Source organism: Euleptes europaea, chromosome 19 (genome assembly GCF_029931775.1).
Source record: "Euleptes europaea isolate rEulEur1 chromosome 19, rEulEur1.hap1, whole genome shotgun sequence".
Lineage (NCBI taxonomy): Eukaryota > Metazoa > Chordata > Lepidosauria > Squamata > Sphaerodactylidae > Euleptes > Euleptes europaea.
The window spans coordinates 16279264-16415964 of NC_079330.1; the positions used below are offsets into that span (position 1 = coordinate 16279264).

Here is a 136701-nt window from a genome sequence, read left to right on the forward strand (position 1 = left end):
CAGATGATCAATGAGAAACTTGAACTGTTTGCTTCTTTGAGTAAAATAAAACTGATCCAGTTGAAACTATTGGCCACAACAAAAGCAATCGATGTGTCCGGAGAGCAGCTCTTTGCGGCAATTCCACCACATAGCATTCAGTCAGAAGCAGATGCTTGTACAAACTCCAACAGTATTTGTTCTTTAGAGACAAACATCCTCCAATGTGTGGAAGAAATCATCAGTAATGTCCTCAGCTACATTCATAAGCAGACGAGTCAGAACGGACGGCTTCCACCTCGAGAGAGCTCCATTCTCCTTCACCTCGTGAATGATGTGTTTCAGAGCTTCAGCGCAGAAAAACTTGAGAGTCTTTCCCCAAAAAATATTCTCCCAGGAGTTTATTTCAAGCGTTTTTCTCCACCAGTACAATTCAGAGCAGGTCTAAATATGCAGGGGGGACTTCCCGACTACGACACACAACCTCCAGCCATAACTACTGAGAAGGAGATGAAAAAACCTCCATGCTCTCCCATTAGCTGTCCTGGAATGGCAATATTGGAAGAGCAGGAGGAAGAGAAAACCCAGGCTTCCGGAACCTCTTCCCCTATCACCATAGATCAGAAAGTGTTGGTCATGGAAGAGACACAAGGCAAAGCAGAATATGAGAGTCTAGACCCGCAGTCCCCACAGAGCAGAGAAATGTTTCTGGGGACAGGAGAAAAGGCAGAACCAAAGAGTTTAGAGAGGATGGAAAGTGGTTTAGAAAACCTGGACCAAGATGCCATTTTCAGCTCTCTTGGAAATGAGCAGATGGTTGCATCTCCTGCTGGTCAAATTCCAGGCATCGGACAAGCAACAGAGGCTACAAGATGTATTATATATCAAGCTTTGAAAAAAATGGAAGACCGCTTTCAGGAGGAGGAACTACCTCTGGTTGAGGAGACAGTGCAGAAACTCTTAAATGAAAATTTCGAACGTGTTTGGGCTGACCAGCCAACGTGGCCGCCGGCTAGTGCTCCTTCGTCTTTTGCCCACCTGACGATCAACTGGCATCAACAAGAGAAACAGCCAGCTTCCCAAGAGCACGTTCAGTTCAACAGCCAGACTCCTGTCTCCGATTCTGAGGTCAACACTTTTGCAAGCAGGCTGGTGAAAATAATTTTCCAGAAACTTTCATTTGCCGTTCTAGCTGATGCCGATAGCCCCAGTAGCAAGCATTCTTGTCTTACAATCACCAATGTCCTCCCTTCGGAGGTAGCTGCTGACGCAGAAAAGGATCTGGCTACTGCACATTCCGGAGACCCAGAGATATCTTTGGAACGAGAAACCTCAGAAGGGGGACCTCAAACCAGCGCCGAAGATCTCGGCAAGGGCGATCGGCCGGAAATCCATCGCCTTCCACTAAAACTGAGCCTAGCTAATGATTTGGTACAAGCCTGCTTAGCAGAAGTGCAAGATTTTGTCACAACCAAAGTGGAGCCTCGGTTTTGTTCCCGTTTGCAGAACCTAAACAGTTTTACCATTTCGGACGTTTCCTGCACTGTTGACCGAGATGTCAAGAAAGCATCGGCAACTGTCATCTCCCAGAAACCGTCTTCCAAATTTGAGAAGATCTTCAAAGCCCTTTCCCGAGTGTTCTCCCGAAAACCAGGCCGCAAACGGGACAAGCCTGCGCCGGATAGACAGAAACCTGCCAAGGAATAGTCCTGAAAACAGAGCTGGTGCTTTGTATTTTGGAGAGAATAAATGTTGTCTTCAGAAGTGGGGGTGCCTCCTGTCCTTTCTTGTGGATTCAGACCAGTGACTGAGCTGGCGATGAAACCCCCAATGTGTGTGAACGCTCTGCCGGCCGCACAGCCAGCAACTCACCAGTTGATGATTCCATCTCCTTAGCTGCTCATCTAAATCCATCCTCCTTAGGGACAAATCACATACTCTGAGGACTTCCCTCTTAGGTGATAGTTTCAGTTTGGTAGCCATGTTGGTCTTCAGTGGAAGAGCTAGATTTGAGTCTGTGGGTGTGGTGTAGTGGTTAAGAGCGGTGGTTTGGAGCAGCGGACTCTAATCTGGAGAACTGGGTTTGATTCCCCACTCCTCCACATTAAGCCAGCCGGGTGACCTTGGGCTAGTCACAGCTCTCCTAGAGCTCTCTCAGCCTCACCTCCCTCACAGGGTGTCTGTTGTGGGGAGGGGAAGGGAACGGCGATTGTAAGCTGGTTTGATTCGTCCTTAAGTGGTAGAGAAAGTCGACATATAAAAACCAACAGTTCTTCTTCTGGGTAAAGAGCCGTCAAGTGGCAGCGAACCTATGGTGACCCCTTATGGAGTTTTCAAGGCAATAGACTGACAACGGTGGTTTGCCATTGCCTTTCTCTGCATAGCAGCCCTGGACTTCCATCCAAATGACTTCCAGGGCTGACCCTGCTTAGCTTCCAAGATCTGATGAGATCAGGCTAGCTGGGCCATGCAGGTCAGGGCAGATTTGAATCTAGTAGCACCTTAAAGGCCGTCAAGATTGCCAAGGTATAAGCTTACAAGAGTCAAAGCTCCCTCCATCAGATGTAGGGCACGCCTCATCCTCTCTGCTTCCCACAGAAAAACAGACCACCAAGTTTTGCATGATAGCATGCATACAATTTTCTAACCAGAAGTGACCCCTATGTAGGAATTTTGTCTCAAGTAGGGCAGGCCTCAGTCTCTTTGCTTCTCACAGAAAATGGTCCTGGCATTCTTCACAGTGGGTCTCACCAGGCAGCCTCCCTGGAATACCGATGGGAGGAGGGGATTCAGCTCACAGCACTCTGGAGATGGAGGGCAGAGAAAGGGGTTGCTGGAGAGGTGGTGGGGACATGCAGCGGCACATGACACAGATCTCCGGTGCTAAAAATTCACTGTAGGGACCTACACGTGAAGCCAGCTGGGTGACCCTGGGCTAGTCACAGCTCTTAGAGGTCTCTCAGCCCCACCTACCTCACAGGGCGTCTGTTGTGGGGAGGGGGAAGGGAAGGTGACTAAGCCGGTTTGATTCTTCCTTAAGCAGTAGAGAAAGTCAGCATATAAAAACCAACTCTTCTTTTTCTCCCCCTCCACACACACGCTGGCTGTTTTCCCTTTCCTAAGAAGCTAAAATGATTAAACTGAGGCTGTCGTACTTTGGACATATTATGAGAAGAGAAGAGTCACTGGAAAAGACTATCATGCTAGGAAAAGTTGAAGGCAGCAGGAAAAGAGGAAGACCCAACAAGAGATGGATTGACTCTCTAAAGGAAGCCACGGCCTTCAGTTTGCAGGATCTGAGCAAGGCTGTTAAGGATAGGACACTTTGGAGGACATTGATTCATAGGGTCACCATGACGGCACTTAACACACACAATCTCTCTTGTGTCTTGGCTGAGTCTAAGGCATTACACCTTGCCAATAAGAAAGCTTTTCTAAATTTATGGATTTCTGAGCAACACACCCTCCCTCTTCCCTCTGTTGCTGTCTCCCTGACTGGTTAAACTGACAAGAGGCACACTCCTCTGCCCCCAAGGCCCAAGGACATCAGACCAGAGCATGTCAGCGGTACAAGAGGCTATATTTCTCTCTCCAGAGCCCCCTCTTCTCTGCTTCTCCTCATGCAGCCCATAGTTCCACGGCTCCCTGTTTCGTTGTCAACAGAAGAGCCAGCCGAAAAGCAAGGGTCTCCCTCGGCGCCCAACGGCCAAGCTTCCCGGCCTCACCTGCTGTCCTGCCACTTGCCATTTCTGCTCGATGGTGTTGATGGCTTCCGTGGCAGCAGCCTCAACAGCACCACAGTGGTCACTGCACAAGGAGCGTAGAGCTGTGAGAACAGAAGAAATCCAAAAAAGATGCTGCAAAGGCCAAAAGCTGAGCATTTCCTGCTGATGGGCTCTGGGCTGCCTATCGCCACCAGGAAGGGCTGTAGCTCAGTGGTAGAGCGTTTGCTTGGCAGGCAGAAGGTCCCAGGTTCAATCGTCGGCATCTCCAGTTAAAGGGACTTAGGCAAGTAGGTGACGTGAAAGACCTCTGCCTGAGACCACGGAGAGCCGCTGCCGGTCTGAGTAGACGATATTGTCTTTGATGGACAGAGGGTCTGATTCAGTAGAAGGCAGCTTCATGCGTTCAGTGGGACTGACATCCACTCAGTGCAGGCCTTGATCACAAACAGTAGAGAGATCTTTCATATCTCCTTTTCACCGGTGAGGCTGGGGATTGAACCTAGGACCTTCCGCATGCCCAGCAGATGTTCTGGCGTTAAGCTGCGCCCCCCTACCCATCAGACCATTGGCCTATCAAGGTCAGTGTTGGTCTTTTATGCATGGCTGTTTTTCTCGCCCGTCACCCCTCCAACGACTTTGGGTCTTTGATTATGCATACCCCATTTCCGACCGTCAGAGGTCGCCTCGCTCTCCCCCTGCGTTTCTCCGTGTTTTGCCCACGTTTTCAATTTGAGATAAAACAGGTCTCTGAAAACGCAGGGAAATGCAGGGGGAGAGTGAGGCGACCTCTGATGGTGAGAAATGGGAGTGCATAATCAACACAAATTCGTTGGAGGTGCGACAGCGAGTGAAACAGCCATGCAAAAAAGACCATTGTCTACTCACACTGGCAGCAGCTCTCCAAGGTCTCAGGTAGAGGTCTTTCACTTGACCTACTACCTTGTTCTTTAACTAGAGATGTGGGGGATGGAGACCGGGACCTTCTCCATGCCAAGCAGATGCCCTGCCACTGAGCCACGGCTCTTCCTAACTGCAACAGAAGAATCTCCTCGAGATCCTTCCTGTCCTTGCACAGCCCTCGCCGCCCCCCTCCCCACTGCACAGCCAGAGGGCTTCGCATGCAACACTCACACTGCAGTAGTGGCCTCAGATCCAGCCGCCCGAGGCGCCGCAGGTCCATGTTCTCCGCCAGGATTCCTTGCATGAAGAAGGGAAAATTCAGGTCTTGTTTTAAGTCTGGAGTTACCAGCTCAAGACGTTCCTTGCATGGGTCCCCCAGTAAGAGCTGGTGCTGGGGGTGGGGGGAACATCTGAACACATGAACACACATGAAGCTGCCTTATACTGAATCAGACCCTTGGTCCATCAAAGTCTACTCAGACCTGCAGTGGCTCTCCAGGGTCTCAGGCAAAGGTCTTTCACATCATTTACTTGCCTAGTCCCTGGTGATGCTGGGGATTGAACCTGGGACCTTCTGCATGCCAAGCAGATGCTCTACCTCTGAGCCACGACCCCTCCCCTCCCCTCGGATTACTCTGTGCCTCCAGCTTCTTCCTCCCACCCAAACTTACACAATACCGACCTGCCAGTTTGCAAGCTGCGATCTGGATCCCTTCCCAGGGACAGGGCAGATACTTGAGCACCTCTGCAGTTAGAACCTCCAGGAGTTCTGGGTCCGTCCGGGCCTGAGGGTGATCGAAGAGAAGGCTGTCTCCCCTGGGCAGAAAAGCGCCAGCCCCTCGGCTTCGATCTCCCACCCACAAGCAAGATGACCGTGGGTTGAAATTAAATCAAAAGGGTTTTCGGCAAAACGTTGGGAAGGACTTCCTTACAGAGCAGTTCCTCAGCGGGACAGGTTTCCTCGAGAGGTGGCGGGCTCTCCCTCTTTGGAGGTCTTTAAGCAATAGCTACATGGCCATCTGGAAGCAATGCTGATTCGAAGACTCACTACGAATCTAAGCAGATCGTCAGAGCGATGAGCCAGTGCTCGGCTCTTGTGGCCCTTTCTTGTATGCCCAGGGTAATGCCCATCACCACTTTGGGGTCAGGGAGGAATTTTCCTCCAGGCCAGATTGGCCTAAGGATTCTGAAGACATTTTGCCTTCCTCTGGGCATAGAGCAGGGGACACTGGGAGAGTGGGCAGTGGTGGTGGTGGGGAGATAGCTGTGGAGTTCCTGCATTGTGCAGGGGGTTGGATTAGATGACCCTTGACGTCCCTTCCAGCTCTCTGTTCCTATGAACACACATACAGGGCCGGATTTAGGTTTGATCAGGCCCTAAGCTATTGAAGGTAATGGGGGCCCTTTTTATGGCCAGCTGTCCTTTGTCAACAACAAATTGTCACTGTTTTTTGTATTGAATATATGCTATATTGTAATTTATGGACCTAATAGATATCTAAAACCATTTGCACATAAGAAAATATGTATTTTATCGAAGTAATTGTTGAACTGAAATACAATTAAGAAGTATATTAATAGTGAAATAATTATTAAGCTCTAACTTAAAATGATTTTTTATTCATAACAAACTTAATAATGCAAACACATTGGCATTTGGCAAAAACAAAAGTTCCTTTAGAAACACAATTTACAAATACTCATAATGTAGGCACCCTATATGTAGAAATGAGCAAGCCAGTGATATTTTAGGGAGCAGGCTAGCAGGCGGGGCCCATTACTTACATCATAGGAGCCTACACAACACAAAACACTGTTGCTGTATGTAGGTTTTATTTTATTTGTTTTTTTATCTTATATTTTGGAAATGTACATCCAGTTTTTTTCCTTTAAAGTTTTTTGGGGGGCCCCAAGAGAGTGGGGCCCTAAGCTATAGCTTGTTTAGCCTATACGTAAATCCAGCACTGCACACATATATTGTTCCACAAATGCAACCTGCCGAGAACCCATTTTTTACTTTTGCATTTTGTTCAAAAAACCAGTGTGCCAAGTAGGCCAAAGCGATGTTTTCTTCAGCTCATATGACCTGGTTTGACCCCGGCCCATAGAAAGCACAGCTGTGCCAATGCAGAGGGAAGAAGGGGAAGACCGCACGTGTGTGTGTGTGTGTGTGTGTGTGTGTGTGTGTGTGTAGGAGACAGATATCCCCCACCCCCAGTGAGAGAAAAAATTCATGGTTGCCAGGAGCAACCCATACCTGTGTTGCCCATAGGGTTGCCAACCTCCAGGTACTGAAACAGGCTGATAACAATGTGTAATGACAATAGTATATTGAATGTAACAACGTGCTACCAAGCCAATTGCATATATACAACAAAGTATTTCTCAGTCCTGGGAATATAACAACGTGCTAACAAGCCAATTGCATATATAACAAAGTATTTCTCAGTCCTGGTACAGTAACAATCAATCCGAGGTCGATGTCTTCAAGTGAAGAAGGGTAGAAAGGGATACAATCGTTTAAATTTTTCCTCAGTCCCATATCTGTACAAATATGTATATATTACAATAAACAATCTCTCATATTTTGATTGCTTAACCTCCAGGTACTAGCTGGAGATCAGTTCACCTTGAGAAAATGCCAATTGGACTCTATGCCGTCAAATTCCCTCCCCAAACCCCACCCTCCTCAGGCTCCACCCCAAAAACCTCTCGCCAGTGGTGAAGAGGAACCTGGCAACCCTAGTTGCCCAAGAAGGGCAACAGGTGGCACCGTGCCCCCCATCTCGGCCACGCACTCACCAGCTGTTGGCAAACCCTGCCCATCAGTAGAGAGCGCTGCGTTCCAGACACGCCCATCAGCAATGCAGGATCCATGTCCAAAGTGAGCTCGCTCAGGCTCAGGAACGGGGTGCATGAGACGAAAGCCGTGTAGCAGGCCTGGGAGGAGAGACAGGCAAAGCCACTGCCCAGTTGCCATCCAGCGTGGGGATTGTGGGACCCTCAGTGCTCTTGGCATGAAGCGGAGCCGCTTTCCTGACCCGGATATTTTTGCCCTTCTTTGCCCCCTTTTACAATCTGAAGGCATTTCATCGGGGGAGTGTAAATTTGCAGGACTGATCAAAATTCACGAGAGCTACAAAGGATGCATTTAAGATGCCCTTTTTGCAGCTGTTTTGTTTTCGACTCCGCAGAGCTCACAACTAGCAGGACCAACGGGTTGGACTCTTCCCCCCCCCCGGAAACAGTCACGTGTCCTGTTTCAGGAATTTGACAGACATAAGCCCTGAAGTCTGTGGCCCAGTTGGATTTTCTGCCCCGGTTTTGGAGATGAACTGGGCATTAATCAAACAAAGGACTGGTAACATAGATTACTAGAACATGTGACACATAGACCTTGTTCACCTTTAACCTTAGGTCTGAACTTCCCAGTACTTAAAAAGCATGCAAATTTAAAAAAATCTGAAATATATCAAAATATAGGAGATAGTTGACATTAGCACATTGTAACAGAGGCTGCGTGTTGCATTTCCATTACTTACCTTGGCCACAGCAGGGCTTGGGTCCTGGAAGTGCAACAGGAGGGCAGCGGAAGCACCTCTCACCTCCTTGGCGAAGCCCCTGATGTGCTTTGCTTGAGCTACCTGGGCCAGGTGACCAAGCAGCTCGAAGGCTGCAGCCCGCAGGGCATCGTCTGCCTGAGGAGGAGGAGGAGGAGGAGGAAGAGGAAGAGGAGTTAGTTTTTATACCCCGTTTTTCTCTACTGAGTCTCAAAGTGGCTTACAATCACCTTCTCTTCCCCTTCCCACAACAGACACCTTGTGAGGTAGGTGAGGCTGAGAAAGTTATGAGAGAACTATGACTGGTCCAAGGTCACCCAGCAGGCTTCAGGTAGAGGAGAGGGGAATCGAACCTGGTTCTCCAGATTAGAATCAATGTGGTGTAGTGGCTAAGAGCGGTGGTTTGGAGTGGTGGACTCTGATCTGGAGAACCGGGTTTGATTCCCCACTCCTCCACATGAGCGGCGGATGCTAATCTGGTGAACCGGGTTGGTTTCTCCACTCCTACACATGAAGCCAGCTGGGTGACCTTGGGCTAGTCACAACTGTCTTAGAGCTCTCTCAGCCCCACCTGCCTCACAGGGTGTCTGTTGTGGGGAGAGGAAGGGAAGGAGATTATAAGCCGGTTTGATTCTCCTTAAAAGGAAGAGGAAGTCAGCATATAAAACCAACTCTTCTTCTTCATTTGGAGGAGCAGGGAATCAAACCCAGTTTTCAAGATTAGAGTCAGCCGCTCTTAACCACTACACCACGCTGGCTCTCACCAAGCTGCTGTTACAGGGAAGGAGGCAATTCTTTGAAGGAACATCCGACTCCAGAGATGGCTGGGGGGGGGATGCCCAACCACTATGCGGGCCCTGATTGTGAACAAAGACTCAGAAGGACAGGAGAAGAGCACTGCTGGATCAAACCAATTATTCCTCTAGTCCAGTTTGTTTCCCACAGTGGCCAACAAGATGCCTTCAGAGGGTATACATGCAAGATGCAGAAGGCCAAATCTTCCCTCCATTGCTGCTCCCCACCAGCTAGCATTCAGAGGTACACTGCCCCTGAACATGGAGGTTTCATTTAGCCACCATGAACACATGAAGCTGCCTTACACATGGACCCGTCAAAGTCAGTATTGTCTACTCAGACCGGCAGTGGCTCTCCAGGGTCTTAGGTAGGGGTCTTTCACATTGCCTGATCCTTACTGCAATAGGCTCTTGGCTGAGCTGAGGACCTCTTGGTTTGGGGTGCGGCAGCCAGGAAATGCCCCACCATGGCACCAGAGATAACTCACCTGCTGGAGGTGTGCCCGGGCCTGGCGGGCCACGGCCCAGAGAGTGCGACGCAGATGGCGTCTCCCGAGGCAGCCCAACACCTTGCTCAGGGCAAGCATGCCCTCGGCAGCCACCTCCAGGCTGGCTGCTTCACCTGCAGCTTCAGACAGGGAGGCCAGCAGAGCCTTCTGCTGCTTCTTGGCCTGCAGAGCAATCCTCGCATCAGTCCCTGGGCCAGACTCTTTTAAGAAGAGGCTAGATGGCCATCTGTCAGCAATGCTGATTCGATGACCTTAGGCAGATCTTGAGAGGGAGGGCATCTTGGCCATCTTCTGGGCATGGAGTAGGGGTCACTGGGTGTGTGTGGGGGGTAGTTGTGAATTTCCTGCATTGTGCAGGGGGTTGGACTAGATGACCCTGGTTGTCCCTTCCAGCTCTATGATTCAAAGGGTTAAGGTCGTGCATACGCGCATCCCTTCTCCACCCTCTGCTCCCTGGCCTACCTCTTCTGGAGCACACTGGGCCATGTTCCCCAGCCCTCGCACCGCCAGGAGACGCGCGGTGGCATCTCCGTTGCGAGATTTGCTCAGCAGTCGTTGCAGGAGGAGATGGAGCATCTGTGGTTTGTGCAGCGAAGGGTGGCCTGTTAGCTGTAGCAGACAAAGAGCCTTTATTGAGCTCCCAGTCTTTTAGCAGTATTTGCAATATTTGTTCCCAGTTCGTGGCCGCTAGTAATCTTGTCATTATCATTTGATAGGAGTGGACAGGAGCCCCGTGCCGCAGAGTGGTAAACTGCAGTACTGCAGTCCAAGCTCTGCTCACGACCTGAGTTCGATCCCAGCGAAAGTCGGTTTCAGGTAGCCGGCTCAAGGTTGACTCAGCCTTCCATCCTTCCCAGGTTGGTAAAATGAGTACCTAGCTTGCTGGGGGTAAAGGGAAGATGACTGGGGAAGGCACTGGCAAACCACCCCGCAAACAAAGTCTGCCTAGGAAACGTTGGGATGTGATGTCACCCCATGGGTCAGGAATGACCCGGTGCTTGCACAGGGGACCTTTACCTTTACGAGTGGATGGATAGTTTCATCAACAAAAGCTCTTGTAACAGATATTTCAAACAGGGAGAATAATCTATGTCTTTTTAGTAGCATTTTAGGAATAGTACAGGGGTGTCAAACATACGGTCTGTAGGCCGAATCCAGCCCCTTGAGAGCTCTTATCCGGCCCACAAGCCAGGCAAGGCAGCCTCCCCACCAGTCCTGATCTGGGCTGGCGAGGCATGGCCCGGCCTGACCAAGTGACATTTATGTCATATCCAGCCCTTGTAACAAACGAGTTCGACACCTTTGGAATAGTAGGTTGAGAGAAAGGAGCAATTTCACCCTGGCACCATATTCACAAGTTGTTCTGCTTTAAACACATCGACATGGGGTGGCTCAGTTCTAAAAAGCTGACTGATGGAGTTTATAACATTACTGAGCTCCCAATCGGGGCATTTGGAATGGCAACCCCAGAGTTAGATCACGATGGGTAGCCATGTTAATCTGTCAGTAGAAAAGAGCAAGAGTCCAGTGGGACCTTAAAGACTAACATTTCTGGCATGGTGTGAGCTTCCGTAAGCCACGGCTCACTTCTTCAGACACAGCTAGAATGTGATTCCATCTATCCTTAAGTAGAGAAGAGTGAATTAGACACACAACGGCAATGTAAATGTCAAAAAGCAAGTAAATGCCATTAGCAGGCGTGATTGGATTAGGTGTAATTGGAGTTGGCAGAGATGGGGAAACTGTGTTCATTTCCATGAGGATGGCAGAGAAACCAGGAAAGGGTGGGGGAGAGAGCCAGTGACTCACTAAGCTCTAAACATTAGGAAGAACTTTCCGTCTAAACATTAGGAACTCTCTAGTATCAGAGGAGCATGCCTGTTATCTTAGGTGCTGTGGAACACAGGCAGGATGGTGCTGCTGCAGTCATCTTGTTTGTGGCTTCCTAGAGGTACCTGGTTTGGCCACTGTGTGAAGAGACTGCTGGACTTGATGGGCCTTGGTCTGATCCAGCAGGGCCTTTTTTATGTTCTTAACTTTCTAACTGTTAAAAGTGGTTCCTCAGTGGAACAGGAGTCCATGGGAGGCGGTGAGCTCTCCTTCCCTGGAGGTTTCTAAGCAGAGGCTAGATGGCCATCTGTCAGCAATGCTGATTCTATGACCTTAGGCAGATCACGAGAGGAAGGGCATCTTGGCCATCTTCTGGGCATGGAGTAGGGGTCGCTGGGGGTGTAGGGGGGGAGGTAGTTCAGAATGTTCCTGCACTGTGCAGGGGGTTGGACTAGATGACCCTGGTGGTTCCTTCCAACTCTGATTCTATGATTTTCCCCTTCTATGTGCAACCTGTTTCTTTTCCTGGGGGCTTCCCCCCAGCCATAACACCAACATCTCACCTCCGCACAGAAGACCAGGCTGAGGTCCCTGCCGGTTGCGCTGGAAGAACTCAGAGACGGCAGGAGGAGGAGGAGGAGCTTATCAAGGAGAGGGTGCCCCGAGCACTCCAAGGCCCTGAAGGGGTGTGTGGAAAGCAAGGATGGGTCAAGTGACAGACAGCTCAGGCCTCAAGCCTCTTCCAACATGTGGGGATCTGGAAGCCACCCAGCCAAGCACTCTCCCTGGGATTTTCCAACATTATTAGAAATGCTATCCTCACCTGGCCAACTGGGCAACGCCTTTGAGGAAGCTGTTTGGCTCTACCAGGAATTGCCAGGCGTCACCCAGGTCCAGTTCTCTTGCAGCCTCTGGCAGGGCTTTGTTGAACGTCGCCTGCAACACGCAGACAGACAGCCTGGAAAGCAGAAGCGCTTGGCTGAGGAGAGCATAGCACAGAGGAGAGGAGGAGAAAGAAGAGGCCTAGCAAAGCCCCCTTGAACCCAAGTAGGGTCACCAATCGCTACGTGGTGACTGGAGATCTCCCGTGATTACAACTGATCTCCAGCTGATAGAGATCAGTTCGCCTGGAGATAAGGGCCGTTTTGGCAATTGGATTCTATGGCATTGAAGTCCCTCCCCTCTCTGAACACTGCCCTCCTCAGGCTCCGCCCCCAAAATCTCCAGGTATTTCTCAACCTGGAGCTGGCAGCCCTAGATCACTAGACATTTGGGGGGCAGGACAGAAGCATTAACATCTGTGCTCCGGGCAAAACATAAGACCCATGAAGCTGTTTCAATGGGGAAAACGTTCTGCTTCTGATACTGCTATCAAAGTCCACCACACCTAAAAAAGGATATTACAAAGCTTGAGAAGGTGCAGAAAAGAGCAACCAAAATGATTAGGGGACTAGAGCAATTGCCCTATGGGGAGCGGTTAAAACTCTTAGGGTTTTTTAGCTTGGAAAGAAGGCGGATGAGGGGAGACATGATAGAGGTTATGCATGGTTTGGAGAGAGTGGACAGGGAGAAGTTTTTCTCCCTCTCCCATAATACTAGAACGCGGGGTCATCTGCAGAAGTTGGAGAGAGATTCAAAACAGATAAAAGGAAGTATTTTTTCACACAACACATAGTTAAATTATGGAACTCCCTGCCCCAAAATGTGGTGATGGCTGCCAACTTGGAAGGCTTTAAGAGGGGAGTGGACATGTTCATGGAGGAAAGTGGTATTCATGGCTACTAGTTAAAATGGATACTGGTCATGATGCATACCTATTCTCTCCATGATCAGAGGAGCATGCCTATTATCTTGGGTGCTGTGGAACACAGGCAGGATGGTCCTGCTGCAGTCGTCTTGTTTTGGGGCTTCCTAGAGGCACCTGGTTGGCCGCTGTGTGAACAGACTGCTGGACCTGATGGGCCTTGGTCTGATCCAGCAGGGCTTTTCTTATGTTCTTATGTTCCAAAGGCCTCCAATCTCTCTCGAGGCAAAAGGTGGAAACGGGAGTGGAGAGGCCGATGGTTCTCTGGGTTGGCAGACAAGGTTCAGAAGCCCTGGTGTGGAGGAACCAGGACTCTCATTTGTCCTGAACGTGGTTGGGTTGTGGAAGGAGTTAGCCAAGCAAGGCACAAGGGAGAGGTGGGACATCACCTGCGAGACGTCACATCATCCTCGTGTCTTTCCGGAACAGGAGCATCCGGCTCTCTGCTGAGTTGGCACAGGAGAAGGTGACACAGCTCTGGGAGTAATGGGAGAAGCTTGGCACAGTCGTTCAGGCCCACGATCACCTCCCGGAGGCCAGCAAGCACCTGGGAAAGAGACCCCAGACTCTGCTGTTGTCAATGTCTTCCCATTTGAAATGCAAAAATAAAAAGTAACAAAACCAATCTAAAAAACAGCACCCACTCCAGAAGCAAGTATGACTCCCACAGGGAGCAGCACTTTATGTCTGCAGAGTAATTTCAGAAATAAATGTCCCATTCACTCTCCCTTGCCACCCCTAAACTGCTGAAGCTCAGACCCTAGTTTGTCTCCCAACCTTAGAAATATTGGTGCAGAAGGGCTCTTGCCCACACTCCAGCGTGGTATAGTGGTTAAGAGTGGTGGTTTGTAGTGGTGGACTCTAATCTGGAGAACTGGGTTGGTTTCCCCACTCCTACACGTGAAGCCTGCTGGGTGACCTTGGGCTAGTCACAGCTCTCTTAGAGCTCTCTCAGCCCCACCTACTTCACAGGGTGTCTGTTGTGGGGAGGGGGAGGGAAGCTGTAAGCTGGTTTGATTCTTCCTTAAGTGGCAGAGAACGTCGGCATATAAAAACCAACTCTTCTACTTCTCCTCCTCCTCCTCCTCCTCCTCCCCCCCCCCGCACCTGGAACCCAGAGCCCTCACCAATCCTCGGCTGCTGCCGCCACCACTTACCTCCCCAATCCCTCCTCCTGCTCTCAGCCGTCTCAGCAAATACTTCAAGATAGAAGCGCAGTTCTCCGTGTGAGTTACGAGTGCTGCCCAGAGTTCCTTCTTTGCCCTGGGAATGGCACAGATGGTAGCGATCCACTCAGAGAGAATGATAAGTTGATGATGCAGAGTTATGGTGAGGATATAAGGGCAGTGAATGAACCAGGGGGGTGCTTTTACACAATATCAAATGCAAAAAGAGGTACAAGGTTCGGTCCCAATGTAAATTAAAAGGAAAATAAAACCAAATTATCTTCTCTTTCTCATGGGAGGGTGCTTGACATATGAACATAAGTCGGAAGAACATATGAAGCTTCAAGGTGGACCATCTATTCCAGTATCATTTGCCCTGACAGGCAGGAGCTCTCCGTGGTCTCAGGTACAGAAGGGTTCTTCTCAACACCTGCTACCTCGATTTTAATGGTGGATTTATCTTTGGGCCCTTCCATCCACAGCATGTGCTTTACAACAGAGGTCCCACCCCAGCTGCTGACATAAGTTCCAGAAGTCTTTGCCAATGAATCTATCATGATAGGTAGCCATGTTAGTCTGTCAATAGCAGTAGAAAAAAGAAAGAGTCCAGTAGGGGAGGGGCTGTGGCTCAGTGGTAGAGCATCTGCTTGGCATGCAGAAGGTCCCAGGTTCAATCCCCGGCATCTCCAGTTAGGGACTAGGCAAGTAGGTGATGGGAAAGACCTCTGCCTGAGACCCTGCAGAGCTGCTGCCAGTCTGAGTAGACAATACTGACTCTGATAGACCAAGGGTCTGATTCAGTAGAAGGCAGCTTCATGTGTTCATGTGTTCAGCACCTTTCATGAGACACAGCTCACTTCTTCAAAAGCTCATACCCTGCCAGAAATTTTGTTAGTCTTTAGGTGATAATGAGCCTATCAGTTAGTGTGTGAAGGCTTTCATCTTAACCAAGTCAGGGGGTGACCTTGGGCTAGTCACAGTTCCCTCAGAACTTTCTCAGCCTCACCTACCTCACAAGGTGCCTGTTGTGAGGAAGGGAAGGCAATTGTAAGCCACTTTGAGACTCCTAAAGGTAGAGAAAAGCGGGGTATAAAAACCAACTCTTCTTCCTCATCTTCTACACTGCAGCTCAATACCTTGAGGAGCTGTGGCTCAGTGATAGAGCATATGCTTTGGATGCAGGTAGGCCCAGGTTCAACCCCCAGCATCTCAAAGTCAAAAGAACCAGGTAGTAAGCGATGTGAAAGACCTTCACCTGAGACCCTGGAGAGCTGCTGCCAGTCTGAGTAGACAATACTGACCTTGATGGACCGATTGTGGGATTTAGTATACAGCAGCTTCATGTGCTGAATGGTTTTGGGGATGAAAGACCGTTTGTGTTCAGGAAGCAGAACTCTTGGTCGTCCACTCTCAGGAGTTTCTGTGGGCTGGAGGGGTGGGCGTCTACGTCCCAAACGAACCCTCGGGTCCCAATGGCCTAGCACAGACCTGTCTTGGAGTAAGGGCTGCTCCAAGAGGGAGGCGCAGACCATCTTGAGGCGGTACTTGGACAGCGTGGCCATGGCCCGGCCCAGAGAGAGGCGCTGAGCAGGGTACTCGGAACGCTGAAGGCTGGAGCAGATGAAGGCCACCAGGTAGCAGATCTGGAAAAGACAAGCGGGAGCCAGAGGCTGTCCTAGCTCTCGGGGGACTAGAGCAACGCTTAGGGCTGTTTAGCTTGGAAAGAAGGTGGTTAAGGGGATGCATGATAGAGGTCTATAAAATTATGCATGGTGTGGAGAGAGTGGACGGGGAGAAGCTTCTCTCCCTCTCTCCTAATACTAGAACGCGGGGTCATCTGCTGAAGCGGGAGGGTGAGAGATTCAAAACAGATGAAAGGAAGTATTTCTTCACACGACTCATAGTTAAATTGTAGAACTCCCTGCCCCAGGATGTGGTGATGGCTGCCAACTTGGAAGGCTATAAGAGGGGAGTGGACATGTTCATGGAAGAGAGGACTACCCATGGCTACTAGTAAAAATGGATACTAGTCATGATGCATACCCATTCTCTCCAGGATCAGAGGTGCATGCCTTTTATATTAGGTGCTTTGGAACACAGGCAGGATAATGCTGCTGTAGTTGTCTTGTTTGTGGGCTCCCTAGAGGCACCTGGTTGGCCACTGTGTGATCAGACTGCTGGACTTGATGGGCCTGGGTCTGATCCAGCATGGCCTTTCTTATGTTCTTAAAAACTAAGCCGAGATGGAGGGATGTGCCCCGCTTTCACCACATGCTAGGGTTCGCTTACACGAAGGCAAATCATGATGCACTATAAATATGGTCTTTGGAACACTCTGCCACAAGATGAATATAGAAGTTCGCAGCATCGGTTGTGTATTTTGTATTGTTTTTCACATCACTCCTCAAGACGCAGTCAGCTATTGACAGGCCCCTTTGGTCTGTCTGCCACCTAGCCTTACCTTGCCTCTCATGTCCGGGCCCCGTTCCCCCACTGTCACCTCGAACCACATGATGATAGCCCGGTCACAAAAGATGCTCACAGTTCCCAGCTGTTCCAGCAAGGAGCAGACAAAGGTCAAAATCTCTTGGTAGGGAATGGTACAGATGACGATCTGAGGGACAGAGAATGTTAGAATTCTCCCTCGTCCACCACCCTTGCCTCCCCTTGGGTGCAGCACAAAAACAGGCTCCTTCTAATGCCACTGGGGGTTTCTGGGTGGGTTCCCTTTATGTTTTGGGAAGACAGGCTGGTTAGGCAGGGCAGCGTTCGATGCAACCCTGTGCCCACAGAGGGACCGGCATTCAACAGGTGCCGCTTTCTTCCAGCAAAAACTTGCAGCAATACTACTAATAAAGAAGGACTGGTTAGAGAAGGTTAAAAGATTTAAACTGGAAGTTTTACAAAGACAGCAAGAAGGAAGAAAGCTTGAGGCGTGGGGAGAAAGAGTGCTATGTTCTGTGAGGGAATGCCATGGGATATATTTTGATAATCTTAATAATGGAAAACGTTGTCTATATTTAATTGTATGTATGGATTTTGCTTGGTATTGGTGCAGCAATAGGAAAAGCCTGTGGAACCGTTGCACCTCTTTGCTTGGGTAGAGCTATCCCTGTTGAATTTCTGCCCTTTGTGCAGCTGTCAGGGAACAGGCACCCTATTAGGAAGAGGCAGCAGCAACCATACCAGCCAGAGTGGTGTAGTGGTTAAGAGCAGCAGACTCTAATCTGGAGAAGCGGGTTGGTTTCTCCACTCCACCACATGCGGCCTGCTGGGTGACCCCTTGGGCTAGTCACAGTTCTCTCTGAGCTCTCTCAGCCCCACCCACCTCACAACGAGTCTGTTGTGGGGAGGGGAAGCGAAGGCGATTGTCAGCCGGTTTGCTACTCCTTAGAAGAGAAAGTTGGCACATAAAAACCAACTCTTCATGCAGCAACCATACACGCCATTCCTTTGACACTACACTGCCTTGTCCAGGTTTACACGTTCCTACAAGCCCCCTTGTAGCCAAAAAAACAAATCAGTGGGTTATAGATCAAATCAAGCCTGAACTGACCCTAGAAGCTAAAATGACTACACTGAGGCTATCGTATTTTGATCACATTATGAGAAGACAAGAGTCACTGGAAAAGACAATCATGCTAGGAAAAGTGGAGGGCAGCAGGAAAAGAGGAAGACCCAACAAGAGATGGATTGACTCAATAAAGGAAGCCACAGCCCTCAATTTGCAAGACCTGAGCAAGGATGTCAAAGATAGGACATTTTGGAGGACATTGATTCATAGGGTCGCCATGAGTCAGAAGCGACTTGATGCCTCTTAACACACACACACAGTCCAGGAGAACCAGCATACTCAGGTGAGGATCAGGGCCCTGGTCATGAGAGCCTGTCCATGCACCCGAATCTCTCCTGGCAGCCCCCTCCAGAGACTTTACCCCCCCTTACTTTGGCCAGCTGGAAAGAGGCCATGTGCACCTCCCGCCGGCCCTCACTCTGAAGATCTTGCTGGATGCGTCGCAGCTTCCAGTCCTCGCGGCGACCCTTTGGCGTCTGGGGGGTGACGATGCCTGGAAAAGATGCCCGCAAGTCCAATGACAGGGCTGGGAACCAGGGCTCCAGCCCTGCAAGGTCGTGGCAATATTCACATCCCTGGATTTACAGCCCGCAGGCATTGTCTGCAATACAGAGTTAATCCAGTTTAATACATCAGCACCTCTTCGGAAGGGATGAGAATTCTGAGCATCCTCACCACACTATGGGCATTTTCGTACATGCCGAATAACGCACTTTCAACACTTTCAATGCACTGTAATGATAGTTTGCAAATGGATTTTGCCAATTCACACAATAAAATCCAGCTGCAAAGTGCACTGAAAGTGGGTTGAAACAGGGAGGGGGAACCCCTTCTCCCCACACAACATAGTTCCAAGCTGAAAAGGGGCTGCCTCTCATCTTGACATTCCCTGCAGCTGCAAAATGATATTCCCTGCACCTGCCAAGCAAGTTGAGTTGGGGGAACCCAGCCCCAACCTGCCAAAAACACAACGTCAAGTTTGGCCCCAAGTGTAGGGTTGCCAGGTCCCTCTTCGCCACCTGTGGGAGGTTTTGGCGGCAGAGCCTGAGGAGGGCGGGGTTTGGGGAGGGGAGGGACTTTGATGCCATAGAGCCCAATTGCCAAAGCGGCCATTTTCTCCAGCTGAACAGATCTCTATAAGCTGGAGATCAAATGTAATAGCAGGAGATCTCCAGCTAGTACCTGGAGGTTCCTAAAGAAGTTAGACACAGAATGGCACAAGCATATACTGTTAACAAATCTATTCATGAAGTAAACCAAAAAGATGCAATGCACTTTACAAACAATGAATGTCTTATATACAGTGTATTGCTCTCCCATAAAGAAGAGAAGGACATTTAGTGGATTTCCACATGGACTCTCTGATGTGATATTACACTGTATATAATGAGACAGCAGGGGAAAAGTCTGCTGCAGTACAAGATGTGTGTGTTGAGTCAGTGGGGGAAAAGTCATGGTGAATGATAAAGGGGACTGGATGGAACCGCTGTGCTCCTGTGCTCCTGACTCTCTGAAACTACCAGATAAACACCAAATGTTGGCGTGTCATGTCTTATCATGGAACTAGGATAAAGGTTCATTCCCCAGTACAATCGGGGCTCAGTCTTTATGCTTGTTAAGGCAGCTGAGCCGCAGCTGCAATAAAACTGTTTTCACGACTAATGATCTCGGGTCTCTCTCCTCCACAAACTCCAGTTTTGCCACAGCAATAAGACATTAATTGTCGAAGGCTTTCACGGTCAGAGTTCATTGGTTCTTGTAGGTTATCCAGGCTGTGTAACCGTGGTCTTGGAATTTTCTTTCCTGACGTTTCGCCAGCAGCTGTGGCAGGCATCTTCAGAGTAGTAACACTGAAGGACAGTCCTTCAGTGTTACTACTCTGAAGATGCCTGCCACAGCTGCTGGCGAAACGTCAGGAAAGAAAATTCCAAGACCACGGTTACACAGCCCGGATAACCTACAAGAACCAAAGACATTAATTGTTTGCAAAGTGCATTGCATCTTTTTTCATTTATTTCATGAATAGATTTGTTAACAGTATATGCTTGTGCCATTCTGTACACATTGTACACAGAGGTGTCAGTTTTTTTTCTAAGTACCTGGAGGTTGGCAACCCTAACCTAAGCAAGACTTGGCCCGTTAGGTGGAGGCAGAGGAATAAGTTGGCCGTGTGCTCATGCGATCGCCCCCATTCAGCCCCCTCACCTTGGATGCTCAGCAAGGTCCTGATGCAGTCGCCAGCGGCCTGGCGGATGGTACCCAGCGCGTCGCAAGTGAAAGGCCCCAGTGCCCCAACCAGATGGCTGTACTGCCCAAAGGAGATCCTTGGCTGAGTGGAAGAGGGACAAGAGCAGCACAGCTTGTGATGTGTCATGCGGCAAACCAAGGATGCTCTTTGGGGTGCGCCATGTCCCTCTTCTTTTCCTGCCCCGCTTCTTTGTCCCAATTAATACCGCTTGCCCTGGCTTCGGAAAGCAACAAGGTTGCTGCTTGTAACCATTTCCTTCGTTAAAATGGAAGAATGTTAAAATAGAACATCTAATTATTTTGGACATTTGAGCCTGCCTTCCTCTGAAAGCCAGACACCAGGTGGGTTACAATGATAATAAAAACAATATACACTTGTAAAACCACACACACTTGTAATTAAGAATTTGGGTGGTGGTATCAAAAGGCCAGGAGCTCCGTGGGGCAGAGTGGTAAGCTGCAGTACTGCAGTCCAAGCTCTGTTCACGACCTGAGTTCGATCCCAATGGAAGTCAGTTTCAGGTAGCCGGCTCAAGGTGGACTCAGCCTTCCATCCTTCCAACGTCGGTAAAATGAGTACCCAGCTTGCTGGGGGTAAAGGGAAGATGACTGGGGAAGGCAACGGCAAACCACCCTGTAAACAGAGTCTGCCTAGTAAACGTCGGGATGTGACATCACCCCGTGGGTCAGGAATGACCCTTACCTTTTTTTTTTTTTTAAACTCAAAAGGCTTCCTGGATAATTCTATCTTCCATAACTTGTGAGAAAAGAAAGTTGAAGCCTTCTGACCAACTTCAGGAAAGCAGTTCTATACAACAGAGTAGTTCTGCACTAGCTCTTTAGTCTGGAATTCCCATGAGATTATGGCATTATCAACCAATGGGATTCGAGTGTTTTTCTTTCTGTATCGCTGCCTTTTTCCCCCAGCCCTGATTTGTGGCATTTTCTTTAAGACTTAAAACATATCAATGTTTCTGAAGGCTGCTGTCCCTTCAAATTTCCCTCCCTCCCTCCTCCTTCCAGCTTACTTAATTGCTTGCTGTTATCTTGTGGTTCTCCAGCCTTGCCATCCCAAATCTAGACCAACAGTTCCAGTTCGGGTTTATAGCACTGCATATGTACACACACGGAAGGGAAGGCAGCATGGTATAGCCCAACCTTGTCAGATCTCGGACTCTGATCGGGGTCAGTACTTGGAAGGGAGACCACCGAGGAAGACTTGGCGGAGGAAGTCAATGGCAAACCTCCTCTGCTTGCCTCCTCTCACTTGCCTTGAAAATGCCTGGCCGGGGTCTCCATAAGTCAGTTGCAACTTGATGGCACTTTACACAGACGTACATTAACAGCATTTTTGAAAAGGCACTGCAGTGCAGATAAGCATTTGAAATAGGGCCTGTCCCTAGTAAATAGGGCCCATTGCAGTGTGTATATAGCAGAGGAGCAGAGGAGGAGAAGAAGGTTGGTTTTTATATGCCGACTTTCTCTGCCACTTAAGGGAGACTCAAACTGGCTTACAATCACCTTCCCTTCCCCTCCCCACAACAGACACCCTATGAGGTAGGTGGGGCTGAGAGAATGGGACTTGCCCAAGGTCACCCAGCTGGCTTCATGTGTAGGAGCGGGGAAACCAACCCGGTTCACCAGATTAGCATCTGCCGCTCATGTGGAGAAGTGGGGGAATCAAACCCGGTTCTCCAGATCAGAGTCCACCGCTCCAAACCACCACTCTTAACCACTACACCACGCTGGAGAGAGCAGTTAGTCACACTAACACATGAAACTATCTCTGTGCCCAGAGGGGTTGCGTAGCCAAGAACGGTGACTTCCCCACCCACACACATGGGAATCTTTTTGGTGTGTGGGTGCGTGTTAGTGAATTAAGGCTGAGAGAGCACTCCCTGGTCTCCTTGGAAGCTGGGACATGCTCACCGAAGTAGTGGTCCTTCGGTGGTATTCTTGCAGCAGGCGGGCATAAAGCTGCATGGCGCGGGCACGTTCCCGTTCTTGCTCAGAAATCAGCCAGTCCCGCAAAAGCTGCAAGTAAATGGGGACACTGTCAGTCCCACAATGAAACCAGCTGGTTTTTGCTTCCCAGCCCCTATGCTTTCCTTTTAAGAAGAGAAGAGTTTGTTTTTATATGCTGACTTTATCTACCTCTTAAAGAGAATCAAACTGGCTTACAATCACCTTCTCTCCCCCTCCCCCACAAGAGATACCCTGTGAGGTAGGTGGGGCTGACAGAACTATGACTAGCCCAAGGTCACCCAGCTGGCTTCATGTGTGGGTGCGAAGAAACAAATCCAATTCACCAGATTAGCCTCTGCTACTCATATGGAGGAGGAAGGACTTGGTTTTTATATGCTGCCTTCTCTGTGAAATGGGCCAACTGGCCATGCCTTGCAAGAGGGCCTGAGAACAGAACTAGCTTGTGAAAACGGGGCAAGACCGAGAAGAGGTCAGGAGGAGAGAGAGCTTTAACAGCAAGCACTAGAAGAAGAAGAGTTGGTTTTTATATGCCGACTTTCTCTCCCACTTAAGGAAGAATCAAACCGGCTTACAATCGCCTTCCCTTCCCCTCCCCACAACAGACACCCTGTGAGGTAGGTGGGGCTGAGAGAGCTGTGACTAGCCCAAGGTCACCCAGCTGGCTTCGTGTACAGGAGTGGGGAAAACAAATCCAGTTCACCAGATTAGCCTCCGCTGCTCATGTGGGGGAGTGGGGAATCAAACCTGGCTCTCCAGATCAGAGTCCGCCGCTCCAAACCACCGCTCTTAACCACTACACTGGCCAGCCTGCTACCCTGCTCACCTGAAAGACCTCCTGGACCCACTCTGAACTGGCATCTCCTCCCTCCTCCTTTTCTTCCAGCAGGGTCTCCACCAGCTCTGCCAGGGAAGCCACCACCCCAGTATACAGCACCTGCGAGGTAGATAACAACAGCTGCCGGGAATGGAGAAGGAGCAGGGATCCTCTCCCAAACAGCAACTCTCCTCTTTACCCTGCATCCCACCCATCCACGCCTACCACAGTGCATCTGCCGCACCTTGCTTGCACTGCCCATGACCTCCAGGGGAGGCAGAGCAAAGACGTAGCCCAGGCACAGCTCCGCCAGCTCCCGGTTCTCCTCGCGGCTCAGAGCTTCTGGCATTTTGCTGGGAAAGATGGAAATGTGGTCTATATATTTCATGTAATTGTTTTTTTTTTTTTTTTGCCGTAGAGTCACAGCCGATGCATGGCAGCCCCGGAGGGTTTTCAAGGCAAGAGACGTTCAGAGGTGATTTGCCAGGCTGGTTCATTCTAAAGAGAAGAATGGGGGGAGAGAAAGGAGAACATACCTCAGATGCCGGAGGGCCACCATGGCCTGCTGGGGAGCAGGAGACATGAGGGCGTCCAAGGGTGCTGCCTTGATGATGCCCTGGAACAAACACCATGAGAGGAGAAGTAGAAGAACTGGTTTTTATATGCCAACTTTAAAAACATAAGAAAGGCCCTGCTGGATCAGACCAAGGCCCATCAAGTCCAGCAGATTATTCACAGAGTGGCCAACCAGGTGCCTCTAGGAAGCCCCCAAACAAGACGACTGCAGCATTATCCTGCCTGTGTTTCACAGCACCTAATATCATAAACACGCTCCTGTGATCCTGGAGAGAATAGGTATGCATCATGACTAGTATTCATTTTGACTAGTAGCCATGGATAGCCCTCTCCTCCATGAACATGTCCACTCCTCTCTTAAAGCTTTCCAAATTGGCAGCCATCACCACATACTGGGGCAGGGAGTTCCACAATTTAACTATGTGTTTACTTCCTTTTATCTGTTGTGAATCTGTCACCCTCCAGCTTCAGCAGGTGACCCCACGTTCTGTTATTATGAGAGAGGGAGAAAAGCTGTCTTTCTCTACCACTTAAGGAAGAATCAAACAACCTCACAATCGCCTTCCCTTCACCTCCCCAGAACAAACATCCTGTGAGGCAGGTGGGGCTGAGAGAGCTCTAAGAGAGTTGTGACTGGCCCCAGGTCACCCAGCTGGCTTCATGTGGAGGTGTGGTGAAACCAACCCGGTTCACCAGACTAGGGTCTGCCGCTCATGTGGAGGGGTACGGACTCCAAATTACAGTCCACCCCTCCAAACCACTGCCTGTAAGCCACAGACCACTGATCAAAGGCTCCTGGCCACTCTCTCCAATTGGGCTACAAATTACAATGCTCTCCCAGCCTCATGGAGGCAATAGCAGCCCCCTTCCTGCTATCTCTGGCTCATGACGTCTCCAGCTTTGTTACTCACTGCGAGATGGTTGACAAGAGCATACTTGTGGGGCAGCAGGAAGGCTGCAGCTTCCCCTCTGCCTTGGATGGAAAGGCAGACCTCAGACACACACCGGGTAAAGCTTAGGATCAGCTCAGGATCTTTGGCACCCTGGGATCATAGAATAGAATAGATCATAGAATCAGAGTTGGAAGGGACCACATGGTTCAACCCCCTGCACAATGCAGGAAATTCACAACTGCTTCCCCCCACACACCCAGTGACCCCTACTCCATGCCCAGAAGATGGCCAAGATGCCCTCCCTCTCATCATCTGCCTAAGGTCATAGAATCAGCATTGCTGACAGATGGCCACCTAGCCTCTGCTTAAAAACCTCCAGGGAAGGAGAGCTCACTACCTCCAGAGGAAGCCTGTTCCACTGAGGAACCGCTCTAACTGTTAGAAAATTCTTCCTAATGTCTAGTCGGAAACTCTTTTGATTTAATTTCATCCCGTTGGTTCTGGCCGAACTGGAGAAGAACAGGAGAGTAAGGAAGGGGGGTTAGCCTGCTTGGGATAGCGGGAGAGGGGGCAGGAAGCGCCGTGGTGCAGGTATGCCCTGCTGCTCCTGCTTTACAGATGAGTAACTCGCCCATCTGACTGCAAGTGTTGGAGTTGGGTGGCTGCCAAACAAACTCACCTCCAAGCTGCTAGTGGTGTAATGGTGCAGGATCTTGGGCAGGACGTCAGTCAACAGGTGTGGCAATAGTTGCTGCTGGGGGGCACGGATGGTGGCACAGCTGTACAGGAGGAGGAGGGCACTCTTCACTCTGCCCCTCTCTGGCTGTGGCAAGCCCTGTGGTTGGCAGAGGAAGACCAGCTGTCACAGAAGAACAACACTGTCTAGGGCCTCCGGATAGGGAAGGGCCATGGTTTAGGGGCAGAGCATCTGCTTTACATGCAGGAAGTCACAGGTTCAATCCCCGGCATCTCCAGTTAAAAAGGCTGAAATCGCAGAAGAAGAAGAAGTTGGTTTTTATACCCCACTTTAAGGAGTCTCAAAACGGCTTACCATCACCTTCCCTTCCCCTCCCCACAACCGACACCTCATGAGGAGGGTGGGGCTGAGAGGGCTCTGAGAGAACTGTGACTGGCCCAAGGTCACCCAGGAGGCTTCACGTGGAGGAGTGGCGAATCGAACCCGGCTCTCCAGATTAGAGTCTGCTGCTCTTAACCACTACACTACGCTGGCTGATGATATGAAAGGCCTTCATTTGAGACCCTGGAGAGCCGCTGCCAGTCTCAATAGACACAGTACTCATTTTGATGGACCTGGCGTCTGATACAGTAAAGTTGGGGATTCAACTGTCCCCAAAAAAGATATGGGTGGGTGGGACAGAAGACTCTCCCTAACAGGCTTGGCTCACTTACTTGAGCCACTGGGAGTTATTTGGCTCTGCAGGCGACTTTCCCTTGGGGTTGAACCTCAGCCAAATGCAACCCCAAAGACGAGTTGCCAACAACAGGCTTAATTTCCATAGCAAGGGGTCATGGCTTTTGTTTTATTTCAAACATGTCAACTGTGCCCACTTCAAGGACCTGCTCAAGGCAGCTCTCAAAAGATATTCCACATCAAATTCTCAACAACAACAACAACAAAAATTCAAAAATTCACCACTACTAAAAATCCAGAGGCACCAAAACAGAACAAAACCCTTAAGGGCTCCTTTGAACATGACTTTAATTGCAATAAGCTCCCACCTATCAAAAGACACGGAAGAGTGTTGCCTGGTTTTGTTCCCCCCAGCAGGTCCTCCCAGCTGCTGGGGAATGGGGTCAGGAAAAGGAAGGGGCCACAGTGGAGAGGTCTGAACCTGGTTGAAGTGAAGGTGAGCTGAATCTTCCCCCTCAGAGGTTTCCTCCTCCAAGCGTCTCAGGGCCTCCAGGGTGGCTGGGAACTGCCCCTCGCCGCAATAGGCCAGGCACCAACAAAGACCCTACAGAAAGAGAGGGCTACTGGGATCTGGAAGGACAAGGGTTGCCAGATCCAAGTTGGGAAATACCTGGAGATTTTGGGGGTGGAGCCTGAGGAGGACGGGGTTTGGGGAGAGGAGGGACTTCAGGGGCGTATAATGTAGGGTTGCCGGGTCCCTCTTCGCCACCGGCGGAAGGTTTTTGGGGCAGAGCCTGAGGAGGGCGGGGTTTGGGGAGGGGAGGGACTTCAGTGCCATAAAGTCCAATTGCCAAAGCGGCCATTTTCTCCAGGTGAACGGATCTCTATCGGCTGGAGATCAGTTGTAATAGCAGGCGATCTCCAGCTAGTACCTGCAGGTTGGCAACCCTAGTATAATGCCATAGAGTCCCCCTTCCAAAGCGGCCATTTTCTCCAGGTCTGATCTCTGTCGCCTGGGCATCAGTTGTAACAGCGGGAGACCTCCAGCCACCACCTGGAGGTTGGCAGCCCCAGGACTGACCCACTCCCCTCCACACCCCAATGCACTTTCTGTCGCTCTGCTGGATCATGCAGAGGGTTCCTCTAATCCAGCATCCTGTTTCACACAGGGGTCAAGCCAGGTATCCTGGAAGGTCCAAAGAAAGGCATAGAGGGTGAAGCCTTGCCCCGCTGATGTCCCTCCCCCCAGCTGACATTCAGAGGCAGGCCATCTTCACAATCCTCGGCTGAGATTGTAACTGCCCCTCTGCCTTTGCTGCTTGGCCACTCTCCCCCTTTTAAAACCCACCGGGCACAGCCAAGCTCCGGGGTTGGCAGGTGGTGCCATCAACACAGGGCCAACGAGGGATCCCAGCTGTGGCTCTCACCTCTCGCTGGACTTCATCTGTGTAATCCGCATGCAACAGCAACTCCTGGAGATACAGCGTCACTCTGGCCACGTCCCCCGCGGCGGACAGAGCCGTGCCCAGGGCCTTGTAGAGGAACGCCTGGAAGAAAGAGAAGCCAATCAGCCGTAAGCTCAGCTCCGCAAGACTTAGATGCCCCGCCAGCTAGATACAAGCCCAGCAGAACCAAGTTGATGGATAGGGTTGCCTTACGCTCAAAAAGATTGGGGACCCCTGTTCTAATAGCTGGGGGAGGTGGGAAGGAATAGCATTTCTACATCAAAATAACACTTTGCTAGGTCAATCCAAAGTTCCATCATCCTTTCGTATATCATCCTTTTGTATATCATAATGACGGGGGAATCTGACCATTCCCTCTAGGAAGCAATTGGGCATAAACTGAGTAGTTGGGAAGAGAGGTGAAGAAGAAGAAGAAGTTGGTTTTTATATGCCAATTTTCTCTATCGCTTAAGGAAGAATCAAACCAGCTTGCAATTACCTTCCCTTCCCCTCCCCACAACAGAGACCCCGTGAGGTAGGTGGGGCTGAGAGAGCTCCAACAGAGCTGTAACTTGCCCAAGGTCACCCAGCTGGCTTCGTGTGTAGGAGTGGGGAAACAAATCCAGTTCACCAGATTAGCCTCCGCCGCTCATGTGGAGGAGAGGGGAATCAAACCCAGTTCTCCAGACCAGAGCCCACCGCTCCAAACCACCGCCCTTAACCACTACACCATGCTGGCTCTGTATATCAAGGGTTGTCTGTATATGAAAGGAAACCACCAACCGCTTTCCCACACTGACCGTCTCTGCAGACGAGCTGGGGTAATTGTTCATTTGTTTGACCAGTTCGCGTCCCAGTTCCAGGTTCCAGCTTCCCTCCTGGCTCCTCTGCAAGGACTTCTTTACGAACTGTGGAGGCATCAGGAAAACAGACTTCACCGTACATGGTCTGTTTCCCAGGGGCCACACAGGACAGGCCATGCCTCTGGCGTTACCTCCACTAGCCTCTGCTCCCACGCAGCCTGCTCCAGGGTATACTTGCTGTGTCCTTCAGGGGAGAAGCACAGAAGGTCGATTAGTCAGTGCACCAAGGAGAAGCCCCCTACCACATATGGACCACTTGGCTACAGAAGAGCTGGGAAGACCAGGTTGGAGACATGCTAAAGCAGGGGTCCCTGCCATGGTACCTGGTGCCCGCCAACACCTTTCCTGGCACCCGCCAAGTGTTTTTATAAAGTGGATGGGGCCAGGTGGAGTCCTGCCCAACAGGGCTTTAGATTGCCCATTTGATATAGAATCATAAGAGTTGGAAGGGACCACCAGGGTCATCTAGTCCAACCCCCTGTACAATGCAGGAGATTCACAACTACCTTTCCCCCACACACAACCCCAGTGACCCCTACTCCATGCCCAGAAGATGGCCAAGAAGCTGTCACTCTCATCATCTGCTTAAGGTCATAGAATCAGCATTGTTGACAGATGGCCATCTAGCCTCTGCTTAAAAACCTCCAGGGAAGGAAAGTTTACCACCACCCGAGGAAGCCTGTTCCACTGAGGAACCGCTCTGTTAGAAAATTCTGCCTAATGCCTAGACGGAAACGCTTTTGATTTAATTTCAACCCGTTGGTTCTGGTCCGACCTCCTGGGGCAACAGAAAACAACTCGGCACCATCCTCTATATGACAGCCCTTCAAGTACTTGAAGATGGTTACTATATCATATCTGATTGGCTGTTCAGATTAGAGTAACATTTCAGCAACAGCTGCCACTTCTGTGTTGGTTTTATTCTCTCTCCGATTCCTCTTTTCCAGTTTATCTTTAAAATTTGCTCCTCTTATCCCCTGCACCTGGGCTTCCTCTGTGCGTGTGGTTAGTTCTGCCTTCCATGTGGCCATCACCCTGTGCCAGAACTCAAAAGTTGCCCACAGACTCAAAAAGGTTGGGGAACCCATTGCTAGAGCATTCGCCAAGCTGTGGGTTTGGGGCCCCAGCCAGCCTGACTGGCTAGGTAGGGCTTTACATTTCAAGGTGGGGCATCAGAGAAAGGAAGAGAAAATTAGTTATTTCTGAATACCCAACAGGAAACCCTATAAGCCTATGACCCCCTTTAGTGCAAAAAGGAGAGTGAAACCATAACACACAAAAAAGTAATCTGCTGCTTCACAAATGTTCCAAATCCAGGTCTCAGAAAGGGAGACAGACCTAGTAGCTCTTAAGTCTGGGGACCCACAGTTTGGCTGTTCTGCCTCACCTTCCAGAAGATGGAGCATGGCTGGGACCTCCACCCACCACTGCTTGGCTACTTCCTTGTAGATCTCTGGGCGCAACGCCTGTAGCAGCAGCAGCACCGCCGCCCCACGGCCAGACCCTTCAAAGGGGGAAACCGCCAGGCCCTGTGAGTGAACAACAGTGATGGGAGTGGGGCAAGTTTCATGAGACCGAGAGCAGACCAGGGCTCTGAATTTGGACATGCAAGAGCCCAGAAGTGGCTACGCCTTCTGGAGCCACCAGAAAGATGAGCTTTCTCCCCAAACGCACCCTCTTCTAACTTACCAGGAGCCGGGCCAACAATTCCTGCGGAGTTGGTGAACCCACTGGAATGGAGGGGAGAAAAAGAGAGACACTTAAACCACAAGGCAGTTTCCCAGTTTGCACACCAAAACGTTCCAATGTTACTTGTGTGCATGTCTAAAGTGCTGTGAAGTCACAGCCGACTTATAGCAACCCCTGGTGGTGTTTTCAAGGCAAGTGATTAAGCAGAGGGGAGCCATTTATGCAGGGATGCTTCCTGCGGTCTCTCTCGCCAACTGCTTTGGGGCTTCCTTTTGATTATGCATGCCTTTCCCAGTCGTCAGAGGTCACCTTGTGTTCCCGGAGCGGTTTCGCACATTTTGCCTGTGTTTTCTGGATTCTGACTAAAACAGCATCCAGAAAACACGGGCAAAATGCACAGGGAGAGCGAGGTGACCTCTGATGGTCATGTGTAATGAAAAGGAAGCCCCGAAGCAGTGGGTGGGGTGACTGCAGGGAAACGTCCCTGAATAAGTGGCTGTGGTTTGCCATTGCTTTCCTCTGCAGAGTCTTCCTTGGAGGTCTCCCTTCCAAGTATCAACCCAGCTTAGCTTCTGAGATCTGAGGAGATCAGGCTATGCTATACCATTCCACATTTTCCCAACATTACTTAGACCACAATCCTCCAGGGATCCTGCTGGCAGACAGTGAGCCCTCTGGTCGAGAAGCACATCATTTCCAGCTGTATACAGCACCCAGCACACTGTTGGCTCTTTATATCTATGAAGGATGAATGGCTTAATAGCTGCAAAAGAAACTGAGCTGGCCCTAGGTGGTTGAGAGGTGCAACCCAAGAGGTGCATCCAAGAATCTCCTGCAAAACTACAAAGGCTCCTCCTGGGACAGATGGCACACTTCTTCAGCAGCACCCATAAGATAATTGCCACTTCACAAGTGAACCTGACCGGAAAAGCACAAATGGTACCCACCTGCTTCCAAGCCATTTTCAACCGCTCTCCGCATCCGCTGCTCAGCCAGCAACCTCAAGGTGTGGCACAGAGATGTAGCAGAACCAGTAAAATGTGGCTGCATCAGGTAGGCAAGCAACTTGGCCCATAATTCCTGCAGGGAAGAGACAAGGAGTCAAGGGCTTGGAGTCAGATCCCTCCCTGTGGCACTCACCTGGCCCAGAACTTCATTTCTACAAAGAGATGCGCCATCTCAAGGTGAAAGCAAGATACCCTGAACAACTGGAGCATCTTCTTCTCCTCTTCTCCCTCTCTCTCTGTGTCCTTTTCACTGGGACCTGTCTATGCTTTTGACTGCTATTTTAATTATTTTGCTGCTGTTTCCCACCCGCCCCGCCCCCAAAGAGCACTTCCCTTGGCGGTCTCCCATCCAAGCACTAACCAGGACTGACCCTGCTTGGCTTCTGAGATCTGATGAGATCAGGCTAGCCTGGGCCATCCAGGACAGGGCATTTACGAAACTAGGCAGGACGCAAAGGGGCTCCTGACCTGGGTGGTGGCTCTCCCTGAAGCAACAGCTGCCTGGAGGGCCTCCATGCTGGCTCTCTGGATCGCCCTCTCCTCCAGCCCACCCAAAGGGAGCCTCGGGGTGGAGCGGCACTGAAAGAGAAAAGCAGAGGAGTGGTGGGTACGCTGGGGCGCAAGCCCTGGCAGCTGGTTGGCGGCGAGCCTGTTGCAAAAAGCTCTGGTTCTAAAGCCTCTGAAAAGGATTCTCCATATCCCTGGGAGCCAAAACTACTATGACCCCAACATTCACTACACAGAGACTTATTTTTCCTTTTGCCATCAGCTGAATTATGGCAACCCTGCAGGATTTTCAAGGTGGTCATTGCCTGTCTCTGTGTAGCAACCCTGGACTTCCTTGGGGGTTTCCCATCCAAATACTAAACAAGGCTGACCCTGCTTAGCTTCCAAGAGCTGATGAGATCGGGCTAGCTTGGGCTATCCAGGTCAGGATAGAGCAGGGGTGTCGAACTCATTTGTTACGAGGGGCACATATGACATAAACATCATTTGGTTGGGCCAGGCCATGTGTAACAGCCCACAGCAGGCTCCCCAGCCCAGATCAGGAGTAGGAAATGGTGGCTGCCTCGGCTGGCAAGCCTGTTGGGGCTTAACAGCCCAGATTGAGACGGGGGGGGGGGTGATTGCCTTGGTTGGCAGCCATCCCCCCGCTTCCAATTCTGGACTGCAAGCAGCAAGCAGCGTGGATTTCAAGGCTCCCGCAGCCCAGAATCGGGAGCAAGGGGGCTGGGGGGCTGCCTTGGCTCACGGGCTGGATAACAGAGCTCAAAGGGCTGGATCCAGCCTGTGGGCCTTATCTTTGACACCATAGGGATATATGCAGGATACATGTCAACTCTATCTCCTCACATCACTCCCTTGGGACCTCCTCCTCTCCCATCACACCCCGCCCCGCCCCTGCTTGTCTGCTCTGCCATTGAAATCTAGGCTGTAAGCTGCTCAGGGCAGAGACCTGTCTTGCTTTGGTTTGTTCACATTACCCTGTAAAGCAGTGTTGCCACATGATGAGGGAGGAGAAACGAGACCCTGCACACATTGAACTGGAACGCTTGGAGCATTTGGATGGGGTTGTGCGTTCGAATCGCGTGATTTCTCCTCCACCCTTGCCCCCAATTCCCAAAGGCACTGATGCCAAGGACTCAGCCTGCCCTTACCAGTTGGTGGGCAGAGATGGCCAGCTGCAGGGAGATGTAGTTCAGGGGCCAGCCCTCCACTTTCTCTAGGTAGCCAGCCAGCAGCAGCTTGCCAATGGCCTGGAGCATCGCGAAACGGACCTAAGAGAAACGGGTCCAAAAGCTAAGCCAGTGAGCGTTTGTGGTTAGTGCTGGACTGGAATCTGAGAGTCCAGAGTTCCCATCCACATTTTGCCGTGAAGCTCGGTGGTTGACTGTGGGCCAGCCATTGTCTCCACTGCTCAGCAAACAGCGACAGATGCCTCTTAAAATATTCAGCCTTGGAAAGGAGCCCACCCATTGTCCCTAAGCTGACTTCTCTGGCTTGCCTGTCCATGTTTCTTGGGGCTACTCATTTGGGGGAGCACAGACCGTCTGGAGCCCATCCACTTCTTTCCTGTAATATATGGAAGCTGATTGCCTGGACAAGATTCACCATTGCCCAGGCGACCAGGTGAGTTTGCAAGAAGAATAAGAAGAAGAGTTGGTTTTTATATGCCGACTTTCCCTACCACTTTAGGGAGACTCAAACCGGCTTACAATCACCTTCCCTTCCCCTCCCCACAACAGACACCCTGTGAGGTAGGTAGGGCTGAGAGAGCTCTAAGAGAGCTGTGACTAGCCCAAGGCCACCCAGCTCGCTTCATGTGTAGGAGCGGGGAAACAAATCCAGTTCACCAGATTAGCCTCTGCCGCTCATGTGGAGGAGAGGGGAATCAATCCTGGTTCTCCAGATCAGACTCCACCACTCCAAACCACTGCTCTTAACCACTGCACCATGCTGGCAACTCCACGTTTCGACCAAGATCTGCACAGGGGAACAGCTACTCTGGTGTGCACAGCTTTTGGGGAGCAAAGGGACGAGTGTGGTGCCTTCAAAATCAGGGGAAAACTCTCCACTTATTTCTTTTAGGTGTTTCAAATGCTTTGTTGGGCCTGGGGCTTCTAGAGTGAGCAAGCAGCAGCCTGTAGGAGAAAATCTCATGGTGGTCTGCCTATCTGATTTAGGATTAAGTTTATGAGAGAGGGCTGTTTCTGTTCCTAATTCAGACTGCATCTTTGAACTGATTAAGGAAGTAGGTAGGAATGGCATGTTAGAAATCTGAGCATGTGGGCCTCCGATCTCGTCATGGGACACACCATCTTTGTGCTCAAACCAGCCCGGGGAACTGAACCAGAACAAGGAACCTAGATGTCAGCTGTTGCAAAGAAGCATGAAACCTTTTCTCTGATCTCTGTTCTGTTTCTACCCTTTAAAGAAGAAGAGAAGAAGAAGAGTTGGTTTTTATATGCCGACTTTCTCTACTTTATATGCCAACTTTCTTTTTGGGGAGAGGCTGTGGCTCACTGGTAGAGCATTTGCCTGGCATGCAGAAGGTTCCAGGTTCAATCCCCAGCATCTCCAGTTAAAGGGACTGTAGGCAAGCAGGTGATGTGAAAGACCTCAGCCTGAGACCCTGGAGGGCCAGTCTGAGCAGACAATACTAACTTTGATGGACCGAGGGTCTGATTCAGTATAAGGCAGCTTCATGTGTTCATGTGTTCAAGATGTGTTCTACTACTTAAGGCAGAATCAAACCAGCTTACAATCACCTTCCCCTCCCCACAACAGACACCCTGTGAGGTAGGTGGGGCTGAGAGAGCTCTAAGAGAGCTGTGACTAGCCCAAGGTCACCCAGCTGGCTTCATGAGGAGGAGTGGGGAAACCAACCTGGTTCACCAGATTAGCATCCGCTGCTCATGCAGAGGAGTGGGGAATCAAACCCAGTTCTCCAGATCAGAGTCCACCACTCCAAACCACCTCTCTTAACCACTACACCACGCTGGCTCTCTAAAGCAGACCACTGTTGCTGGTGCCCAAGACTTGGGCCTGTTTTCCCCATCCGCGCCCTCGGCCTCTCGTGGCTCTCACCCTGAGGGTGTCATCACCCAGCACCGCCTTGATGGCCTTGACGCACAGCTGCCTCCTGCTCCAGAGCTCAGGCACTGAAAGATACAAGGCACAGCCTGTTGGAGAACATCTGGGCTGCCATGGGATTACCGACCACTTGGAAGGTGCCAGTTCTTTTTATGTAAAAGGTTACAGGCCAGGATCAAACCCTAGAGAGGAATGAGGACTTCCCTGGCACAAATGAAGCCCAGTTTAAAACAAGAACATGAACAATACCTTAGTCTTTGGAAAGTACGTTTTAAGTATTTAAGCAACTTGTCCTACATTTTAACCTTCCGGGACATTCAGTTGCTGACTTTAGAATAGCAGGGCTCTTACAAAGGGATTTCAAAGGGAGGTTAGAAAGAGAAACTGCTGAATTACAATTAATAATTAAGTTCAAGACAATGAAGAGGAGAAGAAGAGTTGGTTTTTATATGCCGACTTTCTCTACCACTTAAGGAAGAATCAAACTGGCTTACAATCTCCTTCCCCTCCCCACAACAGATACCCTGTGAGATAGGTGAGGCTGAGGGAGCTCTAAGAGAGCTGTGATTAGCCCAAGGTCACCCAGCTGGCTTCATGTGGAGGAGTGGGGAAAACAACCCGGTTCACCAGATTAGAATCCGCCACTCATGTGGAGGAATGGGGAATCAAACCCGGTTCTCCAGATTAGAGTCCACTGCTCCTAACTACTACATAATGCATTCTCCTGGACTGAATAGGGACCTGGGATTCCTGTCTCATTACCAGTGCTGATTTCTCCTCTGTATATCACACCTGATGCAATCACACCTGCAAATTGTGTCATTAACCTGGTATTGACATTTACATGATATTGCCATTGGGTGACTGAATTCACTCTTCTCTACTTAAGGACAGATGGACTGACATTCTATCTGTATTTGAAGAAGTGAGCTGTGACTCATGAAAGCCCTGCTAGAAATTTTGTTAGTCTTGAAGGTGCTACTGGACTCTTGCTCTTTTCTACAGCTACAGACAAACACGGCTACCCATCGTGATCTGCATTATCTCTGCAACTCTAAACAGCAGCCTTGTAAGGAAGTCCCATCCTATTAACCCCGGTCCTTACGCTGGGCGCCGATGATTTTGGTTAGCAATATCAGCAATGCCACACGCACTTCCTCTTCATTTTCGTCCAGCTTCACTTGGAAAAATCCCAGCAGCTCAGAGGGGTGGGAACGGGCTGTGGGAAGGGAAAGGCACAGAAGCGTCAATGGATATCAGAGCTGGAATTATGCACAAGCTACAGTTTAGGGCATCAGATTTATAAGAAGACTTTAAACATTTTTTTAATTACTAAATTATTATGTGGAATAAATGCACAGTTTTTTAAATGTGATGGGGCTATAGTTGTCAGCTGCCAGGTCTCCTGGAATTACAGCTGATCTCCAGACCTACATGTATTATTTAATATTTACTTAAGATATTTATTCTGCTACTCCTGGAGAAAAGGGCTGCTTTGGAAGCTGGACTGCATGGCATCATACCCTACCGAGGCCCCTCCCCTCCCTAAACCCCACTCTCCCAGGCTCCACCCTCAAATCTCCAGACATTTCTAAACCCAGAGCTGGAAACCCTGTGTTGGGCCTGATAACTTGATGTAGTCGGGGGGGCCTCCATGCACAATTTCCTGTCCCCTTCTCAAACTACAAGAGGGTCTATGCCCAGCCCAGCCTCATTCTCGTCGTACCCAGTCGCAAGAAGATATGAGTGATTTCAGCGTAGTTCTCTCTTCCATGCTGGCCAGGACGCTGCATCTGTCAATTCAATTTCAATTAATTACAGTCATTGACCAGCAAAGCAAACATTCAAGAAATTAACATTGATTAGCTGCATCTGTCCCCTGGCACAGATCTAGGCAAAAAAAAGAGGGTGCCAAAAGAAGAAGTGTTGGTTTTTATATGTTGACTTTCTCTACCACTTAAGGAAGAATGAAACCGGCTTACAATCACCTTCCTTTCCCCTCCCCACAACAGACATCCTGTGAGGTAGGTGGAGCTGAGAGAGCTGTGACTAGCCCAAGGTCACACAACTGGCTCCATGTGTAGGAGTGGGGAAACAAATCCAGTTCACCAGATTAGCCTCTGCTGCTCATGTGGAGGAGTGGGGAATCAAACCCAGTTCTCCAGATCACAGTCCACCACTTCAAACCACCCCTTTTAACCACTACACCATGCTTTCTCACACAGAGCTGGGAGGGAGGGTTCAGCAAACAGAAGCAGTGTTCTCTTCAAGTGCCTCAGCTGTCAAAAGAGGTTGACTTCAAGCCTAGGGTTGCCAACCTCCAGGTGGGGGCTGGTGATCTTCCGCTATTACAGCTGATCTTCAGGAGTCAAGAGATCTGTTCACTTGGAGAAAATGGCCACCTTCCCCAAATGGAAGGTGGACTCTATGGCATTATACCCCATTGAAGTCCCTCCCCTTCCCAAACCACACCCTCCTCAGGCTCCACCCCCAAAATCACCAGATATTGCCTAACCTGGAGCTGGCAACCCTACCCCCTCCTTGTAGTACATCACCGATGCCCTCCCACATAGGGCCAGCGGAACACCATGAAATGCATCCCCAAAGGGGTTTTTGCCTGCCAGTTTCTGAACTCTCTGTGAATATTTCAGACCTTACCTCAAATTTACAAATTGCACCTAAACTGGACCAAGGAATTAAGCCTTGGCAGAGAAATTAGTGCCTTGGAATGCAAATCGTAGTGCTAGGTTGGTCCCCGGTCAGGCAAAGGCAGCCAGACAGCCTTGGCCTCGATGCCCTGTTTAGTGGCTCTCTGGGGCGACCGTCTCTATGTGAGACAGGATGCTCAACTAGATGGACCACCTCTAATGTGTCCAGGCTTACCTGGTGGGTCAGAATGTGAGCCAGGGGCTCCACGTGCCTGCTGGGAATCGGATTGCTGTTCACAAGGGAAGCCTCCAAAATTTGGCCCAGAATCTGCAGCAAAGCATCAGAAAAATTATTTTTCCCCCCTTTGGGAAATGCCCGGGATGGCTAGAGAGGCGCTTCTGGGGTGGGAGAGCAGGGATGTTGCTATGCGGGGGTTGGCAAGGAGGTCATGATGACCAAAGGCGTGAGAACCTAAAAGATAAACGAACCGGTTGCAGAATGAAAGGGTGAGCCCTCAATGAATCAAACATGTGGAAAAGATTGAATCATTGTGGGGGATTTATGGGATGATCTAAACTAGTGATTGGTCGTATATAGGGAGAGGCTGTCCTTCCACTGTATGCGTTCCCAGACCATGACTTTATGTTTCTCCAATCTGGATAGGCCAGGCTAGCCTGACCTCGTCAGATCTCAGAAGCTAAGTAGGGTCAACCCTGGCAAGTATTTGGATGGGAGACCTCCAAGGAATGCCAGTGTCGTGACGTGGAGGCAGGCAATGGCAAACCACCTCTGAACGTCTCTTGCCTTGAAAACCTCAGCAGGGGTCACCATAAGTCAGCTGTGACTTGACAACACAACAATAACAACAACAACCCCAGTTTTACAGCAATGAATATTTGTTGGGGGAAAGGAGACAGATCTTTTCAAATAGATAAGATATAAGTAATAACACATGAAGCTGCAGCAGCACCATCCTGCCTGTGTTCCACAGCACCTAATATAATAGGCATGCTCCTCTGATCCTGCAGAGAATAGGTATGCATCATGACTAGTATCCATTTTTACTAGTAGCCATGAATACCCCTCTCCTCCATGAACATGTCCACTCCCCTCTTAAAGCCTTCCAAGTTGGTAGCCATCACCACATCCTGGGGCAGGGAGTTCCACAGTTTAACTATGTGTTGTGTGAAGAAATACTTCCTTTTATCAGTTTTGAATCTCTCTCCCTCCAGCTTCAGTAGATGACCCCGCTTTCTAGTATTATGAGAGAGTATTTAACTGGAGATGCCGGGAATTGAACCTGGGACCTTCTGCATGCCAAGCAGAGGCTCTACCACTGAGCCACAGTAACCGAGCTGGGAGGAGAGGCAACACTGCCCCAACACTTTTACAGAATCAGCAGTATTTGTGCGGCGGGTTAACCGCAATCCTCACACCTGCTCACCTTTGTGACATGCAGGGCCTCAATGTTGTTCTCATACTGTGCCGTCAGCAAAGAGAGGTCACCGTGGATCTGGGCCTGGAACTCCTTCTGGGTCAGCAGGATTCTCAGCATGGGGCCCAGCACCTTCAGAATGGCCAGCTTGACCTGCCAGTATGGGCAGAAAGGGGTGATGGCCGGGGGTGGGGGGTGGGGGTTTGTGATTGCTTTATAGCCCCAAACCTTATAACCTTAAAAAGTGTTTCTCTCGGACCAGAACCAATGGGTTGAAATTAAATCAAAAGAGTTTCCATCTAGACATTAGGAAGAATTTTCTAACAGTTAGAGCGGTTCCTCAGTGGAACAGGCTTCCTCAGGAGGTGGTGAGCTCTCCTTCCCTGGAGATTTTTAAGCAGAGGCTAGATGGCCATCTGTCAGCAATGCTGATCCTATGACCTTAGGCAGATGATGAGAGGGAGGGCATCTTGGTCATCTTCTGGGCACTGGGTGTGTGTGGGGGGGAGGTAGTTGTGAATTTCCTGCATTGTGCAGGGAGTTGGACTAGATGGCCCTGGTAGTCCCTTCCAACTCTGTAATTCTATCATTCTCTCTCTCTGTCTCCATTCAGGGAACCCTGGGTAGATGGCATGGCCACTCCACCCCCCCTTCAGAGTACCAGTCCTACCTGGTTGGTGTTTTACCTGGATGTCGCTCCCTGGCAACCAAGAGCGGGTGATGCAGGCATAGAATGGGAGAAGATAGGTGGAGAACTGCTGGACACTGAGGCGGGGGTGGGAACTCCTCTCCCAGCTCCGCAGGTAGATGCGAATTGCCCCACATATCTGTTCCAGGGCTTGGGGGGTGGGCAAGGAGGAGGAGGAAGAAGAAGGGTTGGTTTTTATATGCCGACTTTCTCTACCACTTAAAGGGGACTCAAACCGGCTTACAATCACCTTCCCCTCCCCACAACAGACACCCTGTGAGGTAGGTGGGGCTGAGAGAGCTCTAAGAGAGCTGTGACTAGCCCAAGGTCACCCAGCCAGCTTCACGTGAAGGAGTGGGGCAACCAACCCAGTTCTCCAGATTAGCCTCTGCCGCTCATGTGGAGGAGTGGGGAATCGAACCCGGTTCTCCAGATCAGAGTCCACCGCTCCAAACCAAAGGAGGGAACAGACAGAGGGCAGACCTAATTAGTATCAAGCAGAAATTCAGCAAACTTGTCGAGTGGTTAGGCAGCGGCTTTGGGACCTGCTGAGCTTTGCAACACTCACCCATGCAGAGGGCCCTGCGCCTCCTGCCGTCTTCCATCCAGCGCATGGTGGTTTGCAGGGTAGTGAGGGTGATGCCCAGGAAGGGGACGCAGCCATACACTGAAAAAAAGAGAGCTGGCAGGTAACTGAAGCAGGAAGCAAGAGGCCCCTTGCGCATCAGGAACGGGACTCTTTCGCCTGGTTTTTAGCAAAGGCCCTGCGCCCTATGCAGGCCATGCATAAAAGGAAAGGGAATGCCCCCCACCTTAATTCAGGCGAAAGAAGCTGCTTCGGCTCTTAGAAGTTTCAGCAGCCCTTTGATTGTCCGTACCCTCTGGCCCTCTGCATTCAGGATTGCTTCCCTACCTGCCAGTGGGCAGATCAGAGGGAGAAGTAGGAATGCCATGTGTCCAGAGACTGCATCACTGGGTGAGTTTGGGAGGGTTGAGGAAAAGAGGAAGAGCCCCCGTGGCGCAGAGTGGTAAGCTGCAGTACTGCAGTCAAAGCTCCACTCACGATCCGAGTTCGATTCCTACAGAAATCGGTTTCAGGTAGCCGGCTCAAGGTTGACTCAGCCTTCCATCCCAGTGTTGGATCTTGAGGGGGGGGATCTTGGGGGGCAAGCGCTCCGGGCGTGAGGAGGTGGGGGGGGGGACATTGGTGCAGGCATGAAGAAGAGCGCCGCTGCCATGGTGCAGCACAGGCACAGCTGCCCGCCCACGGTGTGATTGGTGCATGCGCAGCGCCCAGCATTTAGCCACCCACCCTTCCTCATCACACACCCTGTGCCTACAACAGCTGCACGTGAGGCCGGGGGCAGGCAAGCATGTGGTGGCGTCACAGCGAACTCCCTTCTGGCCACCAGCACCTGGCTCCAGCGCAGGTGCGCATGGCACCCTCTCCCTTTGTCCCCCCTGCCCTGGGCGCTCCTTGCCCCAGTTCCGTGCCTGTTTCATCCTTCTGAGGTTGGTAAAATGAGTACACAGTTTGCTAGGGGTAAAGTGTAGATGACGGGGGAAGGCAATGGCAAACCACCCCGTGCTTGCACAGGGGACTATTTCTACCTTTAGGAAAAAAAGGAGCATCCTGCCATTCCCTCCCCCTCCCTCCCTCTGCTTCCCGCCATTCTACCGTTGCTGGCGGCCATCTTGCCCAGGGTGAGGAGGAGGAACTCGTCGGGTTGTGCAAAGGGCCTGAGTTGCCTCTGAAGCTCTGTCATGATGGGGTTGAAGTGATGGCGGGCAAAGGTAGCCAAGGTGCTGCTGGCGGCCACCTGGAGCTCACGTGGGACCCCTCGCTGGAGAAGAAGGCAGGGGTCACCAAAAGCAACAGGCCATGGGGTGCCAGGAAAAGGGGCAAAGAGAAGGGGGGCGGGATGGCGGCAGGGAGCAACAGCCTCAGAACTGGTCTGCAACACCCTGTGCTCAGTCCTGGATAAGGTGAGATGACACAGTCGAGAGTGCCTTCCAAGCATGTGCAGACTGCTTTCCTCTTTCCTATGTGTGTGCATTAAGTGCTGTCAAGTCGCTTCCGACTCATGGCGACCCAATGAATCAAAGTCCTCCCAAATGTCCTATCTTTGACCACCTTGCTCAGATCTTGCAAATTGAGGGCCATGGCTTCCTTTATTGAATCAATCCATCTCTTGTTGGGTCTTCCTCTTTTCCTGCTGCCCTCAACTTTTCCTAGCATGACTGTCTTTCCCAGTGACTCTTGTCTTCTCATAATGTGACCAAAATACGATAGCCTCGGTTTAGTCATTTAGTCCCTTTCCTACGGGGAAAACTTCAGCCAGTTCTCAGATATTTGGGGTTACAGGAAAAGGCTTGCAAGGAAGACAGTGAGACTTCCAGCCACCCTCAAGATTCAGTCCATTTTTCTGTGCATGTTAGGAAAAGAGAATCCCTCCTGCTAGACATAGTCTGTCCCCCATTTGAAGAAGGGAGCTCTGATTCTCAAAAGCTGATATCCCAAAAATCATCTTTGTCTCTAAGGTGCTACTGGACTTGATTCTAGCTCTTCTACTGCTGACCAACATGAAACTATGTCTGACAAAGGGAGCGTTGACTTTCCAAAGCTTATACCCTGAAACTCTTGTTAGTCTCAGGGTTTTTTTTTGCCGTCAAGTCACATCTGACTTATGGCGACCACTGGTGGGGTTTTGGTGGTATTGCTATCAGTGGGGAATAGAGAGGTAGGGTTGCCCGATCCAGGTTGGGAAACTCCTGGAGATTTGGGGATGGAGCCTGGGGAGGGCAGGGACCTCAGCAGGGTACAATGCCACAGAGTCTACCCTCTAAAGCATCCATTTTCTCCAGGGGAACTGATCTCTGTAGTCTGAAGATGAGCTGTCATTCCAGGGGATCCCCAGGTCCCACCTGGAGGCTGGCGTCCCTAATGGTAGCCTATTGTAGCAGAACAAAACAGAAGTCTGGAGGCACCTTAAAAAACTAGCAACACTTATTCCAGTGTGGGCTTAATGACCTCTGACTCACGAAAGCTCACACTGGAAGAAATGTTAGTCTTTAAGGGGCTACCAGACATGCAAGCCTGGTGATGCCAAAAAATCCCTGAAAAAAAAACCTCAGCAAGCAAGAAATGCTGCTGCACCCTCACCTCTGGAGATGCTCTCAGCTGCTTGGAGGCCACAAGGATTAAATCCTGCACCGGCTCCACTTCCAGGCCATGCTCCAGCATGGCCCGGAGGCTGTGGTACACAGCCACCTTCTGCCAGACCGAAACCTACAAGGAAGAGAAAACGCCTGAGTGGTGCCCCAGCATCACACATGGGGCCAAGATGGGGGCAGCGGTAGGCGCGGGGCCTGCCACCTTCTAGAGGAGCATCCACGAAGTGGTAGAGCACCTGCTTTGCACGCTAAAGGTCCTAACTTCAATCTGTGCCAGCACCAGCTGGCAGCCTGAAGCAGGAGGTTGGGTTGGGGGAGAGCAAACGTGGCTGGCATAGGAAGAGAAGCAGGGTTCCTTACTCCATCTTGCTGGAGTGTCACCACAAGGACCGGCATCACAGCCGCCGGTTGGACACGAGCTGCTTGCAAGATGTGAAGGACCGCCTCCTTCTGGTCTGCAGCCTCCGGTAGCTGCAGCAGGTGGTTGATGGAGCAGAGGAGGCCTGGGTGGAACAGGGAGGCAACGACCCATCAAAGGTGTTAAGAATAAGGCAGCATCGTGACATCAGTTCCACGGAGAAGCTCTCGAGCCCATGTGCTTATGAGTTGTAAGGTGGAACTCCCTCAAGTTTCTAGTCCTCATGGGCCGTGGGAAAAGGCTTGAAAGCGTCTGAGCAACTTCTGCTGAAATCTCAGACCTGGGTACGCACTGCTCAGAGGGGGCTTTAGGGACCTTGTCCTGGGAAGAAGAGGTTAAGCTATATGAATCTCTGATTCACACACCCCCTCCCTGGTGGTTGCCCAACCTTACTTCCACTGGAGGGTGCTTCTTCTTCAGCCATGCTCTCATGTTGCTTTTGTTTATCTTGTTATCTGGCAAGAAAAGAATACAAATGGGTGTTTTTGAAGCCAGGACTGGGTGCTACAGTAAGAAGTTTTTTCCCCCCGGTAGAGGCAATTTGTAACTTTAACATTGCTTCCATGATGAAGTTTGCACATTTCTATGCGAAACAGCCCCGGCTGTTTACTCAGTACATATTTCTTGTATCCTAGTACTGTTTCATTATGGTATATTGCTTATATTTGATGACCACTGAAGAAGACATGGTCGAAAAGCGTCTGGTCATGCATTTCTGATTTGTTTTCATGTTTTATGTATACAGAGGTCATGTATTTTGTTGGTCATGTATTTCTGATTTGTCTTCGTATTTCATATAGACAGAGATATTTTGTATTTTCTTCTCTGTATCGTTTCAATTTTAATGTATGTGCTGCCAAAGTGAGCACGTGTATTTATTTTTGATAATATACATTTATATATATTCTTTCCCTGCAATTTATTCTTTGGGTATTGATTTTTGTTGCAGCTGTTCCTTTTTGTTCTGTTCAGCCAATCCAACTCCCTGCCAATTCAGGAACTACAATTATAATATCCCTAACCAGTAGGTATCCAATCGATACTTAAAAACCTCCAATTAGGAAGAATCCAGATACTTGCTGTTACCATCTCTCTCACACATACACTCACTCTTTGCTCGAGAAAGGTCAGCGTCCCCAAAGATTTATCCACGGACATAGAGAGTCTGTGGCAATGCCATTAACCATGCTGGAGGTCCCACTAGCAAAACGCCAGGATGGAAGCTGCCAGCAATCCTTCATAGGCACAGTAGCCTGCCAGTCAGAGGCATCTGGGGAAAGGGCCAGGACCTTCTCTCCAGAATAGGCCTCTGCTTGCCAAGGCAAGGCTAGGAGCAAAGTTCTGTTCATTGTCAACAGGGTCACTTTGGGCTAATCCTGTCAGTTGAGTGAGGCCTCAGATCTCACCTTAAATAGGCCCCAAGTACCAGGTTCATCGGAGAGAGAGGCAGGACATGAAGTTTTCCAGTAGAACTGTGCCCAAGAGACCAAGGAAGGGAGCCCTTAGCCAATGGAACAGCAGCACTTAGAATGCTCTGTGACATCACTGGGAGGCAGATGGTACCCTGACCAAGTTGTACTAAGACACCTCCTTGAATACATGGCAACATCCAAACGGGGTGGACACAGGGATGTGTGATGTGTCCTGGAAGAAAGAAAGAAAAAGAGACTGCTCTTCTCAGAACACCCCCAGAGAGCAAGCTGTAGAGACCACAGGAAGCAGAAGTACTGATGCTCCAGATCCTGGAAACTAGACCTACAGGGGTAGTGGGGGTGCCATTCCCTGGCCTCTGCTAAGATCCCTATCCAGTCTGGGCTGGTGTGGAGGATCCACACAAACAGCAGAAGATTCAGAGGAGATCAAGAAAGACAATGCTATTTGTAAGAAATTGTGATTTTATTGAACACAACATTTTCTGATTGTGTGCAACCATACATACTGCTTTCTTCCATATTAAAAAGTTAATTAAAAGTACTTTAAAAAAAAAAAAAACCATGCCACTTAGAATGGCTGAAGGGACCCTGCTTACAGACAGGAAGGGGTGTGTTATGAGAACTCTGGGTGTGTGTGATTTCTCGCTGTTGAATCTATTATTTCACGAGGAACAAATTCTTCCATAGATCCACACAGTTAGAAAACACTACCGTTTTAAAGTACTCCTTGTCCTGTCCCACAAACAAGAATAAAAGACGCCTAGTACACAAAATATAAAATGTAACCCTTCTTCTCCAAATGCTAAACCCAGTCCCTTTGTTAAGCAATTGACCTAAAAGGCTAGTCCAAGTAAGAATATCCCGATTCAACCTCCAAGAGAAGCTCAGACCTCCAGGACTCCAGGGATGTCCAGCACCCCTCTGAAAGGAATGAGCCTGTAAGAAGTTGGCTTCAACATCAAGATGGCTGGTGAGTAAGAGAGGAAACCTCACAAAAAGAACTCAAGTCTGAAGTCCGACAAAAAAGTACTCTGAGACAGGAGAACAAGGAAGAGGCTGGTGAGGGTCCCGCTTGTCAGAAGCGAGAAAGTCCAGGGTCTCGCACACGCTTTGTGGCAACTGTAGATTTGGGTTGCCAAACGCTGCTGCTGGCGAGCTGGAAGACTCCTTCCGGAAGGTCGCTGTGGCCCAGACAGAATTTTAACTCCATATATCAACCAAACCTAGATTGTCCAGTTCAAATCAAAACAAGCTTTTGGTCATTTACCTTGTGTACTTTTAACATCTTTTTTTTTTTTAAAAGATCTATCCATTGGTGGTGAAGCTTCACCATTCCAATCTCCCAACGCACACCAACTTTCATAGGGAAAATCTATAAGTTTACTCATAAAATTTTTATAAAACAACGCTTTGCCTTCATTTGGGGCATCAATTCCCAATACAATGGTTTTCATTCCAAGTAGGTTAACTTCCACCCCCTATGTATCTGCCATTATCATCTGTCAGTACCATTTTAGGCCCAGATAGATAGGTTTTTTTTGTTTTTTTTTGAGGCTCATTCATAGCACGTAGCTTTACCCCTGTGCTCTACTGGCGTGTTCTTCTTTGGTTTTGCAGAGGTGCGGTCAAAGTATAAGAGGAGGGAGAGTTGATGTCACACTCAGTGCGGGGGGGAAGGGGGAGGACTTGCATCTATTCCTACTGCTCCTTGCTACGTCAGGACCTTGACAAAGACCGGGCGCTTCTCTCGGATGTGGGAATGCGTTCTGCACTCAGGCTCCCCACACAATCCTCAACAAGGAAAGAACGTGCCGTGCATCCAGTTGAAAAGCGATCCCTCCAGACACAGAGGACTGTTGTAACCTGGGTTCGAGATCAGCTCGGCAACAAGAAATTTGGTAGATGAAGAGAAGGAGTGTCTCACAAGCTTCTCCTTCCAGACGGAGGACCTGCGACGAGGTCGGGACAGGTGGGAATCACTGCCGGGCAGTGGAAGTACCGATCAAGTCCTGGGGAAGGCTCTCTCGGGCTTCCTGCATCCGTCGCCGAGCCCGCTGGAACGCCTCTGCAATCAAGCAGATTTTGGGGAGGGGTCAAGGGAGTGATTCAGCCAAGGTAGCTGCCTCCCTCCCTCCTCCAGATCTGCAGTGGGGAAAACACCCCAATCCATGCCAGGTAGGAAACAACTTCCACTTTGGGCTGTATTCTAGGGCTGTTGATTTAAAAATAAATTCAGTAAAATTCAGGTTCGGGTTTATTGGCCATTCCCCCCACCCTGGGAAAACCCGAATGCCGAATTCCCTATACCGGTAAAGGTAAGAATTTGGCTTTAAATTCGGGTTTCCTGAAAAATTCGGACATTTAAACCCTATGGGGGCTTTTCATGGCTTTCCAAGGCTCCTGGGGGAACATCTTTGCAGGTAGAGGTCCCAAATTTTCTGGGTAGCTAGAAGGGACTCTCCTTGCATGAACCCCCAAGTTTTGTAAAGACTGGGTCAGGGAGTCCGGAGCTATGGGGTCTGGAAGGGGTCGCCCCCATCCTCCTCCAGTGAAATGCATTGACGATACTTTACTGTGATCTTTGCAATGTATCTCAGTGGAGAAGCCAGGCTTTAAACGGTGGGAAAGTTCGCCCTGAGCCTCCATAGAGATACAATGTATCCAGGTATTTTTATCCCACCCTTCGTTCAAAGAGCTCAGGATGGCATACCTTGTTCTCTTCTCTCTACTTCATGGCTCAACTGGGTTTTGAACCCCCGTCTCCCCATTCTTAGTCCAATACTAAGTATTGGTCATTAGGATTTTTTTTGGTAGAGAAACTGGAAGGTGTCTTTAGTGCAAAGCAGCCCTGGCAGCAAACACCTCACCTAGAACATTGTAGAGGGAGCCCTGCTGGCTGAAGCCGCCCAGCCGGTCCAGAATGCTCCGCATGTGCTTCTTCCTAGAGCTGGACTCCAGGAAAGCCCTACCAAGAAAGAAGATCCAAATCAGAGTTCAATCCCTGGCATCTCCAGTTAAAGGGACTAGACAAGCAGGTGATGCGAAAGGCCCTGCCTGAGAGCCGCTGCCGGTCTGAGAAGACAATACTGACCTTGATGGACCAAGGATCTGATTCAGTATAAGGCAGCTTCATATGTGTACATGTGTGAAAGTCAAGGAAATATGACTGACAGTATGGCATTTCCCCACAAATCTCTTTAAATAGGCATCCAGAGAGAAAATGGGCTCCCCTCTATCCCCACTTTAGAGCGTTCTGACATTTCCCCCTCTCTGGCTAAGGTCACCACTTACTTGGACTGCTGCAGGCAGTTCAGCCTGAAAGTGACGCTGCCCGTCGTCTCTGTGCGGAAGCCAAACCGGCTCAGGCGGTCACCCTGCCGGATGAGCACCAGGTAATTACAGCAACCCTCAGACCCTTCTCTCTCGTGCCCCCACTTTCCCTAAAGCAGGGGTCCCCAACTTTTTTGAGCTTGCAGGCACATTTGCAATTCTGACACGGCATGGTGGACGCAGCAACCAAATGGCTGCCACAAAAGGTGGAGCCAGCCACAAAATGATTGCCGCGGCTTCAGTAACACAAGGGTAAATCCTTGTGCTGTGGTAGCAGCTGCTGCCAAAGCAACATTTTAAAAAAATCTGCACAGCCAATTAAATTTTCAATAGTTAATCAGAAGCCTTGCTGGGCAAAAGCTCTACCTAGCTCTACCTGGCTCCACCCACTTCCTAAAAACACTTGGCAGGCACCAGAAAAGGTTTCACCATGCTGAGGTCCCCTGTCCTAAAGATTGCTCAACTTCTTCTTCCTCCTGCTGTGCGATAGGACATCCGGCAAGCCAAGCCTCCTGATCTCTCCCCCTGATATGGGGACAGGGGGAGAGAAAGAGACCCCATCACCCCACAGTTGGACAGACTCACCTGGAAGGTGCTGGGCACCCTGGCATAGGTCAAATCTTCAAGTTCTGGCGATCCCCCAATGAAAAACCTCCGCAGTTCTGAGACGGTGCCAGGCTCCACCGGCCGCCAAGTGGAAACAGTCAAGGTATGAGCCCCTAGGCCACAGATTTGGAAGAGACCACCAGGTTTAGCCGCCTGCCTGACAGTGCCAAGACCAGATGCTATTCAGCCCCCCCAGCTCCAGCCCCCCCAGGGCCCAAAAAGCATCACCAAAAGGCCCCCGTGGAGCAAACAAGACCAGGCGACTCACGCAATGGAGCCAAGCCACACGCTGTGAACAAAGGGAGGCCCAAGCTGCTCACGTCGACAACCCAACTGGACTTGGGGGAAACTGCTTGACCCCAGTTGGTTATAAACGTTGCTCTTCCTCCAAGGAGCCCAGAGGATAATACAAAAGATTCTCTCATTTTTGCCAGTCAAGAATTCTGGGAGGTAGAGATATACCCAGATTTGCTTGACTGGATGAATAAACTAACAGAATACACAACTATTGCAAAGCTAGCCTCTCTTATACTTAATGGATCAATTTCAGAATTTCAGGAAAAAATTGAATGTTTTTTTAAAAAAATATACGGCTGAAAATAAAAAAAGGAATTATTTCAAAACAGAATAAGAAAGATCTAGGTAATACATTAAAATATATTGAGGACGCAGAGTGACGTAATTCAAAGAAGTTAATAATTGAAATGTAATTGCAAAAAGTAAGCTCCATATATGTGTGTGTGTGTGTGTGTGTGTGTGTGTGTGTGTGTGTGTGTGTGTGTGTAAAGTGCCGTCAAGTCGCAGCCAACTTATGGTGACCCCTTTTTTGGGGTTTTCATGGCAAGAGACTAACAGAGGTGGTTTGCCAGTGCCTTCCTCTGTACAGCAACCCTGGTATTCCTTGGTGGTTATATGCCAACTTTCTCTACCACTTAAGGAAGAATCAAACTGGCTTACAGTCATCTTCCCTTCCCCTCCCCACAACATACACCCTGTGAAGTAGGTGGGACTGAGAGAGCTGTGACTAGCCCAAGGTCACCCAGTTGGCTTCATGTGCAGGAGTGGGAAAACCAACCCTGTTCACCAGATTAGCGTCCACTGCTCATGTGGAGGAGTCGGGAATCAAACCCGGTTCTCCAGAGCAGAGTCCACCGCTCCAGACCACTGCTCTTAACCACTACACCATGCTGCCTCTCACACCATGCTGTGATGTTTCAATGTTTGTTAGGGTGTGTTTAAAATAAAAATGATTGAGAAAAAGATTCCTGGGGGGTGGGGGGTAAGTCAGGCAGGATGAGAATGCCGCGGCCAGGAGCTTTCTTGCTGAATGGGAAAGTGACCCTGGGTTTCCCACCACTCTGGCTCAATCTCTCGCTGATGGGAGCAGGAGTTGCCACCTCTGCTTTTTTTAAAAACTTTGTACTAGTCCTGTTCCTGTGCCCTGAACCTCAGCTAGGAAACCTTTCCCCTTGTTCCTTCACGTGAGGGAAAGTTCCCAGGCTAAGCTTCCACCTGACAGGAACAGGGCTAGCGGAGAAGAGAGGAGGTGGCAGCATTTTTTAGAAGAAGAGCTGGGTTTTTATATGCCAGTTTTCACTGCCTTTTAAGGAGCCCCAAACCGGCTTATGATCTCCTTCCCTTCCTCTCCCCACAACAGACATCTTGTGAGATAGGTGAGGCTGAGAGAGCTCAGAGAGAACTGTGACTAGCCCAAGAGTCACCCAGCAGGCTTCATGTGGAGGAGTGGGGGATTGAACCAGGTGCACCAGATTAAAGTCCGCTGCTCACGTGGAGGAGTGGGGAGTCAAACTCGGTTCTCTAGATTACCAGTGAGTTATCCCAGGAGACTCCGCTGGATGCAGTTTGGTAAAGTGTCAACTTCTGTATCTGATCGTAGGATTCCCCAGCTGTGGGACTGGAACCAACGTGGCATAGAAAGCCGGGTTGCAGACTGGACTGGGGAAGCCTGGGTTCAAATTGCTGTTCAGCCATAAAGCTCATAAACTCATGTTGTGCCATATCAAGTGGAGGCAATGCAAGTTGAGGGACCCCCCCCCCCACACACACACAATGCCAAAACCAGGTTGTGAATGTGCCACAGAGGCACAGTCCAGCTTTCTACCTGGTGTTGCTGGCAGCATCACAAACCCATAGCCTTCGACGCGATACCTCTGCCAGAAATCCAAGGAGAGGACCTCAAAGTAGAGCACAGGCCACTGGGGCAGAGAGCCTGTGGGGGAGAGAAGGAGGCGGAGAAATCAGGGTCCTGTATCACCCAAGACACCCCTTGTCCTGGCCTTTCCTTGAAGAGGGATTCATGGAGGGTGATGCCGGGGTATGTCCCTCCACCACACCGGGCTGAAGATTTTTGGTGCTGGAGGAGAAAAACCCAAAGGGCAGCCCGTCACAATTCCCCAGAGTAAGCCCACTGGAATAAATGAGAGCTGTGAATGACAGCCTCCCATTCTGTGCAGAATACCCCCAGGGATTGGACCCTGTGCGCCAGAGCCATCCACCTCCGGCATTGATGCTGCAATCTGCTGCCCAACTCAGCTGCTTCCGCCCCCATGGAAGCCGCCCCCTTTTGCGCATGCCACAGAGGGCAGTGCACAAGGAACTCCTCCCCAGTTACTCACCTTCCAACTCGTCCTCTTGGGTAAAGAACACCTCCAGAGTAAAAGGGAAGGAGAAAAAGGCCACCCTGTCCTGGGAGTGAAAGAGGCAAAGTCAGCTCCTAAGCAGGAGGAACTAGTGACCTGGTGTCTACTGTGGTGGTGGTGGTAGCGAGGAACCTTCTGCAATGCAGACCAAGAGCTCCAGCACTGAATCACAGCCCCTGCCCCAACTCCTAAGGGAGAGGTTCCCCAGCAGCTGTTTATCACGATAGTTAAAGGGAACCCTCTTAAATTCAGGGACAGTCTGCAGGGTTTTTTGGGGGGGGGTTTTTGGCAGAGCTTTTCCTGGCTTCAGTGAGCCCCGTGGCACAGAGTGGTCAGCTGCAGTACTGCAGTTGAAGCTCTGCTCACAACCTGAGTGGTTAAGAGTGGTGGTTTGGAGCGGTGGACTCTAATCTGGAGAACTGGGTTGGTTTCCCCACTCCTACACGTGAAGCCTGCTGGGTGACCTTGGGCTAGTCACAGCTCTCTTAGAGCTCTCTCAGCCCCACCTACCTCACAGGGTGTCTGTTGTGGGGAGGGGGAGGGAAGGTGATTGTAAGCCAGTTTGATTCTTCCTTAAATGGCAGAGAAAGTCGGCATATAAAAACCAACTCCTCCTCCTCCTCTTCTTAACTGTTTTAATCTGGGCATTTGATATTTTTTCCCTTTTTCCCAATTGCTTATTTCTTTTTTCGGCCATTGGTTGTAAACTGATTTGACCTTGCAGAGATCATCCAATTGTTTTAGTTGATAGACGGGTGAAATAAAGCCACTCTGAGATGCAAAATGGAACAGACTTCTCCCAGCTATTGGCCACAGCAGTCTTGACTGTGGTCAGTAAGTTAACTCTTGCTTCTAAATCAATTCATTCAGCTACCATTTCTAGATATCATAAAAGATCTTCAGGGATCTCATATTCTGTTATTTGTTCAATAACAGAATAAAACCACCTTTCGAATCTTTTTCGCCACCCAACAGCTCCAAAAAAAGTGAGCAACATATCCACAGATCTCCCACAACATCGGTAACTAACGCTAATCATCAAGATTACAAATAATTTTCAGCATATAAAATGTCAAGTGCAGTCGCCGCTGGATCGTTTAAAACTTTCTCTCCTATGGATGGCAATTAAATTACTAGAAGCGTTATTCCAGATCCTTTTCCAAGCATTTGGGGGAATAGAAAACTGTAAAAAACATTTTTTTTCCAGTTTCCATGGAAAATTCAGGTGGAAAACAAGGACCCCCCAAAAGATGTTTGTTTGTTCATTTGTTTGGCTGTTATGCTGCCCTTTCCTAACTTTCAAGTCAGGCTGGGAGCGGCTTACAGCATTTCAACACAGTTAAAATCCAACCAATTACAATTCAAAAACACAATGTATCTTAAAATCTTAAAATTACCAAAGGCACCCTAAAACCATATGACAATAAACAATAGCGGGGGCCAATTCAGAGTGGAAGAGGAAGAGAAATAGAATAGGATACTCTCAATAGAGAAAAGGATGGGAACAAAAATAAATAGGATAAAGGTAAATAATAAAAAGGGAAGGAGGGAGGGAGGCCAGCAAGATGGAAGCTGTTGTTGTCCCCAACTGTATTGTTGTCCATCCCCTCTTGCTTACCTTGCCGATAATCTTGGTGGCACAGGTCTGTGTCACTCCGGAGAGCGGTTGGGATGGGGGACACGACCAGCCTAAAAGAGAGGAGCAGAAGAGGCTGATCCTGCATTGAGCAGCGGGTCGGACTAGATGGCCTTATATGGCCCCTTCCAACTCTGTGATCCTAAGAGTTAGCTCTGCAGGAAAGGGGGATGAGAAGCAGGAGTTGATGCTGGGCTGGAATGGGGAGGAACCACACCCCCAGCGCCAGCTGCATGCTGAGTGCTCGGCAATGTCTAGGGGCGGGGGCACACTGAATTGGCGCCCATACTGGCAAGCTGCTCCCTTGGAACAATCAAGTCTTTCATTCTCTAAAGATACAGACCCGGACAAGAATGGAAGCCCAGTCAGGAGGGGTTAATAGCACCATATTTGCCAATATAAGGAAACAGCATATTACAATCATCCCCTGACCACAGCCCCAGTTTGCTTATTTATTTATATATTCATAATTATCTCACCCTTTTCCGACCAAGGCGGGGCCCAGGGTGGCTCACAACAAATCACACACGCGCATATATAAACACATCTAAAAATCATCTCAACTATGCAAAATAATAAACTACAATGCCTACAGTGTCAGACAGATTAAAATCCACATACAATATATAGGACTTTCAACTCTGTAAAACTAATCTAAACTAATCTAAAGATTTATTTAATTCCATCCTGGAACAATGATTCAAAATGCATAAGTATGCTGTTGTCCATTGATGGTGCACCAACAGATACACGATGAAAGCAGCTGAAGAAGCCAAATGAATTGTGGAAGTGTGCTACGCATAGCGTTTATGTGTGCGTGTAAATACCATTAAGTCACAGCCAACTTATGACGACCCCAGCAAGGGGCTTTCAAGGCAAGTGATTAAGCAGAGGTGTTTTGCCATTGGCTTCCTCTGCAGAGTCTTCCTTAGAGGTCTCCCTTCCAAGTACCGACCCTGCTTAGCTTCCGAGAGCTGATGAGATCAGGCTACACCATGCTGCCTTCCCTCCCGTAGTGTTTATAACGTCAAACAAATTCCTGGTGGAGTGATCATATTGGCATTTGTCCCGGCCAGACTCCACCCTAAGGCTGGATCTCAGATGGGAGGTAAGCAGAGTGGAAAGGGCACTGCGCGCAAGCAAAAAACCTGAGTCCAGAAGCAAGCAGAAGGAAGCATTCTTCCGGGTCACCTAAGTCGAGAGCCGCAAGGCCCAGATATGTGGGCACCAAGCAGCCCCGATTTACCCCTGCAATTGGACAGGGGAGCTTCAACAGCCACACGACAACATGTCCCAAAGCACCCTAAAGGTCCCGGGAGCATTTGCTGAGGAACATCTCTGCGTGGTATGCATCATGCCGCTTCCGCCCAGCCTCCCATAAAGCCCACTTTTTAGCTTACTCACGGCAGGGCAGCTCCAGGAAAAAGTGGACGTAGAGATTGTTGTACTCGTAGCCTTGGGCTGAAACTGAGAGACAGAGGCAGTGATAGATGGCAGCCACTCTCACCTGCCCAGCAGGAAGTGCAGAGACCCAGCTCAGAACGAAAGCCCACCCCACCCACTTCCACAGGTCAGAGCAGAACTGAGCATGCATGGTTGATGAACAGCCAACTGTGTGTGCCTCTCTCCGGGAAAAGAGGCATGGAATCACTAGTGGGCAATGGCTACTTTGGTCTCAGCCTAGGGGCTGCAACCTTCACATGCACACACTCAAGCAGCTACAATGAGCCCTAGTTAGAAGAAGAAGGGTTGGTTTTTATATGCCGACTTTCTCTACCACTTAAGGATGACTCAAACCGGCTTACAATCACCTTTTCCTTCCCCTCCCCACAACAGACACCCTGTGAGGTAGGTGGAGCTGAGAGAGCTGTGACTGGCCCAGATCACCCAGCTGGCTTCATGTGTAGGAGCGGGGAAACAAACCCAGTTCACCAGATTAGCATCTGCCGCTCATGTGGAGGAGCGGGGAATCAAACCCGGTTCTCTAGATCAGAGTCCACCACTCCAATCCACCACTCTTAACCATTAGACCATGTTAAAGGGTGTAAGGCCAGACCAGAGGGAGGCCAAATTAAGAAAGCACCTCCCAGAAGAAATGCAAGGGACAGGAGATGGAATGGGGGACCCAATCCTCTCAGCTCCTACACCTGCTCTAGCCAGGTAAAGGTGCAATCACCAGGTCATTACTGGCCCATGGGGTGACGTCATGTCATGACATTTACTAGACAGACTATGTCGTTTACACTTTACCCCCAGCAAGCTGAGTACTCATTTGACCGACCTCGGAGCCGGCAACCTGAAACAGACTTCCGTCGGGATCAAACTCAGATCGTGAGCAGAGCTTGGACGGCAGTGCTGCAGCTTACCACTCTGCGCCACGGGGCTCCTCCTCTTCTCCTCACCTTTTCTTGGTCCAATCCCCAGGAGCAGCCCGCCAACAGACTCTGCCCAGTTTAGAGAGCAATATCCCTGGGGCTTCTCTAACATTGGGGGGGGGGGGGGAAGAGAAGCAGCAAGGGAAGCAGCAGGGCAGACACTTCAAAGAGCCTCTTACCAATTTCGCCGTTAATGAAGAGTCGCAATGACCCAGGAAGAGTCTGCAAGAGGTGAGGAAGAAGAGTGAGCAAAGAGACGCTGCAGACAGGTCCCCCCAGTATGGGGAAGAAGAAGAAGAGTTGGTTTTTATATGTCGACTTTCTCTACCACTTAAGAATCTAACCGGCTTACAATCACCTTCCCTTCCCCACCCCACAACAGACACCCTGTGAGGTAGGTGGGGCTGAGAGAGCTCTAAGAGAACTGTGACTAGCCCAAGGTCACCCAGCTGGCTTCGTGTGTAGGAGTGGGTAAACAAATTCACTTCACCAGATTAGCCTCCGCCGCTCATGTGGAGGAGTGGGGAGTCAAACCCGGTTCTCCAGATTAGAGTCCACCGCTCCAAACCATCGCTCTTAACCACTACACCATGCTGGCTTCTTATTAAGACATGTCCCTGATGCTTTTCATGTGCAAAAATTACTGTCATGTACTGTCAGAACCTTTCCATAAAAAGGCACACACATTCCCTGCTTATGATCAGGACAGAAGACTCATCCTCGGGGTCTGGATGTTTCAACTTGAGGTTCCTTAATTTTGGTTGTGAAGCATATTTTGAGGTTTAAACTTTGGGCCTCTTGCACCATCCTACTGTTCATTCATAACTTACCACACTCTGGCTGACCGAAGCGCCTCTCGCATCCCAAGAGAAAACAGAGGACCCCCCACCTTTACAACCCCCTCTTGCCTACTCCCGTTCACAGCAAAGAATCCCACTTTGAACAAACTGAATGAATTGCACTGATATGCAAAACATACCACAGGGGTTTCGCTCTCTAGATGGCTTGCAACAGTGACACAGTTAAAACTCAGAGTGCCCAATTCAGCACTCCCCACTGGAAACTGAACCAGCTTTTGGGCTTGGAAGCACAAGCAGGCAGCGCCAGTTCATGCCTTCATCTAGGAATTCTAGTTTAATTTAAAATATATTTAAAATATTTAAATTGGAAGCGTTATGGAATTGTGTAGCTTAATATGCTTTTATATTATTAGTTCTCAATACTGCTGCAACGATTATAAAAGAAGTGGACACAGAAACTGACATGTGAGGCTGAAGAAGATTGAGAAACGGGATTATCTACCGGGAACCCTTGCATACTTTAAGGACTGTTTTTGGTTGAATCCACTTATCTGAAACACATATACTGTATATAGTGGTATTTCTGTGTACTAATCAGCAGGGTTTGTAAAATTTGATTTACAAAAATATCTTTGATTCATGTGTTTGGTTTTGGAGATGATATTCCATCCTTTTTGAAAATTTATTATTTGAATGGGGAATAACAAGAATTTTAAAAATTAACAGTGCTTTGTTTTGTTATTTACTGTAAATATAAATTATTTTGAAAAATTGTTGGTAGCCAGAGAAGCTGTATTTTTTGAACTTCATCCAGGAAACAGCTACCCACTTTTTTTTTGGGGGGGGGGACGTCAAGTCACAGCTGACTTATTATGACTTCATAGGGTTTTCAAGGCAAGAGGTGGTTTGCCATTGCCTGCCTCCGTGTCACTGCCTTGGTATTCCTTGGAGGTCTCCCATCCAAATACTTGGCAGGGTCAGGGATGAGAGTGTGTGACTGGCCCAAGGTCACCCAGCAAGTTTCCACGGCAGAGTAGGGATTCGAACCCGGGTTTTCCAGATCCTAGTCCGACACCTTGACCACTACACCATGCTGGCTCTCAGCTACCCTCTACCCCCATATTTACAGAAGAGTTACTCACCATCTCAAAGTCGGAGCCAACGAGTCCTTGGAGGTACTCCTTGTGCCGACTGTACAACTAAAGAAAAAGGCACAAAAGTAAGGGGTTGCTCCGGCAAGCATCCAAGAAATCAAAACACCTCAGGTGTCCCTGCCCCCTCCACACTTCCACTCAAGGGCAGCTACAAGAGCAGCCAGGAATCTGTGGAGAAAATAGTTATTGTGGCAAACTCTCTTTGTGGCAGGAATTGGGGAGATCATAGGATTGATCATCAGATTTGGGGTGGGAAGGACAAATATGGCTGGTAAAAAAGGGAGTGGAGGTGGCTGCCCCTTAAGGAGGTGCCTGTTGGTAACTCTGGAGGCGAAAATGTGCTTCCTTACCACAGGAAGAGTCACTCTGCCTTCAGCAAAGTCTTGATGTATCTCTGATGCCTGGCAAGGTGGCCTGACCCTGTCTTCTCCACAGTGCTTGGGCTGCAGTGGCAGCCGGCCTGCGCCCTGAACTCAGTCTGCGCATTCACGAGCAACAAAAGGCAGTCCTTACATCCTTGAAGACGCGTTGCTCCCGTTCCTCTTCCTCCCGCTGCACCACGGAGGAGGCGTTCTCCAAAGTGTATTTCCACAGCTCCCGCTTTTCCCCTTCGAGCTCAATCCTTCACAAACCCAAACGTAAGAGTCTGAGAACATGACAAGGCACAGGACCCAAGAACCGCCCCCTCACTCTCCCCTACAGGGGAAGGCAGCAACCGGGCTCTTCAGCACCCGCAAGATGTCTCAATCCCCGCTCATCCCAAAGACCAACTGGCTCGGGATTTAGGCCTCGCGCTACTCACCGGTAAGCCCCCTTCGTGCCTGTGAAATCTGGCTTGACTGTGATGACTCCGTTGCTGTCCACTCTGATTGTGCAAAGGACGTGCTCGCAGTCCCCGCGGCCGAGTCTGCAGGAATATCGGTATGAAAGCTGGCCAGGTCTCCCAGAGCCAAAAAAACCTGGCAGTACAGGGCACTCTGCAGAGTGTGGCTCAAAGGAATCCTTTCTATGAAAGTTGGGACCCAAACCCAGGACGTCTGGTGGCAGTGGCAGACACCTCAGCCAGTGTAGGCTGTCTTAAAGGTAAAGGAAGTCTCCTGTGCAAGCACCAGGTCATTCCTGACCCATGGGTAACGTCACATCCCGATAGGCAGACTATGTTTTACGGAGCGGTTTGCCATTGCCTTCCCCAGTTGTATACACTTTATCCCCAGCAAGCTGGGTTCTTATTTTACAGACCTCAGAAGGATGGAAGGCTGAGTCAACCTTGAGCCGGCTACCTGATACCGACTTCTGTTGGGATCGAACTCAGGTCGTGAGCAGAGCTTTGACTGCAGTACTGCAGCTTACCACTCTGTGCCGCAGGCCTCCTATAGTAGGCTGTTTTAGGAAGTAGAAAAGTCTTTTCATCTTCCCATTCTGGGGAGAACACTCAGGTCCTCATTGGCTGGAAATCCTTCTGGATTACATTCTGGTCACCGGCACCCATCAGGACAGGACAGCCTTGCTCTACCCACCTGCCTCTGGCTTCCCTCCTTCCAATTAATTTACTACGATGACAAGTGTTTGTTATTTTCTCAGCTGATGTCTAGCTATGAATTTTCAACCTCCGTTGAATGGCAGTATTTTCAACTACAACATCTGCTGGTATCTAACTGTGGCCCTGCAGCAAAATCTCTTTTACTTTTGGAAGCTCTTACTGAATCAATGCAGAAAATGAAACCTGCAATATCTGTTTATAACTATTTGGTGTCGATTAGCAAATATGACACCGAGAGCCTCAGGAATGAATGGAATAAGGAGCTCAATCACCCTATTTTTGCCAAAGCAACAGGATATGACCCTAAATTTCATATCTGTTGTTTCCATGGATCTCAAGCTGCAATTTATTCAGCAAAAGATATGTTTAGGATATAGTGGACACTACTGCACCTTTTTAGTAAAGGACTAAGTAAAAGACAGGACAGGCTCCACCCACCTGCCTCTGGCTTTCCTCCTCCCTTCGCAGGTCCTCATTCAAGGGGACTGATTCAGTGTAGGATTGGGCTTACACCTACACAAGTACAGGAGCTAGCAAATCCTGGTCAGGCACAGCTGCCAATTTATGACCCACACCGAGGCAAGCGATTGACTTTGACCAACCCTCAAACATGTGGATGAAAGAGCTGTGTGTACGTGTGAGAAAGTTTCTACCTATGAGCAGGTTACGCCAAGCACCGACTTACTTGTCCTGGGGTCCCAGGTCCGCCATTATGTACATGGTCTGCACAGGGGTGTTGATCACATGGTTGTTCTTGACAAACTCTGCTGAGGGCTCCCAGGTGACGATGCGGGACTTAAAGACATTGCCTTCCCTGCTGGAGAGCGTTGTTCACAATTCGGAAGGAAGTGAAAAACAAATAAACAAATAGATTCCCCCCCCAATTGTAGACCCAAAAACAGGACCCACAAATTGAAGAAAGCATTCTCGGCAATTCCGCTCACATTGGCTTGCGCTCCTGCCTTCTCCTTCTCACGTTGGCCATCCTCTCCGCCAAGTACGAAGGGGCTTCCTGGGCAGACGTGGTCATCCGCTTGCAGTGCTGGTACAGAGGGAGAGGGACTGTTACAGTGCATTCCTAAGGAGAGTTACTCCAGTCTAGGCCCATTGAAACGAATGGGCTTAGACTGGAGTATCTCTCCTTAGGAATGCACTGTTAGTTTCCTACTGCATCTGTGCAGGAGGGATGTGGGGTAAAACAGACTTCATGCCAGCACTCTATCCTGTCCTCTACAGCGAGAGCTCCAGATTTTCCCCCTCCATTAAGGAGCTCTTGGGTAAATGATGAGGCTAACATGGCCAGGGGGTGGTGGCAGAGAATCCTCTCCGCTCTTCCTGCCTCATCCTACCGAAAATGAGGAGCTTCTAAGGACCCTTAGGAGCCCCGTGGCGCAGAGTGGTAAGCTGCAGTACTGCAGTCAAAAGCTCTGCTCATGACCTGAATTTGATCCTGACGGAAGGGGAGGGGCTGAGGCTTAGTGGAAGAGCTTCTGCTTTCCATGCAGAAGGTCCCAGGTTCGATCCCCGGCATCTCCAGTTAAAAGGACCAAGTGGTAAGTGATGTGAAAGACCCCTGCCTGAGATCCTGGAGAGCTGCTGCCAGTCTGAGTAGACAATACTGACTTTGATGGATCAAGGGTCTGATTCAGTATATGGCAATGTGTTCATGTGGTTTCAGGTAATCAGATCAAGGTGGACTCAGCCAGCCTTCCATCCTTCCGAGCTCGGTCAAATGAATACCCAGCTTGCTGGGGGTAAAGTGTAGACGACTGGAGATGGGAATGGCAAACCACCCCGAAAACACAGTCTGCCTAGTAAACGTCGTGATATGAGTCACCCCATGGGTCATTAATGACCTGGTGCTTGCACAGGGGACTGACTAAGTTTACTTTTATAAGGACCCTTACTTAAAAGTCCTTGGCCTCTTACGAGTGTGCTCCCCTAAACAGAGTTAAACTCAGCCACTGATTTTCCAATGGCCTTAACCTTCCTTGCTCCATCTGGAAAATGGGAGCAGTAGCCCGACGCATGAGTCTGTGGTGCAAACTGCAAATATCGAAATGTGTTTACAGCGTTCAGCCTTAGTGAGAAATCAGTCCTCAATTAGTTCCCTTCTCCATGGCTCCTCCTCTGCCCCTCAGTGGTCCCCTCAAGGTACCTCCTCCATGTTGGTGAAGCGGTCATGGTCTGTGTACGTGAAGATCCGGTAATTCTTTCGTCCCCCGGATTTCTCCAGCTTCAGGATGTCCTGGTGGTACTGCCGGTCCAGTGGGCTCTGGCAAGCAGACTCATGCTGGTACAGATCCACCTCAAACTAAGCACAGGACAGAATACCCTGGATGCAGCAAAGGATGCTGAGCGGAGCTAGAATAATCCTAGACTTCTACAAGATTCATAAGTGTAAGGATGTGTCACTGTTGACCAAGATAATTCATGTCATAATTTTCTCCGTTGCGACGTATGATAATGAAGTTGGATAATGAAGAAAGCTGACAGGAAGAAAGCTGATTTGTTTGAAATGTGGTGTCACAGGAAGGTTTTACAGATACAAAGGACCACCAAAAAATATCAGTGGGTTTTTGATCAGTTCAAGCCTGAACTGTCCCTAGAAGCTAAAATGACCACACTGAGACTATCGTACTTTGGTCACATTATGAGAAGACAAGCGTCACTGGAAAAGACAATCATGCTAGGAAAAGTTGAAGGCAGCAGGAAAAGAGAGAGACCCAGCATGAGATGGATTGACTCCATAAAGGAAGTCATGGCCCTCAATCTGCAAGACCTAAGCAAGGCTGTTAACGATAGGATGTTTTGGAGGGTATTGATTCATAGAATCACCATTAGTTGGAAGCGACTTGAGGAACTTAACACACACATTTGCCAGATCTTGGCCATCTTCTGTGCATGGAGTAGGGGTCGGGTCACTGGGGGTGTGGGGGGAGGTAGTTGTGAATTTCCTGGATTTCCCCAAGGTGCTCTGGAAAAGCACGTATTTGTGATTAGGAAAGCATTGCTGTCAACTCACCTGGCTGAAGAGTTTCTCTTGCCAGCCAATCACAGCCTCCTCTTCCTCCTCTTCTGGACGGTACCCACCTGAAATACAGTCAGAGGACAGAGAGGCACTGTTTCTCACAAGTCTATATGCAACAGTCCAGTCAGCCCAGCAACTCTTTTAATACCAGAATCGCTATGCAGAGCCAGGCAATGGCAAACCAGCATGGTGTAGTGGTTAAGAGCGGTGGTTTGGAGAGGTGGAGTCTGATCTGGAGAACCGGGTTTGATTCCCCACTCCTCCACATGAGCGGCGGAGGCTAATCCGGTGAAGTGGATTTGTTTCCCCACTCCTACACACAAAGCCAGCTGGGTGACCTTGGGCAAGTTACAGTTCTATTAAGAGCTCTCTCAGCCCCACCTACCTCACAGGGTGTCTGCTGTGGGGAGGGGAGGGGATGGTGATTGTAAGCCGGTTTGAGTCTCCCTTAAGTGGTAGAGAAAGTCGGCTTATAAAAACCAACTCTTCTTCTTCTTCTGAACATCTCTTACCTTGAAAACCCCAGCAGGGGTTACAAGGTGTAACTTGATGGTAAAATAAACAAACCATTAACTAACTTTGTGGGGGTGGGGAGACAGAGACGTTGGTTCCATGGAGAACCATCCTTGAGAACACGGCATCCACCAGGATTTCCTGAAGCGCTCCAAGGTGAGGTTTTCCCACTGATGCAGCGCTGATTGCTACAGATGGTATTCGTGTCACTGGTTAACAAACGAAGAGTTGCACTTGACCGTCCAAAGGCATCATTTTAAAGAAGCAAATTAAGAAAGAAGCCAAGAACCTACTTGCTGTGTTGTGAGAGCCGAGGGTGGCCAAGCTGATGAGCTGCTGGCCCGGCTGGCAGGAGGGCTGGTGGAGCTGCTGCAGTAGCAGGCTGGTTGAAGTCACCCGCTGGAGGCTGACCCTGTAGGGGGGAAACAAACAAAAACACAACTGCTGTAATTCAAGTCCAGTTGCCCCTTAGAGATCAACAACAAGAGCCTAAGAGATTTTGTTGAACATGTATAAATTTATTATAAGATTTTTACACTTCGTGTATTTTTATACATTCTAGGCATCTATGTGTCATATGTACATGCTTATGACTGTGTTGTTAATGAGCAATAAACGAATAAAGAAAGATAGAGACCAATAAGATTTTCAGGGTTTAAGCTTTCGAGACTCAAAGCTCCCTATGTCAGATACAAGTCGAAAAGGAGATCCCTGAGTCCTTATATCCCAGTCAGAAGGTGGGAGGGATGCTGCAAAGAAGGGACACGGGATGCAAAGGTACAGTGCACAGAGGGGGAGAAAATTAGCATCTGTAGTAAGATAAGAATACTATGTCCCTATTTAGATCTTGGGGAGGGGTCCATTGCTCTTAATTTGTGAATGAGTTTGCTGTAAACTGCATTGAGGACTGGAATAATTAAAAAAAAGGCATACAGAAAAGCAGTACTAAATATTATAATGTTTGCTGTGGTATTCTATTTTTTAAATTTTATTTTATTAGATTTTTACCCCGTCCTTTCCCTGCCAGAGCAAGGCTCAGGGCAGCTCACATCCAGCAGAATTATATGGTCACATTTTAAACACATATCATACATAAGCAATGTATGTTTGCAGTTTGTTTTTACAGTATAAAATTGGACATCTGAATAATACATAACGTATCTAAATAATCTAAATTAAGAATTTTTAAAATCCCCCTAATTTTAATAACTTTTTATTTTGTGACACTCATTGATATCTAATCACGGTCCTAAGAGTCTCAGTAGTCAGCTAAATCTGGGATACCCTTTTTTCTGGTATACCTTTGATCCATCAAAGATCAGTGAGTTTAACTGAGCGCGAGCCAAAGACATTTATGAGAGTTCAGATCTAGTTTGAAGATTTATATCAGCCAAATTTACTAATTGCAAAGCAATCTAAGTATCATTTGATTTGTATGTATCGATCATAACTATTTGTCCCTCTTGGGAAATCTACGTGTAGCCATGGGTACATGTAAGTTTCCCCAGCAGGCAAATAGCAGCACCCTGAAGCTGCTGTTTCAGGTAAGGAAATAGCACAGGAGGACACCCTTCCTCCTCACAGCAGTTTCAATTCAAATTGCCTGCAGACACCAATTAATCTCTGGGTGGGATGCGTATGCACACGTCTGCATCTTGACCCTAGTACACTGTTCACAAGCTACAGTGAACGCATGTGTACAGCGTACACATACGATCTGTGTACATTTGACTTTTCTTTAGACGTTCATTGAGTAATTATCCTGTGACGTTCGATGCATGAACAGCAGAAGGTCCCAGGTTCAATCCCCAGCATCTCCAGTTAAAGGGACTAGGCAAGTAGGTGATGTGAAAGACCTCTGCCTGAGACCCTGGAGAGCCGCTGCTGGTCTGAGTAGACGATACTGACTTTGATGGACCAAGGGTCTGATTCAGTAGAAGGCAGCTTCATGTGTTACCATAAGTCATAGCTGAATGTCACTTAAATGCCACATTTATCCAGATACGGGTCCCCAGTTCCAGTTGCAAAGTGAACACATGTTGGCTCCGTTTTACAAACAGATATGCACATAAACATGCAAGACATACGTGCATTCACTGTAACACATGAACAGAGCTACTACATACAACGCACACCTTGCGTTTCAAAATTCCACAGCTGCTGAGGCATCTTTTCAGCTGTTGATTGCCTCTGGTTTGGTAAATTTCGTTTTATTAGCGGATATTGAACTTGAAGAACAAACAGATGCTCGGCTATGGAGAAGACCCGTTAACGACGCAGAATAGTGTGTATTTGGTAGGGTTGCCAAGTCCCTCCTTGCCACCGGCAGGAGGTTTTTAGGGCAGAGCCTGGGGAGGGCGGGGTTTGGGGAGAGGCTTCAATGCCATAGAGTCCAATTGGCAAAGCAGCCATTTTCTCCAGGAGGACTGGCCTCTATCGGCTGGAGATCAGTTGTAATAACAGGAGATCTCCAGCTACTTCCTGGAGATTAAGCAACCAAAATTAACACCCCTGTACTATTACCACAGGTTAGGAAGTAAGCACAGGAACGGCTGAAATAAATAAAGTTAGCTCTATGATAAACAAGATATATTAAAGTGCATAAGGTGACTAATAGACAAAAACAACAATAATATATGTACAACTATATCTAAATAGTCCCGGAGGTACACATATTCAAAAGTTCAAAATAAGTAAAACTGGAAAGAAGTCTTCATAGATGAGTGATGAGGGAGACGATCGTTTCTTTTCTTCTTCAGCCCCGTTTTCTACATATAAAATATACAGTTCTACTTACTTTGAACTTTTGAATATGTGTACCTCCGGGACTATTTAGATATAGTTGTACATATAATACTGTTGTTTTTTCTCTATTAGTCACCTTATGCACTTTAATATCTCTTGTTTATCGTAGAGCTACCTTTATTTATTTCAGCCGTTCCTGTGCTCACTTCCTGGAGGTTGGCAACCCTAGTATTTGGGGATCCTCAGCGTAAAACCTGGGGTGTTTCCAAACTCCTCTCTATTTTAGCTTGTAAAATATCGGAAGGCAAGTAGAATTCATGGAGAATTTTGAAAAGATAAGAAACCAACTTGTTTGGTACCATAGTGAAAATATAGGAACAGTGTTACTCCTCTGGAGATGCCGGCCACAGCTGCTGGCGAAACGTCAGGAAAGAAAATACCAAGACCACGGTCACACAGCCCGGATAACCTACAAGAACCAAGGAACTCTGACCGTGAAAGCCTTCGACAATATTTTTAAAATATAGGAACTTCCCTGTCCTTTTGTCCCCCCCACCCCAAGACCCCTTGAGAGCCTTTTGTTGCAGGACAATGCAATGCAGTGCAATGGAATACAATGCAATGCAATGCAATAAATGAAACGACATTCATAAAGTGACCAAAGAAGTAAGCAGCCAGGAATTGGACAATATTTTTAAAATATAGGAACTTCCCTGTCCTTTTGTCCCCCCACCCCACCCCAAGACCCCTTGAGAGCCTTTTGTTGCAGGGCAATGCAATGCAATGCAGTGCAATGGAATACAATGCAATGCAATGCAATAAATGAAACGACATTCATAAAGTGACCAAAGAAGTAAGCAGCCAGGAATTGAACAATATTTTTAAAATATAGGAACTTCCCTGTCCTTTTGTCCCCCCACCCCCACCCCAAGACCCCTTGAGAGCCTTTTGTTGCAGGGCAATGCAATGCAATGCAGTGCAATGGAATACAATGCAATGAAATGCAATGCAATAAATGAAACGACATTCATAAAGTGACCAAAGAAGTAAGCAGCCCGGAATTGGAGGAGGGAAATAAATGAGGGAAGGATGGCGGACCGGAGAAGCTGCCGTCAGGACGAGAGGTCGCCTACGGGGCGGGGAAACGCTCTGACCTGATGCGGAGGTTGCAGATGGGATCCCGGGAACGATAGACGGCCCCGCCCGTGTCCTCGTTCCAGGCGGCTTGCGCCATTCCGGCGCCGGGGAAAGCCCGCAGGCCGCGCGGCGTCTCGGGTAGGCCGCGTTTCCGTGGCAACGGGGAGACGGCGCCCCCTCCCCTCCCCTCCCCTCCCACGTGACCCAGAAGCCTCGCCTCTTTGCCTGCAAGCCGGCTGAGCAAAACAGAAGCGCTTCGGGTCTTGGGGGCGGGGGGCGCGTGGAGGAAGAGCGCCTGTGGACCTATGCAGACCCCCCCCCCGCTCCGCCCCTTGTGCAAATTTCTTGCCCACGCTCAGCTGCAGCCACGTATGAATACGCGCAGCTAGGGTTGCCAACCTCCAGGTGGTCCAAACGATTCACAGCGCGATGCTCATAGGCTATGCAAAAAAAAGCAATCCGCACAAGGCTCAGTTCTATGTGTGTGTAAAGTGCCTTCAAGTCGCAGCCGACTTATGGCGACCCCTTATGGGGTTTTCACGGCAAGGGACTAACAGAGGTGGTTGGCCAGGGCCTTCCTCTGCACAGCAACCCTGGTATTCCTTGGTGGTCTCCCATCAAAATACTAACCAGGGCTGACCCTGCTTAGCTTCTGAGATCTGACATCAGGCTAGCCTGGGCCATCCAGGTCAGGGCTATACATATATTCAAAAGGGGATAGTCGATGCAAAACGTAGTGCAAGCAACATCTATAAGTGAGCGACAGTCAAACAAGAGAACATTATACAATAATATTGATATGGTAAACCAGAGTTTCATGGGGGAAACAGAGACCCGAACCGTTATTTCAAGAAAACAGTTTATTCTGGCAGCTGCGACTCAGAGGCCCTAATGTGCAGAAATCTCTGAGTCCCGATTATACTGGGGAAGAGATATTTATCCAAATTCAAGTTATGACGATACATCAACAAGTTATGCATATCTGATTGTATTACAGACAGAAAGGCGACTCAGATCAGTTGCAGTTTCATCCAGTTTCTCCTATCATTGTTGATCGTTCACTCTGACACCCCATGACTCTTAACCCACTTACTTAAAGCGCGCAGAGAGCAAGCCTGTATCTAGGTCACTGGTTCCCAACCAGGGGTCCGCGGACTCCCAGGGGTCCGCGAGAACTAAATTAAGGTCCGTGAAACCAAGTTATAAACCCATAATAAATTAATATTTTCAATTAAAAGTTCTCTATTATAAAAATATATATTCAAATATTATTCTAAGTTTAATGTTTAACTAACATTTATGATTAAAGTTTATTTTCAAATTCTCAGAATTTTTATTTTGAACCTTGGGGTCCCTGCGCCGAACAAAAAAGTCCTAGTGGTCCCTGGTCAAAAAAAGGTTGGGAACCACTGATCTAGGTAGACATTCCTTCCCCCAGCTTCCCTAGCAGTCTGGATGCCAATTATTACCGGGAGATCTTTTGGGCCACTGTTACATTATCAAAAGACAAGTCATAGAACAAGTCAAAGCCCCATTGGCTGCTCCGCTATCACCTCTACTACGTTCAACTGGGATTGGCTGATAGAACCCTAGGACCCGCCTTCCAGTGGCCCCTCCCTCCCTCTTCTCACCGTTTTCGAACGCGTTCGATGGCCGCCATCAGTGCTGAAAGCGTCTCATTACCTGGAAGGCTTTTCCATTCTACTATAAGTGCCAGCTTGGTCTCCTTTTGAAACACCTCCAGCACATAGCCAGTGGCTATAAAAAGTCTGATATCCCACTTGGACTCTGGGAAAATCTGCAGGAATTCTTTCTACTTTTGGGACCAGCTCTTACAAAGACTGAAATTGTACTGGAAACTCTTTTAAGACTCAAAGAGAAACATCAGACATAGATTTGTTGTATATATTGTTCTTTGACTTGTCTTTTGATATTATTGTATAATGTTCTCTTGTTTGACTGTCGCTCACCTATAGATATTGCTTGCACTACGTTTTGTACTATCTCCTTTTGAATATATGTGTAGAACTGAGCCTTGTGTGGATTGTTTTTGCATAACCTCCAGGTAGTTGCTGGAGAGCTCCTGCTATTACAGCTAGGGTTGCCAACCTCCAGGTAGTAGCTGGAGAGCTCCTGCTATTACAGCTAGGGTTGCCAACCTCCAGGTAATAGCTGGAGATCTCCCACTATTACAACTGATCTCCAGCTGATAGAAAACCTGGAGAAAAGGGAGGCTTTGGCAATTGGACTCTATGGCCTTGAAGTCCCTCTCCTCTCCAACCCCCCCGCCCTCCTCAGGCTCCGCCCCCAAAAATCTCCCACCGGTGGCAAAGAGGGACCTGGCAACCCTACACGCAGCTTTCCTCTATTGACAGCTGGAGCAGCCCTCCACTTGTCAGTGGGCAGGGGAAAAGCCCTGAGCCTGTGCAGTTATATGAACTCGTGAAGCTGCCTTATACTGATTCAGTCCTTTGGTCCATCAAAGTCAGTATTGTCTACTCAGACTGGCAGCGGCTCCCCAGGGTCCCCAGGCTGAGGTCTTTCACATCTCCTATTGCCTGTCCTTTCTTAACTGCAGATGCTTGGGATTGAACGTGAGACCTTCTGCATGCAAAGCAGAGGCTCTGTCACTGAGCCACAGGCTCTCCCCTCCCTCCTCCTCCAGACCTCTCTGCAATTAAACTTTTGGGATTACAATGTGGGAAGCAGAACCGGCAGGCTGGCGAAGGGGCTTTATTTGGCTTGCTGTAAAAATGAGATGCTGAAGTGTGCCCCCCCCCACTTCTGCCCTGGGCTCCAACCCACGAAGGCAAAGTGCTGAGCCTATGAGTAAAAAGGCAAGAGCGCCTCTGGGCATGTACAGAGGATCTTTTCCTTTCCGTATGCTAAGTAAACGCCTCCACAGCATCCATGAATTAGATGATTTTATTATTCGATTGTTTTATGTGACCCTTTCTCCAAGGGAATGCTTCAATGCCCAGACCTGAGGAGGGGGATGGGTAGTTGACCACCAAGAGGAGACGAGTCAAGATGGACCGCTGGCCAAGCTTTGCATGGCAGTGCTGCTACTCAGGTCAGAAGTTTGACCCACCAAGAATAATTTCTCCATGTTTTTTTAAAAAGCTCAGTCTTTAAAAAGATTACGTATTCCAGCCCAGACACAGTTGCTGGGGGTGGGGGGTGGGGAGAGATTTCATCTTACTCAAACCTGAAACCTCCACCCTTACACATATGCCTCCCAGAGTTCATCTTTAGCCAATCCATTGTCCTAATACTGGGAGCCCAATTTATTTTAGTAACCAACATGGATTACGGAGGTTGTCAGCCTCCAGGTGGTGGCTGGAGATCTCACACTATTACAACTGATGGTTTGATTCTTCCTTAAATGGTAGAGAAAGTTGGCATATAAAAACCAACTCGTCTTCTTCTTCTTCCAGTATCGAGTAACCAGTTGTCAAGGATCGCACCTTCCCATCCCGATGGCTCTTTGCAGGAGTTCCGCCTCTCCTTGCCGCCCCCCTCCGTAAATAACAGTCGTGACACCCGGCCTATTTCAAATACTTTAATTTTAAAAATATTCTCTTCAGTGCTAAAATATCTCTTTGCTTCCCTGCGCAGGCAGCGCTTCTCGCTGTGGCAGGGCCTCAATCACAGACTCAATTCCGCGTGCAGATTGTGACAGGGGTCAGGCTCGCAGGGGACAGGTGGTTTGGGGGCAATTGCACTAGCTGGGAAGCCCCCCTCCCCAAGGAAGGGGGCTGCTTAGAAGCAGACCCCCGCTGGCTTGAGGCAACAGGTATGCGGTTCCCTTATTGCCTGAGGGAGGGGGAGCCAGCCTAGATCCATCTGCGCCAGCCGACAAGGGCTGTTTGCAGATCCTCAGTTCCTAGCAGGGAGGATCCTTTCTCTGCAGCTAAGCCTGCGGGCTCTAGACCAGCTGCCCAGACAAGCCCCCTCCCCCCCCACCCCTCAGCCAGGTGCAAATTTCTGGCTCCCACCTGTCCTAATGGCTTAACACTCAAACTACTATTGCACGGCATCCCAGCTGGGCTCCCCCCAGGTCCTGTCCTTCCTCCCAAGGAGAACCTTTCTGTTCCCTACGGGAAGAGGGACCTTGGGGGTTGTCCAATCAAGTGCTGAAAAACTCCTCCATCCTTGAGGAACCTCCTAAGCCACAATCCCCACCCCAGAGTCCACAGAGGATCGAGAAAAAAAATTAAAAGAGAGGCCGCAGCGCCTCATCCCTTAGGCGTGCAAGTGAGGGGGTTAAGAGAGGAAAGGGAACGTTGCGTTGGGGGGAGACGGGACAACTCTCAGCAGAGGTGGGCGAAGAAGGCAAGCTGGCGTCGGGAGGAAGCGCGGTCCCGAGGAACAGCCGGACAGGGACTGTTGGAGGGGAAGCGCACGGGTATCCCGACTTTCAAAAGGATGAGCGTCTTGGGGGCAAGGGGGGCAGACGGACTCTTGGGAAAGGACCGCATTGCAGGGGGAGAAGCTGGCTGGCTAGCTCTCGGAGGCTGTATGGCACGCAGAATTCTGGTCGGGACAAAATTTCTTCAGTGGAGGTGCTCCGGAATCTTCCTCCCCTCCAGCTGCCTGCAGCAGAGAAAGGAAAGGGGCTGGTGAAAGAGAGGTGGAAGGCACCCTGGACCTCATCCTGACCCTGCGGCCGATGATAACCATGGGCAGCCGTACAGCCCTGCCAGGAACACAGAGGAGAGGAGCTTTCCACGCTGAGGTCACGTTTGTTTTTTCCAACCAGCATGCTACGCAAACATGGCATTCAGTCTCTTGCACTAAATGCCAACATGTGCCAATTCCATGCCCCGCATGCTTAAAGACTGAACAGGAGAGATATTGGCAGCATCTGTGCCTTTGGCAGCAGTTCAAGAGGGACTAACTAATGAACACACCTTGCCTTTAACCAGTTACTAATATTTTGCTAAATCTGCATAAGATTGTTAGATTATTATATTAGGTGCTTTGGAACACAGGCAGGACAATGCTGCTACGGTTGTCTTGTTTGTGGGCTACTTAAAGGCACCTGGTCGGCCACTGTGTGAACAGACTGCTGGACTTGATGGACCTTGGTCTGATCCACCATGGCCTTTCTTATGTTCTTAGAGTAAATGAGAAGAGCACAATTTCTTTGCAATGTGAGATAATTTACAGGGCAAGAAATCACAGATTTCCCCCCCCCCTTCATCGTTAGAAGGATCACCTTTCAAAACTGCATTTGTGTCATCAGTTGGAAATCTGCAGCATTCCTTTTGTGGCAATACCACAGAACCAAAAAGGATCAAGGCTGAAAAGATGCAGAGACTCTGACTTTAACATCTGTTGCTGGTGGTACATTTTTAAACCAGAGGAAAACCGCAGTGGTTTCTCGATGGAAATGCAAAATACCTGCAAGCTTTGGACATGACCCAAAAGAAGAAGCTGTCTTTGTGGGTTTTGCTTCCCCTATTGAATTTGGCAGAGGAAGCTGGCACGTTGGCCATCTTGAAAGCAATCGTACCACTCAATCTCTGCCCTGCCAATGTATCGGCAAATGAATGTGATTAAAGCCGCGGTCCACCTACCTGTCAAGTGGAGCTGATGCCCAATTGCAAACTCTTCTGCTGAAGGCAGAAATGCTATAACAATACTGCCCCCTCCCTGGATCAGCATTCAGGAGTGCAGATCTGGAAGAGTCCCCCTGTCTTCAGGTGCAGAAGGTATTTCCCTCAGTCTTTCTAATGTCCCCAAGCTTCTAAGCTCTACTGGCATCCTTACCTGAGCCTCTGGAGGACCTGGCTCTTCCTTCGTGAGGGTTGGAGGCTCATCTGCTACTTCGGAGGGAGGCAGGGCAGGTTCTGGAAGTGACCCATGGGAAAGGGAGGTTAGGGACCTGGCAAGAATTCTGCTGAACTCCCAGCGGGTGGTGCTCCTGGTCGTGCTAGCCCCCACTGCAAGGGTTGCCAGCCTCCAGGTGGTGGCTGGAGATTTCCCACTATTACAACTGATCTCCAGGCGACAGAGATCAGTTCCCCTGGAGAAAATGGCTTCTTTGGCGATTGGACTCTATGGCATTGAAGTCTCTCCCCTCTCCAAACCCTGTCCTCCTCAGATTCCACCCCCATAATCTCCAGGTATTTCCCAACCTGGAGCTGGCAACCCTACCCCTACCTGGGAGCCTAGAACAGCCAATGTACACATGGCTGACCCCCCACGAGATAAGACTCGGCTGCACCCCATGCTGATCCCCCTTTTTTCTGGAGCAACTGACACAGTGACAGTCTTTGTTCTACCATCTCCCTTTGCCTCAAGAGCCTGCCCTTCCACCCAAAAGCTTGTGCCGCAAGCAGAGTTGGCACCACGTGAGGCTTGTTGCGGCTGCTGGGTGCCGCCAGCGCCCCCTCTCACCTTCCAGGGGCTCCTGCCCCAGCGTGGGCGGCTGCGAGTCGTCGGTGCGGAAGTCGGAGTTGTGCGTGGGGCTCATCGACTCACTCTGCTGGGGGCTGGGGCTGGAGGCGGGGCTGCTGTCGGCCTTGAGCTGGTAGGCGTCCGACAAGGAGCTCTGATTACTGTTTTCATCTGGAAGATGAGGACCGATCCTATGCTCATCTGTCATAAATGCCAAGGGGCCCCCACGTGGGGTGGCAGGCATAGCTCCCCCCTGCTCCCTTGTCATCCTCACAACAACCTTGCGAACTAGGTGAAGCTGAGAGAGCACAACTGGCCCCAGGTCACACCATTAGCTTCAGGGCGGAGCAGGGATTTGAATCTGTGCCTCCCCAGTCTTGGGACTCCCAGACCGGCTTGTTATGTTCTCACTGCCTAACATGTCTTGCTGTTACCTCTGGTCAAGGAGGGTGCCCACTGCAAGTGAGAATTTGGGAGGGGCTGTGGCTCAGTGGAAGAGCCTCTGCTTTGCATGCAGAAGGTCCCGGGTTCGATCCCCGGCATTTCCAGTTAAAAGGACCAGGCGGTAGGTGATGTGAAAGACCCCTGCCTGAGATCCTAGAGAGCCGCTGCCAGTTTGAGTAGACAATACTTACTTTGATGGACCAAGGGTCTGGTTCAGTAGAAGGCAGCTTCATGTTTTCAGGTGTTCATGCCTCTTCCATATCACTTTTAATTCTCTGTGGGGTGGGGTGGGGGAACTATTGTCTTTTTCTAGCTTTAGCTTCACCCCCTGCTTTAATATCTAAATAATATATCACTGCTCTCCATTACACGGTTGTTGTAAAATACTGTGTTTGTATACACTCGCACCATGGAGGCTTGCTGAGTGACCTTGGCAGAGTCACACACTCTCAACACTGGCCCTGGCAAGCATTTGGATGGGAGACCTCCAAGGAGTCCCAGGGTCATGATGCGGGGGCAGGTAATGCTAAACCACCTCCAAATGTCTCTTGCCTTGAAAACCCCACCAGGGGTCACCATAAGTCAGCTGTGACATGACGGTAAAAAACAAAAACAAAAAGTGCACTGATTTTGATCTTGTTGGTCCCTTCCAACTCTACGATTCTATCACATAAAGCATAATCAGACAAATCTCTGCCTGCAGTTCATACTTCAACTATGGCAAATTTGAAGTTTGTTACATCTCAGGGTCATCAACTGCCCTTCCACTGAACACACACAGCTGCCTTATTACTGATCCACACTGTCAAACCATGTAGCCCTGAGAAGCCTACTCTGCCTGACAGTGGCTTCCCAACACCTGCTACCTGCAATAGTTTTAACTGGAGATGCTTGGGATCCTCTCTGTAGAGCTCTTTTGCCAGGTCAGACCCTCCATCCATCTAGCCCAGCCATCTCTCCCCTTAGCTGGCAGCAGCTCTCCAATTTTTTCAGTAGGAGGCCTTCCTCAGCCCAAAGAGACCTTCCCCAACTTTTTAACCTGAGATGCCAGGGACTGAATCTGGGCCCACTGCCTGCAAAGCTGATGCTCTGCCATTGAGATCCATTCCCTTTCCTGTGCTTCTCCTAGAGAGAACCCAGCCCTGGCTGTTCAAGGTCTTTCAGGCAGCGTGGTGTAGTGGTTAAGAGCTGTAGTTTGGAGCAGTGGACCAGGTTTGCTTCCCCAACTCCTCCACATGAGCGGCGGCGGCTAATCTGGTGAACGAGGTTGGTTTCCCCATTATTCCTCCACGTGAAGCCAGCTGGGTGACCTTGAGCTAGTCACAGCTCTCTTAGAGCTCTCTCAGCCTCACCTACCTCACAGGGTGTCTGTTGTGGGGAGGGGAAGGGAAGGTGATTGTAAGCTGGTTTGATTCTTCCTTAAGTGGTAGAGAAAGTCAGCATATAAAAACAAACACCTCTTCTTCTTTCTGGGGGGCATGAGGTGGCACAGCCCCCACCCCAGCCAGCATGCAGGCATGGCGCAGGGCCTACTCACCCTGAAACTCCAGGAGGAGCGACGAGTTTGCTGCAGCTTCAGCTGGAAAACCGTTGGGCTCTCGGACAGCAGTGCTACTGGATTTGGACTTCTCTTTCTGGGAGGGAGAGAGAGAAAGAGCAGACCATGTTGCTGCAGGCATGTCATTCAAAACAACCCACCTGCAGGAATCCCCACCCTCTTTACAGCTGGCAGCACTGGGCTGTGGAGGCTGCTGGAGCGATAAAAGGACATTTTGCCAGTCTTTGGGGAACTTTCCACCTGACCTGGGGTGAAGCTCGAGTTCCTTGAAGAAACAAAGCACAAAGAGAAAGGTTTACAACACCCAGATGAACCTTGGAGACTTCCACCAAGTTTGTCACTTAGGACCCATGGAGAGCTTACTTCCGGGAAGAAGAAGAATTTTCTAACAGTTAAAACAGTTCCTCAGTGGAACAGACTTTCTCAGGAGGTGGTAAGCTCTCCTTCCCTGGAGGGTTTTAAGAAGAGGCTAGATGGTCATCTGTCAGCAATGCTGATTCTATGACCTTAGGCAGATCATGGGAGGGAGGGCATCTTGGCCATCTTCTGGACATGGAGTAGGGGTTACTGTGTGTGTGTGTGTGGGGAGGTAGTTTGGAATTTCCTGCATTGTGCAGGGGGTTGGACTAGATGACCCCGGTGGTCCCTTCCAACTCTATGATTCTAGGACTCGTTTGGGCTGCTAGCACCTGGCTATCCCACTGCATGCACAGGAAACAAAAAATGCCATGGAAGATTCCTCCATCTTTGGCCAGGCGGGTAAGCGGCACCTCTGGAGAGCTTACTTCAGGCAAGTGTGCTCCCATCCCAGGGGGAAGGATGGGCAAGTCCTCTCCCTGGCAGTGCTCAGCCTCACTGAAGGCCAGCCCGAGGTCCCTCCTCCCAGCAGGAACTGTTCCTTTAGCTGCCTCTCACCTCTTTGCTGTCAGCTACAGGCACCCACTTGAATATCCGAAGGGATGTGTCTCCCACAGTCACCCACTTCTTCTCCCTGGCTCAGGGAATAAAAGAGATTAGATACAGCAACCCAAGCACGATAAGCAGAAGTCATGGATAGAGGCCTATCGAAAGGTTAGAGGAAAGAATCACTGACGGCCCCCACCTGCATCTAATATTCAAAGATATACTGCATCATACCATGGAGGTTCTTTAAAGTCAAATTTAGATGGATCTGCATAAATTCCTATGATTTTTACATGTATGACAGATACATGGACACAACGTTTACATTAAAACAGCAATATTAAAAAAAACTGTGTGATGGGAAGCATTTTAGTCTCCCAAGAAGCAGTGTTGCTGATCTAAAAGTCACCATTCTCTAGCAAAGGAACTATCAAGGACAACTACAGAACTGCACTGCTGAATTAGAATTTATCAAGAAGTCTGATACCATCTTCTGAGAGCTTAATACAGATATGGGATTCTTCAGTCAACAGGATAGTTTCAGGTGGGTAGCCGTGTTAGCGCATAGTAGTAGAACAAACTTTGAATCAGTAGCAATTTACAGCCCCACCAAAATTTTCTAGGATATAAGCTTTCATGAATCATCAAAGGTTGCTCCCTCGGATACCAAGCTGATGGGTACCTGGTGAAATGAGCTTTGACTCACAAAAGCTTATATCCTGGAAAACCTTGTTTGTCTTTAATGTGTGACTAGGCTTGAACTGGGTTTAGTCTCCAGGTGTGTTAATTAGTTTAGAAAACCTAGAGAGATTTCAGATTGCCACTACTGTGAAAGGTCTCTAGGTTTTCCTTGATCACACTTTTTTTCCAAATTACATCTCACCTAGTACTTCCTGCATTTCATGGCCCCTTAGCCCTGCCGCTTAAATTTACTTTTCATAGTCTCATACATCCACAAGGATTTGAATAAATGGGCTATAATCCACAAAGATTTATGCTAGAATAAAAATGTGAAAGTATTTATGTGGGATGGGTACTGTGGCACTTTAAAGTACAGCGAGGAGGGCAAAAATGATACTGGCCTGCCCTATAGTGGTATTATTAAAAAAATACCCAGATAATGGGCTCTGAATACGTGATACGCAACACCTACATTCTCCAACCAATTTATTTGAACTTTCACATTATTTTTTTCAAAATGAACAGCCCGGAAATAAAAATTAAAATGAAATGAATGGAACCCACTAGCTCAACCTATTGGTAATTCCCATGCCCCTCCAGTTGCATTGGATGACATATGCAAACGACCTCTGGCTCCTCTTGTCCCCATCCCGGAACAAACTGGGTCAGCAGAGGGCAGTGCCATCAAGTCTCCATGGCAACCCAAGCACCCTGCCAATGGATCTGCCCTCGCCCCCAAAACCTGCCAACCGGACTGCGCGTAGTAGCCCCGCCTCATCAAGCAGCGGAAAGAGATTGGATCTTTAAAAGTCAACCCGCCCCCTGTGGCAAAAGGTCGCAGCCCATTGGCTGCTCCGCTATCACCTCTACTGCGTTCAGCGGGGATTGGCTGATAGGACCCTAGGACCCGCCTTCCAGTGGCCCCTCCCTCCCTCTTCTCACCATTTTCGAACGCGTTCGATGGCCGCCATCACTTTTTTGATGTCATCCTTGGCGCGGCTGCGGGTCTCGGCCCGCACCGAGCGGCCCGACATGGCGCCCGTGGCCCCGGCAGCCCCTGTCGCCGCACCAGCTGCCGCCGCTTCCTGCCCGCCGCGCATGCGCGCCCCTCCCAGCGGCGTGCGTAACGCGTCAGCGCGCCCGTCCGCCTGCGGGGGACAGCGACTATCCGCAGTTCGCATGCGCAAAGCGCCTCGCCTCTTCTCCCGCCCTCTTGTGCGCGTGGGGAGGAGGCATGAAGGCGGAGGCTGCTGTGGAGCACGTGATGCATGAGGTGTGCTTACTTTGTACATCTTGGGTTATTATGCTTCTCTATACAATAGAGGTTAAAATATGTATAATAAAATGCAATAATGTGTACTGTTTATGGCATGATTGTTTTATTATGTTGGGCTCTGTAGCCCTTTCCATATATAAAGGCACTTTGTAGCATAACAGTAATTTTTACATCATTTATGCCTGTAAAGTAGGGCTGTCATCCCTATATTATGGACGAGGGAAGGTGTCAGAGACTGAGTGCAGCTTGTTTGCCTAAAGCAGTGGTTCCCAACCTTTTTTTGACCAGGGACCACTAGGACTTTTTTGTTCACTGCAGGGACCCCAAGGTTCAAAATAAAAATTCAGAGAATTTGAAAATAAACTTTAATCATAACTGTTAAACTTTAAGCTTAGAATAATATTTGAATATATATTTTTATAATAGAGAACTTTTAATTGAAAATATTAATTTATTATGGGTTTATAACTTTGTTTCGCGGACCTTAATTTAGTTCTCACGGACCCCTGGTTGGGAGCCAGTGGCCTAAAGCCATCAAGTTATACAAATCCAATGCCTCTGTGGCTGACATAATGCCTTTTTTAGTAAGCGATAGGGACCCCAAGGCTACATTGTCAGTGGCAAGATTTGTTTCAGTCATATCCCTCCAACACTAGATATATGCTGCTCAAGATCAATTGATCAAGGAGCTTCTAAGGGATAAAAGGGAAAAAAAAGGAAAGGAAAGCCATCAAGTGAAAATGAGCCACTTTGCAGCTCCTAGAAGGCAGCAGGAAAAGAGGAAGACCCAATATGAGATGGATTCACTCTATAAAGGAAGCCACGGCCCAGTCTGCAACCCCTGAGCAAGGCTATTAACGATAGGACATTTTGGAGAACATTCATAGGGTTGCCATAAGTCAGAAGCAACTTGATGGCACTTAACACAAGTCTAGTCCTGGGTCCCAACACCAGGCACCCCAAAGCCCTACTTCTACCCATGCCTAAGCCAGCAGAGGCATCTTATTGGAGATACACCCTGGAAGACAGAAATGTCTATTCCAGTTGAAGCTACTCTGTGATCTGGAAGGCTGAACGCCTTCCTCCCACAACAACACTATAGCAAGAATTGCACCCCCCCAAACTGCTGTAACTGGCAGCAGCCCTAACCAAATATTATTTTAATGTCTTGCGAGAGGCAAGGTATGAATCTTTAAAGAAACAACAGAGAAACACAAACCTGTCTCTGCAGCCTTTCTGAATTGAAAGAGTGGCAAACATCAAGGGACACTTGCACATGGGAAGAAATGAAGCAGAAACCAGAAGAAGCCGTTTACGCTAAGGCGTGATTGTATCTACTCCCCTTTACCCTACACTGGCACTCCCTCACATGGGCAACAAACATAAAAGCTGCTGCAGCAACCTGGGTAGTAAAGCAATAATACTGAGTTTACTACAGTATTGGGGGCAGGCATGCAGCATTCAGCTAGAGAAGAAAGCTTTATACCCCCAAAAAGTACTGCTTCAGCAGATCTGACAAAGACCCTCAAAATGAGCCTCATAAGCATAAGTCTGGTTGAGAACCTTGTCCATTGCCCCAAGGTTCTTACGGCAGGATGGGATAAAATTTAAAACACAAACAGTACAAGGAAAACTTTGGAAGCAGCAAAGTAGGACTACTTGGGCTAGGGGCGGATACTGAGATTTTTGCTGAGGATGGTCTGCTCAAGTGTCTATAATCTGTGCCTCTGGACTGTCAAGAGATCTCTTGTTTCTGTACATTCAGCTCACATTGAGAGGACACAGGAACCCTCCTAAACAACAAAAAGATCAGGCAAGACTGATGCATCCATCCCTGCCTGAAATGATCCACAGACTGATCCACCATCACCAATATGGTGCTTCTACCTGCTTTGCTAAACAAAAAGACACATCCCTTTTCGAGAAATTATACGTTAATACAGGATCTAAATACAAGTGCTGCAGCAAAATGCCTAATTTTACAGAAAGAATTATGAAGATTACCTATATGCAATCAATATTTATGCATTGTTTCGCCCAGAAGGAACAGAGCAAGACCCAGGGAATGGAGGAGAAATCGGCCCTGGCTGTCCAAACTCTTCCAGACAACCTTAAGACCTGTCAATGTACTTTTTCCTCTCCAAAATAAGCAAGTTTGCTATTCTCAGATTGCTGTATTCCATGCCAAATATTGCATTCAAATGGCCAAAGTCATCAACGCATAGGGAAACGCTCAGCTCCAAGCATGACTGGAAACATTCCAGGGTACCATTTCTGGGAGCCCCAGACCCTCTGATGAGTTTGCAAGAGGGCTTGAAGCCTACTTTGGAAGCATGCAATTTTCCTTGCCAATACCCACCACAGACTCCTAATACATTTCCTGCCAACCCTGAAACTGGGTAGAGTCAAGAGGAAATCCCAGGAAGCCAGACTTGTTCAAAAATTCTTTTATTAGCACATATCCTGTGTGAAAAATCCTGACCCTAAGTCTGTATGGGAACACCACACATGGTAAAGGGTCACTTGCTCTTGCTGTAGATACTCTCCAGCGAGTTCTGGGCATCTGTGATCTGCTGCTGCAGTCTCTGCTTAGTGGACTCATTGGTGGCTTTCTTCAGCAGAACCTTCATTTCTTCCACCACTGCCCGGTAGCCAGCAGTGTTGTGGAAGACCCGGATGGCCCGGTCCCCACAGGAGACTAGGAAGCGGCTGTTCACATCGAAAGCCAAGTCTGTGATGTGCTCCCCGTGGACGTTCTCAAAGCGCTCTTCCTCCTTCCCTTCCCTGGTGTTGTATACAAAGATGCTGGTGCTACAGGAGATGGCTAGCGCTCGGGCGTCAGGAGACAGAGCGATGCGGCAGGGTTCTGCCACGTCACATTTGCCCGTTAGCAGCAGGTAGGGATCTTGCTGCTTCTTGTATTCAACATCCGTGTCCCACAGTTTCCACGTGCTGTCCTTTGAGACTGTTGCCATCCTGGGGGGAGGGATACCACATGCATTATAAATAAATAAAATGGTGACTTCCAACTCCCAACACAGGAACATGAGGATGTGGTAGAAATGCATGACATAACAGAAGGAAAACGAACTTGCCCAATGTCTCTTTTGAGAGAATCTATTAGGAAGGATGGGGAAATCCTGGTGATAAGCACTTTTTTTTTGCCGTCAGTTCACAGCTGACATATGGCGACCCCATAGGGTTTTCAAGGTGAGAGGTGTTCAGAGGGGGAGGGGCTGTGGCTTAGTGATAGAGCATCTGCTTGGCATGCAGAAGGTCTCAGGTTCCATCCCCGGCATCTCCAGTTAAAGGGACTAGGCAGGTAGGTGATGTCAAAGACCTCTGCCTGAGACCTTGCAGAGCCGCTGCCAATCTGAGTAGACAATTCTGACTTTGATGGACCAAGGGTCTGATTCAGTATAATGCAGCTTCATGTGTGGTTTGGCATGGAATGCCACTGCGTCATGACCCTGGTATCCCTTGGAGGTTTCCCATCCAAACACTTGCCAGGGTCGAGGCTGAGAGAGTGTGACTGGCCCAAGGTCACCCAGCAAGTTTCCATAGCAGAGAGAGGACTCGAACCTGGGTTTCCCAGATCCTAGTCCGACACCTTAACCACTGCACCACTTGGGTTGTTGAGAGTAGGAAGGTGTCTTCTCTTCCTGAATGTACTGCTGTTGTAGAACCTGGCCCCCGCCTTGTCTCTCTTGCTCCTATCCCAAATTGCTACCTCCCTCAGCCCCACCTCCCTTTCAGTTATCTAGGGAGAAAAGCCATGTGAAACGACAGCATGTCCTCTTGGCACAGAAGCTAATTCTACCTTACGCTTGTACAGATGACCTCATCAGGGATGGCCAAGGCTAACTATTTTGGGAAGCTGAGATAGCACCTTACCGCCTGGAGTCGTTGGAGAAAGAGAAGGAATACACGCCTGCCGTGTGGCCCTTTAGCTCAAAGGCCCTGGCCACCTCCCGGAAGTCTCCACTTTTGCTGAAACACACCTCCCAAACCTTCACGTCTGGAGTGAAGCCACAGGATGCAACGAACCTGAAGGGAGGAAAGCCACAGATGGAGCATTTTATTCAAGAGCATCTGCTTGGTATGCAGAAGGTCCCAGGTTCAATCTCCAGCATCTCTAGGTAAAGGGACTAGGCAAGTAGGTGATGTGAAAGACCTCTACCTGAGACCCTGGAGAGCTGCTGCCGGTAGGAGTAGACAGTACTGACTTTGATGGACCAAGGGTCTGATTCAGTAGAAGGCAGCTTCATGTGTTCATGTGATGTCATGCTCCTCTAGGAATCATCAGATACTCTTTGGGGAGGGGCTGTGGCTCAGTGGTAGAGCATCTGTTTGGCACGCAGAAGGTCCAAAGTTCAGTCCCTGGCATCTCCAATTAAAGGTGATGTGAAAGACCTCTACCTGAGACCCTGGAGAGCTGCTTCCATTCTAAGTAGACAATACTGACTTTGATGGACCAAGGGTCTGATTCAGTAAAAGGCAGCTTCATGGGTGTGTATTGTCAAACTAGCCCATGACCAGACAACAGGGTCCACGCAGGCTGCTGCTTCAAACTCACTCCAGGCTCCCAACCAATATCAAGCACACCTGTACGCGAGTGCCCACTTTGCAGCAAAGACAAACCTGGGAATGCAACCGACGCATTCTTTACCTCCCACATGGTGACACAGCTGCAAAGGCATTGTTCATCTGGTTGGTGTTGATGCTGGCCAGGACTTCCCCCTTCAGATCCCAGATGAGGATGGTGGTGTCGCTGGATGCTGTCATGATGAATTTCCCTTGTGCAGAGAGAAAAAGATTAGGAGGCTGTCCCTGGAGCTGGCCCGATGAAGGCAGGGATGCTTGGAGGACCAAGCAAGAGGACGCCTTTCAGAGAAAGGCATCATGGAGTTTGACTGGTCGAGCCGCTCCGTCTCCAGAACAGGAAAGCGCAAAGACCCCAGCAGAATACCTGTGTCGGCAACTCCAATGTTGATGACGGGGGCCTTGTGCTGTTTGGGGAAGTCTTCCGGGCCTCCAACATAAGCAAAAGTGCCATCCTCTTTCTTGGTCATATTAAAGACTCTGATGGTGTCTCCGTTAGCCAGCCAGACAATGAAGGCTCTGAGTGAAGGAAGGAGAGTCACTGCCTGGAAGCGACACAAGGAACAAGCCTTGCAGACCAGCAACCTCCACCTCTTTGTGTTGCTGGCCATGGGCTTCTGGCCTCGGAGGGGTTTAGGATGGGCTTGGGGAACCAATCCAGCTTCATCCACTGCCCTGCCCCACTAACCTCCATGTGTGTTACAGAGGAGTGAAAAGGAAGCGAGGGCTGCCACAGGCACACTTTAGTCCTTAGCAGGCCAAGTGCCCATGGAAAGCACCAATGCCAGGGGTTTAGCTGGGAGACAAAACAAACCACTTGGCTCCTAGGTGGAGTGGCTCACAGGTTGCAGCAGGGCTGACAAACATGTCTGATTAGCCCTCACAGTCCCTAACCTTTCCTCTCCTCTCCCTTTCCCCAGCTTTGTGGGTTGCTCATTATTAAAAAAAGAAGAGTTGGTTTTTATACACCGACTTTCTCTACCACTTAAGGAAGAATCAAACTGACTTACAATCATCTTCCCTTCCCCACAACAGACACCCTGTGAGGTAGGTGGAGCTAAGAGAGCTGTGACTAGCCCAAGGTCACCCAGCTGGCTTCATGTGTAGGAGTGGGGAAACAAATCCAGTTCACCAGATTAGCGTCCGCTGCTTATGTGGCGGAGTGGGGAATCAAACCCAGTTCTCCAGATCAGAGTCCACCGCTCCAAACCACTGCTCTTAACCACTACACTATGCTGGCTCTCACACACAACAGCTAGTTCACAAAATGGATGCAGCTAGTCAATAAAATGGATGCACGTAACAAGAAATAGTCCCTGGGATGAAAGGTCAGGAGGAGCTCACTGCATCCTGCTCCAGAATTCCCCTGCCGCATCATGTGCACCCTCCATACCTAGAGTCTGGGTAGAAGCGGACCAAGGTAGCATGATCCAGCTCCACGTTGGCCCGCATAGATCGGTGCTCCCGCTCCAAGAAATCCTTGGTGCTCCAGATGCGAACTGTGCGGTCATCAGAGCAGGAAGCCAAGTACTTGCCATTGCTGCTGAAGTCCAGGCAGCTTATGCACCCGCTGTGACCCTGCAGAGCACCCAAAAGAATCACTTTTCAATTCCCAACAATGAATTCTCTGGGCATGCTTCATTCTGGGGCAACCATCTGGCTTATTTGGACAAACTGGACTATTTGTATCTGTATACATCAAACTAGGCAGGGAAGGAAGCATGGTATAGCCCGATCTCGTCAGATCGTGGAAGTTAAGCAGGGTCAGCCTGGTTAGTATTTGGATGGGAGACCATCAAGGAATACCAGGATCGCTACACAGAGGAAGGCACTGGCAAACCACCTCTGTTAGTCTCTTGCCTTGAAAACCCCATAAGGGATCGCCATAAGTCAGCTGTGACTTGATGGCACTTTGCACACATACATCAAACTGCTGGTTGGACTGCTGAGCTATTTCGGCAAAACATTGCAATTGTCGATATGAGACTGGAAACCTCCTGAAGAAGCAGATTACAGAGTCCCAGCATGGGGAAGAAAAAGCAGCCGAGAAGAAGTCCAGATCCCAACTCTCCCTTAAAACTGGCCAAAGTAATTACTTATTGATGATCTGCTAATGAAGAAGGAGAAGAGTTGGTTTTTATATGCTGCCTTTCTCTACCACTTAAGGAAGAATCAAACCAGTTTACAGTTGCCTTCCCTTCCCCACAGCAGAACCCTGTGAGGTAGGTGGGGCTAAGAGAGCTCTAAAGAGCTGTAACTTGCCCAAGGACACCCAGCTTGCTTCATGTGTAGGAGTGGGGAAACCAACCCAGTTCACCAGATTATCCTCCGCCGCTCATGTGGAGGAGTGGCGAAACCAACCTGGTTCTCCAGATTAGACTCCACCGCTCCAAACCACCGCTGTTAACCATTACACCATGCTGGCTAGTAAGTGAAATGTCTACTTTCTCCTTCTCCAGTAAGTACAAGTTATATGGAGTGGGGATTTTCCAGTGCTCATAGTAAGCTAACTGAGAAACTTCGGGGGGGGGGGGGAGTACATGTGTGTGCTCAGCCAGTTTCCTGCTCCTATTTTGTAAAACTTGCAGGTGTTCCCTTGAATCATTTCTGCAGAAGAGAATGAAAGACTGGCTGTTGACCAAGACAACCTTGCACAAGGTTGATCAATGTCAGAAGAAGAGACTCCATTTTCTTTGACCTCTGGTGGGCAACATATTGGAATTATCAGCCTCTGGAACACATCTCAGAGAGACAGCTCTTACCTTGAGGGATGCAGCTAGGAGTGGGTGCGTGAAACTGTGCTGCTGAGGCTTCTCTTTTCGACTTCGTTGATGCTGCTTCTGTTTCTTCTGGATGGATGTTTTCCCAGCAGTTTCACCATTCACAGCGTGATCTAGAGAATACAAGATTGCTTTCAATATGCCATGAGTGAAGCCTTGCTGACCCCATACCCAACATTTCATAAGAAAGGCCATGCTGGATCAGATCAAGGCCCAGCAAGTCCAGCAGTCTGTTCATAGTGGCCAACCAGGTGCCTCTAGGAAGCCCACAAACAAGACAACTGCAGCATTGTCCTGCCTGTGTTCCACAGCACCCAATATAACAGGCATGCTCCTCTGATCCTGGAGTGAATAGGTATGCACCATGACTAGTATCTATTTTTACTGTGTGTGTGAAGTGCCGTCAAGTCGCAGCCGACTTATGGCGACCCCTTTTTGGGATTTTCATGGCAAGAGACTAACAGAGGTGGTTTGCCAGTGCCTTCCTCTGCACAGCAACCCTGGACTTCCTTGGTGGTCTCCAATCCAAATACTAACCAGGGCTGACCCTGCTTAGCTTCTGAGATCTGATGAGATCAGGCTAGCCTGGGCCACCCAACCATACTAAGGCTCATATAAAATATTTCACTTGATTGATTGATATGGCCTGACCTGGATAACTCCGGGCTAGCCAGCTCTTAGAAGCTAAGCAGGGTCAGCCCTGGTTAGAATTGGATGGGAGACCTCCAAGGAACACCAGGGTCGTGATGCAGAGCCAGGCAATGGTAAACCACCTCCGAATGTCCCTTGCCTTGAAAACCCTATGGGGTCGCCATAACTCAAGACCATTGGATCATTTAACTAAATAGTGACTGTCCAGAATCGCAAGCAGAGCAAAATCTTTTCAAACTATTACCCAACTGAAGATAGAACATGAGACCTTCTGCATGTAAAGCAGGCACTCAACCAACAGGAGCCTTTTCCATACAATATGCAGTCGCAAACGACTCCAAAGTTATTCCACACAATCAACACCGTGCATTCAGTAGAAACTGAACACTGTGATAAATGCTTTGACTTTTAAGAAATTACTAGCCCGTATCAGATGTGTGTGTGTTAAGTGCTGTCAAGTTGCTTCCGACACATGGCAACCCTATCAATCAATGTCCTCCAAAACGAAACGATTAAACTAACAGAAAAGCGATTCCACCTAAACATTAGGAGGAACTTTCTGACGGTGAAGGCTGTTCGACAATGGAATGTGCTGCCTCGGAGAGTGGTGGAGTCCCCGTCTTTGGAGGTCTTTAAGCAGAGGCTGGATAGCCATCTATCGGGAGTGCTTTGATTGTGGGAGCCTGCATGTCGGGGAAAGGGTTGGGGTCACTGGGCTTGTGGGGGGGGGAGGTAGTTAATTTCCTGCATTGTGCAGGGGGTTGGACTAGATGACCCTGGTGGTCCCTTCCAACTCTATGATTCTATGAAAACGTCCTATCCTTGACAGCCTTGCTCAGATCTTGCAAACTGAGGGCTGCGGCTTCCTTTATTGAGTCCATCCATCTCTTGTTGGGTCTTCCTCTTTTTTTAAAATAAATTTTTATTGCTTTTATAATTAAACACAAAAACAAACAAAAAAGAAAAAAAATTAAACAAAAAAATACAAAATAAAACACAAAATATACAAAAACATATACAGGGCACTATTACATCTATTCCTAATACATTGTTTACTATCTTTTAAAAAGTATATAGTGCCCCAACCTCTACCACCCACCTCTACAATAGGTTTTTATATACTGTCATAACACCTCTCCGGAAGTCCAAAGGTGGAGGGCACACAGGGCCTTCCTCTTTTCCTGCTGCCCTCCACTTTTCCTAGTATTATTGTCTTTTTCCAGTGACTCTGGTCTTCTCATAATGTGACCAAAATACGAGAGCTTCAGTTTAGTCAATTTAAATTCTAGGGTCAGGTAAGTAAACAAAACAAATAACAGTTTTTTTTTTTTAAAGAAAGAAATAAAGAAAACTTCTCTTATGGTTCTTCCAGCTCAGCTCTTGGGCCCACTTCGCAGACAGGAGAAGCGAGTCCGCCCTAAGCCCCGCCCACAGGCCGGTCGGGCAATGTGGAGGAGGCCCCGCCCACCGCGCTCCCCTCACCGTCCGCCGGCTCGGGGATCGCCTTCTCTCCCCGCGGCGTCTCCTCCTTCCCGCCCGGCGCTCGCCGTCTCAACAACAGCACGAGGACGAGAGCGCCCAGCAGAACCGACACGCCGATTAGGGCCCCGGACGCCTCGTCCATTTCCTCCGCCCCGTGGCCGCCTCGGCGCGCTGAGGTAACAAAAAGGGGGCGAGGGCGCATGCGCCGCCGATTCCTTCTCTCTCTCTCTCTCTCCCCCCCCATGATTGACGTGGCAAGTTGAGCCGAAGTGCGCACGCGCTCTTCCGTAGGCGCGCGCCAGCCTCTTCTCCCCCGCCCCCTTCCTCGTAGCTGAATGGGAGTTTTCCTAGAGCGTCGTAAGGACAGAAGAAAAGCCACGCTGGATCAGACCAAGGCCCCGCAAGTCCAGCAGTCTGTTCACACAGAGCCCAGCTAGGTGCCTCTAGGAAGCCCACAAACAAGACGGCTGCAGCAGAATCCTGCCTGTGTTCCCCAGCACCTAATTATAATAATAGGCATGCTCCTCTGATCCTAGGGAGAATAGGTGTGCATCATGACTAGTATTCATTATGACTAGCAGCCATGGAGAGCCCGCTCCTCCATGAACATGTCCACTCCCCTCTTAAAGCCTTCCAAGTTGGCAGCCATAAGAAAAGCCCTGCAGGATCAGACCAAGGCCCAGCAAGTCCAGCAGTCTGTTCACACAGAGCCCAACTAGGTGCCTCTAGGAAGCCCACAAACAAGACGGCTGCAGCAGAATCCTGCCTGTGTACCCCAGCACCTAATTGTAATAATAGGCATGCTCCTCTGATCCTAGGGAGAATAGGTGTGCATCATGACTAGTATTCATTATGACTAGCAGCCATGGAGAGCCCTCTCCTCCATGAACATGTCCACTCCCCTCTTAAAGCCTTCCAAGTTGGCAGCCATAAGAAAAGCCCTGCTGGATCAGACCAAGGCCCAGCAAGTCCAGCAGTCTGTTCACACAGTGGCTAATCAGGTGCCTCTAGGTAGGAAGCCCACAAACAAGATGACTGCAGCAGCATTATCCTGCCTGTGTTTTACAGCAACAGGCATGCTCCTCTCATACTGTAGAGAATAGGTGTGCATCATGATTAGTATTCATTTTGACTAGTAGCCATGGGTACTAAGTCCAATGCAACCGAAGTCCAATGCGCAGTCACTGAAACTCAAGCTAGTAATGCTAAGAATTGTTTATGGTAATCAGAGATGCCACCCTCTGTGAGGATGGCCGACCTATCAAACACTTCATTGTTTATTTAAAGTGAATTTACAATATTTATATACCCCTTTGCCAGACATCCCACAACCCAAATCTGGTCATTCTGCTGCAGTACTTCCAGAGGGTCAGCCGTGTTAAGTCTGCTGCAGTACAATAAATCAGCAGTCTAGTGACACCTTAAAGCAGGCGTCTCCAGCCTTTTTGAGCCTGTGAGCACCATTGTAATTATGAGACAACACGACGGGCGCAGCCACAAAAAGCGGCTGCTGCAGAAGATGGAGCCAGCCACAGAAATGGCCAGCAAGATGTTGTAGCCCCTATTATAACATTCAAGTTAGTGAATCATTCAGGTGTGAGATCCACACTGTGTAAGCCACTGCATTGGAAGAGCGGCTAGCTACCAAAATGGCCCCAAAGACTCCAGTGACGACGAGGAAGAGATCTCGACAGAACAACTGACTGCAGACTAGCCTGACTACAGTAAGAAACCACAGTCCGAGTTGATAAAGGCACAGCAGCCCTAAGGAGGGACAACACCTTGAGAGAACTCTTCCATCCACCATCAGCACCTTGTCTGAACAGCTAGATTAGAGTCCAGTAGCACTTTTGAGACCAACAGGATTGTTATAAGTTTTTGAGAGTCAGATACCAAGGGAGCTTTGCCTCTCAAAACCTTGTGTGTGTAGTGTCATCAAGTTGCACCCGACTTACGGCGACCCCTTTTGGGGTTTTCATGGCAAGAGACTAACAGAGGTGGTTTGCCAGTGCTTTCCTCTGCACAGCAACCCTGGTATTTCTTGGTGGTCTCCCATCCAAATACTAACCAGGGCTGACCCTGCTTAGCTTCTGAGATCTGACGAGATCAGGCTAGCCTGGGCCATCCAGGTCAGGGCTCTCAAAACCTTACACCGCTGAAAATCTAATCAACGGTCGCTTTTTGAACATTCCTTTTAGCGACCACCTGTGTGACTGCGGAGACAGGGTAATCGAAACCCTAGTCCATCTGCTCTTCTGTAAAAAATGGAAGGTAGAGAGAACTCGCCGGATTTTACACATTCTAACCCTTAGAACCTTGGATTCCGCCGTTCCTCTTATCTGATCTCGATGCTGATACTGAGAAAATTTATAGACTGCGAAATATCAAACGCATGTAATGGCTGTAAAATTGTCACAGCAAAATGGGTCTATTCTGTGCTAAGCTTTAAGGGATCGGGCTGTTTCTGTAAAACTGCTTCCCTTGTAGAATGTAAATGCTTAGGACTGTCAATGAGCAATAAAGGTTGATTCTGAAAATCCCATTGATCTCTAAGGTGCTACTGGACTCGAAACTACCTGTCGCACTGCCGACCAATAGGGCTACCCCCCCTGATATTGTCTGAACAAGTAACGCCTCCCTTTCCCTCTTGCAATTTTTCTTATAAAATGCGGACAATGCTTTTCGTCACTTCTGAAGACGGGAGCTCTAGCTCCTGAAAGCATGTGCTGTAATACGTGTTGGTAGTCCTGAAGGCGCCACTGGACTTTGGTTTCATATTGTACAACTTTCAGTATGATCAGACCGTCTTTAACAAGTGCTAGGCTCCGTTGCACCTGCAGCCCCATCCTTTGGTTGGCAACCTGCAATTGCTAAAAGGGAACCACACCCTACTGGTAAATTTAGTGCACCAAAGGAAACATTTAGACCTTCCTCCCCTGCACTTACTAGCTAGTAGTGCCACTCTGTGTGTGTGTGTGTGTGTGTTAAGTGCCATCAAGTCGCTTCCAACTCATGGCGATCCTATGAATCAATCTCCTCCAAAACGTCCTCTCCTTAACAGCCTTATTCAGGTCTTGCAAACAGGGCCGTGCCTTCCTTGATCGAGTGAATCCATCTCATGTCGGGTGTGCCTTTTTTCCTGCTGCCTTCAGCTTTTCCTAGCATTATAGCCTTTTCCAGTGAGTCTTGTCTTCTTGTAATGTGACCAAAGTAGGATAACCTCAGCGTAGTCATTTTAGCTTCTAGGGACAGGTCAAGCAGCAGGCCCAAGAGTGCTTTCGCGCACGCCGAAAGCGATTAATGCTTCAGCGGCCCCTACTGGACGGTGGTGGGTATTGCGGCTGCTGCGTTTTACCAAAGCTGTTGGCCCTCTTTGGCCGCTTAATTTGCAGAGCAGAGATCCTGGGGTGCAATTGTGTGTGTCCGTTTTAAAGCTTAGGTGGCGTTGGAAAGAGAGTGGACGAATGAGTGGACGCGACGGGGACCCTTGATGACTATGAGCAATGCTGGATAAATCGAACCTCCATGTTCAGGAGTGGCATACCTCTGGAGGGGCAACAGCAGGGGAACATGGCTGCCTTCATGCCTTCTTTGCAGCAGCTGGCTAGCCAGGGTCAGTGTGGGGGAAGAGCACCATTTGGCTGGGGCTCAAGCGCACAGAGGGCTTCAAATCTAGACTTTTTTGAGGCATTCGATAAGTTTCACAACTTGTTTTATTTTATATAGTGTCATTTTTTATTCTGGCTAGGGAGCCTCAAAAGCAGGAAGTGACCTGGGCCCGTCTAGACCTGTGAAAGGCCTGCAGCTGGCCAGTGAGGGGGCGGGGGCTGGACTAGATGGACTTTTGGCCTGATCCAGCCGGGCTTTTCTTATGTGTTCATGTAAGGGTTGCCATTCACCTGTCCCCTTCCTCTTGGTTTCCTATGTATTCAGGATCTGCCTAGAGAAGGAAGTGTCCATAAGTGTTTACAGAGCCCTCCATATACATTAAGAACATAAGAAAGGCCATGGTGGATCAGGCCAAGGTCCATCAAGTCCAGCAGTCTGTTCACACAGTGGCCAACCAGGTGCCTCTAGGAAGGCCACAAACAAAGACGACTGCAGTATTGTCCTGCCTGTGTTCCACAGCAGCTAATATAATAATAGGCATGCTCCTCTGATCCTGGAGAGAATAGGTATGCATCATGACTAATATCCATTTTAACTAGTAGCCATGAATACCCCTCTCCTCCATGAACATGTCCACTCCCCTCTTAAAGCCTTCCAAGTTGGCAGCCATCACCACATCCTGGGGCAGGGAGTTATACGGTTTAATGATATGTTAAATGAACGGATCCAGCACAACCCACAAGTCAACTAGCAAACCGAAGCCCTCACAGAAGATGACATGCTTTTTGCAACCACTACATATATGTTTGTGGTTCTGCACCATCTTGCTGCAAACATGCTCTCGAGTTATGCAAAATGCGATTTCTCTTTGTTTCGGGCACAGCTTGGCAGACGATGGCAGATAAAGCAGACGGATTGCCTTTGATGGGGGGAGAGGAGGCCTACCGGATCCCATCCACTAGAATGGGGGATCAAAAAGCAATTTTGCAGTTTCGGAGAGAGGGTATAAAAAGACAGTCGAGAGAACCTGTTGGAAAAAAACCTTTACCGAGAAGCGTCATCTGTTGTTGCTTTGAGACTCGCTCTTCCAGGGCATGTGCAAATTTATTTTCCAGCTGCTTGGCCAGTACTTTCGCAAACAGTTTATTACAAAACTTGTAAAATGGCGCCTGGAATGTCCTGCTGCTCAGAATTCTAGAAAGCAAAACAGTATTCTGGGCTATTTGTCTTCCTCCCTGTGCGAGATCAAGGCACCCCAGAAAGTCTGGAGGGACACCCTGCGCTGGCTGTCTTCCAGAAAAATCTTGGAGGAGTAAGACTATATACCCTGTGAACTCTCCCCTCCCCAACTTCAGCTCTTCTCCCAGGTTGTCTGTCGGTCTAATATGAAGGGGCTAAGCCAGCACAGAAAATGTTCTTTTGGCAGAGGCACTGGCATTGCCTCCTATAACACTTTCGAAATGTGGGTTAAAAGCACAGGCAGCAGTATTGGCTCAGCTTCGGCTGAAGGCAGGCGAGGTTCTCCGGTGAACAAGAGCCACTGACCGCAGCGGCCAAAAAGCCAGCACCCCCTCGTTCCCAGAAAACAGGGCACAAGTGACACATGCTCCAGGAAAGCATTAACTCCCATTCTAGGCTCTCTGCCCCCTTTGTGAAGTCATAAGAATGTAAGAAAAGCCTTGCTGGATCAGACCAAGGCCCAGCAAGTCCAGCAGTCTGTTCACTCAGTGGCCAACCAGGTGCCTCTGGCAAGTCTACAAACAAGAGGAGAGGGGCTGTGGCTCAGTGGTAGAGCATCTGCTTGGCATGAGAAGGTCCCAGGTTCGATCCCCGGCATCTCCAGTTAAAAGGACCAGGGGGTAGGTGGTGTGAAAGACCTCTGCCTGAGACCCTGGAGAGCCGCTGCCAGTCTAAGTAGACAATACTGACTTTGATGGACCAAGGGTCTGATTCAGTAGGAGGCAGCTTCATGTGTTCAAGATGACTGCAGCAGCCTTATCTTGCCTGTGTTCCACAGGGAAGGCTATGTAAAAGATGTCAGAGAGAGGAGAAGGGGCCAGTGGTGGGGCTGGGTTTTTTTTTCCAGCCAAGCACAGTGATTTCCAGGAAATTGGGAGCCAGGCAGCTCAGGACGAAGAAGAAGCTGTTGCAGAGGTTCCTTCCAGGGCAATGCCTGGCCCCAACCAGCAGGGGGTGATGCTTCCAGGCATCGACTGCACAAGTGGTTCTTCTGCAGGGGCGAAGGCTCTGCCATTCTGTGGCCACTACATCCCACCCCCACCCCCAGTTCAAGTCCCACGATCCTTTGAAGCTAGGAAGAGCTGTGGTTGGGGACTGTGCCTGTCACTGCCTGCGTGGCCTGTTCGGGGATGGCTGCCGGGTTGCTCAGGATCGAAGTGGAAACGCTCAGCTGGCGGAGGGCGCTCAGGACAGCTGGGAAAGCAAGAGAGGGAACATTGAGTGAAACCAACCCTGACCTGTGGCCTGGAGACTGCTAATGGTCAGAGTAGACAATACCGGCCAATGGTCTAACACTATAAGGAAACTTCATGTGGCCAAATTAATGCTCACTCACAACGGCAGCTGCAGGACATTGTGTGCGTCCCCCCCCCCCAAAAAAAGGAGAAGCAGGTGGCAATCAGAGACGGGGCTTTTTCGGTGGTGGCATCTTGCCTTTGGCGCACTCTCTTCAGACTAAAGCATTTTAACAAAACTGACTTGTAACTGTGGGGGTTCAATCTTTTTTTTTAAGCTGTTTTTATGGTCTGCTTTGAGTCAGACGACTGCTGTACCAATATAACTTTAGGCAGCTGAAGGTTGCTTTATGCCCCCTGGCTTGTTTTCATATCGATAATTCTCCTGCTGTTGTTGTTATGACTTTATTGTGTCTTTATTTTAACTTTGTGAGCCTCCTCCAGCAGGTCTCTGGAGAGGCGGCAGATATGAAATAAAGAAGTGTTCAGAAACGGAGCGTGTGCACGAACCATCTCACAGGTGGAAAAGTGGTTAGCGTGTTTCCCTGCACTATTAAATGGCTGTTACCCATCTGGGGCTCTGCGTGTGTCTGATCTCAGAGACCCTTTTGGAAAGCAAGGAAGGGCCCAGCCACCTGCAGCTTTGGCAGGCAGCAGCAAGGAGAGGCAGAGAAGCTACTCACTTGGCCGGAGAGCCGGGAGAGAGCAGTACTGGTCCAGCCAGGCGAAGGATGTCTGACTGAGACTGTCCATGCTGGTGGTGGAGACCATCCCGTTGAAGGACTCAAAGAGGGGCCTCATGATGATGCTGAACTGATACAGGGGAGCAGTTAAGGACGACGCATTTTGGGTAGGGGGCTGATTGACTCCCAGACCTCCAACTGCCTCCTGCATACCCTTCCCCCCCCACCGCAATCCAGTTCCCAGCAGCTTTTCCAGGAAACTTTTCAAGGGCTGCCTAATCCCACAGTTAACCCCTGCTACAGAAGACTCCACATCCAGGTAAATCCCTCTTCCCTGAAAGGATACAACCCAGAACTTCCAATTCTGCAAGGTGCACGAACGCACGTACTGGTCAAACATGTCTCGCATCTGGTCAAAGCGCTGGCGGGTGATGGGAACCCCTGTGGCGGGCAGCTGCTGCTGGCACAGGCTGGAAGGACGCAAGAAGAAAGTTACTGTGGCTCAGTGGTAGAACATCTGCTTGGCATGCAGGAGGTCCCAGGTTCAATCCCCAGCATCTCCAGTTAAAGGGACTAGGCAAGTAGGTGATGTGAAAGACCTCTGCCTGACACCCTGGAGAGCTGCTGCCGGTCTGAGTAGACAATACTGACTTTGGTGGACCAAGGGTATGATTCAGTATAAGGCAACTTCATGTGTTCGTGTGTGTTATCCCTTAAAAGGGGTGGGGGAGCCGAGGCTCAACACAAAGGCTGGGAACCCACTGTCCTTCATGGTTGACAGGTTCCCATCGCTCCATCTGTACAATGTTTTACTGCCCATTTCTGAGTCCAGCGTCTCCAGACAGCACCCCTCCATCCTCAAGACCCCACCTTCCCTCTCCTGCCGGCCTACTTGATAGTGGCGTTCAGGTCTTCGATCTGATCCCGCAGGCGCTGTGCCTCTTCTTGCAGGGCGGCTCGCTCCTGCTGCAGCTTGCAGATGTATTCTGCCGTCTTGTGCAGGGTGGTGGCTTTGCTGACCTGTAGATATTGGGGGGGAGGGATGGCAGCATGGTATAGGGGGAGGGATGGCAGCATGATATAGCCCGGTTGCGTCAGATCTCGGAAACTAAGCAGGGTCAGCCCTGGTTAGTATATGGATGGGAGACCACCAAGGAATACCAGGGTTATTACTCAGAGGCAAGCAGTCGCAAAACACTTCTGTTCTCCTCTTTCCTTGCAACTCCTACAGGGTCGCCATAAGTTAGCTGCGACTTGAGGGCACTTTACCCCCCCCACACACACACACACAGACATTGGGGGCATAGGAAAGAGAGCAAGTGCTGTTTTTGTCTCGGAGGGCTCAGCCTTGGTGAGTGGTTTGGAGTGGTGGACTCTAATGTGGAGAACCGGGTTTGATTCCCCACTCCTCTAAATGAGTGGCGGGCTCTAATCTGGTGAACTGGGTTGGTTTCCCCACTCCTACACACGAAGCCAGCTGGGTGACCTTGGGCTAGTCACAGTTCTCTCTGAACTTTCTCAGCCCCACCTACCTCACAGGGTGTCTGTTGTGGGGAGGGGAAGGGAAGGTGATTGTAAGCTGGTTTGATTTTTCCTTAAAAGATAGAGAAAGTCGGCATATAAAAACCAATTCTTCTTCTAAGGGGCCGTAGCCAGGGGAGTGTTTAACAGCCTTTCAGTGGAGAAAGTCCTAACAGAAGTCGGGATCTGACTTTTAAACAGTAGTAGTTGCACATTTTTGCTATAAAAACTGCCATCCAGTGGCGTGTTCAAGACCAGCATGGAGCCTCCATGGTCAGAGGCACTGTACCTCCAAAAGCCAGCTGCTGAGGGGGCAACAAGAAGGGGGAGGCCCTGTTTGTAGGTCTTTGGGGAACATCTGCTTGACTGCTTTGGGAAACTCTTTTGGTCTGACCCAGCAGGAGCCTTCTGAGATTCAGGGACCAATTTTTCATCATATTTACGCCCAAAGTTTCCTAGATCAACTCAGAAGAAGGAAGGAGGAATTGGGGAGGGGCTGTGGCTCAGTGGTAGAGCATCTCCTCGGCATGCAGAAGATCCCAGGTTCAATCCCCAGCATCTCCAGTTAAAGGGACTAGGCAAGTAGGTGATGTGAAAGACCTCTGCCTGAGACCCTGGAGAGCCGCTGCCGGTCTGAGTAGACAATACTGACTTTGATGGACCAAGGATCTGATTCAGTATAAAGCAGCTTCATGTGTTCATGTGTACTCTCTGCATGCGACGGAGAGGCAGGGTACTGAGAGCCTTTGAACCGTGCCAAGTAGCTCCTTCCTTCCCAAAACCATCTCCATCAGCTTGAGTGGCAGCGGGGGAAGCTGGTAACCTAGGGGAGAGGAGTTAGCAGCTGCCCCAGTTTCAGGCCACAGTTCTAGCTAGCCACATTCCTCAAGGCCATTACCCTCCCAACCCCAGAGGGCTGTGGACATTCATTTGGCCCCTGGTGTTCGAGAACTTGGCTCTATCGGGACATCACAAGGAGCTGCAAAGGGGCTTTGTGGCTTCAGACCAACTTGCCCTGCCCCCCCCCCAACTCACCTTGAGACTGGGCTGAGAACTCAAGGTGCTGACCAGGCTGTGCAGCGTATCAAAACCGACCTTAATGTTGAAACGGCGCTTCTGCTCAGCGGAGATGTGGGTGATCCGGCGGCTCTCCGTCTGCGGGAGAGGAAGGGCATTTTCATTCACTGCTTCCCAAACTGGAAGGTCATCCTCAGAGGCTTTGCTTTGGGTTCTTTTTTCTTTCTTTTTTTGCACTGTTTGGTAGAAGTCAGGTCTGACCCATGAAAGCTTATCCTGGAATAAACTTGGCTAGTCTTCCAGGAGCCCCTCCATTTCTGGTTTACTGTGTCTGGTAGGCAGAGGGTACGTACACAAACCACTTTCACACACACTGAATAAAGCACTTTTAATGCACTTTCTGCGCACTTTGCAACTTGATTGTACTGTGTGAAATGGCAAAACCCACTTTCAAATGATTGCTAAAGTGCATTAAAAGTGGATTGAAACTGCATTATTCAGCATGTGTGAAACGCCCAAGGCCTTGTTAATGGCAGTACCTGAGCCAACAGCAGCTTCCCAGGTTCCAAGGCAGAAAGGACTGACCTTGCTTGGTTCTGGCCTGCTCCGGTTGGATGAGTAATGAGGGGGAGAAATCCTGATGCTCATTCCCTCCACCGTCACAGGGGAGCCCTGTCCCGACATCCTCCGACTACTGCCTGGGAGGAAGAAAAACTTCTGTTATTAATTGCCTTTGAGCATACACAGGGTACATCTGAGCATACTCAGTGCTTTCCCTGCCTGACTCAGGCTCCCCCCCCACATTTATGCGTGTTCAGCATAATTGCAGCATAAGCAGCCTTCTGAAGTTGGACACACACACCCCGATACTGATTCTGAGCAGCTCACCACACACTGGTGTAGGGGAGAGCCTCTCCGTCTTGGGGACCAACAGGGATCCTGGAGGCGGTGGCGTGATTGGAGTGGGCTGGGAGGGGTTGGAGACAGGTGAGAGTCGGGGGCTGATCTGGGTCATTCTGGGCAGGAAGCCGGCAGGCCCTTCACAAACATCGCTTTGCTGCAGAAGCAAGAAAAACAAAAGTTTAGCTATCACGGCTTCACTGTATTTCAGGACATGGGGAGGGGCTGTGGCTCAGTTGGTAGAGCATCTGCTTGATATGCAGAAGCTCCCGGGTTTAATCCCCAGCATCTCCAGTTAAAGGGACTAGGCAAGTAGGTGATGTGAAAGACCTCTGCCTGAGACCCTGGAGAGCTGCTGTGGGTCTGAGTAGACAATACTGATTTCAATGGACCAAAGGTCTGATTCAGTATAAGGCAGCTTCATGTGTTCAGGTGATTCCAGTGGAACTCATAGTCACAAGATGTAGAGATAATCATAAATGTAAGTGACTTACAATAGAGGCATCTATCCATCTTAGTTGTGTCATTAATAAAAGGGAGCTTCAGTGTAGAGCCAGAATAGCTCAGTCTAGCCTGATCTCATTGGATCGTGGAAGCTAAGCAGTGTTGGCCCTGGTTAGTATAGGGATGGGAGACCACCAAGGAAGTCCAGGCTTGCTACACAGTGGTAGGCAATGGCAAACCACCTCTGTTCCTCTCTTGCCTTGAAAACCCTACAGGGGTCCCCATAAGTCAGCTGCAGTGGGGCGACACTTTCCGCCTCCACACATCTGCTGAGTTGCTCTTGAGATTCCTGAACTGCCAAGAGTGGTTGCCTCCGACCACGTCCACATCCCTTCCAGCTCCTGCTCTTAAATCCTGTTTGGAACCCAGAAGGGGTCCTGTCAGACCTCCCATAACCCAACATAACCCCAGTTGACTCTTACCATGGATTCTGGCACCGTGGGGATGAAGGTGGGGTTGGGAGCGGGCAGAGCCTCCTGGTTTGGCTCCGGTTTAGCTGCAACAAGGAAGAGGCAGAAGAGAAAAAAAAGATATGCCAACTGACGAGGGAGGGCAGCAGGTACTATGTTCACATCATCGGTTGCTTCTGTTTCACAAACAGAGAAGGTATTTTAACTCCTGCCCTTACAGTGAGCCCTTAAGAGAGGAGAGGACAGGGTGTTTTGGAGGTCATTAATAGGGTCTCCATAAGTGGCCTAACAAGGAAGCTACTTGACGGCACTTAACACACCCAGATGTGAAGCAACATCCTGCTTTTGGTACCCCCCCCCCCGGACGAGCTGCAAGATGTGACTCTGGAAATGCATCCCAAAGTGTGGCCCTGACAGCATGGGGCTACCTGAGGCATCTTCCCAAATCCCCAGTGTGGTGGAGTGCTTAAGAGCGGCGGTTTGGAGTGGTGGATTCTGATCTGGAGAACCAGGTTTGATTCCCCACTCCTCCATGTGAGTGGTGGAGGCTAATCTGGTGAACTGGATTTGTTTCCCCACTCCTCCACATGAAGCCAGCTGGGTGACCTTGGGCTAGTCACACTCTCTCAGCCCCATATTACCTCACAGGGTGTCTGTTGTGGGGAGGGGAAGGGAAGGGGATTGTAAGCAGGTTTGATTCTTCCTTAAGTGGTAGAGAAAGTCGGCATATAAAAACCAACTCTTCTTCTTCTTCACTCTGGCACCCATAAAGAACCCCCCCCACACACACACACTTTTCCTTGCCACCTCTCTTGCCCCACCTACCTGTGGTCAGCAGCTGCGTCAGACAAGGGTTTGGTGCAGCTGGAGGCATGGGGAGCCCCGGGGGTCTCTTGCTCTTGGAGTTGATGACCTTCACCTTGGGCCTGCTGTTCCCAGACTGCGGCTGCCCTCTGGCAGTGCCAAACATGGGGCTACCAGCCATGCCAGCCTGCACGTGCAGGCTGCCGAAAGGAGCGTGGTAGCCAGAAGGCAGATCCAAACCATAGTCCGTCATAGACACATTTTGGGGGAAACATGGTGCGGAATGCACCGTAGAGGGCGGGTAGTGGAATTTGGGACACGGTGCTGAGGGAGTTGAGCACGCCGGGTCCTGGCCCAGTAGCGGGGTACTTGGCAGAGGGGGCAGGGATGGGCAGAAAGGCCCGTAGGGTTCTGGGCTCAGCCACTTTCCAGGGAAGGCATAGTGCAGCAGACGCTTCTGCTTCAGGTTGGGGCCGAGGCCACTGGGAGGAGTTGACGGGGGAGGATTTGTGGGGAGGTTGGGGCTGAGGAAGGGGCTGCGCAAATCCAGCTGGGTAGAACAGGCACCGGCAGGCTGAAAAAGAAGGAGACAGCTGGCATGAGTGTGCAAGAAACATTTCCCATTGAGTGCCCAACAAATAGGCTTGCCAACCTCCAGGTGAGCCAATCAGCGCAAACTAGGGTTGACAACTGCCAGGTAGTAACAGCAAATGGCACAACAATAAAAGTCATAGATAACTTCAAGTTTGCACGGTTTGTTTTTTTCCAAAATATTTACAATAAAGTTATACTGAAAAATCACAATGTGTGTTCTCACTTTTTTCAAACAGAACTCGTTTGTAGGTTTCAAGTCAAAATTGTACAAATCAAAATGGTAAGGTTTCAAGTCAAAGTTGTACTGATCAAAATTGTATCACAACTCAAATACAGCTCAAAATAAATTGTAACGTTCAAAGGTCCTTGGAGATACCCAAAAGGAGGAGATGGTCCGTCTTGTTGTGTGTTTGCACATGGACTTTCCAGATGAGACTACACCATATCATTCTTACTACTACTAAGGACATTGAAAATAGGCAACCAGCCATTATTGGATACTTTACCTTTATGTGTGTGTTCTAATGTTGTATGTTTTAATGTGTTAAGTTTCATAGATATAGTTATATCTCACTTATAGGATTCACGGGTGTGTTAGAATTCACTGTGTTTGGTTGTTAATAAAATGTTGTATTACTTCATGAGTAGCCACTCTATGTGAGTTTTTTAATTAAGTGACAGAGATCCCAAGGCTACATTGTCAGTGGCAAGACTTATTTCAGTCCTTATATCCCTCAAACATTAGATTTAAAATTATGCTGTTCAAGATCAATGGATCAAGGAGTTTCTAAGGGAGAAAGGAAAGAAAGATATTACGCACCTGGAGGCGGGCGCTGGGCAGGATCGGCGAACTGGCAGTGCCCTGGGTGAGCAGGGTTTCGGCTGAGCTGGGCAGCAGGTTGCTGCCATCGCTGTACATGGGCTCCGGTGGTGGCACAAAGCAGGATTGCTCCTGGAAGCTCAGGGACGGATGTGCCGATAGCGGCCGTGGACTGGAGAAGAAATCTAGGCAGCCAAAGAGACGTGTCTGTGGTCAGGCCAGGCCAGGGAGGTTGTGAGCCAAAACATTCCCGATTTTGCAGCGTTAATCAGTGCTGCCACGTTAAGAAGAAGAGTTGGTTTTTATATGCCAACTTTCTCTACCACTTAAGGGAGACTCAAACCGGCTTCCAATCACCTTCCCCTCCCCACATCACACACTCTGTGAGGTAAGTGGGGCTGAGAGAGCTCTAAGAGAGCTGTGACTAGCCCAAGGACACCCAGCTGGTTCAGCTGGTTTTGTGTGTAGGAGTGGGGAAACAAATCCAGTTGACCAGATTAGCCTCCGCTGCTCATGCGGAGGAGTGGGGAATCAAACCCAGTTCTCCAGATCAGAGTCCACCGCTCCAAACCACTGCTCTTAACCACTATACCACTCTGGCTCCAATTATCTGATGCTGATTAATTAATTTGTTATCAGATATGGATCCTTATAGTTCCCACAAAAATGGCACTTTATGGTCTGGCGGCCAAGAAAATCAGAGAGAAACAAATATAAATTGTGGAATGCTGGACAGAATTGAACGGACACATTTTAATGTATTTTTTTAATGATATTGGTTTGTACATTTTAAAATTGATGTTCTATTGTTTTAGATTGTAATGGCCTATGGTCTTATACAATAAACTACAACCACCTACTACTACTGTAGGCAGGAGTTCCTCCTGGCTGCTGATGCTGCTCAGAGGAAAATCTTCCCCGCTTCTACCTGACCAGGGACCGGTTTGTACCGCCTGCTGTTCAAAGCAGCCGGGAGCACAGCAGCAATTGCGAAATAGGAGTTTTCTGCCCCATGGAAGCAGTGATGGGTAGGCCACAAAAGACGCGCCCTCAACATCATGGGACCCTGACCACAGCAGGGTGGGGTGCTCTGGGGAAGGGGTGGGGAAGCATTGCTACATTCAGGATCGGCCCACCCAAAACGTGCCACATAATCTTCCTGCGTTTCTGCTTAGCTTCTTCTTCAATCTGGCCACTAGGGTTGCCACCCTCCAGGTACTAGCTGGAGATCTCCCGCTATTACAACTGATCTCCAGCTGATAGAGATCAGTTCACCTGGAGAAAATGACCGCTTTGGCATTTGGTCTCGTTGGCATTGACGCCCCTCCTCTCCCCAAACCCCGCCTTCCTCAGGCTTCACCCCAAAAACCTCCCACCAGTGGTGAAGAGGAACCTGGCAACCCTACTGGCCACAGACCTATCAGAGCTTGGAAGAAAGTTTAACGATCTGAGAAGAGGTACTGGGGCTCAGATCCCTCTGCCTGCAAGCCACACTTGATCTGGAAGCTCTGTCCATTGGAGAGGTCCTGGGGTTCAAATTTTCAGGAATTGAAAGGCATAAGAGTGTTCCTGAGCATGTGCAATGTAGACCCCACTCTTCAGTTAAGTAGCTAACCAGGTTCTTGTTTGGCCTTCAGATCTTCTTTGGGTTTTATGGGTATGCCTAAGATGTTTTCAAGGTTGACTCAGCCTTCCATCCTTCCGAGGTCGGTAAAATGAGGACCCAGCTTGCTGGGGGTAAAGGGAAGATGACTGGGGAAGGCACTGGCAAACCACCCCGTAAACAAAGTCTGCCTAGTAAACGGGATGTGACGTCATCCCATGGGTCAAGAATGACCCATTGCTTGCACAGGGGACCTTTACCTTTTAAGATGTTTTAAGTGCACTTTAAACACAGGCTACATATATTTATTCACTTATTACCTTGATTTTCTCCCTAATAGAGACCCAAAGAGACTTATCACATAATTCTCCCTTACTGCACCCTGTCATAACAACAACCTTGTGAGGCAGGTTAGACTGAGAGAGTATGACAGGCCCAAGGTCACCCAGGGAGCTTCCATGACAGAGTAGGGATTTGAACCCAGTTCTCCCATGTCGTAGCCTGAAACTCTAACCACTACACCATGCCGGCTCTCCAGGACAGCTGGGACTGACAGTGGCTTTCAGCTGAGAATATGCTGATCGGAAACCTGGACTGGCAATTCAGTGTGAACCAGATGTGGCAAGACACACAGATCTCTCCATTGTTTACCCACCAAGCACAAAGCAGTGATGAGAGTACCTCTGAGCATGTGCCTCCTCTCAGTGTTCCAACTACCTTTTCACTCACCTGGAGTTAGTGTAATTCTTAAGCCACTCCAACCTATTTCCCTCTAAGAACAAACTTGTGGCTGTTAGAGTTTCCAGCCTCCAGGTGAGACCTGGAAATCTCCCAAAATGACAACCGATCTTCAGGCTACAAAGATCAGTTCCCTTAGGGAAAATGGCTGCTTTGAAGGGCAGACTCTCCCCTGAGAGCCACCATGGTGTAGTGGTTAAGAGCGGTGGTTTGGAGCGGTGGACTCTGATCTGGAGAACTGGATTTGATTCCCCACTCCTCCCCATGAGCAGCAGACAATAATCTGGTGAGCTGGATTTGTTTCGCCACTCCTCCACCCGAAACCTGCTGGGTGACCTTGGGCTAGTCACACTCTCAGTCCCACCTACCTCACAGGGTATCTGTTGTGGGGAGGGGAAGGGAAGGTGGTTGGAAGCTGGTTTGAGTCTGCCTTAAGTGGTAGAGAAAGGTGGCATATAAAAACCAACTCTCCTTCTCCTGCTCTTTGGTCCTTCCCCTCCCCAGAACCCATCCTTCCCAGGATCCACCCCCAAATCTCCAGGAATTTCCCATCCTGGAGTTGGCAACCCTAGGTGTGTCCATTGATGCTGCTAGGCCTCGAGAATCAGCCAAACATCCCCCTTTCTTAGTAACATACTCCCATTCCCCCCCACACACCATGGCTGGTGTTATCTTTTTTTTTTTGCTGCCCCCCTTTTCTCGCCTTGCGTGCAGCCTGTGGCTAACCACATCCCGTGGCCTTCCCGAAGCTGAGCCTTGTGACCCGGCCGTAGCGCATTCTCCCTTCCTGTCCCTCCTGCGCAACCCGCTTCCGCAGGATCAGACAGCCCAAACCGCTGCCTTGGCATTTTTAGGGTTCGGAGGGACACATTCATTATTAGTCTGTTTGCTTCCTCAATCTCGAGTGGAAATTTCGTAAACCGCAACCCTTCTGGAGCTTTTTTCCACTCTCCATCCAAAGCGGGTACCGCCCCTTTGCTTGTTTTTGTTGACATTCAGACGGATCCCTTTTTAATCCCCTTACTTCGCAAGTAAAAGATAGAAGCTGCATACATTTGGCATGAATAAAACAACTGTTCTGGGGAGGAGGGAGAGCACATTTTCCATTCCTTTCCAACCATGTGCCAGAAATAGGAACTTCAATGCCATAGAGTCCAATTGCCAAAGCGGCCATTTTCTCCAGGTGAACTTATCTCTGTCGGCTGGAGATCAGTTTTAATAGCAGATCTCCAGCTAGTACCTGGAGATTGGCAACCCTATTTGCATACCTTCCCCCAAGGAGCTCCCTTGGGGGAACACACACTTTATTCCCTGTTCCCTTCATTTTGGCTTCACTACAAAATGGGTTAGGTGGAGGCTTGAAGACATTTTTTCTTAACTTAAAATCATTTTTTTATGTGAAGGCAGAGTCAGCATTTCAAGGCACGACTCCATTCAAAATGCCTCTTTTCCCTGCTTTTTTATTCTGTGGTAACAACAATCTCATGTTTATTTCTCTCTTGATTCTTCAAAATGGTGACCCATTTGGCTTCAGCAATACATCTGTGACATGTGCCTTCACAGCAGCCTTGTACATTGCCTAATCGCCTATGGCGAGTCAAAATGGCCTCCAAGCGACCAGCTATGGAAAGCAATAATACAAGACAGTTCTCGGGGGTCTTTAAGGCCTAAAAATGAAGGATTGGCTCGTAAGGGCAGGAGCAACTCCTAAACATTTTTAATTGGCTAGTATCTTTGACAGAGTTGTTGGAAAGGATGTACTAGACCAGTGGTTCCCTCGGTTCCACAAACTCAATCCCAGCGCCCCCTACCCTATCTTATAAAAAGCATTATTCAAAATGGGTTTGCATGACTCACTAAAGAAGATAAGAACAATAAAATTTCAAAACAGTAACAATTAATTTCACAACTATTCAAAATCAAATTAAAACATTTTAGCTGAAATGTTTTCAACAAAACAGATGAACTTGATCCAGTGGTACCAGCTCTTCAAAGTTTGGGGAAAAAATTCCGATTGTTTCCACCAAGCTTGCCAGCATGGTGCCAGAGCTTAGTCTATTGTAAATGAGTGCACAACACAGTTAAAGGGGCCCACCTCTAGCACCCCCCCTGCTGTCCCCTTGCCTCTTAGTGCCCCCCTAGGTAATCCCCCCCAGGGGTGGTACTGCCCACTTTTGGAACTACTGTGCTACCATCCACACTATCAGAATGAGAGTGGCTCCAAAGAAAATCTAAGCACATACATGACAATTTACTCAAAAGCTATCGAGCATGCTTCAGGGTGGCCATCGACTGTTGCTTGTAACCCTAATAACAAATTATGCATGTATGCTTCAATGCACCTGATGAAGTGCGCTGGAATAAGTTTTGTTAGTCTATAACAAAGCTTCTTAAACTGTGGGTTGTGACCCCATAGGAATGTGGGCCCTGACCTGGATGGCCCAGGCTAGCCTGATCTCGCCAGATCTCAGAAGCTAAGCAGGGTCAGCCCTGGTTAGTATTTGGATGGGAGACCACCAAGGAATACCAGGGTTGCTGTGCAGAGGAAGGCACTGGCAAACCACCTCTGTTAGTCTCTTGCCATAAAAACCCCAAAAGGGGTCGCCATAAGTCGGCTGCGACTTGACGGCACTTTACACACACACATGACAATGTGGGGGCTGCGAAAAATTTGGCAACAGTAAAAGGTTTATAAATTTCTTTATGATTTATTATCAGTAAATGTTTGATTTGAATACCTATTTTATATACCTTTATACCCCGGGTTGCGTAAAAATTTCTCGGGCAAAAAGGGGTTGTGAGTGGAAAAAGTTTAAGATCTCACTGAATTCCTCTTTAATTTTGCTGCAACAAAATAAGAAACAGATACCCCTTTGGGTATCTGATAAGAAACAGATAAGAAACAAGATAAGAAATAAATTCCCCTTTGGAATGACCAGATTACTTCTGTTTGAGAAGGGGGCTACTTGGAAAAGATACAGCATCACAAGGAAACCCTTCTGTCTACACTTACATAAATATCGCCTCCTCTGCAGTCTTTATTTGCTCTTACACACACTGATTATGCAATGTGTCAAATACACAGCCCTAATTTCCTACCCCGCTTCCAGGCACACAAAAATACCCTGAATCCCTGATCATTTCCCCTTCCCCAACAACTTCACAATATAGTATGCCCTTCACACACAGCGTGGCCATTTCCCCCTTTCAGCGTCCCGCCTGTTCTTTTTCAGTGCCCAAACAATTTTGCCTCTTGGGCTGTCAAACCCCTTCATGTGCAGGAATCAACAGGGGAAAGCTTTCGATAGCACACACAAGGCACCTGCTAATGTGTGCCCATCAAATTGCCATTAAAGGCACAGCAACAGCGGCTGGTTGGGAATTTGGCAACCTTAGGACCCCCTCTGGAAGGGCTCCTCTTCGTCACCTGCCAGCATGGTATAGTGGTTAATAGGTATTCCATATTACTATATATGCCCTGCCATGAAAACCCAAAAAAGGGGTCGCCATAAATCGGCTGCGACTTGACGGCACTTTACACACACATTACTATGTATGGGTGTGAGAGCTGGACAATGAAGAAAGCTGATAGGAAGAAAGTCGATTCCTTTGAAATGTGGTGTTGGAGGAGAGTGTTACGGATACCTTGGACCACCCAAAAAACAAATCAGTGGGTTTTAGATCAAATCAAGCCTGAACTGACCCTAAAAGCTAAAATGACTAAACTGAGGCTGTCGTACTTTGGACGCATTATGAGAAGACAAGAGTCACTGGAAAAGACAATCATGCTAGGAAAAGTTGAAGGCAGCAGGAAAAGAGGAAGACCCAACAAGAGATGGATTGACTCTATAAAGGAAACCACGGCCTTCAATTTGCAAGATCTGAGCAAGGTTGTTAAGGATAGGACACTTTGGAGGACACTGATTCACAGGGTTGCCATGAGTTGGAAATGACTTGACGGCACTTAACACACACACACACACACACACACAGGGTTGTTGTTTTTTTGCAGGAGAGAACAGCTGCTTGTTCAAACTATCTCTAAGACCAGACTGTGGTGGGTGGGAAACAAAATGGTGTGAAGGAATGGATGGAGGACAGAGGTAGCCTTGTTCCTGAGCTCCCATACCAAAGAAGCAAGCAGCATGGTCTTCTCAGGATTACATACTGGAGGAGACCAAAGGAGGGGGCCTGGGTCACTCGGCATGGAAGCTGGGCAGCAAGATGGTACAGCTTCTCAGGCTGCCCACCAAAAACCCCTCTGGAAGGGTGCCTCTTCTTCACCTGCCAGCATAGTATAGTGGTTAAGAGTGGCAGACTCTAATCAGGAGAACCGGGTTCGATTCCCCACTCCTCCACATGAAGCCTGCTGGGTGAACTTGGGCCAGTCTAGGGTTGCCAACTCTGAGTTGAGAAATACCTGGAGATTTCTGGGGCGGAGCCTGAGGAGGGCAGGGTTTGGGGAGGGGAGGGATTTCAATGCCATAGAGTCCAGTTGCCCAAGTGGCCATTTTCTCCAGGTGAACTGATCTCTATTGGCTGGAGATCAGTTGTAATAGCAGGAGATCTCCAGCCACCACCTATTTCGCTCATTATTGTAACAGCACCCCCCTTTGTGTATACCACCTGGAGGTTGGCAACCCTAGGCCAGTCACAGTTGTCTCCGAACTGTCTCAGCCCCACCTACCTCACAAGGTGCCTGTTGTGGGGAGTGGGAGGGAAGGCGATTGTAAGCTGCTTTGAGACTCCTTAAAAAGGTAGAGAAAACCAACTCTTCTTCTTCACCTGCCTGCCTTCTCAACAGCACATTCACAACAAGGCAGAGCTCAGTTCTGAATCCACACCCTCTAACCCTGATTGCCCAGAAACAGTTGAAACCCCCAGTTCAAACAGCATGTATCGGAAACCGGTGGTTTGTGGGAGCCAGTGTGGTGTAGTGGTTAAGAGCAGTGGTTTGGAGTGGTGGACTCTGATCTGGAGACCCAGGTTTGATGCCCCACTCCTCCACATGAAGCCATCTGGGTGGCCTTGGGCTAGTCAGAGTTCTCTTTGAGCTCTCTCAGCCCCACCTACCTCCCAGGCTGTCTGTTGTGGGGAGGGGAAGGTGATTGTAAGCCGCTATGATTCTTCCTTAAGTGGTAGAGAAAGTCAGCATATAAAAACCAACTCTTCTTCTTCTTCTTGTGTTGTAGTTGGACCAGGCCATGAGGAGACCTGGGTTCAAAGCCCCACTCAGCTGTAAAATGCCCCGGGTGGCCTCTCTCGCTCTCAGCCTAGTCTATCTTACAGGGTTATTATGAGAAGTGAAGAACTGTGAGTGCCGTCTGACCTAAGAGCATTGCCCTCCACCACTCGCCCCCCATCACACATCCAGACAGAGAGAAGGGTCTCCAGGCAGGGGGAGAAGTAGGGTTGCCAGCTCCGGGTTGGGAAATACCTGGAGATTTTGGGGCTGGGGCCTGAGGAGGGCAGGGTTTGGAGAGGGACTTCAATGCCATAGAGTCCAATGGCCAAAGCAGCCCTTCTCTCCAGGGGAACTGATCTCTGGCGCCTGGAGATCAGTTGTAACAGAAGAAGAAGAAGAGTTGGTTTTTATATGCTGACTTTCTCTACCACTTAAGGAAGAATCAAACCGGCTCACTGTCACCTTCCCCTCCCCACAACAGACATCCTGTGAGGTAGGTAGGGCTGAGAGAGCTGTGACTAGCCCAAGGTCGCCCAGCTGGCTTCATGTGTTGGAGTGGAGAAACCAACCCAGTTCTCCGGATTAGCCTCCGCCGCTCATGTGGAGGAGTGGGGAATCAAACCCGGTTCTCCAGATCAGAGCCCACCGCTCCAAACCACTGCTCTTAACCACTACACCGCGCTGGCTCCCATAGCGGGAGATCTCCAGCCACCACCTGGAGGTTGGTAACCCTAGGGACAAGCAAGGAGCTACCTCTTCCTCCTTGCCCCTGTACCCCAGACCACCCTCTCTCCTACCTGCTGCAGTGGGCCAGCGGTACTCCGTTGCCATCCCTTGCAGCTGCCGGGGTCCTGCCATCAGGCCTCTTCCATATGCCTGACCGTTCCTCTCCTCTCCAGCCTGTCAGGGTTGGTTCCTCATTTGCCAGGGGCTCTGCCCTGTGACTGACAGGCAGCAAGGCCCTGCAGTCTCACTGGGGACAAAGGTGCTGACCTTACCACTACACCACCTTGCAGCCACAGCTGCCTCCATGGGGCCGGCCTCATTCCTCCCTCGGACCTCCCTCCCCGTCAGCAATCTCTCAGAGGGCCAGAAGAAGCAAAATGGGCGGAGGGGGGGACGACGACGACGACATTTCTATAGGGTTGCCAGGTCCCTCTTCACTACTGGTGGGAGGTTTTTGGGGCGGAGCCTGAGGAAGGCGGGGTTTGGGGAGGGACTTCGATGTCATAGAGTCCAATTGCCAAAGTGGCCATTTTCTCCAGGCGAGCCGATCTCTATCGGCTGGAGTCTGGGGATCAGTTGTAATAGCAGGAGATCTCCTGCTACTACCTGGAGTTAGACAGTGTAATTCTGAGATTGTTACGGTATGAGCTGCTACACATTTCTTACCCTTCGTGGGATTTGTAACCTGTAATAATACACTTTTCCAGTATGGATTAATGCACACTTCTTACCCTTTGTGAGATTTGTAACCTGCAACTCCTTGCTGGTGAATATGTAGAGTTATAAGAAGATTACCGGTTGAAGGACTGATGAAGAATTTATAATTAAGAATTTGAAACGGCCGTATCCTCACTTGGGCTTCTTTGAAAAAACTACATGGCATTAACTTACTCCATTACATAAGTATTTTAACATTGAGACCTTTTCTGAGACTTTCCTTGAAACTCTTTGTGAGTTTCAACCCTCAGCACACAGCAGATGAGAAAGACAGGGATTTGTATCTGTCATACAACAGATACAGATAACAAAATATGTGTGCATAATAAGTTTTAAAGTTAGAGTGAAGTTACAAATGTGAGATAATATTAGACTGAACGGAATATGTGGTTAAGGGCTGATGGTAAATAGGATAGAATTCAAAAGAAGCATAAGAAGTATAAGAAGACAATTGTTTTAGAGTATAATAGTTTCTAAGTATGAATGAGTTTTAAGTAAGATATGAAGACTAAGAAGTTAAGATAAAATAGAGATATGTTAGACAGAGTTGTAACTTAAGTGAATGGTTAACAAATATAAATATAAGTACTTTAGGACCGAAAGGTATAGAGATTAACTCTGGGGGTAGGACGGGGAGGGTGAATTATCTTGGACACGGATCATGACTTGTCGATATTGCTTTATCTTCTCCCCCCCCCATTTTTTTCCTTTCCCTTTTTATTCTGTACCCCATAAAATTCAATAAATAAATTATTTAAACAAGAAAGAAAAAGAGAAAGACAGGAATTTGGCCTCTAAGACGAAGCTTCATTTCTCAGAAGGAGAAAAGATCTTCCCGGAAGGAACGCAGACATGTGTACAGGCGTGAGGTGATTTTGAATTTCCGATCCCTGCTGTTTCAGCTAGGCTTGCCAACTCTGGGTTAACCAGGCAACAGAACTGTTCATTCTTTTAAATACAGATTATTGTGAGTTTCTTGTGTCATCTGAGAAAAGGCATTCCCGTTCTCTCTGACAAAGAATGGAATCCCTCTACAATGACACCACCCATACCCACTGATTCTGTACGATTTGAACACATGAAGCTGCCTTCTACTGAACCAGACCCTGGGTCCATCGAAGTCAGTATTGTCTACTCAGACCGGCAGCGGCTCTCCAGGGTCTCAGGCAGGGGTCTTTCACATCACCTACCTGCCTAGTCCCTTGAACTGGAGATGCCGGGGCTTGAACCTGGGACCTTCTGCATGCCAAGCAGATGCTCTACCACTGAGCCACGGCCCCTCCCCTATGATGATGCAGCAGATACCATAAAAAGAGGCATTCTGTCTCACAAAGGGAGGAATGCCTGAAAGGACACTGCCCATTGTGTGGCAATGCATGCGGTTGTATATGGGAAGAGGCATTCCCATTCTCTCATACAAATGAGGGAAAGCTTCAAATGGACGCTATCCACACCCTTTGGCATTACATGGCGATACAATCACGTGTCACAGCAGGCGCCAATGGAGAAGAGGCATTCCCCACTCTCACTCCCAGAGGGAGAAAAGCCTCTTCTAAGATGGTGTTTGCTACAATATAGGCAGGTATAGTCTGAAATCAAAGAACAAACCCTTTCTTCTTTAGGACCACTGTTTTCACTCATACGCAAATGTAAAAACGTAAAACGCATTTACATTCCTGTGATTAATTGTCTCAGATTTCTTCTGCTGGAGGATGGTTCCCCGTGTATACCCAAGACACGCCTTCTTTCTCCATGCCATTTCATCCCTAACAACAGCCATTCCCTGTTCGGCACTCAGTCCTTACAGAGTAGATTACAAATAGAATCTTGTCAAGGGAACCAACATTTTTTTTTTTAGCTACTCTTAAACCACCTTAGCTGACATTGCTTTACTAGGCTGATAACTGCACACATCGTATAGGAGACATATATAAACCAGTATTACAACTAGAGTCAATCTTACCAGATCTTTGAGTAATTGGTAATGTATTACACAACCTATATACATGCCTGGTTTGATTTAAACTTTGCATATGTATATATTTCTGTAAACATGTGCAGGTTTTACATGGGTTTCAATTGACCACTGATGAAGGCCAAATAGGCCGAAACGCATCTGGCATGTGGTTACAGATATCAACCTTAGGAAATGCCATTGTGCTATTTTAATGTGTTTAAATAATTTTAATCTTGACATAGCACTTCTAATAAATTATATTTTCATTATACACACACACACACACATTTCATTCTACCAAACCTTGGGTACCCAGCTTCAAGGATAACTTTTCCATCTGATTCTGAAGCGATTTTCAATGCAAGGCAGGAATCTGCTTCTTCCCCCTTCTGTTTTATAGAGCAGTGGCCAAAGACCGTCACGTTTGGCCAAGAGACCAGAGAAAACAAGAGGCCGGCCACTCCATGGCCCCTTACCACCCACCCACCCTGTGCCTTCTTCTCAACCCCTAGCCAATCCTCCCCTGAAATTTCCCCTTTCTTGGGCAGAGTTTTCCTTCCTCTCTGTCTAGCCCCGCAGTTCACTTTCACATTCCTGTAACACCAGCTATATTTGGGGAACTACAGCAAAGGGGTGGACCCCTCTTTGCCTAGGGTTGCCAACAGGCCTGGACAAAAATGGCCTGCCCTTTTAGTAGAGGCCTGTTGTGTGGAAATTGGAAGGTTTTCGTGGCATGGGAGCAAACAGCATCACCAAGGACATAAGTACACCAAGTACCAAATACATAGGGTTGCCAACCTCCAGGTAATAGCTGGAGATCGCCTGCTATTACTACTGATCTCCAGCCGATAGCAATCAGATCACCTGGAGAAAATGGCCGCTTTGGCCATTGGACTCTATGACATTGAAGTCCCTCCCCTACCCAAACCCCGCCCTCCTCAGGCTCCACCCAAAAATCCTCCCGTCGGTGCGAAGAGGGATCTGGCAACCCTACAAATACAGTGTTCTGTATGGAGGAAGCAGGTCAATTGTGGAGAGTCTGACCTAACCTTGCGGTGAGGCTCATGCTTGCTATGGCCTGCTCAACCTGTATATGTATAAAGGTGCAGATTGTTTCTGGACACCCAAAGACCGGCTAGCATGGTTCCTCTCCCCGCCGCATGTCATCCTCACAACAGCCCTGTGAGGCAGGTTAGGCTGAAAGAGTATGATTTCCCCAACCAGCAACGTGCAGTAAAACTAGCATGCACTTTTCTTAAAGGGAAAGTACTATTTTCCTTGCACATTACTAATACAAACATGAGCCGCAACCTACGCATACTAGGGAGTCTGCTAACTCTGCCTGGGGGCAGCACAAGCAAGCTTCACAGTTGTGTAGAGATTTGAACCCAGATCCGATGCTTTAACCGCTGTACCATACTGGCTCATCTTGCCCCTTCCCCTTCCCACCCCCACTCATTGCATTTGTTTCTCCCTTCCATGTCCCCTGACCAGGGCAATTCCTACCAGATATCTCCATAAAATCGTCAAGGTTTGGCTGCAGCGGGGCCAGGTCGGGCTGGATCATGTCGGCGTTGCCAGTATAGGCTGAAAAAAGAGGGGGGAAATCAAAAGATTTGGGGGGGAAATTCCATTTAGCAGTCATAGTTATTTCTGTATTAAGAACACCATTGCTAGGCTAACATGTAAGCTAACATCTGTTTCTAGGTGTAGCCTCTGGGTGACCCCAGAACTTGGTTGCCAGTATGCTTTGCCCACTTGTACCAAATACAAGTGGAAGAGAACCATGCCACATGTCCTTTTATAGGTCAAGCCCCAGATATTTGCTGCCAGATGTCTCCCAAAGGTCATTAGTCTACTCCCTTATGCCTTAGAACATAAGAAAAGCCCTGCTGGATCAGACCAAGGCCCATCAAGTCCAGCAGTCTGTTCACACAGTGGCCAACCAGGTGCCTCTGGGAAGCCCACAAACAAGACGACTGCAGCAGCATTGTCCTGCCTGGGTTCTACAGCACCTAATATCATAGGCATGCTCCTCTGATCCTGGAGAAACTATTCTACTGTTATGCTTCATGTTATGAACATTCAGTGGGTGCAGATTATGAACTCTGGACATCAGGGCCCTGCGTGATCTGAAACTTTTCTGCGGGGCCTGCAAGACAGAGCTTTTCCACCAGGCCTACAATTGAGGACAGCCGCTTATATTTGCTCATATTATTTACACCATCTACTAGCCTCCCCCCACCCTCTTTTCCCCTTAGTGGGAACAACAAAAGCAAAGGGGTTACCACCTGTACAGTCCCCTACAGCTTTTAGATTTGTGCGCCACAATTTTAGGTTTTTTAGAATTTTATTGATGGTTTTATTATGGATTTTACTGTATATTTATATTGTATATTGTTGTATTTTTAAATGATGTTACTCGCCCTGAGTTGGCTTGCTGAAAAGGGCGGGTTATAAGTCTAATAAATAAATAAATAAATAAATAAATCTAGACCTCAGAGTATGGTAGACTCATAAGAACATAAGGAAAGCCATGCTGGATCCGACCAAGGTCCATCAAGTCCAGCAGTCTGTTCACAAAGTGGCCAACCAGATGCCTCTAGGAAGACCACAAACAAGACGACTGCGGCAGCACCATCCTGCCTGTGTTCCACAGCACCTAATATAATAGGCATGCTCCTCTGATACTGTAGATAATAGGTATGCATCATGACTGGTATTCATTTTGACTAGTAGCCATGGATAGCCCTCTCCTCCATGAACATGTCCACTCCCCTCTTAAAGCCTTCCAAGCTGGCAGCCCTCACCACATCCTGGGGGAGGGAGTTCCACAATTTAACTACCCAGGGCACAAAGAGAACTATTGAATCATCAAGGATCCATGTATGACTCTCAAGGGAGGTTCTACCGGACAAATGTTGCTTTCTTGTACTGAGGGACAGGAGCAGAAGAACCCATCATCTCCTTTCCCTGTGAGACTCATTGCCGCTGGATGTCGCAGCCTCCTTTGTTCAGATACACACAGCATCCCTCTCGGAGGATGAGGTGTCAGGGATGCATCCTGCTCGGATGCCATCGGCTTCCCAGGGGCACCCGGGTTGCCATAGAGACAGTCAAGCGAAACAGAGCTCCTAGCCTGGTCCTGAACAGGGGCAGGTCCCCTACAGGATGAACCACAGCCCCCCCAAGTGACCATCAGGACCTACTTTCTTCTGTCAGTGGCTGAGGAGGACAGGGGGGCTGGGTCATGGTGAAAAGGGTGTCAGAGATGTCCGATAGGAAGCTGTCCAGATCAAAGAGCTGTCTCCCTTCAGGTTCCTCCTCCTTGTCTCTCAGCAGCATGGGGACCACGTTGGAGAACAGCTGGTCGCACCAATTTTCCAGCGGCTTCCAGTTCCTGTCATCCTGAACAGGAAAGAGGGCGGGCTGCTCAGAGGCGATTTGGCAAGGCACAGCCCAGGTGGATCCCTGCCTTGTTTGGGCAGTGGACCCCCACACACACAAGGCCGGATCCTGCCAACCTGAGAGTTGCCGTTCCCTTTTGCGGCTTCCAAACGCCACTCACCTGCATTGGGCTGAGGGCCTCCCAATCTCGGCTGGATTTGCGGAGCTGCAAGAAGAATACCATATGAAGGTTGAGTTGGCATAGGGGAAGCCAAGATGGGTGGATGGCAATGCAAAAACCAGGGCTGGAGGAATTTAACTGGTTTTTTAAAATGGCTCTCTTGGCCAATGGCTCTCGAGGCAATTTGCCAAAACAAATTAAACTAAGATTGTAAGCCGTTATCAAAAAAATAATAGATGCAAAGCCTGATTAAAAAAAAACTTTAAAGATGGTCAAAGCGGGAGGGGGAATTAGTCAAATTCCTAAATAAACAGAAGTCTATGGGTTGGATTGGGAGAGCCAGCATGGTGTAGTGGTTAAGGTGTCGGCTAGGATCTGGGAAACCCAGGTTTGAATCCCCACTCGTGCCATGGATGCTTGCTGGGTGACCTTTGACCAGTCACAGAACCCTCAGCCTCAACCCTGGCAAGTATTTGGAAGGGAGACCTGCAAGGGTGACCAGGGTTGCGATGAGGAGGCAGGCAAAGGCAAACCACCACTGAATGTCTCTTGCCTTGATGCATCCTCTTTGACCATCCAAAAAAGGCTATGCTGAGAATTATGGAACCTATATATACAAAAGGCATGCAGGACAGGGGCTGTAGTACAGAGGGGAATCGGGAGAGACCAAGTGAAAAAGCCAGCTGGATCCAACCCTTACGAGGGTTGGGGAGGGGCTGTGGCTCAGTTTGTAGAGCATCTGCTTGGCATGCAGAAGGTCCCAGGTTCAATCCCCGGCATCTCCAGTTCAAGGGACTAGGCAGGTAGGTGATGTGAAAGACCCCTGCCTGAGACCCTGGAGAGCCGCTGCCACAGTCAGAGTAGACAATACTGACTTTGATGGACCAAAGGTCTTATTCAGTATAAGGCAACTTCATGTGTTCATATGAGGGAGGGGGGAATGAGAGTAGGGTTGCCAGCTCCAGGTTGGGAAATGCCTGGAGATTTGGGGGGTGGAGCCTGAGGAGGGTGGAGTTTGTGGAGGGGAGGGACTTCTATGCCAAAGTGGCCATTTTCTCCAGGGGAACTGATCTCTATCGGCTGGAGATCAGTTGTAGTAGCAGGAGATCTCCTGCTAGTACTGGAGATTGGCAACCCTAGGCGAGCAGCAGATTCGGACATGGTGGGCTCAAGCGGCTCTTAAGCTGTGGTCAGGAAGGCCAACAGTGGTCCCTGATATCTGACGTTTTGAACACTGGAAACTGGGCAGCCCACACAGACACTGCATCAACCACTAGGTGGAACTGCTGCTCATCTCAGGCTTTGGCTGTGGCTTATGGCTCCCTGTGGTTCTCTGGCATCACCTGCCTCACCTTGGAACATGGATGCCAAATTTTCAACACTGAGCTCTGAATGCATTTGGGTCTGGCTAATCAGGGATCCTTCATCAGTTATCTTTGGCTTTGCACCTCAGGGACTAGCTAATCAGGGACCCTTGACCAGTTATCTTTGGGTTTGCATCTCAGGGGCTGGCTAATCAGGGATCCTCTTGGGATTCACATCTCAGAGGTAAGGTAGGAAAAGGGTGGGAGGGCATAAGGGGCAAAACCTGACCCGCTTCTTGTAGTAGATGCGCCACTTGTGATACTCCTTCATCACCACCTCGATCCGTCTCTTCCAATACTTCCCCTCAAGCACGACAGCCTGTCAAAGGAAGAACAACCAGTGTAGGAAGATTTCCAAACAGGAACACCCCCCAGTATCCTGATTAGATTCAGTCAAGACTCATCACATACCTATTGTTAGCTTTCAAGTTGCAACGAGATTTTCCCTAAGAAGGGTGTTAAATAAAGGAGACACACCTGCACCTTGCCTCACTGGACTCTTGAAACAGCTTCACAAGCAGTTCTTGGAGAATCACTTGCCCATTTCAGTGCACCCAATTCTAACAAGAGCCAGCATGGTGTAGTGTTTAAGAACAGTTGTTCACAGTGGTGGAGTCTGATCTGGAGAACCGGGTTTGATTCCCCACTCCTCCACACGAGCAGCGGAGGCTAATCGGGTGAACCAGGTTGGTTTCCCCACTCCTACACATGAAGCCAGCTGGGTGACCTTGGGCTAGTCATAGCTCTCTAAGAGCTCTCTCAGTCCCACCTACCTCACAGGCAGGGCCGGTGCTACCATTAGGTGAACTAGGGCACAGACCTCAGAGGGGTGCAGCACTGGCCTGAGGGGCACAGTTTTAAACAGATTAGTGTCTTGAAACAAATGCAACTGAAAATTTATATTTTTTTACTTTAAGATAAGTACCGCAACAGCGCTATGGAATATAATTAATTATAACGTCTTATAAAAAGTTTTGTGCTTTTCTTTTTTCTACAAGACATCTGTTTTCGAAAATTGGTTAGCAATGGGGGTGGAGGTACAAGTAGTTAGCCTTGCCTAGGGCGCAAAAATGACTGGCACCGGCCCTGCTCACAAAGTGTCTGTTGTGGGGAGGAGAAGGTAAGGTGATTGTAAGCTGGTTTGATTCTTCCTTAAGTGGTAGAGAAAGTCGGCATATAAAAACCAACTCTTCCTCCTCTTCTTCATGTGTGTATGTGTGTGAGTGTGAGAAAACCAGCCTATGCTAGATGGGGCCATTCCCTATAGCAGGACTAGAAAGGGTGTGCATTTTCTTACATCTCTCATCTGAGAGCACTGGATTATGGGAGATATAGAAATATGGGACCAGTGTTTCCACAATCCTCGTTGTGCTTTTGGTTGGGCACCCCAGCACCATGCCAGAGGTGACTTCTTGGACGCATCTCGGATTAAGGTATATCTTCATAACCAAAATACGTATAGCAGGCATGGTAGGGAAAAGCGCATGAAAGCCCCCTGGTGGTGCATGCCCACTGCTACATGCCATATGTAGCTTTCAGCATGGGAACCACTCCACCATCCGCCAGAGAGTCTCGTGGCCTGGAGAAGCCAGAGCCTGCCCCATAAAAGAAATAAAATTAGCATCCTTTCCAGAGACCAAGGCAAGGAAACTGACATGCTGCTAAACATTCCCTCCTGGGTTTCCTGAGGGATGTGGATGAGTTTGGAGTACTTACTTCTGGTTTCCTGTGCTCATCTGAGCCATCCAGAGGGGTGACAAATCCACACACAGGGCTCTTCCGGCGTTCCACATCTGCAAACAAGAATCCAACTCGGTTTGTTTTGAATGCCCAGTTAAGTAAAAGGTTCATTCCAGGCTTCTTGGTTTTCTCTCAGTTGAAAGGGGAGGGGGGTGGCCACCAAAGAAATAATTTGCCTTCTTTTTGCCATCAAGTCACATCTGACTTATGGCGACCCCTGGTGGGGTTTTCCAAGGCAAGGGATGTTCGGAGATGGTTTGGTGTTGCCTGCCTCCACGTCATGACCCTGGTGTTCCTTGGAGGTCTCCCATCCAAATACTTGCCAGGGGCGACCCTGTTTAGTTTCTGAGATCTGAGGAGATCAGGCTAGCCTGGAGCTATCCAGGTCAGGGCTTACGGGGCCAAAAAAACCTTGGCCCAACCCTAGATGCCCCCTTCCACAGTAGAATCAGTGCACCACCGCCTCCAGGAGATCAGTCCCCAAAGTCAATCCCCATCTATAAAATCCTCTTTCTGCTTTCCCCACCATTGCTGCACCCCTGCTCATTGCTGTATTCTTCCGACAGACAACCACACCAAAAAATTGCAAGAAGAAGAGGTTGAGGAAGAGGAGAAGAAGATGAGTTGGTTTTTATATGTCTACCACTTAAGGGAGACTCAAACCGGCTTACAATCACCTTCCCTTCCCCACAACAGACACCCTGTGAGGTAGGTGGGGCTGAGAGAGCTGTGAGTAGCCCAAAGTCACCCAGATGGCTTCATGTGTAGGAGTGGGGAAACAAATCCAGTTCACCAGATTAGCCTCGGCTGCTCATGTGGAGGAGTGGGGAATCAAACCCAGTTCTCCAGATCAGACTCCACCACTCCAAACCACTGCTCTTAACCACTACACCATGCTGAACTTTACATGCTTGCCAAGAGTATCCATGGTTTCCTTTTTTAAATCAACAGGTTCAGAGCTTTGACAGGAGTAATCAATCTGGACAGGTCATGTTTACAAACTGCCTTTAAAATTATCACTAGGTTTAAGATTTAGCATGTCATTCAGTCTTTCTACGACTATTATTTAAGTGGTAAATAAATTATTCAATAAGGTTGAATGAAACTTAAAAGAGAATTTATAGAGAATTTATAAGATATACGTATGTTTAAGATATTTAATAGAAGATATATTAGATTTTCTCAAGTTTAGCTGATGTGGAGGCTCAGAGGATGAAACATATTTCTGTTCATTTTAGAGAATCTTGAGATGGAGTAATGTTTTGAATGACATAATATTTAGTAATATCTTTTCTTTCCTTTTAAATTTAATCTGTGTGGAAGCCTGGAGGATGAGTGTCCTTTATCTTATTTTTCCCTTCCCCCCTTTTTTCCTATCTGCATCCCTCTGATATAAAATAATTTTTTTTAAAAAAGATTAAGCGTGCATAAAGACTTTCTGGGAAAGTCTCTTGCACAGACTTTAATTAAACTGAATAGCCGTCTAATGCAAGGGGTCAGCAACCGTTTATAATTCAAAAGCCAAAGTACGTCAAAAGTCAGAGTGAGAGAGAGCTCAGCAAAGAGGGGGCATAAGAACCTCTGTTTGCATAACTGAAAAATATACAACTTAACGTCACCGATAATTGAGATGTTAGTTAATGATTCGTAGAGTTTCAGCAGCCCAAACACTGGTTGTTGTGCGTCCTTTATTAGGAAGTGGCACACACGAGGTCTCACGATAAGTCATAAATACACACAGGAGCACCGTGCATAATTGTTTTAGTGCCCTGCAATCACAAATATAATTCAGATAGATGAGCCAACCTCATGAAATAACATTCACAAAATCATGATGTATGTATGCCAAAATATAATATATCCAGCCAATACATACAACCATCATAGAATAAACACATACGCTAATATCAACTATGATCCTAAATAACTATCTGCTATCTGCTATCCTAAATAACTGTCTGCACTGGGCTGACTTTATGTGGAATTGTTCTGTAACTTTAGGATTTTCATTGTATAGCAGATAGTTATTTAGGATCATAGTTGATATTAGTGTATGTGTTTATTATATGATTGTTTTATGTATTAGTTGGATATATTATATTTTGGCATACATAAATCATGATTTTGTGAATGTTTTTTCATGAGGTTGGCTCATCTATGTGAATTATATTTGTGACTGTAGTACATTGTACATAGAGGTGGTGTGGTTGTTTTAGTGCCCTGGCATAAATGTATGCGTGGTTCACACCTGGATTACCGGCAATTGTTCCCTTCTCTCCCTTCCCTTTCTGAAAAGTATCTCCAAGAAGCCAGTAGTCCCCTGTGCAAGCACCAGGTCATTACTGACCCATAGGGTGATGCCACGTCACGACATTTATTGGGCACCCTATGTTTAGGGGGTGGTTTGCCATTGCCTTCCTCAGTCGTCTACACTTTACCCCCAGCAAGGTGGGTACTCACATCACAACGTTTACTAGGTAAACTATGTTTACGGGATGGTTTGCCCTTGCCTTCCCCAGCCGTCTACACTATATCCCCAGCAAGCTGGGTACTCATTTTACTGACCTCAGAAGGATGGAAGACTGAGCCAACCTTGAGCCGGCTACCTGAAACCGACTTCTGTCGGGATTGAACTCAGGTTGTGCGCAGAGCTTGGACTGCAGTAGAGCAGTTTACCACTCTGCACCACGGGACTCTTAAGCCCGTTAGTTTCATTAATACTTTGCCATCTATCCCTTCACATAAGGCTTATTCCAGCACTCCATCTAACCCTCCAAAATACCTTAACTTAAAGATTTCTTTTTCTTTTTCAAAGAGCCAAATTTGGTTCCATGCTGAGCCATAGGTTGCGGGTCCCTGCCTAGTAAATCAGCTCTGTGTTCTTGGGATGGCACTGGCAGTTTCCACTCATTGGACTGGAGAATTTGTTTCCTGGTGGATTGGGTCCTGGGTGTTTTTAAAAGACAGACATCAAGATTTCAGGACCAAAACAGGAAAAGGAGAAACTCTGAGCTTTGGGATTCAAATGCTGAAAATGCCACTAGTCTTTGGTTCTATGTGCAAGCGAAAGTCTGACCAGCTCTGATTGCAAAATCACAAAAAAAATCACAAAATCACACAAGGTTGGAAGAGACCACAAGGGTCATCCAGTCCAACCCCCTCCCATGCAGGATCCCACAATGAAAGCGCTCCCAACAGATGGTCATCCAACCTCTGCTTAAAGACCTCCAAAGACGGGGACTCCACCACCCTCCGAGGCAGCGCATTCCAAGCCCTTGCCCACGCCAGCCAGGTCCCAGAACTAGGGTTGCCAGCTCCGGGTCAGGAAATGCCTGGAGATTTTTGGGGTGGAGCCTGAGGAGGTCAGGGAGGGACTTCAATGCTATAGAGTCCACCTTCCAAATCAGCTATTGTCTCCAGGCGAACTGATCTTTGTCTCCTGGAGACCAACTGTAATAGTGGGAGATGTCCAGCCACCACCTGGAGATTGGCAACCCTACCCAGAACTCACATTGGATGTACCAGGCTCTCCAAATGGCATTGTTGAGACGGATTTTGTCCCGGCACAGCAGGCGCAGCCCCTTGAAATTCTTCCATTTGGGTGACACCAGATTGTCACTGAAAAATAAAGCAAAGAGGTAGGAATGAGGAGGCAGGTGGCGGATGGGGGGAGGCAGCGGAAGTAGGGTTGCAAGAAGCGGAGAAACCGAGTTGCCATACTTTTTCCCTAGAAAGGTTCCTGTGCCTTTTAAGAGCTTCAGAACTAGAAGCAAAAGACAGTCAGATCTTTCCCTTCAACTAAACCCTCAGTGCCAGTGTATGGGGGAAGAGGTATATCGACAGTTTTTAGCCAGGATAGCTGCACACAACCTCTAGCTTCTGAGGCTGTATACTCTGAGGGCCAAACAGTCCTAAAAACTGTTTCCTTAAGGTGACCAACCTCCAGGTACTAGGTGGAGATCTCCCGCTATTACAACTGATCTCCAGCCGATAGAGATCAGTTCACCTGGAGAAAGTGGCCACTTTGCCCACTGGACTCGATGGCATTGAAGTTCCTCCCCTCCCCAAACCCTGCCCTCCTCAGGCTCCGCCCCCAAAACCTCCCACCGGTGGTGAAGAGGGACCTGGCAACCCTATGTTTCCTGGGCTTAAGCCCCATTGAGTAGACCTGAGCAAGATTGTGAGCAGATCTGCTTAGGATGGCACCGTAAGGGACAGACGTAAGGATGGCACCGTAAGGATAGGGTTGCCAGCTCCGGGTTTAGTAAACACCTGGAGATGTTGGGGGTGGAGCCTGAGCTTGGAGTGTCTGGGGAGGGGAGGGACTTCAATGCCATAGAGTCCACCTTCCAAAGGACCGTTTTCTCCAGGCGAACTGATCTCTGTTGCCTGGAGATCAGTTGTAATAGTGGGATATCTCCAGCCATCACCTGGAGGTTGGCAACCCTACGTAAGGAAGGCCAGACGGATCAGGGCCAGGGTGCCCAGGAAGGAGGAGTTAATATTGCCCTGGATGAAAAATGGGATCCTTCCCTGCTGCCTCAGCACTGGTGGACAGGAGGGTGGAAGAAAGACTGTTTTAAGGAGCCATCTCCCCACTTTGTATATACAACATTTATTTATTTATTTTATTTAGAAAATGTGTACTGGTATGTTGTCTCTCCAGACCTATTCGAGGTGCCTCACATAGTAAAATGAAATGAAATCAAACAAAAAATGTATTGCAAGCAACAATTTTGCAAACAACCCAGCAGAGACAGCAATGAGCCCAAATCCAAGCTAGAAAATTCCCGGAGATTTGGGGGTGGAGCCTGGGGAACTGATCTCTGCACCGTGAGAGCCAGCGCCGTGTAGAGGTTAGGAGCGGTGGACTCTAATCTGGAGAACTGGGTTCGATTCCCAACTCCTACACACAAAGCCTGCTGGGTGACCTTGGGCTAGTCACAGTTCTCTCTGAACTCTCTCAGCTCCACCTACCTCACAAGGTGTCTGTTGTGGGGAGAGGAAGGGAAGGAGATTGTAAGCCGGTTTGATTCTCCTTAAAAGGTAGAGAAAGCTGGCATATGAAAACGAACTCTTCTTCTTCAGTCTGGAGATCTGTTGATATTCTGGAGAACTCCAGGCCTCACCTGGTGGTTGGCAACCCTAATATCTGTAGAAGAATCTATTGCCAAGTTAGAATCTCAACCCCGATCTCTCAGGTTGGGGCTGAGCTCTATAATCAGCGACTCCCTGGATAAAAAGGTTCCTTAAAACAGCTGCCTAAAGGAGCATATTAATTCCAGGCAGGGTTCACCAGCTCAGAGGCTTCCTTCCCACTCTGTATCCTGGGAGCCAGAGAGAGCCGGGCGGCTGTTTGCTCTGCGTTGATGCAGCAGTGGCGTGATTGGGGCTGTGCTCATTTCGCTAATCTGTGTGTACAGACCCGCACTCAGACCCGTCCCCCCTTGTCTTCTGGATGAAAAAGCAGATAAACACCAGCTGGGGTGGAAAGTCCTGGAAAACAGAGCCGAAGCTCCTAAAAATCTGCGTAGACCTTCCTGGTCAGATGAAAAGGGTACTGCGGACAATCTTTCCAGGAAAATCCTTGCCACAATTGACACCCCCCATTTCCATCTTTCGGAGGTGCCTTGTCAATGTTTCATTGGTTTATGTTGCTAGGGTTGCCAGTTTGCAGGTGGGGCCTGGAGATCTCCCAGAATTATAACTGATCTCCAGACTAGAGTTCAGTTCCTCTGGAGAAAATAGCTGCTTTGGAGGGTGGACTCTATGGCATTGTAACCCACTGAGGTCCCTCTCTTCCCCTAGCCCTCCCCTCCCGAGGCTCCCCCCCCCAAATCTCCAGGAATTTCCCAGCCAGGAGCTGGTAACCCTGATCCCTTCCCAGTAGGGTTGCCAACCTCCATATACTAGCTGGAGATCTCCTGCTATTACAACTGATCTCCAGCTGATAGAGATCAGTTCAGGGGGAGAAAACGGCCGCTTTGGCAATTGGATTCTATGGCATTGAACTTCCCTCCCCTCCCCAAACCCCTCCCTCTTCAGGCTGTGCCCCAAAAACCTCCCGCCGGTGGTGAAGAGGGACCAGGCAACCCTACTCCCCAGAGTCTCTAGAAGACAAATGGGAAATGCTATGTCTTGATCTGTGTGAGTTGGTTTTCGGTAGACCTTGTGACCTAACTGCAAGTTTGTTTTACAGATGACAAGGGTATCAAGAAATGGGAGTTTACCCTCAATTTCCTTTTCCATGGTAAACTGAATGTTTGGATGGATATTATTAAGATGGTTTAGAAAGTCCATTAATTTTGCTTACTTACACAAAAACTCCAACCACCACCCCCGGCAGAAAAGAGGAATAATCAAAACATTAATGGCCTACGTCTTGACTCTACCACCCATGTGTGGGTGAACACATGTGCGTGAACACCACAGCAGCATACTGAGGGTTGCTAACTGCTGGTTGGGAAATACTTGGAGATTTGGGGGTGGAATCTGGGGAGGGTGGGGTTTGGTGAGAGACGTCTGCAGGGCATAATGCCATAGAGTCCACCCTCCGAAGTTGCCATTTTCTCCAGGTGAACAAATCTCCGTCATCTGGAGGTCAGTTCTAATTCTGGGAGATCTCCAGGTCCTACCTGGAGGCTGGCAACCCTACCTACAATGCATAGCTTGTTTCACATCCAACTAGAGCCTCGACTGAACTGTGAAGAGCTAGCAGAGTTCTATTTTTCTAGTGTATTTTTAACAAACAAAGAAGCAACCCCTCTTGGCTTTTAAATCCACACAGGAGCGACTATTTCAGATTTACGAAGTCTGGCCTTCAGCAATGGCGTGGGGAGGTGGGGAGACAGGCAAGGAGCCTGTTAGGAAGAAGGGGGTGTGTGTTACAAAGCAGGCCCGCCTCTTCCCCTGTGAAACGATGGAGGGGGGGTGCTTTTTGTTTTAAAAACATTTCTCCCACCCGTGTCCACCATCCTGGGCTTTCGAGACAGCTCACAACTCTGTTTAAACACACTATAAAACAGCCCAGGAAACAAGCACACGCAGCCTAAAAGCTCAAGAGCCCAACACGGCAGAGAAGAAGCAGTTGCCAAAGTGAATACGACAGTGAACATTATTGACCATCAAAAGGAGGGCAGAACAGGACAGTTTTAGCACAGCGACGAGCAGAGAAAAGGAGTGACTTGAAAAAGGTTTCAGGAGCTCAGAATGAGGTGCATAGGTGGGGCTGCCAGGTCCCTCTTCGCCACTGGTGAGAGTTTTTGGGGGGCGGACCCTGAAGAGGGCGGGGTTTGGGAAGGGGAGGGACTTCAATGCCATAGAGTCCAATTGCCAAAGCGGCCGTTTTCTACAGGGGAACTGATCTCTATCGGCTGGAGATCAGTTGTAATAGCAGGAGATCATAGAATAGAATCATAGAGTTAGAAGGGACCACCAGGGTCATCTAGTCCAACCCCCGGCACAATGCAGGAATTTCACAACTACCTCCCCTACGCACCCCCAGCGACCCCTACTCCATGCCCAGAAGATGGCCAAGATGCCCTCCCTCTCATGAAGGCCCTCCCCTCCCCAAACCCCACCCTCCTCAGGCTCCGCCCCAAAAACCTCCCACTGGTGGCGAAGAGGGACTTGGCAACCCTAACCATCTACATTTTTTACAATGTGGGAAAGAACATAGGGGAGCAGAGAGGCAAAGGACAGCAAGAGATGACATCCATTTACGATCAACAATTACCAAATGATTTACAGGAATATCAAACGGAAGAAGGAGAAAGCATAGCCCACTGGAATATGATAAAGCAACAACAACCGAGAAGGTGGCCTCCAAGACCTGGAATTTCATTTCTGACGCATAAGTGCTGGTGGCATTTTCTTTCCGGGAACAGCAGAAGGATGAGCCAGGCTGCACATCCAGGGAGCCCGGCAGGGACGGGGACCATAGCCTGTCTTTTCCGTACAGCAGATTTGCAGAGTGGCTCCGGCTGAGCCCATCTGTTGTTGCTTTCGGGCCGGCTGTCTTCTGCCTGCGCCCAAAACTGAGCTCCTAAGATCAGGCTGAATCCAGAAGATGGGCTGCGTGAGGGTCAGGAAGGGCCCTCCGCTCAGGGCCTTGCCTGAGCTGCCCAGGCTCTGTTGGCAGGCACATGTGTGTGTGTATGGGCCACTGCTTTCATCTCCGCTCTATTTAATCACATTTTTATCTCATCCCTCCTCCAAGGAGCTCAGAGCTGTATAAGAAGATTTCCTCCCCTTTGAACGAGCCTCACAACAACCCTGTGAGGTACACATGAACACATGTGAATCAGACCCTTGGCCCATCAAAGTCAGTATTGTCTACTCAGACCGGCAGTGGCTCTCCAGGGTTTCAGGCAGGGGTCTTTCACATCACCTACTTGCCTAGTCCCGTTAACTGGAGATGCCGGGGATTGAACCTGGGACCTTCTGCATGCCGAGCAGATGCTCTACCACTGAGCCACGGCCCCTCCCCTAAGTAAGAGGAAAGTTAGGCGGAGTGTTCTGTCTCAAGATTATTCCAGCGAGGTTCATGCTACATGTTTAGGGTTGCCAGGTCCCTCTTCGCCACTGGCAGGAGGTTTTTGGGGTAGAGCCTGAGGAGGGCATGGTTTGGGGAGGGGAGGGACTTCAATGCCATAGAGTCCAATTGCCAAAGCGGCCGTTTTCTCCAGGGGAACTGATCTCTATCGGCTGGAGATCAGTTGTAATAGCAGGAGATCATAGAACAGAATCATAGAATCATAGAGTTGAAAGGGACCACCAGGGTCATCTAGTCCAACCCTCAGCCCAGTGCAGGAATTTCACAACTACCTCCCCTACGCACCCTCAGCGACCCCTACTCCATGCCCAGAAGATGGCCAAGATGCCCTCCCTCTCATGAACTGCCTAAGATCTCCAGCTAGTACCTGGAGGTTGGCAACCCTATGCGTAGGCCTCAGGGAGCGCTACACACAGCCGCACGAGAGGGCCCAGGGCCCTTCTCGGCTGTCTTCAGGGAATTTGGACTCATCGCTCAGACCCAGAGCAAACACTCTGCCGGTGCCAAGTGGTCGAGCCAAGGCATCTCGCCAGCCTCTCTGTGGGCCAAGGTTACCCAGCTCCCGCTTGCTGGGGCCAGAGACACGCTCCTTTTTAAAAACAAATCACACTGAGCTGACGTCGCTTCAAGAGACCCTTTGGGGAAACGTGGGCCGAGGCACGCAACCAATAAGGGCTGGTCTTGGATGCAGGAGACCTGGGCTCTTTGTGTGTGACCTTGGCTCACCCCCCCCCCATTTACCCTTCTGAGTGCTAGATGCAGCTCCCTTTATTTCCAGAAGGGAAAGGAACAGTTTGCTTTTTGCAGCAGAAGAACAAGCTGCCTTTGGAGGAGTCCACCTAGGGTTGCCAACCTCCAGGTAGTATAACAGAAACGTAGGAGCCCTGTGGCGCAGAGTGGTAAGCTGCAGTACTGCAGTCCAAGCTCTGCTCACGACCTGAGTTCGATCTTGACGGAAGTCGGTTTCAGGTCGCCGGCTCAAGGTTGACTCAGCCTTCCATCCTTCCGAGGTCGGTGAAATGAGTACCCGGCTTGCTGGGAGTAAAGGGAAGATGACTGGGGAGGGCACTGGCAAACCACCCCGTAAACAAAGTCTGCCTAGGAAACGTTGGGATGTGACGTCACCCCATGGGTCAGGAATGACCCGGTGCTCGCACAGGGGACCTTTACCTTTAGTACTGTGTGGCTAAATCAAGTATAACTTTATAACCTAATATCTATAATATATAGGTTACAATCTGCAATTTATAAATTTGACTTCAAATACAAGAATCATAAGCTAGAATATTGAACATAAATTATATCTTATATTTAACATATGTAACCTTGGTTAAGGTGAACGTTTGTGAGTAGCGCTTATTTAGAGAATACGTTAATTGTCAAGAACTGCGTTTAGAAAAAAAGGGGGAATCGTGCTTGTGCCGAAATGTAACAAACGATGAAGGCTACACAAACAGCGTGTATACAATTGTGGCAAAATGCAATAAACTTCAAATACAAGCAAAAATAAACCAGGTAGTAGCTAAAGATCGCCTGCTATTACAACTGATCTCCAGCCGGTAATGATCAGTTCATCGGGAGAAAACGGCCACTTTGGTAATTGGACTCTATGGCATTGAAGCCCCTCCCCTCCCCAAACCCTGCCCTCCTCAGGCTCCGCCCCAAAAACCTCCCACCAGTGGCAAAGAGGGACCTGGCAACCCTAGCGACAGAGATCAGCTCACCTGGAGAAAATGTCTGCTTTGGAGGGTCCACCCTCCACCTTCTATGGCATTATACCCCACTGAAGCCCCTCCCCACCCCAAACCCTGCCCTCTTCAGGCTCCACCTCCCAAATCATCAGGTATTTCCCAACTGGGAGCCGGAAACCCTAGTGGAGATGTCACAACCAGGGCCTTCTGTCAGCAAAGCTGGCGCTCTACCACGTAGCCAGGGTCCTTCCCCAGCGATCAAAATCCATTCGATCAGTGGCTTTGAACGCCTTGCTCCAGGAAATCTTTTGTTTCCTCGGTAGCTTATCAAGACTCAATACAAATCTCAGTAACAGTAGATAAGCCTCCCCGGAAGATAGCGAAGCCTCCTGTACTGATCTTCAGCAGCAGCATACAGTTAGGGGGATTCTTGGGTGTGTCCTAGATCACAACTCTTCCGGTGCTAAGCTGATAAGACGGAGCAGAGCAAGGTGGGTCCATCTCAACTAGCCTCATGTATCTAGGGTTGCCAGCCTCCAGGTAATAGCTGGAGATCTCCTGCCATTACAACTCATCTCCAGCTGATAGAGATCAGTTCACCTGGAGAAAATGGCCGCTTTGGCAATTGGACATTATGGCATTTAAGCCCCTCCCCTCCCCAAACCCTGCCCTCCCCAGGCTCCACCCCAAAAACGTCCCACCTGTGGAAAAGAGGGACCTGGCAACCCTACATGTGTCCCACAGTGGCCAGCCAGATGCCTCCAGGAAGCCTATGAGCAGGCCACAGAGGCCAATGTTTCCTCTAGCTGCTGTCTCCAAGAGAGGGGTGGTCTTAACCAGTGGGCAACTGGGGAAGCTATCCCAGGCCCCATGCTGGGGGACCCTAACCATGCATGTCCACCCCAGCAGAAGGGGAATAAGAAGTCTCTTGCCTCCACTCATGTCTACCCCATTTGGGGATCAGTAGGGTGGCCAACCTCCAGGTGGTGGCTGGAGATCTCCCACTATTACAACTGATCTCCAGGCAACAGAGGTCAGTTCCCCTGGAGAAAATGGCTGCTTTGGCCATTGGACTCTATGGAATTGAAGTCCCTCCCCACCCTCCTCAGGCTCCACCCCCAAAATCTCCAGGTATTTCCCAACCAGGAGCCAGCATCTCTACTATATTTGAGGCCTGCAATAGTGGCCTGGTTGGAGCCTGTCCCTCTAAAAAAACCAGCTGGGTGGAGGAGGCTAGCACTGGGAGAAGGTAAGGCACTCTGCATATGCTCAGGAGCACTACTGATCACTCCCAAGGAAGAGCCCACAAAACCAAAGCGGGGCCAAACCCCACACGAAGAAGGGCTGCACGCTTGAAAGGGCAAAAAGTGCATTTGCTTAAACATCCAGGCTGCTCAGGGCTGCCCTTTGCCCCCAGCCCATGCTGCCGGGAAGGCCAAACTCCTCCCTCAGAGAGATCTTGCCAGAGGGAAGGACACACTCCAAGCTCTACTATCCACGGGGCAGGTTGTAAGCCACTGTGCAGCAGAGAAAAAGGACGAGCAGAAGGAAATCTGTCCTATCACGATCTCCTTCGAACTGGCACATAACTAATATTTTAAATATATATAAGTCCTGTGCAAGGAATGTCTCACATGACTAACAAATAAACAAAAGAGTGAGATCATTCATAAAAGCCAGCTGTAATGAAACCCATCCCACAAACAGCAATCTGTACAGCAGAGTAGCAAAAGTCAATCAGTTAAATGTTAATCCACCTCATGCCCACATGGCAAGAGGGGTTCCTTCCTTCCCGATCAAGAGGCTGATTCACAAAACCTCTCTGCTCCACTGCCAGATATGGATCGAGTGAAACCTTGCAGACAGGGCTAGCCCAAGATATTCAGGTATCCAAAGGAAGAACATCCAAATAAAATATCCCTTATTGTAACAAAAGCAAGATCCTCATTGTTACAAGGGCAAGGATATGCTTGGAAGTGGAATGCCTAGCTGTGCTTTCACACATGCTGAATAATGCATTTTCAATTCACTTCCAATACTAGGGGGTTACTGCATTATGTATTCCCAGTGATGTATTAAGAGTTTGAAAATGTTATAAAAAACATCGCTTTAAAAGGGTTTTTGGATGCCATGGCTAAAAAATGGTTGGAAGATGTCTTCACAGCTAAAGGGGCCAAACAAAGTGCGAACAGTATTTTTTATAATACATCTTAATACATCGCTGGGAATACACAGAAAGTGTGAACAGTATTTTTTATAACATTTTCAAACTCTTAATACATCGCTGGGAATACATAATGCGGTAATACCCGCACTTTGCAAGTGGATTTTGCCATTTCACACAGTGGCCTTTTATTTTTATGCATGGTCTGTTTCTGCTGGATCTGCTGCTCACTAACTGCACAGAATTTGCAGTCGAATTCTCAAAACACTATGCACAGGGGCTTCCCCCACCACCACCCGGAAGAAATTCCAGGAGTACCTGGTAAAATCCAGCTGCAACGTGTGTTGAAAGTGGATTGAAAATGCATTGTTCAACATGGGTGAAAGCGCAGCTAGGGAAATCTCAGGTGGGATGGCTAAAGAAGATTGCCAGCGGTTGAGGGCATCCGTGCCCCACATAACCCCATCCTTGAACTACCTGTTGGAATAGCAATGTGGAGACAGACAAGGAATGACACTTAACAGGAGAGAAGGTGCTGACCTCTCTATCCTATCTAACTGCCCTGGGGGGCTGGCAAATTGGGGGTGTGCGTGTAACATAAGGCCACTGATTGGCTGTCCTACATGTGCACAGGTTGCAACACCATGGAGAGAAATCCAGCCACTGGCCTAAAGTGTTGTGAAAGCAGTGATCCCCCCACAGACGATCTCCAGGGTCTGGCACTGGCGGAGAACGGCCATCACCTTTGTGCTCTGCTTGTGGGCTTCCTGGGGGCGTTTGGCTGGCAGCTGCTGGACCAGAAGGAGACAGCTCGGGCTGATCTAGCAGAGATTTCTTCATAAGAACGGGCTCCAGACATTGTGAGCCAGGAGCATAAAGGCACCCAGGGAACATGGAAAAGGCCAACTTAAGGACAAATGCCACAAGTAACCCTGGCGAGTTTCTTATTTTTTCCACACAACGCATTTTTTTTTTGCGAGGGAGGGTGGAATTCACTTGGGAACGTACTCTCCCGGCATCCTTCGATCCTGCAGCATGTCCAAGCGATCTTTGGCAGTTCCAGACCATGTTCTGCCTCTCATTTCTGTCTGTACATTCCAACCTTTCCCCTACTTGGGACTTTGCAGTTTGCAAAGAATCGTAAAGAAAAGCCAGAGCCAGAAGGGAGGCAACGAGAGCACAAGCTTGGGTGAAGAGTACAAGGGGCAGATTGAAAGCCCTGTCCACACTTGGGCGTACCAGATCGATCAGTCACTGCGGAAGTGAAGCTTCCTCCAGACCCTTCCTCTGTGATTCACCAAACCCTGGACCCCTGTCTCACAGCCTGAGTGCAATCTTTCCTCCCCTGGATAAAGAAATCTCCAAGCTTTCTAAGAGAAAGGCATGCTGGATTGAGGACCCCAAAGCTGGGAAGGATCAGCTGGAGCGGGGGAGACAGTCCCAGACTCACCTGTACGCCAAGCTCATGCACTCGAAGAGATGGGTGATAGTGGGATCGATGCTTCGGGGATCGGGGAGCTCCAGTTCAATCCCGTGGTGACGCCGGCGGGGCACCGAGTCGCTGTGCGGAGAAGACACCATGAAGTGCCCGCTGTGGATCACTTGGCATCCAGCCTGGGAGCTGGCATTGGGCCTGGGGTCGCTGGAGACCGGGTTGTCAGAATCTGAATCCGAGTCCGAGACTGGGGTCGGCCCCATCTGTGGTTCCAGGTAAGACCCCGGCAAGCCAGGTTGGGTGGCAGTCATGGTGGGTAGAAGCAGAGGAGGCAGGGGGGAGTCGCCTTGCAAGTCCTCCGTCAACGCCTCCGTGGGATAGTAGCTGATCACAACATATGTGTACCTTGCTGCACCACACCTTAGTTAACAGGGCATGGGTAAACCACACCTTCTGCTCTCAGCCAGTCACCTGCTCTGACCCTTCTAATGGCTCCCGGCAGCTGCATTTATAGAGCAATTGGATATGACCCCACCTCTGAGGGCGGGCACAAGTCACTGTGGGGAAAAAGTTCACCCCTTGTTGTCCAAGCCATACCAGATGCCCTGGGTTAAAGCTCCGACATGGATTTACCCATTCAACCCCTTGCAGAGAGTGAATAGGACTTGCCTTGGATCTGCGAGAGTAGTGTTTGCAGGAGGGGGGGGGATAGAAACCCTCAGGCTAGATGTAGCCCTCTCAGAGGGCGAATACGGCACGGTCGCTTTAGCCTCCTTTACTCCCTGTTTCAGCCAGGATTCAGCCAGGATCGAACGCACGTTCGGTGAAACGCATGTGTTCGATCCTGGCTGAAACGGAATAAAGGAGGCTAAAGCGACCATGCGTTTTTGCCCAGAGACACAGGCCTGACAACTGGGGACTTGGCTCCAAAGTTTGGATGGCTTGTTTTCTAGCAGACGTGGGGAAACAGACCTAACTGCAAGGGCTGTGGCTCAGTGGTAGAGCAACTGCTCAGAATGCAGAAATTCCCAGGTTCAATCCCTGGCATCTCCCGTTGAAAAGACCAGATAGGAGGTAATGAGAAAGACCTCTGCCTGAGATCCTGGCAAGCTGCTGCCGGTCTGAGTAGACAATGCTGACTGTGATAGACCAGTGCTGTGATTCAGTATAAAGCAGCTTCATGTGTCCATGTGTCCATTCCATTTGCACAGGGAATCCTGTCCCAATCACATCTCCGCCTAGGGTTGCCAGGTCCCTCTTTGCCACTGGTGGGAGGTTTTTGGGGCAGAGCCTGAGGAGGGCAGGGTTTGGAGAGGGAAAGGACTTCAATGCTGTAGAGTCCAATTGCCAAAGCGGCCATTTTCTCCAGGGGAACTGATCTCTATCGGCTGGAGATCAGTTGTAATAGCAGGAGATCTCCAGCTAGTACCTGGAGGTTGGCAACCCTATCTCCGCCCTATCATGCCATGGGAAAGCATGCAGAGGACATGGAACAGGAAGCTCAGGACAGGCTGTGGTGGTTACCGTACTTTGTATTCCCAGGAATGTATTAAGAGTTTGAAAATGTTATAAAAAACATCGCTTTAAAAGAGTTTTTTGATACAACGGCTAATAAGTGGTTGGAAGACATCTTCACAGCTAAAGGGGCCAAACAAAGTGCGAACAGTATTTTTTATAACGTTTTCAAACTCTTAATACATCGCTGGGAATACAAGTGCGGTAACCCCCTGTCTCTCGAGGTGATAGTCCCTTCTCCGAGCCAGGTTGCCAGCTTTCAAAATCGTGGCTGTAGCTGTGCCCCATTGAAGTGAGATGGTAAAGGTCACTTTGTGCCCCATCAAAGTGAGATGGATCATTACTGACCCATGGGTGAACGGCCACAATTATCACGTTCTCTGTCCCTGCTGTGAAAAACAACAACAAAATCACTGGTGGATTATCTGCAATTTAGGAAGCTACTTACAAAGATCACCGAGCAAGCAAATCAGAGGGGCTGTGGCTCAGTGGTAGAGCATCTGCTTGGCATGCAGAAGGTCCCAGGTTCAATCCCCGGCATCTCCAGTTCAAGGGACTAGGCAAGTAGGTGATGTGAAAGACCTCTGCCTGAGACCCTGGAGAGCCGCTGCCGGTCTGAGTAGACAATACTGACTTTGATGGACCAAGGGTCTGGTTCAGTAGAAAGAAGCTTCATGTGTTCAGACCTGTTTTTAGCCTGGGCACTTGGTCACTGTCCCCCTTCTGTCCCCGCTTCTCCTTGCAGTCCCCCTACCCAGCGCCACTGCGCTGGCCAAACAGGCTTTCTTTGCCTCCGCTGGGGCTGCTGGGAGCGAGTGCAGGAGGGAGACTCATACGCCATGTTTACCCAGAGCTAATGGACCCCCCTTCACAACATTTCCAAGCAAGCAAACAAAGATTAAGAGACAAAAATAAGCGAGATTATAGCAACCCGTGTGCAACACAGCACGGGCTGATAGAGAAAGCCGTCTGGCTGGCCTTTGCAGGGGGGAAAAACACAACAGAAAGAGTGAACAGGGAACCTTCCAGCCTTCACTGGTACGAAGGAAGGCCACAGAGAGCAGGTAACCCTGGAGTGATTTGCCACGCAGAATTGGAAGTGTCTTCCGAGATAGGAATTGCAGCAATCCACCTCAAAGGGGTGTTTTGAGGGCAGACGGGGGGCACCTATTTAAGGTACTGTGCACATGCTTAAGCATGCTGGAAACAATATTGAATAGGGTTGTCAGGTCCCTCTTCGCCACCGGCGGGAGATTTTGGTGGCGGAGCCTGAGGAGGGCAGGGTTTGGGGAGGGGAGGGACTTCAATGCCATAGAGTCCAATTGCCAAAGCGGCCATTTTCTCTCGCCGAACTTATCTCTATCTGCTGGAGATCAGTTGTAATAGGAGGAGATCTTCTGCTATTACCTGGAGGTTGGTAGGAACAAAGACACCACTGTGCAAGTACCGTAAGGGTTTGGAAATTAGCACAGGAGCGAATGAATATTACAAAGTGCAAATATTTATATAGATTGCTACAGCTTATAACATGGAGTCACAACTAACCACTTACTATATATAACAACCACAACAAACTATCCTACTATATACAATCTATATTACAACAACCTCCTAGCTGGAACAAACCAGACAGTTGATTCTATATCTTAGTTAGTCTTTATGTCATTTTCAATCATCAAAGGCAAATAAAGACCCAGATATAGAATCATCCAGCTAGGTTGTTGTAATATATATTGTATATAGTAGGATAGTTTGTTTTGGTTGATATATATATATATAGTAAGTGGTTAGTTGTGACTCCATGTTATAAGTTGTAGCAATTTATATAAATATTTGCACTTTGTAATATTCATTCACTCCTGTGCTGATTACCTGGAGGTTGGCAACCCTAATATTGAAGGAGCCAGCAGGCATGCACAGAAAGCAAAAATGAGACCCAGACAACTCCAGGAAACACCGGACAAGGTGGTTAGAGGGAGTGGAAGGTCCTTCTTGAGCCCCAATATAATGAAAGTTCAAAAGCAAATGTGGTGTAGTGGTTAGAGTGTTGGGATGTGGGAGACCTGGGTTCAAGTTCACACTCTGCCACAAAGCTGACAAACTGTGCCCATTTCATGAGGCTTCTGCTGAATCTCCAAGGTGTGTATACTGATTAGTTCTGAAATACAAAAAAACTCTGTGTTGTGTTAAAAAAATAAAAAAATAAAACAATTTTTAAAAATAAAAATAAAAAAAGCATTTTAAATATTGCTGAGGTAGGATTGCTGGTTTTAGCTTTTGTTGTTTTATGTATGTTTTATTATTGATGACATCTGTTGTAGCCCCCCCCCCGCAAGAGAGCAGGGTATGCTTGTTTTAAATGAACAAACACTAAATGCAATTGTGTGAGAGGAACGTATAAGGCCTACACTGGACAAAATGACTTGCTGTGGAAGTATCTTGAGATTCCCAGACACCAACTTGTACTTACTCCCAAGTAAACAAACCATGAGTTGCAGCCGCAGAGTTTTTTAAGTGCTTCCAGGGCGGGCGGGGGGTGGGGAATCAAGTTTTGAAATCCAAACATGAGAGTTTTAAAGGACTCAAATCTTTGATTAAAATTTCACACGTTTTTCCACATTATAAATTGGTGCAAATTTAATTTCACTGTGTTTATGGGGTAGGTGGGAAAGCATATCACCTGGGCTGGACCTAAAGAACTCAGTGGTCTTTTATGCAGGGACGTTTCCCCTCGGTCACCCCCGCCAGCTGCTTCGGGGCTTCTTTTTGCATGCCTTTTCCGCCCGTCAGAAGTCCCCTCACTCTCCCTCCGCGTTTTGCTCACAATTTCCAGATTCTGGCTAAAACAGCATCTGGAAAACGTGGACAAAACGGGCAGGGAGAAGGAGGCGACCTCGGACTGTTGGAAAAGGCGTGCATAAGCAAAAGGAAGCCCCGAAGCAGTCAGTGGGAGTGACCGCGGGTAAATGTCCCTGCATAAAAGGCCAGTGACTCAGCAGAAGCCTGGACTAGCAGGATGTGACCCACCAGAGGAGAGTGTCAGTGTGGTGTAGTATCAGAGAAGACCAGGGACTCCCAGATTTAAAATCCTGCTCAGCCCTGAAATGGGTGACTTAAGTCTACCTCTCAGCTAAGTCTACCTCTCAGGGTTGTTGTGAGGCTAAAGCGTAGGGAGGGAGAACTATATGCACAGCCCAGAGAGCCAGCGTGGTGTAGTGGTTAAGATTGGTGGTTTGGAGCGGTGGACTCTGATCTGGAGAAGCGGGTTTGATTCCCTGCTCCTCCACATGAGCGGCGGAGGCTAATCTGGTGAACTGGGTTTGTTTCCCCGCTCCTCCACATGAAGCCAGCTGGGTGACCTTGGGCTAGTCACAGCTCTCTTAGAGCTCTCTCAGCCCCACCTACCTTACAGGGTGTCTGTTGTGGGGAGGAGAAGGGAATGTGATTGTAAGCTGGTTTGATTCTGCCTTAAGTAGTAGAGAAAGTCAGCATATAAAAACCAACTTTTCTTCTTATTATTATTGTGGGAAAGGCGGGATAAAAAGGCAACACATATGGGGCATGGCTTCACTTCCAGGAAGAAAGTACTGAGATAACCAGCCCTATACTCTGCCCCACCCCCATAGGATTTGGCCTGCGGCCCACCCTTTAGTGGCTTCTACAGCAACGTTTCAGACAGAGTGGGTCTCCTCGATTTCTCTAAAAAAAATCTCTCCTCCTAACCCTTCCAAGAAGGTTTACAAAAGCCGTGTAAAACATCAACAAATCCAACAGCAAGAAAATCCGTAATAAATTAAACCGACAAGCACGGTTGGTTTAAAGCCAGATTTAAGCGGACAAAAATAAAATCCTGTTTCTCATACCCACGCCTGATTTATCACTCAGCCCAGCAAAACAGCAGCATCTTCAGGGTGTATAGAGGGTTGCCTGGAGTGGGGGGGACGTTGTACCTCCATGTCAAGGACCAGACAAAGA

The 136701-nt window shown here is 49.1% G+C and overlaps 5 protein-coding genes across 5 annotated transcripts; all 5 read right to left on the reverse strand.

Moving 5' to 3' along the window:
* Positions 1–2673: 2673 nt before the first annotated feature.
* LOC130491784 (maestro heat-like repeat-containing protein family member 2A) lies at positions 2674–43115 on the reverse strand. Its single transcript, XM_056865576.1, has 41 exons — positions 43085–43115; positions 42634–42776; positions 42263–42388; positions 40778–40943; positions 39668–39766; positions 39098–39249; positions 38421–38564; positions 37211–37303; positions 36054–36120; positions 35433–35546; positions 34322–34395; positions 32392–32511; positions 31202–31312; positions 30674–30806; positions 29727–29767; positions 29425–29566; positions 28169–28221; positions 27975–28082; positions 27157–27276; positions 26211–26333; positions 25037–25192; positions 23425–23504; positions 23133–23241; positions 22898–23008; positions 22018–22122; positions 20047–20170; positions 18213–18334; positions 16729–16881; positions 15756–15910; positions 14259–14364; positions 13491–13648; positions 12121–12255; positions 11861–11975; positions 9930–10076; positions 9447–9629; positions 8147–8302; positions 7407–7544; positions 5287–5389; positions 4836–4901; positions 3705–3805; positions 2674–2742 (listed from the first exon to the last, which is right to left on the reverse strand). Exons 1-41 carry the CDS (start codon positions 43113–43115, stop codon positions 2674–2676), a joined length of 4752 nt encoding a protein of 1583 aa, XP_056721554.1.
* Positions 43116–46091: 2976 nt separating this feature from the next.
* MKS1 (MKS transition zone complex subunit 1) lies at positions 46092–65748 on the reverse strand. Its single transcript, XM_056865189.1, has 18 exons — positions 65669–65748; positions 62063–62181; positions 61251–61318; positions 60384–60539; positions 59170–59267; positions 58911–59039; positions 57488–57592; positions 57199–57307; positions 56674–56730; positions 54911–54953; positions 53761–53823; positions 52339–52409; positions 50697–50766; positions 50183–50290; positions 48040–48173; positions 47416–47498; positions 46992–47089; positions 46092–46189 (listed from the first exon to the last, which is right to left on the reverse strand). Exons 1-18 carry the CDS (start codon positions 65746–65748, stop codon positions 46101–46103), a joined length of 1680 nt encoding a protein of 559 aa, XP_056721167.1. The 3' UTR covers positions 46092–46100.
* Positions 65749–70105: 4357 nt separating this feature from the next.
* Positions 70106–76744, reverse strand: BCL7B (BAF chromatin remodeling complex subunit BCL7B). Its single transcript, XM_056865306.1, has 6 exons — positions 76585–76744; positions 74974–75049; positions 74038–74134; positions 72057–72227; positions 71427–71506; positions 70106–70247 (listed from the first exon to the last, which is right to left on the reverse strand). The coding sequence occupies exons 1-6, from the start codon at positions 76740–76742 to the stop codon at positions 70155–70157; spliced, it is 675 nt and encodes a 224-aa protein (XP_056721284.1). The 5' UTR covers positions 76743–76744; the 3' UTR covers positions 70106–70154.
* Positions 76745–79429: 2685 nt separating this feature from the next.
* TBL2 (transducin beta like 2) lies at positions 79430–83039 on the reverse strand. Its single transcript, XM_056865088.1, has 5 exons — positions 82914–83039; positions 81888–82065; positions 81588–81714; positions 80813–80965; positions 79430–79894 (listed from the first exon to the last, which is right to left on the reverse strand). The coding sequence occupies exons 2-5, from the start codon at positions 81988–81990 to the stop codon at positions 79438–79440; spliced, it is 840 nt and encodes a 279-aa protein (XP_056721066.1). The 5' UTR covers positions 81991–82065; positions 82914–83039; the 3' UTR covers positions 79430–79437.
* Positions 83040–92353: 9314 nt separating this feature from the next.
* MLXIPL (MLX interacting protein like) lies at positions 92354–131522 on the reverse strand. The gene is made up of 17 exons (XM_056865577.1): positions 131227–131522; positions 120879–120985; positions 117344–117420; positions 115857–115946; positions 114264–114308; positions 113905–114103; positions 112202–112282; positions 99770–99954; positions 98377–98929; positions 97564–97637; positions 96626–96794; positions 96323–96435; positions 95756–95875; positions 94092–94219; positions 93546–93669; positions 93200–93329; positions 92354–92475 (listed from the first exon to the last, which is right to left on the reverse strand). Exons 1-17 carry the CDS (start codon positions 131520–131522, stop codon positions 92354–92356), a joined length of 2613 nt encoding a protein of 870 aa, XP_056721555.1.
* Between the last annotated feature and the right edge of the window lie 5179 nt (positions 131523–136701).

Coding starts and splice junctions, on each gene's coding strand:
- LOC130491784 (XM_056865576.1), bottom strand. CDS start 43,115: ATGGCTGAAGAAGAAGCACCCTCCAGTGGAA. Junction 28,222..29,424: donor CATGCTCCATCTTCTGGAAG/GTGAGGCAGAAC, acceptor TCTCCCCTGAAG/GACACAGCAAGTATACCCTG. Junction 23,009..23,132: donor TCATGGGCAGTGCAAGCAAG/GTGCGGCAGATG, acceptor TCTACCTCGCAG/GTGCTGTATACTGGGGTGGT.
- MKS1 (XM_056865189.1), bottom strand. CDS start 65,748: ATGGCGCAAGCCGCCTGGAACGAGGACACGGGCGGGGCCGTCTATCGT. Junction 59,268..60,383: donor GCTTCACCAACATGGAGGAG/GTACCTTGAGGG, acceptor CCTCTGTACCAG/CACTGCAAGCGGATGACCAC. Junction 46,190..46,991: donor CTCCCTCTACAATGTTCTAG/GTGAGGTGTTTG, acceptor GCTTGATTGCAG/AGGCGTTCCAGCGGGCTCGG.
- BCL7B (XM_056865306.1), bottom strand. CDS start 76,742: ATGCGCGGCGGGCAGGAAGCGGCGGCAGCTGGTGCGGCGACAGGGGCT. Junction 72,228..74,037: donor GCTCCTCCTGGAGTTTCAGG/GTGAGTAGGCCC, acceptor CTCATCTTCCAG/ATGAAAACAGTAATCAGAGC. Junction 70,248..71,426: donor CAGGTCCTCCAGAGGCTCAG/GTAAGGATGCCA, acceptor TCTCTGCTGCAG/GCAGCTGGAGGGGAGGAAGA.
- TBL2 (XM_056865088.1), bottom strand. CDS start 81,990: ATGACCAAGAAAGAGGATGGCACTTTTGCTTATGTTGGAGGCCCGGAA. Junction 80,966..81,587: donor GCTGTGTCACCATGTGGGAG/GTAAAGAATGCG, acceptor TCCTCCCTTCAG/GTTCGTTGCATCCTGTGGCT. Junction 79,895..80,812: donor TTCTCCAACGACTCCAGGCG/GTAAGGTGCTAT, acceptor CCCTCCCCCCAG/GATGGCAACAGTCTCAAAGG.
- MLXIPL (XM_056865577.1), bottom strand. CDS start 131,522: ATGACTGCCACCCAACCTGGCTTGCCGGGGTCTTACCTGGAACCACAG. Junction 117,421..120,878: donor GAGAGCCTGGTACATCCAAT/GTGAGTTCTGGG, acceptor TCTTGTTTGCAG/ATGTGGAACGCCGGAAGAGC. Junction 99,955..112,201: donor CGATTTTATGGAGATATCTG/GTAGGAATTGCC, acceptor TTGGCTGCCTAG/ATTTCTTCTCCAGTCCACGG.